At 37.9% G+C, this 144,179-nt stretch overlaps 1 protein-coding gene across 4 annotated transcripts; it reads left to right on the top strand.

Annotated features, from left to right (window-relative positions):
* The first annotated feature begins 26,706 nt into the window (after nt 1-26,706).
* On the top strand, nt 26,707-122,453 carry LOC105865363 (amine sulfotransferase-like). 4 transcript variants are annotated; one of them, XM_076003035.1, is made up of 10 exons: nt 26,707-26,846; nt 28,093-28,280; nt 30,139-30,249; nt 71,134-71,285; nt 104,724-104,875; nt 109,810-110,018; nt 113,388-113,514; nt 114,320-114,414; nt 115,649-115,835; nt 118,168-122,453. In XM_076003035.1, exons 5-10 carry the CDS (start codon nt 104,734-104,736, stop codon nt 118,293-118,295), a joined length of 888 nt encoding a protein of 295 aa, XP_075859150.1. In that variant the 5' UTR covers nt 26,707-26,846; nt 28,093-28,280; nt 30,139-30,249; nt 71,134-71,285; nt 104,724-104,733; the 3' UTR covers nt 118,296-122,453. The 4 variants fall into 4 exon arrangements, with proteins under 4 accessions (XP_075859150.1, XP_075859149.1, XP_075859151.1 ...); XM_076003034.1 differs by lacking the exon at nt 28,093-28,280; XM_076003036.1 differs by lacking the exons at nt 28,093-28,280; nt 71,134-71,285.
* The last annotated feature ends 21,726 nt before the right edge of the window (nt 122,454-144,179 follow it).

Genomic DNA, 144,179 nt, shown 5'->3' with positions numbered 1-144,179 from the left:
TCAATATTCCTGTTTTTGTGCCAATACCATATTGTTTTAATTACAACAGCTTTGTAGTATAGTTTGATACCTGGCATGTTAATGCCTCCCATTTTGTTTTTGTTGCCTAGAATTGCTCTTGATATTCGGGGTCTTCTTTGGTTCCATACGAAGCGTAAAATTACTTTTTCTATATCTGTGAAGAATGCTGATGGGATTTTAATAGGTATTGCATTGAATCTGTAGATCAGTTTGGGTAGTATAGACATTTTGATGATATTGAGTCTGCCGATCCACGAGCATGGTATGGATTTCCATCTGTTTACATCCTCTGCTATTTCCTTCCTCAGTGTTTCATAGTTCTCCCTGTAGAGGTCTTTTACCTCTTTGGTTAAATATATTCCTAGGTACTTTAATTTCTTTGTTGCTATTGTGAAGGGAATTGAGTCTTTGATTTGGTTCTCAATTAGATTGTTGTTGGCGTATATGAATGCCTCTGATTTCTGTGTATTGATTTTGTATCCTGAGACTTGACTAAATTCATTGATCAGTTCCAGGAGTTTCTTGGTTGAATCCTTGGGGTTTTCTAGATACAATATCATATCATCAGCAAACAGTGAAAGTTTGATCTCTTCTGCCCCTATTTGGATACCTTTGATTCCATTTTCCTGTCTGATTGCTGTAGCCAAGACTTCCAGCACTATGTTGAACAGAAGTGGAGATAGTGGGCAGCCTTGTCTGGTTCCAGTTCTAAGTGGGAATGATTTCAATCTTTCCGCATTCAGTATGATGTTGGCTATGGGTCTGTCATATATGGCTTGCATCATTTTTAGGTATGTCCCTTCTATGCCTATTTTCTTAAGTGTTCGTATCATGAAAGGGTGTTGAATTTTGTCAAAAGCTTTTTCTGCATCTATTGAAAGAATCATGTGGTCTTTGTTTTTGCTTCTGTTTATGTGGTGAATTGCATTTATAGATTTACGTATGTTGAACCATCCCTGCATCCCTGGGATGAAGCCCACTTGGTCGTGGTGGATTATTTTTTTGATAAGTGTCTGGATTCGGTTAGCTAAGATTTTGTTGAAAATTTTTGCATCTATATTCATTAGGGATATTGGCCTGTAGTTTTCTTTTTTTGTTGCATCCTTTCCTGGTTTTGGTATCAGAGTAATATTCGCTTCATAAAAGGTGTCGGGGAGGTTTCCGTTCTTCTCGATGTTGTGGAATAGTTTCTGCAAGATATCTACTAGTTCTTCTTTGTAAGTATGGTAAAATTCAGGTGTGAAGCCATCTGGACCGGGACTTTTCTTTTTAGGGAGATTTTTAATTGCTGTTTCTATTTCAGCTGTTGAGATTGGTCTGTTCAGGGAATCTATTTCTTCCTGGTTGAGCCTAGGGAGGCTGTGTGTTTCTAGAAATTTGTCCATTTCCTCCACATTTTCCAGTTTGTGTGCATAAAGATTTTTGTAATATTCATAAATTATATCTTGTATCTCTTTGGGATCAGTTGTGATATCTCCTTTTTTATTCCTGATGGAGCTTATTAGAGATTTCTCTTTTCTGCTTTTCGTTAGCTTAGCCAATGGTGTGTCAATTTTGTTTATTTTTTCAAAGAACCAACTTTTTGTTTTATTAATCTCCTGAATAGCTTTCCTGTTTTCAATTTCGTTTAGTTCTGATTTGATCTTGTTGATTTCACTTCTTCTGCTGGGTTTGGGGTTGGTCTGTTCTTCTTTTTCCAGCTCTTTGAGTCGTTTCATTAAATTGTCTATTTGTGATCTTCTTGTCTTTTGGTTATAGGCATTTATGGAGATAAACTTTCCTCTCAGAACTGCTTTAGCTGTGTCCCAGAGGAGTTGATAACTTGTCTCTCCATTGTCGTTTTCTTCATAGAAGTTTTTTATTTCTGTCTTGATTTCTTCATTTACGAAGTAATCATTTAGTAGGAGGTTGTTTAATTTCCACGTTTTTGTGTAGAAATGTGAGTTTCTGTTAGGGTTGATTTCTAGTTTTATTCCACTGTGATCTGAGAAGGTACATGGTATGATTTCTATTTTTTTAAATTTCTTGAGATTTTCTTTCTGTCCTAGGATATGGTCAATCTTAGAGAATGTCCCGTGAGCTGATGAGAAGAACGTATATTCAGTGGATTTTGGGTAGAATGTTCTGTAGATGTCTGTCAGACCCAATTGTTCTAGAGTTTTGTTTAAGTCCAATATTTCTTTATTAATTTTCTGTTTGGAGGATCTGTCTCGTGCTGTCAGTGGGGTGTTGAAATCTCCGGCGATTATGGAGTTGCTATTAATCCATTTGCTTAGCTCCAGTAAGGTTTGCTTTATGAATCTGGGTGCACCTAAGTTGGGTGCATATATATTTAAAATTGTTATCTCTTCTTGTTGGACTGTGCCCTTCACCATTATATAATGACCCTCTTTGTCTTTTACTACTTTTGTTGGTTTAAAAACTAAATCGTCTGAAATTAGAACTGCCACACCAGCCTTCTTTTGGCTTCTATTTGCTTGGAATATTGATCTCCACCCTTTTATTTTTAGTCTATATGCATCCTTGCAGGTTAGATGTGTTTCCTGAAGACAGCATATACTTGGCCTGTATTTTCTTATCCATTCAGCCAGCCTATGTCTCCTGAGTGGAGAGTTTAAGCCATTCACATTTATAGAGAGAACTGATAGGTAAGGTAGATTACTGTTCATTCTGTTGGGTTGGATGTTGTTGCTATGATTTCTGTCTTGAGCCATTGTAATATCTGGCCTTGAATATCTTTGGGTTTTGGTTGTTTTTATATTCGTGGGTTATTTTTATGATGTTCCGTGCATAACGCTGTTTTAAGTACTTCTTGTAGGGCTGGTCTTGTCTTGGTGAATTCTCTGAGCCTTTGCTTGTCTGAGAATGTTTTTATTTCTCCTTCATATACGAAGCTTAGTTTTGCAGGGAATAATATTCTAGGCTGGGCATTGTTTTGTTTCAAAAGAGTGAGAATGGGGCCCCAGTCTCTCCTTGCTTGTAAAGTCTCATTAGAGAAGTCTGATGTTATTTGAATTGGCTTTCCCTTGTATGTTACTTGCTTCTTTTGTCTTACAGCTCTTAGAAGGGCCTCTTTAGTTGATACTTTGGTTAGTCTGATGACTGCATGTCGTGACGTCTTCCTGTTTGCGTTGAATCTCCCAGGGGTCCTCTGAGCTTCTTGAACTTGTATATCAAGATTTTGAGCAAGGCCTGGGAAATTTTCCTCTATTATATCTTCAAACAGCTTGTCCAACCCTTGAGTGTTGTCTTCTTCCCCTTCCTGTAACCCTATGACCCTCACATTAGGTTTCTTCACATAATCCCACAGCTCTTGTAGGCTTTGCTCTTTTCTCTTGTTTCTCTGCTCTATTTCTGTGACTGATTTATTTAATTGGAGGGTGTTATCTTCAAGCTCTGAGATTCTTTCTTCTGTTTGATCTACCCTGTTCTTGAGACTTTCCACTGTATTTTGTAGTTCCTTGAATTGATTCTTCATTTCCAGGAGTTCGGTTACACTTTTCTTCAATGTGTCTATTTGTTTTCTCATATCCTGGAGATTTTTTGTGGTTTCTTGGTGCTGGTTGTTGAGTTGTTGTTGCAGGTGGGTGAGTGTTCTTATGTTCCACATACGAAATTCCTCTTCTGTCATATTGGTTGCCTGGTTTTGGTCGGTGTCCGTTTCTAGGGGGCTGGTGCTCCTCTTTGGGGGTGTGTTTTCCGTTTGGTTCTTCATATTTCCTGAGTTCTTTCGCTGATTTCTTCCCATGTCGATCAGTTGTTGTTTCTTTCCTTAAGTTATTGTTTGGGTATTCACACACCTTGTTTAGTTTCTGAGGCGTTAGGTGGTGCCTGTGGGTGAAATTGGACCACTCCCTGTATATTGAGTCAGTGGGTGCCATGGAAAGGCTGTGCAAGATGTCGTCCCTGTCAGTAGGTGGCGTTTGCTTGGAGGAACAGGCTATGGTGTTGATTTTGAGTCCTGTTATCAGCTCTTGTTCTGGGCGGAGCTGGGTTCGGTAAGCCTGCCCTCAGGCCGTTAGCAGGGGTCAAAGTTCTGTTCTCTGCTGTCAGGGCGGGGCTGGAATGGTCCCGCTCAGCCAGAAAGTCTGGGTGTGGGGGTGGGGCTGTCTGAGACCCGCAGTCTGCAGCAGGCCTCGCTTCTTTCCACCCTCCCCAACTCCGCAGCTACTCCTGGGCCTCTGCCAGCAGGCCAGACCACAAACTACCAGGCCTCACCGGACTGTGATGCCGGCGGGGAGGTTCCCTGCACAGGAACGCCACCTGGGTTGGGCGCACGGCCTCCTCCTGGGAGGAGGGTTGCCCTCTAGGACTCCGATCCGCCCGTGGAGGCACACAGACCTCAGTAGGCTGTTCACGTATAACCCTTCTGTGCCTCGGGCAATGCTGTGCAGGGGATCTGGTCTGCAGGTCCCACCTCTGGGTCCCAGAGTTCAAACTGTATTCCCACCAGGGAGAGGATTTCCGGTCCTAATTCACCCACAGGGAGCCCAAGCTGGGTCTATGTCTCTCAGCCTCTGAGTCGGCACCGTTTTCCTGGGAACACGGTGCCAGCAGCACCTGGGAGGGCGGGCGGGGTCCCAAACGGGAAGGTCCCGTTCCCTGGAGGTGCCTCCGGCTGGTGGCTGTATTGTCTCTCTGGGCAGCCGCGGGTAGGGTCGGCGGAGGGGGGGAGGAGGCAATATGGCGCCTGCCGCGCGGCTCGGGTCTGTGCACACGGAGGTGCCCGGAGGAAGTTGGGAACCTGGTGCCACGTCTGCTACAGGCTCACCGTTGGCAGGCGGCGGCAGTCTCTGGGCTGGTGTCCGCAGGTCTCTCCACCCGCTGGGGAGCCCACCAGCAGTCCCGAATGCAGGGGAGGGGAAACAGCAGATCCACCTACCCTTGCCGCTGGTCTCCGGGCTGCTCCGGTGGTCTCAGCCTCCAGTTCTCCTCCGCAGCCTCCTCCCGTGGAGTCTCCTGGGGTCTCAGGTACCCCTCCTTCCGGCCCCTGTCCGCTGTATGCTCGTCTTCTTGCTTCTTTCCTCTGGTTTCTGCTAGAATCTGTCTTTTTTGCAGAGACCCTCTGTCTGGCGGTGTTATTCGTCTGCCATCTTGCTCCGCCCCCCTCTGTACTCTTTACTTTTACATTTAATTACAAACTGATTATGATCTTCCAGACATATTCATAATTTTAATTTTTGTGTAATAACATGAGTCAAACTTTCATTTCATGATTTGTATGGTTTATGTTTTTTTTGAGGACTGTTATCTTAAATGTATTAGGTATTCATGGGTGATATCTTTCTTTAATTGGCTATTTTTCTCATGCTGTAAGAAAACTATTCAATATTTTCTTCTTATAGATAACAAGTTGATACATGAATGGATTAAAAAATGTGATATATGTAGACCATCGAGTTCTACTCAATGGTCTAGTAGACCACAAAACAATGGTGATCTCGCACCTCTTGTATTATCCTGGATAGAGATGGAGACCATTCTACTAATTGAAATATCACCAGAATGGAAAAATAAGCACCACATGTACTCACCATCAAATTGGTATTAACTGATCAATACTTAAGTGAATAAATAGTAATAACAATCATTGTGTGTCAGACAGATGAGAGAGATGAGGAAGGGATGGGTATATACACACCTAATGGGTGCGGTGTGCACTCTCTGGGTGATGGACATGCTTTAAGCTCTAACTCGGGTGGGGCAAAAGCAATATATGTAACCTAAATATCTGTACCCCTGTATTATGCTGAAATAAAACAAAATTAGAAAAAATTATCCTAAAAATATAAAATAAAACAAAGTGATGGTTATCCCAATTACCATGATATGGCCATTTCTCATTGTATACATGTATCATAATAGCACATGTATACCCCAAAATATGTGCAATTCTTCTAAGTCAATAAATATTTTAAAGAACACCAAGAAAACCTATTGCATTGAGGGATATCCCTTTCATACCCCTTATATTTTGTTGAGAGTATTAATCCAGAGTATATGTTCAATGTAAGACCTAATATCATAGCATGACTAGAAGGAAACATAAGAAAAGCCTATGTACCTTGGTGTGGGCAAGGAGTTTTTACATATGACACCAAATGCACTGGCAAGAAGAACAAAAATAGATGAATGACTTGCATCAAACTAAAAAACCATCAATAGAGTGAGTGAAAAGGCAACCTACAGAATGGAATAAAACGTTGTAGTGTACACCTATAATTTAATAACTCAATGAAAATAAATACACTATTATAAAACATGCAAAAGCATGTATAAATCATTAGAATATGATATTGAGCAAAAGATGACCACCACATAAGTTTGGATATCATACATGTATGACGTTCAAATAGAATAAAATTAATCTGTTATCTGGTTATCCTGGAGAGGGTAGTGACTGGCAGAGGGCAAAAGAAAGGTGTCTGTATGTCCATGTGTCATTAGTCATAGAGTAGCCATCTGCTGTTGGACAAATTATATCAACTTTTTTCCTTCACTTGTCATATCCATAGATAAAGATAATGACTGCCTATTTTGTATAATTGTTGGGAGGATTACATAAGTTAATACATGCAAAAGACTTAGAGTGGAGCTAAACATTTAACTAGTTTCCCAGTGTGTGCTAGATGTTATCATTGGTGGTGGCTGTGATAGTGTTATTGTGGACAATAATATTCAAAATATGTAGGGTCAGTAGGACACAGTCACTGACAATTCAGAACAGACACTGCCTTAAAGCAGTTGGGTGGGAGTGTTCATGTGTACTGGCGGATATCAGCCCTGTTTGTATCACCTTTCTACCAACAGTTATGCAGAGAGTGACAGAGGTCATCAAATATTAATGACAGTATTTCTCATAGGGGCATTTGAGATCTTTTAAAATTAGTTGTGCAATTTTATATCATTGTGAATGTCTAGAACAAATATGTATCATTTCCATAAAAGCATTTAAGGCAAACATTAATATGACTAAGATCAATTATATATACTCTATTCAGGAAATAGAGACACATAAATGCAATCAATTAAAAAGATGAAAACTCACCTGCAAGATACTGACCCACTGAATATACACACACAGAAGTCTAAACGTGCTGATAATATTAAGTCCTAACATAAAAGTTAATACTGTTTCTAAACATGGACGGGATTTCCCCACTGCAAACAAACAAACAAACAAACCAAAAGAGACACATTTCAAAATGGCTGAAAACATAATATCAATTTTATCACAAATGTCAACCTAAAAATTGGCATGAAGACCTTTCAGGTAAATCACAAGAATGGATGGATTCAAGTGATACAGCAGAAGCAAGTGTATTGGTCACTAGATTATGTGTTAGTAACAGCCACAAAAGCTGGGAACATATTAAAAATTTCTATGTTGCTCACACAATCTGCTGTGGATCCAAGCAATTCTCCAGAACAAATGTCCTCTAAGTACAGACCCTGCCTTCCAGAATGCCTTGATCTTACCACATCTCCATTACCACACACGGTCCCATGGCAGGGGAAGGGCAGGCTCAAGAGTTAGATAACCAGGTATTTGTGGACAGAGTAATGTCTACCCCACAGGATGCTCACTCTCTTCCCTTCTGGGCTTCTGGCCAACTGAATATATGTACAAACTTTGGACAAATAGATTTTGGGAAGGCAGCATCTTCTCATCTCTTCACTACCCACCTCCCATACTACTCGGCTCCAAGAGGGCTGAAGGACAAAAAAGCAAAGTAGGGCATAGAAATACTATTACTGCTGAAAATAACTGCTCTCTTTCCTTACCTCTTGTACCACCTTACACTGACACCACATTCATTCAGCTGGTACTAAACTGCAAAGGATGAAATTGAATGTATTTTGCATACTGTCATGTTCAGTACACATCTGAGTTCTTCTGTTATAATATTTGAATTTGATTTTTCACTTTGTCTCTTTCCTAATTGTGCAGGTAAAAGAGCTAATTTAAACATTAATAGGCATCTATACATACACACATCACATTAGCACCCCCTTCTCTCCTGCACACCTTGTGCCCTCCCAGGTTCCTTCAACACTCCCAACCTAATTCCCAAGCCCCTTTCTTCCTAATGACCTAGTTACTTGGAAGGTCAAGGGAACTTCACACCAAGTCACTCTTCTGTATAGTGATTGTCTCTGCTTTTTCACATTCCTGCCTGGATCAGTGACCACCATCTAGTGAAAATGTCAGCACTTGGCTCTCTACCTTTCTCTCTAGCTCTATGCCTATCCCTCATGTGATTGAAAAAGTTGATGGAATGATCTTCTGGCAGAGCCAGACAAGGCAGAGAAGAATAAGGCACCTGGGCTCAACATTTTAGGAGGCCCATGCTCTTAAGTTTGTGCAAGTGCGGGATCAGCACTGGCAAGATCTGAGTGTGAAGGCCTCCTTAAAATTCATAGCTCAGGCTCTGCACTTGCCTCAGCCTGGTCCTAACCTGCCCAGCCTCCTGGTGTTGATTCTTGGACTCTTGTGATCTTTTCTTTCTCCCACCTCAGCCACTGTCTCCTATAACACACCTCCATGTATTGACAGCACTGATTGGCATCTGATTAATATATGTCTAAGTATTCATTATTTTCAACCTTTCTGGTTAGATCATAGCACCTTTATGGCAGAGGTATAGGTGTGCTCACCACTGTGTTCAGAGTGTATAGAATGGTGCCTGGAAGCTGGCTTGGTTGAAAGAATAAATGAAGAAATCACCTGAACTTAAATTGTGACCCCAAGCCTCTGGTTATCTGGCTGCTGCCTCCCATGATTTTTAATCCTTTTAGAGTGCTCCAATTGTAACAAACTTCTGGCCTATGATGCAGGAATGAGTTTACTGGGGATCTTCTCAGAAAAGTCTCTTCACTTTTTAAAGAGGCGTTGGGGAAGAAAGAGCAGTGGAGGGTCAGACATGGAGGAGAGTCAGCTTCTCAGGGTAAAAAAGCAAGGAGACTGTAACTCTCTGATGACAATTCTGAGAAGATGAGTTAACCAATTCTGTTCCAAATTAATCTTGGGATTTCCTGCTTTGTGAGAAAATAGACACCCTTGCTATTCAGAAAACGTTACTTGGATTTTCTCTAACACACAATAGCATGCTGAGGCATTGCTCCTTCCTCCTTCCTCCTTTCTCCTCTGTCCAGCCTCCCAGTGCTGATGATTCCAGATATTTTTCCTCTCTTTCTCCTCTTTCCACATGCAGTTAATTGATAGGTAGTACTATCAATACAATGTATATGTAGTTGACCTTTTTTGTCAATTCTAGAATGACATGAACTATTTAATATCTTCTATTGTATGTGTAATAGACATGTCAAACTTAAAATATCCAAATAGAATATTCTATTTTTTTCTCACAACTCTCTGTCAAGAACACGTTTATTATCTATGTAAGAGGGGTAGGACAAGGACTCCTGGCCCAAGTAACTCAGGGATACTATTAATCCCTTTATGTGTGTCATTTTTACATAAGAGTGAATGAATGACAAGAAGCCATTCTTAGACCCAAAGAATTACAGCAGGGAACTGAAAGTTCTTTTTCTCAAGACATGAAGGGCCATTTGTTCCTTTCCAGAAATGTCAACAATTGTTGATATCCCATGGAGGAAGGACTATCCTTCACTGCACTGGTTGATCACTCAGGGTTCAGGAGACCTACAGATACACCCTGCGTCCATCACCTCACTTTGCAGCATTAGGAGCTAGTTTCAAGCTGTGTCCAGGGAGGCTGCACGTGGATGAAACCTTCTTTGCACCAAACTTGGAAGTTATCCCAGAGATGTAACTAAAGTTATACATTTCATTTAAAAAGAAAGATGGAGGCCTGCAATTTTATCAGAGCCCCTAAATATTTGTGCAAACAGAATGAGTGAGTGAGTTGTGTTTTAGAGTAAATATTGATGATTTTTTGTATTTTAATATCATTCGATTGCTTAATTATTATTTGGAATTAATTTATTCTGGTTGGTTCTGCTAGACAATTTTTTTTTTTTTTTTTTGAGACAGAGTCTCGCTTTGTTGCCCAGGCTAGAGTGAGTGCCGTGGCGTCAGCCTAGCTCACAGCAACCTCAAACTCCTGGGCTTGAGTGATCCTTCTGCCTCAGCCTCCCGAGTAGCTGGGACTACAGGCATGCGCCACCATGCCCGGCTAATTTTTTATATATATATCAGTTGGCCAATTAATTTCTTTCTATTTATAGTAGAGATGGGGTCTCGCTCTTGCTCAGGCTGGTTTTGAACTCCTGACCTTGAGCAATCCGCCCGCCTCGGCCTCCCAAGAGCTAGGATTACAGGCGTGAGCCACAGCGCCCGGCCTGCTAGACAATTTTTTTTTTTTAATGTTCTAGGCTGGTCCAAATGCAGTGGTGTTTGCAAATAATTGATCACAACCAGTAAAAAATTCCTGTATTCTTTCTGCACTCTCACTGTTTCACTTGATTAGCCTAAAAAACTCCAAACAACAAAATATAGACAAAAATCCAAGCGAATTCTCCAATTTTTGTGTGCCAACCACTTGTGCTTGACTCAATAAGGATATACAAATAAAAATTAGGCAAACTTTACTTTAAAAGATGAGTAAAGCAAAGCATAAATTTTACAATATGAGTTTAAACCATTTTAGTAAATCATTGCTATTCTCACATATTTTTATAGTTTATGAAGCATTTTCACATGCATTAGTGAGTCAGTTGATGTGGGGGCAAAAGAATGAAGTTGCTCTCTCTGCCTGGGGGAGACGAGAAGAAGGAACTTCTGAGATGTGTCTCAAACAGCATTGCCCAGAAAGGGAAGCACTAAATATGAAGGAGAAGCTGTGAATGTTCCAGACACAGTTAAGGAATTATGAAAGCTAAAAATAATGGATTTAACCCAATTGAAATGTATTCTGAAGAAAACATGATAAATGAAAGCATCAGAAACAATAATTCTTTTTTTTTCTTTGCAGATTATATACATATACAGAAACCCTAAGGACTTTATGTGCTCATATTTTCATTATTTAAACAGGTTTCCACTATTTAAAGCTGTGGAAACCATTGAGGTGTTTATGAAACAATTTTTGGAAGGGAGGGGTTACAGATATTATTATTCAAATAATACGTTGCTGTGCTTTGTGAGGTTTTGAGCTTCATGGACTTGGAGGGAGGAAAAGAGGGTGGTGAAAGTACAGTAGAATGGCGGTCAGTGGTCAATGTATCAACCCATTGGAAGGATTGTGTACAAGGACCATGTCCTGCCATTCATGCCAATTCCTCTAGCTCACCAACTCTCAAGAGGTTGCCTAGATTACAAAATCGGGTACTATGAAAAGAATGAAAAGAGATTCGTGTTTCAGTAACTTACAGGTTTCTGTTCTACCTCAGCTGAGAAGGGAGCTCAGTTGAGATCACAAGTGCTTTACTGCTTTGTCATTACATTTGCATGTGGCACCTCCCAGAAGGGTCTGTCTGAGAGTTCCCTTCCCCTTTGTTTTTCTAATGACCCAAAAAGCTGGGTGAGAAGGACAAGGCCTGCAGAGTCAGAGATGATAATATCACACAGGACTCCTAAGCTTAGGTTCTGATCTAATGTGCAGAGCTGTTACAGCAAGTGTTACAGCGGGTGGTTCTGAGGACAAACCTAGTGGCACAGGGAGAGTTGAAGAGTCAAAATTATTCACCAGCAGGCTCAGAAGGATCTTGCCACAAAATTCTGAGCCCCATCTAGCGGATTTTTCCTACTTTTATTAAGTTGGGGTGGTGCGAGGGGTCAGGTCTCAGATGGCTAAGGTAATAGGTTAGTTGATGTGTTAGGTAATAGGGTAGTTAATGTGCCACATAATAGATTTAGTGTTATGTTGATGCCCCAGGTAATAGATTAGCTGATGGGCCAGGTAATAGGTTAGTATTATTCTGATGTGGGTCTTCCATGAGGGATGGGGGTCTCAGGTGGCTGATGTGTCAAGTAATAGATGGGGGTTTTCCTTGTCAGAGCTGCAGTGACTCCTCTGGGACACTGTGGTGGCACATGGAGAGAGGCAATGTCTGTGTGTGTGTTTGGGGACAGGAAGAGGAACAGAAAGTAGAGGAATGATTTGTCCAACTGATATCAATTTACAAACCCCACATTAGGGTGCTTTCTGTTCATACAAATTGCACTTTCAAAGACTAATTTGTCTTGATTTTGTGTAATTGTTCCCTTTTCAAAGCTAAATGCTTCCCCAATAACCACATGGCAAGGAAAATCTAGAAACTAGCAATAGAGATCTGTTTACTGTTTGGTTACTAGAGATTCTCACACCTCATAACCTGTTCAATCCTCTCATCATATTTATCTAATTACTTACCTTTTCTTCCCACAGTAGTAGGAAGCCTTTGCTTTGACCATATCAGAGGTTGGTATGAGCACAGAAACTACATCAATATCCAGTTCATGATGTACAAAGAGATGAAGAAGGTGAGATGAGAGCACGTTTCTCCTTTGATCTAAGCTCTAACTAAGCATGGCCTAATGAATTCATAATTCATGCCACAACACCCAAAGAACAATGTGGAATTTGAGATCCAAGACTAAGCTTAACATGAGGCTTTGTTCTGGTATCACTCACCTCATCTGTGTTATCTTCAATTAAGCATTGCATGAAAAATTAAATGAATACATCCTATACAGCAGACCAGCTCTCTCCCTGGAATCCATTGAAAGTCACCCTTTGACAGAAGGGTTTTTAATGAAAAAAGAAAAGAAAAATTACATAAACAAGAAAATGCCTGTTTTTCCTTGGCAATAATCTGGCTAATAGGAGCAGTCAATTACAAGTGGCTTTAAATATAAGAACATCTATTGTTTAGTAACTGAGAGGCAGAGGCTGGCTTTCCTAGGCTGTGCATAGTAACACAAGGAGGTCATGAATGTCTCAAGCATTTTCTTCTTTTCCATGTTGTCATATTTGCTGTGTCAGTGACAGATCTCTTCATAATTGTAACACAGTTGTCAGGGCTCCAAACTCATGCCCTCATCTGGAAGCACCTGATACAGGAAGAGAAGGACTGTGTCCCTTGTTTTGTTGCCACCTTCTCTGCAGGACAAAAGTCCATCTCAGAAGCTTCTTACATTTGACTTCCTCTTTTTCTTTCAATGGCGAATGTTGGGGCTGGGGGGTGGGTCCAATTGTGTCCAGGTGACCAATTTGCTGCCCTTCTTAAAGTCTAGTCCTGCCCATGTCTCCAGGCATGTCTCCTACTTTCTCATCCCAGGACTATTTCTGTCATGCTCTGAGGATGCCAGTTTCTAACTGTTCTTTGGCCTGATATCTCATACTTACCATACAGCTATAGTACCATGTATTTGTTTTCTTATGTTCATACTTCATATCTCCTGTTTTGTCTACCTAGAAAATTCGTGTTTTTCCTTGAAGACCCAAAATAAGTATCTCTTCTGTGTTGTAACTTTCTCTCAATTCTATTCCACAATCACTCTGTTGCCCTAGACCTTGGACTCAACTCCCAGCTCTGATTTCCTTCCTGTCCCTGTGTTTACTTTCACATCACCTAGGACAGTCCCTCACAGTAGAAACTTTGCTAAGTGAACACAGAGAAAATGAAGAACATGCAAATAACCTAACTAAGCTCTCAAACAGCAGACAAATGAAATATGTTCCAGTAAGAAATAAAAACTGAAATTGCAATGGCCAAATCCAAATTCACAATAAGCTGAAGCACCTACATTTTTCACTCCTACAATATTTAACTGTGACAGTTGCATACATCTCATTTCTTACAATTTGTACAATTTACCATGCTGTGATTTATTTCAGGATCTCAGAAGTTCTGTGTTAAAACTGCAAATTTCTGGGTGAAGATGTGAGTGAGGAGAATGTGTGTGCCATGGTGAGACAGACCACATTTGAGAACATGAAGGATGACCCACTGGCAAACTTTGAAAACGCACTAAACAGGAACATTGGATTAAAACTAAGAGAACGTCATATCCTTTGCAAAGGTGAAGTTCAGCAGTGAAGCAGTAAACAGTTGTTTTCCACTGTGGTGTATAGATGGATCAGAGTGGAGCCCCAGGGGTTCATGGTAGAGTTTCAAACAGTGGAGCCCTCTTGGCCCTTTCCCTTCTCTAGTCAGTTTCTAATATATGATGTCTGCCTGGTGCTCTCCATGCACCTACATTGTCTGGTTCCTAAAGGGAACCCTTTAGATACCTAAAGGCTATCTGATGGGTAACCTAAAATCATAGTCTTCTATATGGCTTCTGAAAATCTACTGAAGCCTAGCACAGAGCCTACCTGCCACCAAATGGATATTCACTTGGGATCAGAAGCTTTTCCATTTTAATCAGGGCCACAGCACCTGGCCATGAAATATTGACAAGCCTATTGGTCATCACTTTCTCTCTTGTATTTCCATGGTTTATCGTGGAACTCTGACTGTTGCACATGAACAACACATATGGGCTCCAATTTTGGTATTAGGGTGCACTGTTAGCTACATGTCTTTTATTAAACTAGGATCCCACTTTAGAAAATTTATAGCTGTATTTCATTTATCTGGCTTCTGGGGACTCAGTTTTTAGAATACATGGAATTCTTTGTATGATTGCTAGAATCAAAAATGTTAAAACAATTTAATTACTTTACACTATCATTCTATATTATATTTCATGTTTGTTAACATAGTATTATACAGAATCATAGACATAGGGTTGGCACTTAATAATATCATAGGGTTATATACCTTATGTCAAGAAGCAATAAATATTGGGTTTGTATTACTCTACATTAGTTTTTCCTCTCCTTCCTCTCTTTGCTTTACCTTTTCCCACTCTCTTGAAAACTCTGAATCATTGGTAGCATTGAGCTGACCTGAAGAGAGGCATGCCCATTGCCATTAGAGCCAAAAACCCTGCTGTCTTCCAGATGCTCAGGCCACTCCCCACCTCCCTTAGCACTGCACGTGCATTTTGTATTTGAAAGAAAACATTTTTCTTTGTTTCTGTGTCCTTAGGTAATCCTGACAATGAGAGACTGATATGGCTATAAGAAATATAAGAGTGAGCAAAATGTCTCTGTGGAAGTGAGCCATGTGCATATTTTAAAGAGAATCAAACAGTTCTCTCCTTGATTTTATCCACCTTATTGTTGTTTGCTTTGGCTTTAGCAGTACTGCACTAGGTGTTTGTGTTCTTAGTTCATTCAGTGCTTCAGTTGTTTGTTTCAGTTTTCAGTGTGCTTTCAGTACAGCCTGTTTTTCAAATCAATCTTTCCTCTTTTGCCTCTCTTGTATCAGCTACTATTCCTCATGACAACTGTGTGTCTTTTGAAGTTTAGTTTAAGGCCAAGTCAGAAGTAAATGGAGGTAAAGGTGTAATAATTTCAGCTCTGCCAGTAGAAACTGTATGATCATGGGCTGTTTTACAAAATCTCTCTGAGCATCCAAGTCCTGTTATGTGGTGTTATCGTAGTGATGACTCATCTTATAGAAGTTTATGAGACTCCTGTAGATTATGGGAACCAATGTGATCTTGGAACAAAATGGTGATCAAGTTGTAGTCATTTTCAATTTCCCAGGTGCTGACATTGAGAATGTGAGTGATGATTGTATGTAATTACAGTAAAATTGCAATGATAAGTGTGTTTATCTGCTTGCCATAAAGTGAGAGAGTGGAGAGTCTTAGCCAGGTATAGGAATACCTGGGAGCTTAATAGGCAGAAAAATAATGGTGGGAAAAAGCTTTCTCCCAGCACCGAGTTACATGTTTGTTTTGGCCCTTACCACACACCAAAACTTCACTGAAGCAATTTCTCTATTATTTTATACCAGATACCATTGGAGGATAGAAAAATGGCATGACCATTGAGCAAAATGAAAGATTTCACAACATTTTCCAAAAGCAGATAAAAGACTTTCCATTGCAGTTCATCTGAGATGTAAATGGAACACAGAATTAAGCTCAGCACACAGAATCCTAAGAAAGCACCTTCAGCAGAAAATACATTAAATTATACACTTCAGTCTTTGACTCTCTGAATCATATTGTAAAATTTCACTTATTAATGAATATTAATACCTTTATATTTCTGCCATCAGGAGAGCTTCCCATGTCCAGGGATGCCCCATTTCTGATCTATTGATGATTCCTCGTATTGTTTTGGCATATAATCATGGATAGCTGTTCACTTTACTTTTACATTTACTTGCAAATGGCCTATAATCTTTTTGTCATATTCAGAATTTTCATTTCTATGTAATAACATGAGTCAATCTTTCATTTCATGGTTTCTATTTTTATGTTTTAGTTTGGAGGACTGTTATCTCAAAAGTATTCATATATTCATAAGTCATATCTTACATTTATTTGAATATTATTCTCATGCTGTAAGAATACTATTTAATTATTTCTTTTTATAGATAACAAGTTGACTCAACATCTCCTGTTGAATTGCATACCATTTCTTACTGCTTATAATAGACATTGTTATTTTCTGAATAATTGTATAAGTTGACTCCAAATATGTTGTTCTCCTTTCATTACATTTATCAAAACCATGCCATTTAAATTTCTAAAATAATGTTATGAACTCTCATATAGAATCCTGTTGGAATTTTGTTAGTTATTGCTTTACATTTAAAAAGTAATTTAAAATTGACTTTATAAATTGAGATTGCCATTCAGAAATATTTTGTGTTCATCATCTATTTGTGGTTTTGTTCACATGAATTGTTAAGGATACATGGTCTTTATAAAAACCATACAAGTTGCAGTTAAGTGTATTCTAAGCATGTGTATATTGGAGATGATGTTTATTCTTTTGCATTTTCAAACTGCTTTGCTGCTGTTTGTGGATTTCACCTGCTCATCCATATTCTGGGACTCTGGTCATAGGCTTGGCTGAGTGGAAAGCAATGCAGTTAGTCTGAGGTTGGCAGTACTATAGATGGTGACACCCCCAGCCAGCTGATTCTGCAGTTGCACTGGGACACCCACTCACTGGGTCTCCACCTGGGGTTTCCGGCTTCCTCAGTCACTCTTATTTCAATTCCCCCTTCATTCTGTTCACCTTTCCTAAGAAACACACACACATTATTTCTATCATAATCTACTGCTTTAAAGAAGAATACAAGGGCCCTGACACCCTTGCACCAGGAGAGGATTCACCATTCCCCTTGTCCCTCCTTGTACACTGCCTTTGCAGGGCAATTGGGGTGTCCATCACCTTAGGCATTTAACATTTCTTTGTGTTGGGAACATTCCGATTCCATTTTTTAAGTTATTTTGAGATATACTGTTATTATTGGTTATACTCACTTTGTTGTGCTGTCAAATATTCTTCATTCTATCTAAGTATCTAGCTATATTTTTGTACTCATTAACGTTCCCCACTTTATCCATTCCTGCCTGTTTGCTACATTTTCCAGCCTCTTATAACCATCATTCTACTCTGTGTCTCTGTGAGATCCATTGTTTTTAATATTTAGCTCCCATGTATATGTGAGAACATGCAAGATTTGTCTTTCTGTTCTTGGCTTATATCACATAACTAATGTTCTCCAGTTCTATCCACGTTTTTTCAGATGACATGACTTCATTCTTTTTGTGACTATGTAATATTCCTTTGTTTATATGTACCCAAGTTCTTTATCCATTCATCTGCTTATGACTAGTTACATTGATTTCATACCTTTGCCATTGTGAATAGTGAGTGATGCAGAAAACATGGGGGTATAGATGTCTTTTCCATATCTTGAATTCCCCTCCTTGGGTACATACACAGCAGTGGGATTGCTGGGTCCTATGGTAATTCTATTTTGAGTTTCTTGAAGTACCTCCATACTGTTTTCCACAGTGGCTACACTAATTTACATTCCTACCAGCACTTTATGAGGGTTCCCATTTCGCCACTCCTCACCAGCATTTATTATTGCCTGTTTTTTGGGAAAAGCCATTTAAATTAGGGTGCAATGATTTCTTTCTGGTTTTGACTTGAATTTCCCTGATGATTACTGATGGTAGTTTTTTTCATATACGTGTTGGCTATTTCTATGTCTTCTTTTGAGAAATGTTTATCCAGATTTTTTGCCCACACTATAAATCCAGCTACTTTATTTTTTCCTACTGAGTTGCTGGAATGCCTTATCTATAGTCTACTAATTCATCCCTTGTCAGATGAGTAGTTTCCAATTATTTTCTCTCATTCTGTGTGTTGTGCCTTCCCTTTGTTAATTGTTTTCTTTCCTGTGCAGTAGGCCTTTTAGCTTGGTGTGATCCCATTTATCCAATTTTGCTTTGGTTCCTGTGCTTTGTGGGTATTACTGAAGAAGTTCTTGCTCAACTGAATGTCCTGACGCATTTCTTCCAAGTTTTCTTTTAGGACTTTCATAGTTTTAGGTCTTAGATGTAAGTCTTTAAGCCATTTTGATTTAAGTTTTGTATATGGTAAGAAATAGGAGTCTAGTTTTGTTCTTCTGAATATCGTTGTCCAGTTTTGTCAGCACCACTTATTGATGACACTGTCCTTTCCCCAAGGTATGTTTCTTGACACTTTTGTCAAATGTAAATTCACTATTGATGTGTGGATTTATTTCCAGGCTTCCTATTATGTTACATCGGTCAATGATTTTGTTTTTATGCCAATGCCATGGTGTGTTTGTTACTACAGCTCTGTAATAATATTTAAGTCAGGTAATGTCAGTATTCCAGTTCTTTTCCTTTTGCTCACAATGGCTTTGGCTATTCTGGGTCTTCTATGATTCAATATAAATTTTAGGATTATGATTTCTATTTCTGTGTAGAATGTCATTGGTATTTTGATTGGGCTTGCACTGTATTTATAAATTGGTTTGGGTAGTATGGACATTTCAGGAACATTGATTCTTCCAATTCACGAGCATAGAACATCTTTCTATTTTTGTCTTTCCTCTTCAAATTCTTTCATCAATGTTCTATAATTTTCATTACAGAGTTTTTTAACTTCATTGGTTATGTGTACTCCCAGGTATTTTATTTGTAGCTATTGTAAAGTGAATTACATTCTTGGTTTCTTTTTCAGAGTATTTACTGTTGGTATATAGAAATGCTAGTAATTTTTTGTGTGTTGATTTGCATCCTGCAAATTTACTGAATTTGTTTAGCAGTTCTAATAGTTTTTCAGTGGAGTCTTTAGGTTTCTCTAGACAAAATGTCATGTCATCTGCAGACAAGATATTTTGACTTCTTTCTTTCCAATTTGGATGGTCTTTCTTTGTCTTGTCTTCCATTACTATGTTGATTAACAGTGGTGTACATGAGCATCCTTGTCCATCCTACATCATAGAGAAAAGACTTTCAGTTTTTTCCTATTCAATATGACACTAGCTCTCATGTTTCATAGATGGCTTTTGTTGTGTTGAGGTAGTTTTTTCCATATGCTTTTTTTTGAAAATTTTTATTATGAAGTGAGGCTGAATTTTATTGAATGTTTTGTCAGCATCAATTGAACTGATCATATGGTTTTTGGCCTCATTCTATTGGTGTAATGTATGACATTGATTTGTGTATGTTGAACTATCCTTGCATGTCTGGGATGAATCCCATTTGATTATGATGAATATCATAATTATGACCATATGTGTGTCTTTTTAAAATATAATTTTATTTTATTTTTCTCAAATTCTGTGGGTACAAATATTGTTAGGGTTATATATCTGGTCCTGGCCCCCCTCCCCACCCCGTTCTGCCAGAGCTTCAAGCATGTCCAATCTTCAAGTGTTGCGCCCTGCACCCCCCTTCCACCAGTTAACCTCCCATTAACAAAAATTTTTTTTTAGACATTTTGGTTACAGTGTGTTTCTTTGCCTCTCCCTAAAAGGGGATAGAGGTAATCCTTTCCCCCCTACAATGCTCATCACATTCTTAAGATGTGGGTCTCCCCCCCCCCCGAGATCCATGTTGAACACTACAATTATTTGAACACCATAGTTTTAGGCTCAGTGCCAATTTGATGGCGAATAGATGTGTAGCCCATTTTCCAGGTCTTGTGTCATCTCGCTTTGTATAACAGGCTTAAGCTTAATCCAAGATAGCATAAATGGTGCTAGTTCACTATGGTTTCTTAGGATTGAGTAATATTCCATTGTGAGTATATACCACATTTTAGTTATCCATTCATGAATTGACAGACACTTGGGTAGTTTCCATGACCCTGCAATAGTGAATTGTGCTGCTATAAACATTCAGGTGCAGATGTCTTTATAATAGAGTGACTTATATTCTTTTGAATAGATGCCCAACAATGTTATTGCTGGGTCAAATGGTATTTCTATTTCTAGCTGTTTGAGGTATCTCCAAATTCTTTTCCACAATGTTTGCGCTAATTTGCAGACGCACCAGCAGTGTAAGAGTGTTCCTGTCTCTCCGCATCCTCGCCAGCATTTGTTGTTTTGGGATTTCTTGATACAGGCCATTCTCACTGGGGTTAGGTGGTATCTCATTGTGGTTTTGATTGGCATTTCTCTAATGATTAGAGATGTTGAACTTTTTTTTATATGTTTGTAAGCCATTATTCTGTCTTCTTTGGAGAAGTCTGTTCATTTCCATTGCCCGTTTCTTGATGGGGTTGTTTGATTTTTTCTTGTTTATTCTTTTTAGTTCTAGATAGATTCTTGTGATTAGACCTTTATAAGAAGTGTAGAGAGCAAATATTTTCTCCCATTCTGTGGGTTGTCTATTTGCTCTAATGATCGTTTCCTTGGCAGTGGAGAAACTTTTTAATTTGATCAGATCCCATTTGTTTATTTTAGCTGTGGCAGTGATTGCCTTGGGGGTCTTCCTCATAAATTCTTTGCCTAGACCAATATCTGACAGGGTTTTTCCAACATATTCTTCTAGGATTCTTAAAGTTTCATGTCTTAGGTTTAGGTCTGTCATCCATCTTGAGTCTTTTTATAGCTCTTATTTTGCAATCTATTTTATCTGAGAGAAATATAGCTACTCCTGATCATTTTTGGTTTCCATTTGCACAGAATATCTTCTTCCATTCCTTTATTTTCAGTCTATATATGCCTTTATAAGTGAATGTCTTTCTTTTAGATAAGTAGAGTTCACACATTTTTTCATATTAGCCAATCTATGTCTTTTGACTGGAGCATTTAGTCCATTCACAATCAATATTATTAGTGATGGGTACAGACATACTACTGCCAGTTTGTTATTTGATTTCTTGTTGTTTGTGTTCATTTCATTCTTCTTTTCTTCCTGTCTTTCTTTGTTAAATGTAATATTGTCTGGTGGTGTGATTTCATTTTTGTGTTTCATGGTTTTTGGTATCTGTGAGGATTTTTGATTTGATGTTGCCAAGAGTCTTAGAAGAAGCATTTTATAACCAATCATTTTAAACATATGCCAACTCTGCTCACAAACAAACAAATAACCATAAAACACAATTCTCACATAATTTCTATGCTTTAACAACTTTTCTCCATCTTTTCAAAGGTTATTCTTTCTATCCATATCTTTTTATGCTATCTTTTTGTACTACCTATCTCTCAAAAAGTTGTGTTATTTTTTTTAATTTCAGCATATTACCAGGGTACAAATGTTACAGTTATGTATATTGTTCATACCTGCCCTCCCCCCTCAAGTCAGAGTTTCAAGTGTGATCATCCCCCAAACATTGCACTTCTCACTCATTATGTTTGTATGTATCCATCCCCTCCTCCCTTTTCCCACCTGCCTGAGAACCAAAAAATGTTATTCCTATATGTCCACTTAGGTGTTGATCCGTTAATGACAATTTGCTGGTGAGTACATGTGGTGCTTGTTTTTCCATTCTTGAGATACTTTACTTACTAGAATGGTTCCAGCTCTATCCAGGAAAATCTAAGAGGTGATATATCACCATTGTTTCTTAAAGGTGAATAGTACTCCATGGTATACATATACCAAATTTTATTAATCCAATCATGTATTGATGGGCACTTGGGTTGTTTCCACAACTTTGCAATTGTGAATTGTGCTGCTATCAACATTCAAGTGCAGGTGTCTGTTTTGTAGAGCATCATTTGAACTTTTGGGTAGATGCCCAGTAGGGGGATTGATGAATCAAAAGATAGATCTACTTGTATCACTGTAAGGTATCTCCATATTGCTTTCCACAGAGGTTGAACTATTTTGCAGTCCCACCAGCAGCGTAGGAGTGTTGCTATGTCTCCACATCCATGCCAACATTTATTGTTTGGTGACTTTTTGATAAAGGCCATTCTTACTGGAGATAAGTGATAACTCATTGCAGTTTTGATTTGCCTAACCCTGATGATTAGACATGTTGAGCATTTCTTCATATGTTTGTTGGCTATTATTCTCTCTCCTTTTGAAAAATTTCTATTTGTGTCCTTTGCCCACTTTTTGATAGGGTTGTTTGATTTTTTCCTTGCTGATTTTCCTGAGTTCAAAATAAATTCTAATTATCAGCCCTTTATCAGATGTGTAGCTTGAGAAATTTGTCTCCCATTCTGCAGGTTGTCTGTTGGCTCTCTTGACAGTTTCTTTGGCTGTGCAGAAGATTTTTAATTTGATCAGGTCCCATTTATTTTTTTTGTTGCTGCTGTGATGGCCTTTGGGGTCTTCTTCATAAATTATTTGCCTAGGCCAATGTCCAAAAGAGTATTTCCTATGTTTTCCACTAGAATTCTAATAGTTTCACACCTAAGGTTCAAGTCTGTTACCCAGTGTGAGTTGATTTTTCTGAGAAGTGAAAGGTGTGCATCCTGTTTCAGTCTTCTACATGTGGCTATCTAGTTTTAAGAACAAGACCTTCCCTTTTGGGGCCCTACAGCAAGTGAGAGGTACTCAGATGGTAAGCTCCCTACCTGCCAGCCATCCCAGGTGCTGCTGGCCTGTTATCCAGGAGAAAGGGGCAGACACTGAGGCTGAGAGACATACACCCAGCTTAGGCTCCCCATTGGTGAATTAGGACTGGCAGTCCTCTCCCTGGTGGGGACAGGGATTGAATTCCAGGGCCCAGAGGTCAGACCTGCAGACCAGATCTTGTGCACATAAGTCTTGCATTGCCAGAGGCACAGAAGGGGTATTCGTGAAGGAGCCTAGTAAGGTATGTGTGCCTTCAGGGGCAGATCAGCATGCTTGAGGACAACCCTCCTCCCAAGGGGGGCTGTGTGCCCAGCCCAGGCTGTGACCCTGTGCAGGGAACCTCCCAGCCTGTATCACAGCCAGGGAAGACCTGGTGGCATAAGGTCTGGCCTGCTGGCAGAGACCCAGGAGAAGCCATGGAGTTGGGGAGGGTGGAAAGGAGTGAGGCCTGTTCTAGACTTCAGGTCATAGACAGCCACACCCCCAATGCAGATTTTCTGACTGAGTGGGGCCATTCCAGCCCCTCCCTGACATCTTTTCTTAAGCAGAGAACAGAACTTTGACCTCTGCTAACACCATTTGCTGTGCTTGAGGGTAGGCTTACCCAACCAAGCTCCATCTAGACTCATTCCCAGTCCAGCCCTCACTGAGGTGGAGAATAAGGACACACCTGGAAGAATCAGGGCCCTACTGACCACCCAGGCACTAGAGTGACTCTCCAGAGAAATAAGAGCTGTTTACAGGACCCCAAAACAACAGCCTACTCCTCTGAGTGAGCACCACCTACTGACAGGAAGGATATTCTGCACACCTTCTACAACATCTACTGACTCATCATACAGGGTGTGGTCAAATCTCACCCACAAACACTACCTACTGCCTCAGAGACAAAACAAGGCGTGTCATTATCCAAATGAAAATCTAAAGGTAAGAAGCAACAACAGATTCACATGGGAAGAAATCAGGAAAGGAACTCTGGAAATATGAAGACTAAAACAGAAAGCACACCCCCTAAGAAGAACACCAGCCCCTTAGAAAGGTACATCAACCAAAATCACAACACTAAAATGACAGAAGAAGAATTTTGTATATGGATCATAAGAAAATTCAACAACTTACAAGAAAAACTGTATATCCGACACAAAGAAAACACAAAAAGTTTCCAGGACCTGGAAGAACAATTCACTAAAGAAATTGAAACAATAAAGAAAAATCTAACTGAACTCCTGGGAGTGAAGACTCAATTCAGGGAACTACAAAACACAGTGGAAAGCCTGAAGAACAGGGTAGATCAAGCAGAAGAAAGAATCTCAGAGATTGAAGATAATACCTTCCAATTAAATAAATCAGTCACAGAGATAGAACAGAGAAACAAGAGAAAGGAGCAAAGCCTACAAGAAATGTGGGATTATGTGAAGAAACCTAATGTGGGGGTTACAGGATTGCCCGAAGGAGAATAAGAAAACACTCAAGGGTTGGATAAGCTGCTTGAAGATATAATAGAGGAAAAATTCCCAGGCCTTGCTAAAATTCTCAATATCAAAGTTCAAGGAGCTCAACGGACCCCTGGGAGATTCAATACAAGCAGGAAGACCTTACAAAGGCAGTCATCAGACTGACCAAAATATCAACTAAAGAAGCCCTTCTATGAGCTGTAAGATGAAAGAAGCAAGTAATATACACAAGAAAGCCAATCCCACTAACGCCAAACTTCCCTACTGAAACTTTACAAGAAAGGAGAAACTGGGGCCCCGTTCTCACTCTTCTGAAACAGAATAACACCCAGCCTAGAATCTTATTTCTGCAAAACTAAGTTTTGTATATGAAGGAGAAACCAAGACATTCTCAGATAAGGAAAGACTGAGACAATTCACCAAGACAAGACCAGCCCTTCCAGAAGTACTCAAAACAGTGTTACCCACAGATCAGCACAATAAACATTCACGAATGTGAATCTACTCAAAAGCTAAAGATGAAAGCCCAGAAACCACAATGGCTCAAGAGAGAAAACAAAGCAACAAATTTCAACCCAACACAATGAACAGAAATCTGCCCCCCCTATCAGTTATCTCAATAAATGTGAATGGCTTGAACTCCTCATTCAAGAGATATAGGCTGGTTCAATGGATAAAAAAAAATAAAATAAAAGCCAAGTATCTGCTGCCTTCAGGAAACACATCTAACCTGCAAGGATGCTGTTAGACTAAAGGTAAAGGGGTGGAGAACAATATTTCAAGCAAACAGAAGCCAAAAGAAAGCTGGCATGGCAGTGCTGATTACAGATAACTTAGTTTTTAAAGCAACAAAAGTAATAAAAGACAAAGAAGGTCATTATATAATGATGAAGGGTACAGTTCAACAAGAAGACATAACAATTCTAAATATATATGCACCCAACCTGGGTGCACCCAGATTCATAAAGCAAATGCTACTTTGATCTAAACAAATGGATAAACAGCAACACCATAATAGTCAGAAACTTTAACACCCCACTGACAGCACAGGACAGATCCTCCAAAGAGAAAATCAACAAAGAAATAATGGACTTAAACAGAACTCTAGAACAAATGGGCCTGACTGACGTGTACAGGACATTCTACCCCAAAACCACTGAATATACATTCTTCTCATCAGCTTGTGGGTAATTCTCTAAGATTGACCATATCCTAGGACCAAAAGCATGTCTCAAACAATTTAATAAAATAGAAATTATACCATGTATCTTTTCAGATCACAATGGAATAAAAAAAGAATTCAACCCTAACAGGAACTTTCATTTCTACACAAAGTCAGGGAAACTAAACAACCTTCTGCTGAATGATCACTTCATAAATGATGAAATAAAGAATGTAATCAAAAGATTCTTTGAACTAAATGACAAAGGAGAAACAAGTTGTCAAAAGCTGTGGGACACAGCTAAGGGAGTCCTGAGAGGAATGTTTATTTCCATAAACGCCTATATCCAAAAATCGAAAAGATCACAAATACACAACCTAATGAATTGTCTCAAAGAGCTGGAAAAAGAACAGTTCAACCCCAAACCCAGTCGTAGAAGTGAAATCAGTTCCAAAGGGGTCCTGCCTACATTAGGTAGGAAAGAATGTTACACAGAAGAAAAAGAAGAATCTGGACAGACTTTGCTGTGTTTCCCTAATCGTTTTTTAACATAACATCATTCTCTTTTTGCCCAACCATATTTATTCACAGTCTATACTCTGATAAACTTAAGCATGAAAATGGATAATTTCACCTCTACTTTGCTTCTTCTTCCTAAAAGATCTCATGTGGTCATGTTAAATAAATTGTTATGCCTTTTCTCCAGTTAATCTACAGTTCAGAGTTAATTTTTTAACAAAACATTCAAGGTCCAAGGAGAAGTTTCAATATGTATGATATGGCTAGATGATATGAAAGTCAAAATTGTGTGTATCTATAGGGGGGTGGGCTCATTGTCTGAAAGTAGCAATAAGAAGGGAAGAAGAAAAATATCCACTCTGAGAATGAAAATATCCATCAATTGAGAGAGTGATAAGTGAAGCATTAATTTCAGAGGGAAGAGACACATTTGTTACAGAAAATTGGAAAAGGACCAGTTTTCCGAAGGGGTTGAAGTTACAGAGTACTTGGTTGATAAGTGACCATGGATTATAGGGATTCAGGAGGTGGCAAAGTGTAGAATATAAAGTTAAGCTTAGCAAGAGGGTGAAGTTCAGATTAAAAATTAATTGGTCATTATTTCTAAGGACACTAATATAGCATTTCAGGAATTTGGAGCGATAGAATATATACTCAGCAAAATTGTGTCCAGAACTTGGTGGGGGACAATCGGGGTAGGGTTGAAATCCAAGGTCACTGTGATGAACAATGTGCCTGGGACCAAGAGTATAAGAGGATTAGTCTTAAAGACCTTAGAGCAGAGAAGAGTCGGGCTGCTGTGAGAGTCGAAGAGAGGGAGTGTGGGAGAATAGCCAGGATCACACAGGTATGCGACACCTTCTCAGAGCTTGATGCTGGGTATATGTTTGCCTGAAAAAGTTATTATTCTAAGAGTGTGCTGAAATGCCCTCTTGAGCCTAGCTGGGAGAAGATTGGTTTTATCTCATTATGCTGGCTCTAATAATTTGAGGAAGACCTGCTAATGAATGATCAATTAAAATTCACAACTTTTAAGTGCTGTTATGTTAACATATGAGAGTGAAAAGATTGAACTCACCATTTTACTGAAGAAGCTAGAAAATAGAAAAAGAGAATGGCATTAAATATGATAAAAGCTGAAACTAATATTTTGAAAACAGAATAACAATAGAATTAAAAATAAGTACAAATGTTCATCTCCTTTATGTTTTTCTGAAAAGATGAAAGGCCGAAGCTGGCAGGCTAAATAAAAGGGAAAACACAAGCAAGAAAGAGTAAGCCTTAAGTACTACTGCATTTAAATAGGTGATTAAATGAAACTACTCTCTTCAATATCTGGCTGATAAAGTGTAAAATACTGGTGGCATTAACACTATTCCTGAGAAAATACAAATGAGAAATATTGAATTAAGGATAGAAAACAATGAGGAACTTTCAAAATACTATGGAGGATGTTAAAAGGACATTATAAAGTGTATTACTTTCCTAGGGCTACAAAAACTAAGTACCTCAAACTGGATGCCTACAACAACAGAAGTTTATTTTTCTACCATACTGGAGGCTAGAATTCTGAAATCAGTCTTCTAGGGGAGAATATTGTCTTTCCTGAAAGTTTTGGTAGCCCCAAGCAGTCCTTAGCTTTAGGCCTCTTCACTCGAATTTCTCCAACAACTTTACTTAACATTCTCCCTCTTTGTCAGTCTTCACATGGGTTCTCTTTTCTGTGTGTGTCTCTGTCTATATCTTATCTCTTCTTGTAAGGACACTAGTTCATCCTGGGTTAAGGACCTAACCTACTCCACTATGAACATGTGAATGTGCTCACACTCTCTAAATACATTGTCCCCCCCACCCCCCACTGCTGCAGGACTTGCTACTCACAGCACAACTTGGACCAAACTCTCAGACCCTTAAATTTCTTCCATTCTGGATTCCATTCTTCCTACTTTGTGCTGAAGGTCCATGACCAGGAGTTCTCGGGTTTCCAACTAAGACCCATAGAGTCCACATCAAAATGGGTACATCAGCAAGAATGGAAGAGCTCCACTCAATGACAAATCTAGAATTTTCATCTTTCCATATTTCCTCCCCAGATTTCGAACAAGAGATATGCTTCATTTTTCTTGGAGAAACCATATGCAGGGTTGCTATGGAAATGGGAAGCAGCACCTCTCAGAGCCAATGTAGCCATTGACCTCCTGTTAAGCAATTACCTCAGCAACAACCTTGTTTCTAAATAAAGTCAAACTCTGAGGACCTAAGAAGTGCAAGAACTCTTGTGGTAATGCTATTCAAGGAACTCTGCAAAGTTTAAAACTGTCTTTGAAACTTTCAGGGTTAGATAATATATTTTATTTAACCTTTCCAGAGCATGGCAAATGATTCATATTTTCTCAAATATTATACTATTAAAAAAATTTAACTGCTACTAAAAACTTGACCAATCATAAAATAATTATAGATTACAAATAGAGAAGTAGAGAATTCTGTATAAAATATTGGCAAGGGATATTAAAGAGAATGATTAAAAAGAGTGTATGTTGGACAGTTCCATTTAATTCATATATATTTTATCTTAAGGCAAGTAACAATAAATATATTAAGAGATGAATGTTGCCAAGCTTTCTGATCATTGGCAAGAATGTCGTCAATCCCAGTAATGAGAGGCAGTCCTCTACCTTCTATGTTTGTGTTTATATGGGCATGCATACCTAGTGGAGTTTGGTTATTTAACAAGTTTTGTTTTATGTGTAGCTCCTTGACCACTTTTGCCTTCATAGTGTCTATCAGGGTTTGAGAATAAAGGTGAGAAATAGAAAATTTACATTAAATTTTACACAACAGGGTTAAATTTGATGCAAGTATGATAGGAAATTGGTTTTAATTGACCATGTATAATGTATAAGTACAAACAGAAAAATCTGAAAATAAAAGAGGTTTATATGAGAAAATACCTAGTATTATCTGACACATAAATCAAAGTCAATAAATGAGAAGTTGAAAAGAGAAGAGTCATAGAGTATAGTGTATAAGTTAGCATGTGTTAAAAGGATTGCTAAATATTTGAGGAAATGACAAAATGTTTGCTGAATGACTAGAAGACAAACAGCATTGGGTCTTAACAACAAATTAAAAATATGGGAAAATCTATCAGTAGAAATTATTTTAGCTAATGGAAATGTGATAATTGTATATCATTGCAAGTCTACAGATAACTAACTAATGGGTCACGTCTTACATACAAAAACTTTTTTTCTCCTTTCTAAAAAATCTGTATCTTAGTAGTAGCCTTTCATATAAAACTAATACAAAATTAAAGTTTTATGCTAGGAGAGTCATGTGCAATTTTAATATCTTGCTAAATATCTGCTGTTGGAGCATTAAAGAAGGAATAAACCTAATGAACTCATATTGGAGGTAATCCATGGTTTTGTTAAGAAAACAGTCAGACACTACAGATTGTCTAGGCAAGGCAAAATCTTTACTCCTCATAAGAAGGGTGCCTAGCACCAGCCAAAGCACCCAGCCAGCAGTGTGCCAAAAAGAGGTTCTTCACCTTTTTATCTCTAATGCACACTAAGGCTGTGTCTCATCCCATCAGTAGGGACTTTGAATTCACAATCTTGCTCTTACCTGATTGGCTAAGGCACATTGTTGAGGTAAAATAGAGAACAAAAAAGTTTAAACTGCTAAACATGGTGTTTTTTTTTTTTGTATTGCAATAAAGTAGATAAAATCAAGGTTGTTTTTATTGTAGAGTTTTTGCTATGTGCTAATAATTATGTAGAGCTTGATATCAGACAGAGTATTTATTCCTTTGGCAGAAAAGATTAGGCTGAGGTCATCTCCTCCTAAAATTTCCACCTCTTTTGTATTAGATTTTTCTATACTTTTCCTCAAATTAGGTAAGGATGACCTGACTTTGGTGTTCTTGGTTTTTTAATAGTAACAACTTGTTTTCATATGGAGGTGGAAAAGGTTGTTTAGTTAATGCTGTTTCTATTAATCTCTGGATTAGTCTCCTAACACAAGGGATAATGCAACATCCAACTAATATGAAGACACCAAATACAATAATTACGGAAGTTAGAACTTACGTAATCAACCTCTTTCATTTGTTTTCTCTCTTTTTTTTTCAGGATATTGTGGGGATACCAATATTTTGGTTACATGTTATGACTTTACCACACCGAAGCCATGATTTGGGGCATGCAGTTGGCTCACTACAACTCTCCCTGTGTTCATTAGTTGTGAGTTTACCTACTCCAAAACCCCAACCCTCATAAATATTGCTAATGCGTGAGCACCTTAGTGTTGATCAGTTAGTGACAATTTGATGACAAGTACATGTGGTGTTTATTCTTCCATTCCTGTGATACCTCACTTCAGAGGATGGGCTCAAGCTCTCTCCAGGAAAATATAAAAGGTGCTAGATCACCATCATTTTTTGTAATTGAGTAGCATTCCATTGTATACATATACCATATTTTATTTATCCACTCATGGATTAATGGGCACTTGGGTTTTCCACATCCTTGCAATAGTGAATTGTGTTGCCATAAACATTTAAGTGCAGATGTCTTTATTATGGAATGTCTTTTTTTTTTTTTGGCATATTATGGGGGTACAGATTTTAAGGTTTCAATAAATGCCCATTTCCCCCCCTCCCCCAAAAGTCTGAGTCTCCATCATGACCATCCCCCAGATGGTGCACATCTCACTCATTATGTATGTATATACCCACCCCCCTCCCCCCTCCCACCTGCCCAATACCCTATTACTGTAGTACCTATGTGTCCACTTAGGTGCTAGTCAGTTAATACCAGTTTTCTGGAGAATATATCTGGTGCTTGTTTTTCCATTCTTGGGATATTTCACTTAGTAGTATGGGTTCCAGGTCTAACCAGGAAAATATAAGATGTGCTATATCACCATTGTTTCTTAGAGCTGAATAGTACTCCATGGTATACATATACCACATTTTATTAATCCATTCTTGGATTGATGGGCACTTGGGCTGTTTCCACAGCCTTGCAATTATGAATTGTGCTGCTATAAACATTCGAGTGCAGGTGTCTTTTTTGTAGAGTGTCATTGGATCATTTGGGTAGATGCCCAGCAATGGGATTGCTGGATCAAATGGTAGATTCACTTGTATCGCTATAAGGTATCTCCATATTGCTTTCCACAGAGGTTGAACTAGTTTGCAGTCCCACCAGCAGTGTAGGAGTGTTCCTCTCTCTCCACAACCACGCCAGCATTTATTGTTTGGAGATTTTTTGATAAAGGCCATTCTCACTGGGGTTAAGTGATATCTCATTGTGGTTTTGATTTGCATTTCCCTGATGATTAGAGATGTTGAGCATTTTTTCATATGTTTGTTGGCCATTCTTCTGTCTTCTTTAGAAAAGTTTCTGTTCAAGTCCTTTGCCCACTTTTTGATGGTGTTATTTGATTTTTTCTTCCTGATTTTCGTGAGTTCTAAGTATATTCTAGTTATCAGTCCCTTATCGGATGCATAGGATGCAAAAATTTTCTCCCATTCTGTAGGTTTTCTGTTTACTTTCATGACTATTTCTTTGGCTGTGCAGAAGCTTTGTAGTTTGATCATGTCCCATTTATTTATTTTTGTTGCTGCTGTGATTGCCTTTGGGGACTTCTTAAATCTTTATGCACACAAACTGGAAAATGTGGAGGAAATGGACAAATTTCTAGAAACACACAGCCTCCCTAGGCTCAACCAGGAAGAAATAGATTCCCTGAACAGTCCAATCTCAACAGCTGAAATAGAAACAGCAATTAAAAATCTCCCTAAAAAGAAAAGTCCCGGTCCAGATGGCTTCACACCTGAATTTTACCATACTTACAAAGAAGAACTAGTACCTATCTTGCAGAAACTATTCCACAACATCGAGAAGAACGGAAACCTCCCCGACACCTTTTATGAAGCGAATATTACTCTGATACCAAAACCAAGAGAGGATGCAACAAAAAAAGAAAACTACAGTCCAATATCCCTAATGAATATAGATGCAAAAATTTTCAACAAAATCTTAGCTAACCGAATCCAGACACTTATCAAAAAAATAATCCACCACGACCAAGTGGGCTTCATCCCAGGGATGCAGGGATGGTTCAACATACGTAAATCTATAAATGCAATTCACCACATAAACAGAAGCAAAAACAAAGACCACATGATTCTTTCAATAGATGCAGAAAAAGCTTTTGAAAAAATTCAACACCCTTTCATGATATGAACACTTAAGAAAATAGGCATAGAAGGGACATACCTAAAAATGATACAAGCCATATATGACAGACCCATAGCCAACATCATACTGAATGGGGAAAGATTGAAATCATTCCCACTTAGAACTGGAACCAGACAAGGCTGCCCACTATCTCCACTTCTGTTCAACATAGTGCTGGAAGTCTTGGCTACAGCAATCAGACAGGAAAATGGAATCAAAGGTATTCAAATAGGGGCAGAAGAGATCAAACTTTCACTGTTTGCTGATGATATGATATTGTATCTAGAAAACCCCAAGGATTCAACCAAGAAACTCCTGGAACTGATCAATGAATTTAGTAAAGTCTCAGGATACAAAATCAATACACAGAAATCAGAGGCATTCATATATGCCAACAACAATCTAATTGAGAACCAAATCAAAGACTCAATTCCCTTCACAATAGCAACAAAGAAATTAAAGTACCTAGGAATATATTTAACCAAAGAGGTAAAAGACCTCTACAGGGAGAACTATGAAACACTGAGGAAGGAAATAGCAGAGGATGTAAACAGATGGAAATCCATACCATGCTCATGGATCGGCAGACTCAATATCATCAAAATGTCTATACTACCCAAACTGATCTACAGATTCAATGCAATACCTATTAAAATCCCATCAGCATTCTTCACAGATATAGAAAAAATAATTTTACGCTTCGTATGGAACCAAAGAAGACCCCGAATATCAAGAGCAATTCTAGGCAACAAAAACAAAATGGGAGGCATTAACATGCCAGGTATCAAACTATACTACAAAGCTGTTGTAATTAAAACAATATGGTATTGGCACAAAAACAGGAATATTGACCAGTGGAACAGATGTGAGAATCCTGATATAAAACCATCCTCATATAGCCATCTCATCTTTGACAAAGCAGACAAAAACATACACTGGGGAAAAGAATCTCTCTTCAATAAATGGTGCTGGGTAAACTGGATAGCCACCTGTAGAAGGCTAAAACAGGACCCACACCTTTCACCTCTCACAAAAACCAACTCACGCTGGATAACAGACTTAAACCTAAGATATGAAACTATTAGAACTCTAGAGGAAAAAGTTGGAAACACTCTCCTAGACATCGGCCTGGGCAAAGAGTTTATGGAATGTCTTTTGTTCCTATGGGTGGATGCCTAATAGTGCTATTGCTGGATCCAATGGTATTTCTATTTTTACTTCTTTGAGGTGTCTCTGATTTCTTTTCTAGAGAGGTTGTACTAATTTGCAGTCCCACCACCAGTGTAAGAGTGTTCCTATCACTCCCCATCCTCTCTAGCATTTGTTGGTTTGGGAGTTTTTGATAAAGGCCAATGTCACTGGGGTTAGGAGATATCTCACTGTGGTTTCATTTGCATTTTCCTGACAATTAGAGATGTTGAGCATTTTTTTTACATGTTTTCTGGCCATTATTCTGTCTTCTTTTGAAAAGTTTCCGTTCATTTCCATTGCCCACTTATTGATGGGGTTGTTGGAATTTTTCTTGTTGATTTTTTTGAGCTCTAGATAGATTCCTGTTATCAGCTCTTTATCAGAGTGTAGAAAGCAAATATTTTCTATCATTCTTTTTTTTTTTTCTTTTCTTTTTTTTTTTTTTTAGGAGACAGGGTCTTGCTTTGTTGCCCAAGCTAGAGTGGAGTGCTCTATCATTCTTTAGGCTGTCTATTTGCTCTAATGATAGCTTCTTTGGCTGTGCAACAGCTTTTTAATTTGATCAGGTCCCATTTCTTAATTTTGGTTACTGCTGTGATTGTTTTGGGGGTCTTCCTCATAAATTCTTTGCCTAGGCTGCTGCCTAAAGAGTCTCTCCTACATTTTCTTCTAGGATTCTTAAGGTTTCATGCCTTAGGTTTAAGTCTGTTATCCATCATAAATTGATTTTTGTAAGAGGTGAGAGGTGGGTACCCAGTTTCAATCTTCTGTATATAGTTATCCAGTTTTTCCAACACATTTATTGAAAAGAGATTCTTTTTCCCAGTGCATATTTTTCTCTGTGTTGTCAATGGTTACATGAAAATATGCGAATGCTTTCATGTCTAGATTCTCATGCCTTTTCCAAAGGTCTATATTTCTGTTATTGTGCTAGTAATATGCTATTTTTGTTACTATAGCCATGTATTACAGCTTGAAGTCTGGTAAACTAATACCTCCTAGTTTGTTGTTTTTGCATAAGATTGCTTTGGCCATATGATGTTTTTTCTGGTTCCATACAAAGCATACAATTAGTTTTTCTACATCTGTGAGGAATGATGATGGTACTATGATAGGAACTACATTAATTCTGTAGATCACTCAGGGTAGTATGGCCATTTTATCAGTGTTGATTTTGCCAATCCATGAGCAAGGTAGAGTTTTCCAAATCATTGCTCCATGATGCTGGTGAAATGGTTATCTACATTGGGGTTTTCAGTTACTTCATTCATACAAGGTAGTAAGTCCTTGCAGAGCTTTGGTTGTTCTGCCTTCCAGAGCTGTGTTGTTGGGGATTTAAGTGCAGAACTGGCCTCCAATCATGACACACACTGTACCTTTTTCTGTTAATATCATGTCCAAAGCCATTCTATTTCCCCAGGTCATTTTGTTGGCAGGCCCTAATTGTTCAGCTATATTTTTGATGGCAACCCTGATATAATTTACAAATCTTTGTGGATTGTAGTATACATAGTTGATTCAGCCTACATTTTTATTTACAGTGGACCACCAGAAGAATAAAGATTCAAATATAACCCTTATTTGATGTCTAGTTTTGAATTCATTTGGTACCCTTCTGGAGACTCTAATAGCATCAAGAAATATATGAGAATCAAAAGATCCTCTCAGACTATCTGTTTCTTTTTTTCGTCTGATGTTCTCTCTCCTGAATCGGGAGCTGATGGAATGCCAGCGTAAAAGGGACCCCAATTGCACCAAAGTTCAGATGCCACTCTAGCTTTTCAATAGGACGTTAAATTGTTGGTCTTTCATTACCACCAGAGGTCTCCTTGGGATATGAAGAGGGTACACTGATCCTGTAAATTCTAGCAGGCCAAGCTTTCATTGCACCCTATTGTGGTTCTAAGAGTCACCACCCCTCCTCCTGTCTAGAGAGACAGGAGGTAAAGTTGACATCAGAGGGTGGTAGCCTCATGGTCCTCTAAGGCTGAGCTGGAAAACTTCTCATATCATGGAAAAGTAATCATGGGGTTTTGCATGATTTATTTCCTCATGGCATGGTCTACTGGAGGAGAGCTACCATGTAGTGCATGCCCATAGGATCTACAGACCATCCAAGTGTAAAGGAAAATATTTAGGTCTTCAGGCTTCCTGTCACTCAGGCATAACAATCGCACTTATTTAGTGTTCAGACAGAATATTTGATCGATATTAACCAGGCTCTTTCATTTTTATACCCAGTTTCTATTGAAACTGCCTCAAATCATTGACTTTTATAATGGCTACCTTAGATGGGTCATTAGGGAAAGATAAAGGTATAGTGTTGTTGTGAGTTTATTTCTCTTACTTTATGTTTGATAGTTTATTTAGGTTAGATAGGTTATTAGGAAGATTACCTTTGATTTCTCCCTCTCTTTGGTAAAAAATTATATTTAATGAATTTAAAATCTGGAGAATAATGGTGGAGGTCTCTTCTGTAGTTGCTTCCTGCTGGACATGGAGGTTGAGATGTCCCTACCTCAGCTGAGAGTTTATTTGTGTCACAAAGGGAGAGGGGTTTGAATTCAGACGATTTTAAAACTGAGAGTAGAGGCAGGACACGAATCATAAAATTGTAAAGGTTCTTTTTACCTCTTTTTTTGTTTTTATTTCTACAGTTTCAAATGAGTAACTGGCTGCTCCCAGTTGGCCTTGAATTTATGATAACATAGTTCAGTGAGTTTTATTGCAATGCCAGTAACTTATCAAATGTAGCTTTAGTAGGCAAAAGATACATAGAAAGTTTAACAAACTCTACATTTTAACTCTGTACTGGCAGATTGATTGAATTTTGAACTTTTAATGTATTTTGTTCATTTGTTTAAACAGGTATGCAAGAACAGAAGTTCCAAGAAGCTTTATATATAAATCTTATAAACTGAGAACAGAAAACTTTGTTGGTTTAACCAGAGATTTATCATTCATGATTTCCAACTTAATGACATATAGAATCCTTTTGTAAATTCTCCTCCACGAACCGTATCTCCACTTGCACAGACTATCTTCGACATCCTCGGAGTTTCTGTTTTTGTCCCAGATTTTCTTTCTTAAGCCACCAGTTATTTGTTAGGACATAAATTTTCATACAAGTTTCCTTTCTAAATTTTTATTTTATTATTATTATTTTTATTTTATTTTTTTTTTTTTGAGACAGAGTCTCACTTTGTTGCCCAGGCTAGAGTGAGTGCTGTGGCATCAGCCTGGCTCACAGCAACCTCAATCTCCGGGGCTCAGCGATCCTACTGCCTAGCCTCCCGAGTAGCTGGGACTGCAGGCATGCGCCACCATGTCCGGCTAATTTTTTTTTTGTATATATATTTAGTTGGTCAATTAATTTATTTCTATTTTTGGTAGAGAGGTGGTCTCGCTCAGGCTGGTTTTGAACTCCTGACCTTGAGCAATCTGCCCGCCTCGGCCTCCCAAAGTGCTAGGATTACAGGCGTGAGCCACCACGCCCGACCTCAAGTTTCCTTTCTATACAAAATTATTCTCTTTCTTCTAACTTTCCTTATCAAAAATGCATTTTCATATCTTTACCTTTCTTTCCATCTCTCTCTCTCCTACTCACTGGTTCCTTCTATCTTGTTTCTTACTTTCCTGCTAAAATCATAGAGATAGGACTCCAGGTCTAGATAAAGCATAAAAGAAGGTTGTATGTAAATTCTCAGTTATGTTTTTCCACGAGCCCAAGAGAGGAACCCTGTGATGTTAAAGGAGTTAGGTGCCTAACTGAACCATGTATCATTTTCCAGTGTAGGGTAAGGCAATTGGGAAGCACAAAATGGATGTGCAAAGACTTTATCTCCCAGAGGGCAGAGAGGCTATAGAATACACAAAGAGTTTGTATTTTACCTTTCACTCTCATGATGGAGATACAGAGGTCATGAAAATTCAGGGAGAGTAGAGTAAGCAGGGCCAGTGTTTACTAAAGTCAATATGATTATATGCAATATGCTTATGCCACAGCAGTGTGACCACATTGAACTTGTCCCAAAGCTGGGCGTGTCCATTAGAATGAAGCAGTTCCATTGGATCTGTGGGTGTGGAGGATGCCAGCTCTGGGGAGGACTGTCAGTTCTGGCCCCACACTCTGATCCCTGGGGCATTTTTCTTCAGGTACCCAGTTGGTTGTAGAGCAAGCAGGTTGTACTTCCCAGAGCAGGACGTGCTCCTGGTGTCTTTTTTCTTTGGCCTTCAGGGTATCTCTGTCTGTGAAAAACTCTTTTGTAGAGGCAGACACTGTTCGAAAAGTTTTTTTCTATGCTCAGGGCCACTATCCATCCCACTCTCTCTTTTTCCACTTGCCTCTCCCCATCCTTGCTATCAAAGACCTTGAAGGCCAGTTTAAACTTCCACTTGTGGATTCTGAGGCACCTGCGAGTAGTCAGGATCCATCTCCTCCATTCTCACTTGTTTGGCTCCTGCCTCCACGAGATCAAATAAAGGCCTTCCATTTTGAGAATATTCAGCACATGGGATTTTATGGTTGAAAGGGGAAAGTAGAGGGGAAACGGGGTCACCAGGGGGAGAGGGATTCTTTTTTTCCTCTTTTCCTGTTTCTTCATTGTCTCTCCCTTTAAGACAGAACAAAACAATACAGTCTCTTCTCTACCACTGGACATAGTCAATTTTTTCCTGAGAGCAAGACTTTTGCTATTAACATATTCAATTAAAAGTTGGCAAAACAAACCTAGTCTTTGTATCAACAAAATTTGGGCCAAGAGAAGGGAAGTTTAATGATGGGTTCTTGCATCCCTATAAAACAACAATATTTTACCATCTATTAGTCCTAGCGGGCTATCAGGGGGAATTTTATCTTTACCTCTATTTTCTCTAGAGATTTTCTTACTTGTGCTATTTCCCATCCTGGTTTCCTGGGTGTATGTGTGTCCTAGTTTAGAGGTTCAACTGTCCCCACCCCAGAGGTTTCTGACATCTCAACTTCCACTTCATCCATCTCTGGCCACTCCCTTGGTGAGAATTTAGGCTCCTCTTTACATTTGGGTGTCGACTAAGCTCTAGTTCAAGACTACATACCACCTTCAGTCACATGAGGCAGCCACAGAACTGTGGATCAGCATTTCATAACCGCTTCATTCCCAAGGCATGTCTCAGTCACACACACACACACACACACACACACACACACACACACACACACACCTTCTGAAATGTCCTGATCACTGAGGACATACTTCATTGTCCCCATGACTTTTTTACCTTGGTCTCTGCACAGTTACCTGGTTGCTGTGGTTCTTGCTCAGGCCTTGTTCCCTGTATCATGGACAGCTCAGGTACTTTCACCACTTTGGGGAGTCTTGGTCACCTGGATCTCAAGTGCTGCCACAATGAGGTAGCAGGATACCTCTCACCCTGGAGAAGGGATCAAGTAGTCCTTCCAAAGGGAATGGGTGATCCCACAGGAGCCCTCAAATTGTTGGAAGTATCCCATGGTGTCATTAAGAAAACTGTCAGACAGTGTAGATTGTCTCTGCAAAGCAAAATCTTTACTTCTGATCAGAAGGACCCTTAGCAGCAGCCAAACCAGCCAGCCAGCAGCATGCTACAAGGAAATTCTTCACCCTTTTATCTCTAATGCAGACCTAGGGCTGTGTCTCATCCTATTGGTAAGGACTTTGACCTCCCAATCTTGCCTTTACCCCATTGTCTAAGGCTGTTGTTGGGGTAAAAGGGAGAACAAGGAAGTTAAACTTACTAAGTGTGTGCTTTTTCCTTTTCGGAATTGCAATAGAAGAGATTAAACCAAGGTGGCTGTTATTGTACAGTTTGTGCTATGTGCTAATAATTACATAGAGCTGGATATCAGACAGAGTATACCTTTGGCAGAAAAGATTAGGCCGAATTCATCTCTTCCTACATTAGGCACTAGGAAATCTGGGTGGCTGAGGGCCTGGGGTAGGGAAGACTATTATTAGAATATATAAAGAATTGATATTCATATATACATTTTAAGGATTTCTATCTCTATTTACCTATCATTAATAATATTATTCATCTTCATTATTCATATTCATTTCATGAAAATATACATGCAGCCAAATTTTGTTACAATATAGGTACTTGGGCATGTATTATAATTAAACATAAAAGGCTTTGTATGCTATTTTGGGATCTACTCCACCAGAGATAGGTTTTGTAGTAGCTGTAACATTCCTGAAATTTGGAAGGAGAGACATCCTGTTAGAGTGGTGGGCAAATAAGTTGAATTGGAGCAAAGTGTCACTCAGGTGAGACAGCAGCACAGAGGGGAACTGGAAAACAGATTAAAGTTTATATAGAATGGCTTTATGCCAAAAAAGCAGAATTGTTTTTCTTTTAAATTAATAAGAATTCTTTGTTTTTAAGAATAGACTTTAGATTTTAGAACAGGTCTAGGTTCACAGCAAAATTGAACAGGAGATACAGAGAATTCCTACATGTATCTGCCCCTACACATGGGTGGCCTCCCCATTATCAACATCCCCCCTGAAATTGTCCATGTGTTACAGTTGATGGATCCACATGAACACTGCATTATTACACTAAGTTAACAGTTTACACTAGCTATGCTGTTGGTGTTCTATGGTTTCAGACAAATGTGTAATACCATGTATCCACTGTGACAGTATCATGCAGAGTAGTTTTATTGCCCTAAACATATTCTTACTCTGACTGTTCATCCTTCAATCCCCCATAATACCTGGCAGCCACTAATCTTTTTACTGTCTCCACAGTTTTGTCTTTCCAGAATGTCATATATTTGGTAAGTACACAGTATATATCATTTGTAGTTTGGCCTCTTTCACTTAGCAGTATACATTTAATTTTTCTCCATGTGTTTTCATGGATTGATAGTTCACTTCTTTTTCATGCTGAATAACATTTAACTGCCTGCATGTACCACAGTTCATCCACTCACCTACTGCAGAAAATCTTGGTTGCTTCCACATTGGGAATTATGAATAAAACAATTATAAACCTCCATATGCAGGTTTTGTGTGGACAGCAGTTTTCAACTTCTTTCGATAAATACCAAGGAGCAGGACTGCTGGATCACATGGTAAAAGTGTCCATAGTTTTGTACAAAACTGTGAAACCACCTTCCAGAGAGGCTGTACCATTTTGTGTTCTCACCAGCAATGAATGAGAATTCTTGTTGCTCCACAGTCTTGCCAGCATTTGATCTTGCCAATATTGTGAATTTTGGTCATTCTAATACGTGAATAGGGGTATATTAATATTGTTATAACTTGCATTTTCTATGATGTGGTGTGCTTTTTCATATGTTTATTTGCCATCTCTGTATATTCATAGGTGTGGTATCTGTTAAGCTCTTTAGCCCATTTTTAAATTGGGTGTTTAGTTTTATTACAGTTGAGTTTTAAGAGTCATTTGTACATTTTTGATGACAGTCCTTTGTCAGATATGTCTTTGTAAATATATTCTCCTAGTATTTGGATTGTCCTTTCATTCTCTTGATAGTGTCTTTCTGAGAGCAGACATTTTATTTTTTATTTCGGCATATTATGGGGGTACAGATTTTAAGGTTTCAATAAATGCCCATTTTCCCCCCACCCCACACAAGTCTGAGTCTCCATCATGACGATCCCCCAGATGGTGCACATCTCACTCATTATATATGTATATACCTTGCCCCCTCCCACCTCCCACCTGCCCAATACCCTATTACTGTAGTACCTATGTGACCACTTAGGTGCTGTTCAGTTAATACCAATTTGCTAGTGAGTATATGTGGTGCTTGTTTTTTCATTCTTGGGAAACTCCACTTAATAGTATGGGTTCCAGCTCTAACCAGGAAAATATAAGATGTGCTATATCACCATTGTTTCTTAGAGCTGAATAGTACTCCATGGTATACATATACCACATTTTATGAATCCATTCTTGGATTGATGGGCACTTCGGCTGTTTCCACAGCCTTGCAATTCTGAATTGTGCTGCTATAAACATTCAAGTGCAGGTGTCTTTTTTGTAGAGTGTCATTGGATCTTTTGGGTAGATGCCCAGCAAAGGGATTGCTGGATCAAATGGTAGAATCACTAGTATCGCTTTAAGATATCTCCATATTGCTTTCCACAGAGGTTGAACTAGTTTGCAGTCCCACCAGCAGTGTAGGAGTGTTCCTCTCTCTCCGCAACCACGCCAGCATTTATTGTTTGGAGATTTTTTGATAAAGGCCATTCTCACTGGGGTTAAGTGGTATCTCATTGTGGTTTTGATTTGCATTTCCCTGATGATTAGAGATGTTGAGCATTTTTTCATATGTTTGCTGGCCATTCTTCTGTCTTCTTTAGAAAAGGTTCTGTTCAAGTCATTTGCCCACTTTTTAATGGGGCTATTTGATTTTTTCTTCCTGATTTTCGTGAGTTCTAAGTATATTGTAGTTATCAGTCCCTTATCGGATGCATAGGATGCAAAAATTTTCTCCCATTCTGTAGGTTGTCTGTTTACTTTCATGACAATTTCTTTGGCTGTGCAGAAGCTTTGTAGTTTGATCATGTCCCATTTATTTATTTTTGTTGCTGCTGTGATTGCCTTTGGGGACTTCTTCATAAACTCTTTGCCCAGGCCGATGTCTAGGAGAGTGTTTCCAACTTTTTCCTCTAGAGTTCTAATAGTTTCATACCTTAGTTTAAGTCTGTTATCCAGCGTGAGTTGGATTTTGTGAGAGGTGAAAGGTGTGGGCCCTGTTTTAGCCTTCTACAGGTGGCTATCCAGTTTTCCCAGCACCATTTATTGAAAAGGGATTCTTTTCCCCAGCGTATGTTTTTGTCTGCTTTGTCAAAGATTAGATGACTATATGAGGATGGTTTTATGTCAGGATTCTCACATCTGTTCCACTGGTTAATATTCCTATTTTTGTGCCAATACCATATTGATTTAATTACTACAGCTTTGTAGTATAGTTTGATACCTGGCATGTTAATGCCTCCCATTTTGTTTTTGTTGCCTAGAATTGCTCTTGATATTCGGGGTCTTCTTTGGTTCCATATGAAGCGTAAAATTATTTTTTCTATATCTGTGAAGAATGCTGATGGGATTTTAATAGGTATTGCATTGAATCTGTAGATCAGTTTGGGTAGTATAGATATTTTGATGATATTGAGTCTGCCAATCCACGAGCATGGTATGGATTTCCATCTGTTTACATCCTCTGCTATTTCCTTCCTCAGTGTTTCATAGTTCTCCCTGTAGAGGTCTTTTACCTCCTGGGTTAAGTATATTCCTAGGTACTTTAATTTCTTTGTTGCTATTGTGAATGGGAATTGAGTCTTTGATTTGGTTCTCAATTAGATTGTTGTTGGCGTATATGAATGCCTCTGATTTCTGTGTATTGATTTTGTATCCTGAGACTTTACTAAATTCATTGATCAGTTCCAGGAGTTTCTTGGTTGAATCTTTGGGGTTTTCTAGATACAATATCATATCATCAGCAAACAGTGAAAGTTTGATCTCTTCTGCCCCTATTTGGATACCTTTGATTCCATTTTCCTGTCTGATTGCTGTAGCCAGGACTTCCAGTACTAGGTTGAACAGAAGTGGAGATAGTGGGCAGCCTTGTCTGGTTCCAGTTCTAAGTGGGAATGATTTCAATTTTTCCCCATTCAGTATGATGTTGGCTATGGGTCTGTCATATATGGCTTGTATCATTTTTAGGTATGTCCCTTCTATGCCTATTTTCTTAAGTGTTCGTATCATGAAAGGGTGTTGAATTTTGTCAAAAGCTTTTTCTGCATCTATTGAAAGAATCATGTGGTCTTTGTTTTTGGTTCTGTTTATGTGGTGAATTGCATTTATAGATTTACGTATGTTGAACCATCCCTGCATCCCTGGGATGAAGCCCACTTGGTCGTGGTGGATTATTTTTTTGATAAGTGTCTGGATTCGGTTAGCTAAGATTTTGTTGAAAATTTTTGCATCTATATTCATTAGGGATATTGGTCTGTAGTTTTCTTTTTTTGTTGCATCCTTTCCTGGCTTTGGTATCAGAGTAATATTCGCTTCATAAAAGGTGTCGGGGAGGTTTCCGTTCTTCTCGATGTTGTGGAATAGTTTCTGCAAGATAGGTACTAGTTCTTCTTTGTAAGTGTGGTAAAATTCAGGTGTGAAGCCATCTGGACCGGGACTTTTTATTTAGGGAGATTTTTAATTGCTGTTTCTATTTCAGCTGTTGAGATTGGTCTATTCAGGGAATTTATTTCTTCCTGGTTGAGCCTAGGGAGGCTGTGTGTTTCTAGAAATTTGTCCATTTCCTCCACATTTTCCAGTTTGTGTGCATAAAGATTTTTGTGGTATTCATAAATTGTATCTTGTATCTCTTTGGGATCAGTTGTGATATCTCCTTTTTTGTTCCTGATGGAGCTTATTAGAGATTTCTCTTTTCTGCTTTTTGTTAGCTTAGCCAATGGTGTGTCAATTTTGTTTATTTTTTCAAATAACCAACTTTTTGTTTTATTAGTCTCCTAAATAGCTTCCCTGTTTTCAATTTCGTTTAGTTCTGATTTGATCTTGTTGATTTCATTTCTTCTGCTGGGTTTGGGGTTGGTCTGCTCTTCTTTCTCCAGCTCTTTGAGTCGTTTCATTAGATTGTCTATTTGTGATCTTCTTGACTTTTGGTTATAGGGATTTATGGAGATAAACTTTCCTCTCAGAACTGCTTTAGCTGTATCCCAGAGGAGTTGATAACTTGTCTCTCCATTGTCGTTTTCTTCATAGAATTTTTTTATTTCTGTCTTGATTTCTTCATTTATGAAGTAATCATTTAGTAGGAGGTTGTTTAATTTCCACGTTTTTGTGTAGAAATGTGAGTTTCTGTTAGGGTTGATTTCTAGTTTTATTCCACTGTGATCTGAGAAGGTACATTGTATGATTTCCGATTTTTTAAATTTCTTGAGATTTTCTTTGTGTCCTAGGATATGGTCAATCTTAGAGAATGTCCCGTGAGCTGGTGAGAAGAACGTATATTCAGTGGATTTTGGGTAGAATGTTTTGTAAATGTCAGTCAGACCCAATTGTTCTAGAGTTTTGTTTAAGTCCATTATTTCTTTATTAATTTTCTGTTTGGAGGATCTGTCTCGTGCCGTCAGTGGGGTGTTGAAATCTCCGGCGATTATGGAGTTGCTATTAATCCATTTGCTTAGCTCCAGTAAGCTTTGCTTTATGAATCTGGGTGCACCTAAGTTGGGTGCATATATATTTTAAATTGTTATGTCTTCTAGTTGAACTGTGCCCTTCACCATTATATAATGACCCTCTTTGTCTTTCACTACTTTTGTTGCTTTAAAAACTAAATCGTCTGAAATTAGAACTGCCACGCCAGGCTTCTTTTGCCTTCCACTTGCCTGGAATACTGATCTCCACCCTTTTACTTTTAGTCTATATGCATCCTTGCAGGTTAGATGTGTTTCCTGAAGACAGCATATACTTGGCCTGTATTTTCTTATCCATTCAGCCAGCCTATGTCTCTTGAGTGGAGAGTTTAAGCCATTCACATTGATTGAGAGAACTGATAGGTAAGGTAGATTACTGATCATTCTGTTGGGTTGGATGTTGTTGCTATGATTTCTGTCTTGAGCCATTGTAATATCTGGCTTTTAATATCTTTGAGTTTTGGTTGTTTTTATATTCGTCGGTTATTATGATGATGTTCCGTGCATAACGCTGTTTTTAGTACTTCTTGTAGGGCTGGTCTTGTCTTGGTGAATTCTCTGAGCCTTTGCTTGTCTGAGAATGTCTTTATTTCTCCTTCTTATATGAAGCTTAGTTTTGCAGGGAATAATATTGTAGGCTGGGCATTGTTTTGTTTCAAAAGAGTGAGAATGGGGCCCCAGTCTCTCCTTGCTTATAAAGTCTCATGAGAGAAGTCTGATGTTATTCGAATTGGCTTTCCCTTGTATGTTACTTGCTTCTTTTGTCTTACAGCCCTCAGAAGGGCCTCTTCAGTTGATACTTTGGTCAGTCTGATGACTTCATGTCGTGACGTCTTCCTGTTTGCATTGAATCTCCCAGGGGTCCTCTGAGATTCTTGAACTTTAATACTAAGATTTTGAGCAAGGCCTGGGAAATTTTCCTCTATTATATCTTCAAACAACTTGTCCAATCCTTGAGTGTTGTCTTCTTCCCCTTCTTCTAAGGCTATGACCCTCACATTAGGTTTCTTCACATAATCGCACAGCTCTTGTAGGATTTACTCTTTTCTCTTGTTTCTCTGCTCTATTTCTGTGACTGATTTATTTATTTATTTATTTATTTTTTTCAGGAATATCATATTCAGCGGAATGAGGCTCTGGCAGTGAAAGCAGGACTCCTTGGCCAGCCACGATAGAGAAGTCCTGATGGATAGACTTTTTTTTTTTTTTTTTATTTGCTGGTTTTTATTTCAGCATATTATGTGGGTACAGATTTTAAGGTTTCAATAAATGCCCATTTCCCCCCCTCCCCCCACAAGTGTGAGTCTCCAGCATGACCATCCCCCAGATGGTGCACATCTCACTCATTATATATGTATATACCCACCCCCCCTCCCCCCGCCCAATACCCTATTACTGCAGTACCTGTGTAACCACTTAGGTGCTGTTCAATTAATACCAACTTGCTGGTGAGTATATGTGGTGCTTGTTTTTTCATTCTTGGGAAACTTCGCTTAATAGTACGGGTTCCAGCTCTAACCAGGAAAATATAAGATGTACTATATCACCATTGTTTCTTAAAGCTGAATAGTACTCCATGGTATACATATACCACATTTTATGAATCCATTCTTGGATTGATGGGCACTTGGGCTGTTTCCACAGCCTTGCAATTATGAATTGTGCTGCTATAAACATTCGAGTGCAGGTGTCTTTTTTGTAGAGTGTCATTGGATCTTTCGGGTAGATGCCCAGCAATGGAATGCTGGATAAAATGGGAGAATCACTTTTATCCCTTTCAGATATCTCCATGTTGCTTTCACAGAGGTTGAACTAATTTTCAGTCCCACAAGCACTGTAGGAGTATAGAATTTTTTCATTTCCATCTTGATTTCTTCATTTATGAAGTAATCATTTAGTAGGAGGATGTTTAATTTCCACATTTTTGTGTAGAAATGTGTGTTTCTGTTAGGGTTGATTTCTACTTTTCTTCCACTGTGATCTGAGAAGGTACATGGTATGATTTCTATTTTTTTAAATTTCTTGAGATTCACTTTTTGTCCCACGATATGGTCAATCTTAGAGAATGTCCCGTGAGCTGATGAGAAGAACGTATATTCAGTGGATTTTGGGTAGAATGTCCTGTAGATGTCAGTCAGACCCAGATGTTCCAAGGTTTTATTTAAGTCCATTATTTCTTTATTAATTTTCTGTTTGGAGGATCTGTCTTATGCCGTCAGTGGGGTGTTGAAATCTCTGGTGATTATTGAGTTGCTATTAATCCATTTGCTTAGATACAGTAAGGTTTGCTTTATGAAACTGAGTGCACCTAAGTTGGATGCATATATATTTAAAATTGTTATCTCTTCTTGCTGAAGTGTGCCCTTCACCATTATATAATGACCCTCTTTGTCTTTCACTACTTTTGTTGCTTTAAAAACTAAATCGTCTGAAATTAGAACTGCCATGCCAGGCTTCTTCTGCCTCCCACTTGCCTGGAATACTGATCTCCACCCTTTTACTTTTAGTCTATATGCATCCTTGCAGGTTAGATGTGTTTCCTGAAGACAGCATATACTTGGCCTGTATTTTCTTATCCATTCAGCCAGCCTATGTCTCTTGAGTGGAGAGTTTAAGCCATTCACATTGATTGAGAGAACTGATAGGTAAGGTAGATTACTGTTCATTCTGTTGGGTTGGATGTTGTTTCTTTGATTTCTCTCTTGAGCCATTGTAATGTCTGGCCTTTAATCTTTGGGTTTTGGTTGTTTTTATATTCATGAGTTTTTATTATGTTGTTCCATGCGTAACACTGATTTGAGTACTTCTTGTAGGGCTGGTCTTGTGTTGGTGAATTCTCTGCGCCTTTGCTTGTCAGAGAATGTCTTTATTTCTCCTTGTTATATGAAGCTTAGTTTTGCAGGGAATAATATTTTAGGCTGGGCATTGTTTTGTTTCAAAAGAGTGAGAATGGGGCCCCAGTCTCTCCTTGCTTGTAAAGTCTCATTAGAGAAGTCTGGTGTTATTCGAATTGGCTTTCCCTTGTATGTTACTTGCTTCTTTCATCATACAGCTCTTAGAAGGGCCTCTTTAGTTGATACTTTGGTCAGTCTGATGACTGCATGACGTGACGTCTTCCTGTGTGCATTGAATCTCCCAGGGGTCCTCTGAACTTCTTGAACTTGTATATTGAGATTTTGAGCAAGGCCTGGGAAATTTTCCTCTATTATATCTTCAAATAGCTTGTCCAACCCTTGCGTGTTGTCCTCTTCTCATTCTGGTAACCCTATGCCCATCACATTAGATTTCTTCACATAATCCCACAGCTCTTGTAGGCTTTGCTCTTTTCTCTTGTTTCTCTGCTCTATCTCTGTGATGGTTTTATTTAGTTGGAGGGTGTTATCTTCAGTCTCTGAGATTCTTTCTTCTGTTTGATCTACCCTGTTCTTGAGACTTTCCACTGTATTTTGTAGTTCCCTGAATTGATTCTTCATTTCCAGGAGTTCGGTTAAACTTTTCTTCATTGTGTCTATTTATTTTTCCAGATCCTGAAGGTTTTTTGTGGTTTCTTTGTGTTGGTTATTGAGTTGTTGTTTCAGCTCGGTGAGTGTTCTTATGATCCGCATACGAAATTCCTCTTCTGTCATTTTGGTTGCCTGATTTTGGTTGGTGTCCATTTCTAGAGGGCTGGTGCTCCTCTTTGGGGGTGTGTTTTCCGTTTGGTTCTTCATATTTCCTGAGTTCTTTCGGTGATTTCTTCCCATGTCGATCAATTGTTGTTTCTTTCCTTTAGGTTTTTGTTTGAGTATTCACACGCCTTGTTTAGTTTCTGAGGCGTTAGTTTGTGTCTGTGGTGAGATTCAACCACTGCCTGTATAATGAGTCACTGGGTGCCATGAAAAGGCTTTGCAAGATGCCGTTCCTGTCAGTAGGTGGTGCTTGCTTGGAGGAACAGGCTATGCTGTTGATTTTGTGTCCTATTATCAGCTCTTGGTCTGGGCTGAGCTGGGTTGGGTAAGCCTGCCCTCAGGCACCACCAATGTCGTTATCATGGATCAAAGTTCTGTTCTCTGCTTCCAGGAACCGCTGTCAGGGCGGGGTGGAATGGTCCCGCTCAGCCAGAAAGTCTGCTTGTGGGGTGGGGCTGTCTGAGACCCGCAGTCTGGAGAGGGCCTTGCTTCTTTCCAGCTTCCTCAACTCTGCAGCTACTCCTAGGCCTCTGCCAACAGGCCAGACCACAAGCCACCAGGCCTCCCCGGACTGTGATGACGGCGAGGAGGTTCCCTGCACAGGAACGCCACCTGGGCTGGGCGCACGGCCTTCTCCTGGGAGGAGTTTTGCCCTCTAGGATGCTGATCCACCCCTGGAGGCACACACACCTCAGTAGGCTGTTCATGAATAACCCTTCTGTGCCCTGGGCAATGCTAGCCCTTGGTGCAGGGGATCTGGTCTGCAGGTCCGACCTCTGGGTCCCAGAGTTCAAACTGTATCCCAACCAGGGAGAGGATTTCTGGTCCCAATTCACCCACAGGGAGCCCAAGCTGCGTCTGTGTCTCTCAGCCTCTGAGTCGGCACCTTTCTCCTGGGAACACCATGCCAGTGGCACCTGGGAGGACTGGCGGGTAGGGAGCTCACAGTCTGAGTTCCCCTGAGTCAGCTGTAGGGTCCCAAAAGGGAAGGTCCCGTTCCCTGGAGGTGCCTCTGGCTGGTGGCTGTATTGTCTCTCTGGGCACCCACGGGTAGGATTGGCAGAGGAAAGGAGGAGGCAATATGGCGCCTGCCGCGCTGCTCAGGTCTGTGCACACGGAGGTGCCCCGAGGGATTTGGGAGTCTGGTGCGGTATCTGCTACAGGCTCACCGGTAGCTGGCTGCGGCCATCTCTTGGCTGGTGTCCGCAGGTCTCTCCACCCGCCGGGGAGCCCACCAGCAGTCCAAATGCAGGGGAGGGGAAAGGTGAGTTATCCACCTACCCTTCCTGCTGGTCTCCGGGCTGCTCCGGCGGTCTCAGCTTCCAGTTCTCTCCGCAGCCTCCTCCCGTGGAGTCTCCCGGGGTCTCAGGTAACCCTCCTTCCGGCCCTCATCTGCTGTATGCTCGCCTTCTTGCTTCTTTTTTTCTAATTTCTGCTAGAATCTGTCTTTTCTGCAGAGACACTCTTTCTGCTGACTGATTTATTTAATGGAGCGTGTTATCTTCAAGCTCTGAGATTCTTTATTCTGTTTGATCTACCCTGTTCTTGAGACTTTCCACTGTATTTTGTAGTTCCTTGAATTGATTCCTCATTTCCAGGAGTTCGTTTAAACTTTTCTTCATTGTGTCTATTTCTTTTTCCATATCCTGGAGGCTTTTTGTGGTTTCTTTGTGTTGGTTATTGAGTTGTTGTTGCAGCTGGGTGAGTGTTCTTATGATCCACATACGAAATTCCTCTTCTGTCATTTTGGTTGCCTGATTTGGGTTGGTGTCCGTTTCTAGGGGGCTGGTGCTCCTCTTTGGGGGTGTGTTTTCCGTTTGGTTCTTCATATTTCCAGAGTTCTTTTGCTGATTTCTTCCCATGGTGATCAGTTGTTCTTTCCTTTAGGTTATTGTTTGGGTATTCACACACTTTGTTTAGTTTCTGAGGCGTTAGGTGGTGTCTGTGGGTGAGATTGGACCACTCCCTGTATATTGAGTCAGTGGGTGCCGTGGAAAGGCTGTGCAAGATGCCGTCCCTGTCAGTAGGTGGTGTTTGCTTGGAGGAACAGGCTATGCTGTTGATTTTGTGTCCTATTATCAGCTCTTGTTCTGGGTGGAGCTGGGTTGGGTAAGCCTGCCCTCAGGCAATTAGCAGGGGTCAAAGTTCTGTTCTCTGCTTCCAGGAAACGCTGTCAGGGCGGGGTGGAATGGTCCCGCTCAGCCAGAAAGTCTGCTTGTGGGGTGGGGCTGTCTGAGACCCGCAGTCTGGAGCGGGCCTCGCTTCTTTCCACCCTCCTCAACTCCGTAGCTACTCCTGGGCCTCTGCCAGCAGGCCAGACCACAAGCCACCAGGCCTCCCGGGACTGTGATGCCGGCAGGGAGGTTCCCTGCACAGGAACGCCACCTGGGCTGGGCGCACGGCCTTCTCCTGGGAGGAGTTTTGCCCTCTAGGATGCTGATCCACCCCTGGAGGCACACACACCTCAGTAGGCTGTTCATGAATAACCCTTCTGTGCCCTGGGCAATGCTAGCCCTTGGTGCAGGGGATCTGGTCTGCAGGTCCGACCTCTGGGTCCCAGAGTTCAAACTGTATCCCAACCAGGGAGAGGATTTCTGGTCCCAATTCACCCACAGGGAGCCCAAGCTGGGTCTATGTCTCTCAGTCTCTGAGTCGGCACCGTTCTCCTGGATACACCATGCCAGCAGCACCTGGGAGAGCTGGCGGGTAGGGAGCTCACAGTCTGAGTTCCCCTGAGTCAGCTGTAGGGTCCCAAAAGGGAAGGTCCCGTTCCCTGGAGGTGCCTCTGGCTGGTGGCTGTATTGTCTCTCTGGGCAGCCGCGGGTAGGGTCGGCGGAGGGGAGGAGGAGGCAATATGGCGCCTGCCCCGCGGCTCGGGTCTGTGCACATGGAGGTGCCCGGAGGAAGTTGGGAACCTGGTGCCATGTCTGCTACAGGCTCACTGCTGGCTGGTGGCGGCCATCTCTGGGCTGGTGACCGCAGGTCTCTCCACCTGTGGGGAGCCCACCAGCAGTCTCAAATGCAGGGGAGGGAAAACAGCAAATCCACCTACCCTTGCCACTGGTCTCCGGGCTGCTCTGGTGGTCTCAGCCTCCAGTTCTCCTCCACAGCCTCCTCCCGTGGAGTCTCCCGGGGTCTCAGGTACCCCTCCTTCCGGCCCTCGTCCGCTGTATGCGCGTCTTCTTGTTTCTTTTTTCTAATATCTGCTAGAATCTGTGTTTTCTGCAGAGACACTCTTTCTGGCAGTGTTTCTTGTCCACCATCTTGCTCCACCCCAAACATTTTTAATTTTAATAAAATCCTGCTTATCAAGGATTGATTTCAGAGATTTTAGCTTTGTTGTTTTATCTAAAACGTCATTGTCAAACCCAAAGCAATCCAATTTTTTTTCTATGTTATCTTCTAAAAATATTCTAGTAGTTTTTTGTTTTGTTTGCTTATTTCTTTGTTTGCTTGAGGTCTAGGATCATTTTGGGGTAAATCTTATGCAAGGTGTGTGGTATGATTTTAGGTTAATTTTTTCTTTTTCTTCTTTTTTTTCCCTTTTTTTTTTTTTTTTTTTTGCAAGTTGATTCTTTGTTGATTCAGCACTACTTGTTGAAAAGTAGTGCTTGAAAAGTAGATCTGGGCTCCTTTAATTTCCTTTGTCAAATATCAGTTGACTATATTTATATAGATCTATTTCTCAGTTCTCTATTCTGTTCAATTTATCTATTTGTCTTATTCTTTCATATATACCATGCTGACTTGATTTTGTAACTTTGTAGTAAATCTTATAGTTGAGTCATGTTAATCCTGTAATCTTGTGTTTCTCTTCAATAGTGTGTTGGCTATTCTGAGTCTTTCTCCTCAACATATAATTTTTAGTGTGTTGTTATTCATAACATAACATGCTGTAATTTTGATTGGGATTGCCTTAAGAAATTGATTTGGAAAGAACTGATAACTTGACAATAATGAATCTTTCCATACCTAAACATGGAATATGTCTCCATTTATTTGGTTTTTCTTTGGTTTCTTTCTATCAGAACTTTGTTTTTTCCACATATAGATTTTGAAAATGTATTTTCAGATTTATACCCAAGTATTTTATTTTACTGTGTGCTAATGTAAATGGTGTTGTATTTTTAGTTTCAAATTACACTTGTTTGTTGCTGGTATATATAAAACCATTAACTTTCATATATCAGCCTTTTATCCTGCAATCTGCTATAATCACTTACTCCAGGAGTATTATTGTTTTAGAATCTTTTAGATATTCCACATAAATAATCATGCTTTCTGTAATATAGGCAGTTCTATTTCTACTTTCCCTATCTGTATACTTTTTATTTTCTTTTCTTGTTTTATTGCATTAAATAGGATTTCCAGGATAAGGTTAAAAAGAAGTAGTGAAAGCAGAAATCCTTGAGTTATTCCTGATGGTAGTTGAAAAGGTCTGACTTTTTTAAACTCCCATGCTAATGATATGATATTCGCTGTAGGTTTATTTCTAGATAGTCTTCATTAGGTTGAAGAAGTTAGCTTCTATTTCAAGTTTACTGACATGTATAATAAATGGATATTGAATTTTATCAAATGCTTTTTCTGCATTTATTTATTACATGATCATGTGGTTTTTGAAGTTGAATTATCCTTGCATACTTAAAGTAATTCCACTTGGTCATGAGATATGATTCTTTTTACATGTTTTTAGACTTTATTTTCTAATGTTTTGGTTGGGATTGTTGCATGTATATTCATATATTTGTGAGAGATGTTGATCTATAATTTTCTTTTCTTATAATGTCTTTGGTTGTGGTACTAGGGTAATGCTAACCTTGTAAAATGAGTTAGAAAAGTATTCCTCCCGCTTTGATTTTCTGGAAAATGTTGTAGAGAAGTGATATAATTTATTTCTTAAATGTTTGATAGAATTCACATGTGAACCCTTCTGGGTCTTCTTTCTTTCTTTTTGTTTTGATGGTCTTTAATTATTGATTCAATTCCTTTGATGTGCATAGACCAATTTTTAATATCCATTTGTAATAAGATTTTATAGACTGTTTCTTTTAAAAGACAATACTAAATAATGTAGACAAAGAATACTGAACTAAAATTCAAATAGTTTGGAGTTTTAGCCTCCGATAGATTAAAATGTTTTTATTTTTATATTGACCATATCAGTTATAATTATAAAAAAAACACACTCAATTATACGGCGTCTACAAAAAACTCATTTTAAATATAAAGACAGGTAGAATAATAGTAAGTGGGTTGAGAAACAGACACCATGCTTGCACTGATACAAAGAAAGTAGGAGTAGTTATGTTAATTTCAGAAAGACTGAATTTCAGAGCTAGGAACATTATCACAGATTAAGAGAAGAGTTGAAGTAAGAAAGGGGTCAGTTCTCCAAGAAGCATAACCATCCTTAACGTGTATGTACCCAACCACAGAGTTTCAAAACACATGAGGCAAAAACTGATGGGGCTGTATCTTAGTCTATGTAGTCTTTTTCTAATAGAATACCTGAGAGTGAGGAGGTTATAAAGAAGAGGTTAACTTTGTTCATGATATTTGTGGTTTAAAAGTTGAAGATTGGACACATGCAATAATCACCTGAGGCTGCTAAAACTGAAGGCAGAATATGGAGGAGAAGCCATTGTTTACTAAGAGACCACATGGTAAGAATGCAAGAAAAAGAGAACCAACCAAGCCATACTCCTTTTTTTTTTTTTAATTTCAGCATATTATGGGGGTAGGTTTCAATAAATGCCCATTTCCCCCCTCCCCCCAAAAGTCTGAGTCTCCAGCATGACCATACTCCAGATGGTGCACATCTCACTCATTATGTATATATATATACCCCCCTCCCCCCTCCCACCTGCCGAATACCCTATTACTGTAGTACCTATGTGTCCACTTAGCTGCTACTCAGTTAATACCAGTTTGCTGGAGAATATATCTGGTGTTTGTTTTTCCACTCTTGGGATACTTCACTTAGTAGTATGGGTTCCAGCTCTAACCAGGAAAATATAAGATGTGCTATATCACCATTGTTTCTTAGAGCTGAATAGTACTCCATGGTATACATATATCACATTTTATTAATCTATTCTTGGATTGATGGCTACTTGGGCTGTTTCCACAGCCTTGCAATGCTGAATTGTGCTGCTATAAACATTCGAGTGCAGGTGTCTTTTTTGTAGAGTGTCATTGGATCTTTTGGGTAGATGCCCAGCAAGGGGATTGCTGGATCAAATGGTAGATTCACTTGTATTGCTTTAAGGTATCTCCATATTGCTTTCCACAGAGGTTGAACTAGTTTGCAGTCCCACCAGCAGTGTAGGAGTGTTCCTCTCTGTCCGCAACCACGCCAGCATTTATTGTTTGGAGATATTTTGATAAAGGCCATTCTCACTGGGGTTAAGTGATATCTCATTGTGGTTTTGATTTGCATTTCTCTGATGATTAGAGATGTTGAGCATTTTTTCATATGTTTGTTGGCCATTCTTCTGTCTTCTTTAGAAAAGTTTCTGTTCAAGTCCTTTGCCCTCTTTTTAATGGGGTTATTTGATTTTTTCTTCCTGATTTTCGTGAGTTCTAAGTATATTGTAGTTATCAGTCCCTTATCGGATGCATAGGATGCAAAAATTTTCTCCCATTCTGTAGGTTGTCTGTTTACTTTCATGACAATTTCTTTGGCTGTGCAGAAGCTTTGTAGTTTGATCATGTCCCATTTATTTATTTTTGTTGCTGCTGTGATTGCCTTTGGGGACCTCTTCATAAACTCTTTGCCCAGGCCGATGTCTAGGAGAGTGTTTCCAACTTTTTCCTCTAGAGTTCTAATAGTTTCATACCTTAGTTTAAGTCTGTTATCCAGCGTGAGTTGGATTTTGTGAGAGGTGAAAGGTGTGGGTCCTGTTTTAGCCTTCTACAGGTGGCTATCCAGTTTTCCCAGCACCATTTATTGAAAAGGGATTCTTTTCCCCAGCGTATGTTTTTGTCTGCTTTGTCAAAGATTAGATGACTATATGAGGATGGTTTTATGTCAGGATTCTCACATCTGTTCCACTGGTTAATATTCCTATTTTTGTGCCAATACCATATTGATTTAATTACTACAGCTTTGTAGTATAGTTTGATACCTGGCATGTTAATGCCTCCCATTTTGTTTTTGTTGCCTAGAATTGCTCTTGATATTCGGGGTCTTCTTTGGTTCCATACGAAGCGTAAAATTATTTTTTCTATATCTGTGAAGAATGCTGATGGGATTTTAATAGGTATTGCATTGAATCTGTAGATCAGTTTGGGTAGTATAGACATTTTGATGATATTGAGTCTGCCAATCCACGAGCATGGTATGGATTTCCATCTGTTTACATCCTCTGCTATTTCCTTCCTCAGTGTTTCATAGTTCTCCCTGTAGAGGTCTTTTACCTCCTGGGTTAAGTATATTCCTAGGTACTTTAATTTCTTTGTTGCTATTGTGAATGGGAATTGAGTCTTTGATTTGGTTCTCAATTAGATTGTTGTTGGCGTATATGAATGCCTCTGATTTCTGTGTATTGATTTTGTATCCTGAGACTTTACTAAATTCATTGATCAGTTCCAGGAGTTTCTTGGTTGAATCTTTGGGGTTTTCTAGATACAATATCATATCATCAGCAAACAGTGAAAGTTTGATCTCTTCTGCCCCTATTTGGATACCTTTGATTCCATTTTCCTGTCTGATTGCTGTAGCCAGGACTTCCAGTACTAGGTTGAACAGAAGTGGAGATAGTGGGCAGCCTTGTCTGGTTCCAGTTCTAAGTGGGAATGATTTCAATTTTTCCCCATTCAGTATGATGTTGGCTATGGGTCTGTCATATATGGCTTGCATCATTTTTAGGTATGTCCCTTCTATGCCTATTTTCTTAAGTGTTCGTATCATGAAAGGGTGTTGAATTTTGTCAAAAGCTTTTTCTGCATCTATTGAAAGAATCATGTGGTCTTTGTTTTTGGTTCTGTTTATGTGGTGAATTGCATTTATAGATTTACGTATGTTGAACCATCCCTGCATCCCTGGGATGAAGCCCACTTGGTCGTGGTGGATTATTTTTTTGATAAGTGTCTGGATTCGGTTAGCTAAGATTTTGTTGAAAATTTTTGCATCTATATTCATTAGGGATATTGGACTGTAGTTTTCTTTTTTTGTTGCATCCTTTCCTGGTTTTGGTATCAGAGTAATATTCGCTTCATAAAAGGTGTCGGGGAGGTTTCCGTTCTTCTCGATGTTGTGGAATAGTTTCTGCAAGATAGGTACTAGTTCTTCTTTGTAAGTATGGTAAAATTCAGGTGTGAAGCCATCTGGACCGGGACTTTTTATTTAGGGAGATTTTTAATTGCTGTTTCTATTTCAGCTGTTGAGATTGGTCTATTCAGGGAATTTATTTCTTCCTGGTTGAGCCTAGGGAGGCTGTGTGTTTCTAGAAATTTGTCCATTTCCTCCACATTTTCCAGTTTGTGTGCATAAAGATTTTTGTGGTATTCATAAATTGTATCTTGTATCTCTTTGGGATCAGTTGTGATATCTCCTTTTTTGTTCCTGATGGAGCTTATTAGAGATTTCTCTTTTCTGCTTTTTGTTAGCTTAGCCAATGGTGTGTCAATTTTGTTTATTTTTTCAAATAACCAACTTTTTGTTTTATTAGTCTCCTAAATAGCTTCTCTGTTTTCAATTTCGTTTAGTTCTGATTTGATCTTGTTGATTTCATTTCTTCTGCTGGGTTTGGGGTTGGTCTGCTCTTCTTTCTCCAGCTCTTTGAGTCGTTTCATTAGATTGTCTATTTGTGATCTTCTTGACTTTTGGTTATAGGGATTTATGGAGACAAACTTTCCTCTCAGAACTGCTTTAGCTGTATCCCAGAGGAGTTGATAACTTGTCTCTCCATTGTCGTTTTCTTCATAGAATTTTTTTATTTCTGTCTTGATTTCTTCATTTATGAAGTAATCATTTAGTAGGAGGTTGTTTAATTTCCACGTTTTTGTGTAGAAATGTGAGTTTCTGTTAGGGTTGATTTCTAGTTTTATTCCACTGTGATCTGAGAAGGTACATTGTATGATTTCCGATTTTTTAAATTTCTTGAGATTTTCTTTGTGTCCTAGGATATGGTCAATCTTAGAGAATGTCCCGTGAGCTGGTGAGAAGAACGTATATTCAGTGGATTTTGGGTAAAATGTTTTGTAAATGTCAGTCAGACCCAATTGTTCTAGAGATTTGCTTAAGTCCATTATTTCTTTATTAATTTTCTGTTTGGAGGATCTGTCTCGTTCCGTCAGTGGGTGTTGAAATCTCCGGTGATTATGGAGTTGCTATTAATCCATTTGCTTACTCCAGTAAGCTTTGCTTTATGAATCTGGGTGCACCTAAGTTGGGTGCATATATATTTTAAATTGTTATCTCTTCTTGTTGAAGTGTGCCCTTCACCATTATATAATGACCCTCTTTGTCTTTCACTACTTTTGTTGCTTTAAAAACTAAATCGTCTGAAATTAGAACTGCCACACCAGCCTTCTTTTGGCTTCTATTTGCCTGGAATACTGATCTCCACCCTTTTACTTTTAGTCTATATGCATCCTTGCAGGTTAGATGTGTTTCCTGAAGACAGCATATACTTGGCCTGTATTTTCTTATCCATTCAGCCAGCCTATGTCTCTTGAGTGGAGAGTTTAAGCCATTCACATTGATTGAGAGAACTGATAGGTAAGGTAGATTACTGATCATTCTGTTGGGTTGGATGTTGTTGCTATGATTTCTGTCTTGAGCCATTGTAATATCTGGCTTTTAATATCTTTGAGTTTTGGTTGTTTTTATATTCGTCGGTTATTATGATGATGTTCCGTGCATAACGCTGTTTTTAGTACTTCTTGTAGGGCTGGTCTTGTCTTGGTGAATTCTCTGAGCCTTTGCTTGTCTGAGAATGTCTTTATTTCTCCTTCTTATATGAAGCTTAGTTTTGCAGGGAATAATATTGTAGGCTGGGCATTGTTTTGTTTCAAAAGAGTGAGAATGGGGCCCCAGTCTCTCCTTGCTTGTAAAGTCTCATTAGAGAAGTCTGATGTTATTCGAATTGGCTTTCCCTTGTATGTTACTTGCTTCTTTTGTCTTACAGCCCTCAGAAGGGCCTCTTCAGTTGATACTTTGGTCAGTCTGATGACTGCATGACGTGACGTCTTCCTGTTTGCATTGAATCTCCCAGGGGTCCTCTGAGATTCTTGAACTTTAATACCAAGATTTTGAGCAAGGCCTGGGAAATTTTCCTCTATTATATCTTCAAACAACTTGTCCAATCCTTGAGTGTTGTCTTCTTCCCCTTCTTGTAACCCTATGACCCTCACATTAGGTTTCTTCACATAATCGCACAGCACTTGTAGGCTTTGCTCTTTTCTCTTGTTTCTCTGCTCTATTTCTGTGACTGATTTAATTAATTGGAGGGTGTTATCTTCAAGCTCTGAGATTCTTTCTTCTGTTTGATCTACCCTGTTCTTTAGACTTTCCACTGTACTTTGTAGTTCCTTGAATTGATTCTTCATTTCCAGGAGTTCGTTTAAAATTTTCTTCATTGTGTCTATTTCTTTTCCCATATCCTGGAGGCTTTTTGTGCTTTCTTTGTGTTGGTTATTGAGTTGTTGTTGCAGCTGGGTGAGTTTTCTTATGATCCACATACGAAATTCCTCTTCTGTCATATTGGTTTCCTGATTTTGGTTGGTGTCCTTTTCTAGGGAGCTGGTGCTCCTCTTTGGGGAGTGTTTTCTGTTTGGTTCTTCATATTTCCTGAGTTCTTTTGCTGATTTTTTCCCATGTCAATCAGTTGTTGTTTCTTTCCTTAAGTTATTGTTTGGATATTCACACACCTTGTTTAGTTTCTGAGGTGTTATGTGATGTCTGTGGGTGAAATTGGACCACTCCCTGTATATTTAGTCAGTGGGTGCTGTGGAAAGGCCGTGCAAGATGCCATCCCTGTCAGTAGGTGGCGTTTGCTTGGAGGAACAGGCTATGGTGTTGATTTTGTGTAAGCCTGCCCTCAGGCCGTTAGCAGGGGTCAAAGTTCTGTACTCTGCTTCCAGGGAAAGCTGTCAGGGAGGGGCTGGAATGGTCCTGCTCAGCCAGAAAGTCTGGGTGTGAGGGTGGGGCTGTCTGAGACCCCCAGTCTGTAGCGGGCCTTGCTTCTTTCCACCCTCCCCAAGTCCACAGCTACTCCTGGGCCTCTGCCAGCAGGCCAGACCACAAGCCATCAGGCCTCTAGGGACTGTGATGTCAGCGGGGAGGTTCCCTGCACAGGAACGCCACCTGGATTGGTCGCAGGGCCTCCTCCTGGGCGGAGGTTTGCCCTTTAGGATGCCGATCCACCCCTGGAGGCACACACACCTCAGTAGGCTGTTGATGTATAACTCTTCTGTGCCCCGGGCAATGCTAGCCCTCGGTGCAGGGGATCTGGTGTGCAGGTCCGACCTCTGGGTCCCAGAGTTCAAACCGTATCCCCACCAGGGAGAGGATTTCTGGTCCCAATTCACCCACAGGGAGCCCATGCTGGGTCTATGTCTCTCAGTCTCTGATTCAACACGATTCTCCTGGGAACACCGTGACAGCAACACCTGGGAGAGCTGGCGAGCAGGGAGCTCACAGTCTGAGTTCTCCTGAGTCACCTGTAGGGTTCCAAAAGGGAAGGTCCCGTTCCCTGGAGGTGCCTCTGGCTGGTGATTGTATTGTCTCTCTGGGCATCTGCGGGTAGGGTCGGCAGAGGGGAGGAGGAGGCAATATGGCGCCTGCCCCGCGGCTCGGGTCTGTGCACATGGAGGTGCCCGGAGGAAGTTGGGAACCTGGTGCCACGTCTGCTACTGGCTCACCACTGGCTGGTGGTGGCGGTCTCTGGACTGGTTTCTGCAGGTCTCTCCACCTGCTGGGGAGCCAACCAGCAGTCCCAAATGCAGGGGAGGGAAAACAGCAAATCCACCTACCTTTGCCGCTGGTTTCTGGGCTGCTCCGGTGGCCTCAGCCTCCAGTTCTCCTCTGCAGTCTCCTCCTGTGGAGTCTCCCGGGGTCTCAGGTACCCCTTTTTCCGGCCCTCATCCACTGTATGCTTGTCTTCTTGCTTCTTTCCTCTAATTTCTGCTAGAATCTGTCTTTTCTGCAGAGACACTCTGTCTGGCGGTGTTATTCGTCTGCCATCTTGATTAAATCCTCCTCCTTTTTTATTTTTTGAGACAGAATCTCATTCTGTTGCCAGGGGTAGGGTGTTGTGGCTTCAGCCTAGCTCACAGTAACCTCAAACTTCTGGGCTCAAACAATCCTTGTTCCACAGTCTCCCAAGTAGCTGGGATTACAGGCATGCACCACCAGACCTGGTTAATTTTTTTATGGAGTTTCCAGCTAATTTCTTTCTATATTTTTTTAAATTTTTTTATTAGAGATGAGGTCTCCCTCTTGCTCAGGCTAGACTGGAACTCCTGTCCTCAAATGATTCACCCACCTCAGCCTCCTACAGTTCTAGGATTATAGGTCTGAGACACTATGCCCAGCCTCCATACTCTTTTAACCAACCCACTCTCTGGTATGCTAATCCATTTCTGCAGGAGCAAAACTCACTTTTCCCTCCTCCCCTCAAGAGTACATCTATCCACCTCTATGTCCAGTACACCTCCACTTCTGCCCTACCTCCAAACACTTACACATTGGGATCAAATTTCTACATGAGCTTTGATAGGGACAAACTAAACCATAGCAAGTTGTAAAGAGTTATCTGTTTAGATAACCCTATCATTACAGTTGGACGTTTCAACATCGTTTATCAGAAATGAACAGATTCAGTAAGCATGGACAAAAAATTAGTAAGGACATAGTTGAACTCAACAGCACCATCAATCAATTTGATATAAAGAATGTCAATTCAACTGCTTCACACAACAGCAGAATACAGACTTTTATCAAGATCACATCAACCATTCACCATGATAGAGCATATTGTGGGCCATACAATGCACTTTAGCAAATTTTTAAAAATAGAAATCACACAATGTCTACTTTAAGACCACAAAGTTATTAAACTAGAAATAAATACCATAAAGAGAGCTTGAATCTCATAATACTTGAACATTAAAACACACTTCTAAATAAAACATGGCTCAAGGAAAGAAATCTCAACATATAAGATATATATATATATATATATATATATAGCATATATATAGCATATCTTGAACAAAATGAAAACACAACTTCTCAAAGATTTGTAGGATATAGGTAAAGCAGTGTTTAGGGAGACATTAACACCATATATAAGGAAAGGAAAAAAAGAATTACATAAATTATTTAAGCGTCCACATTAGGAAACTAGAAAAAGAGCATCAAATTAAATCCAAAATAAGCAGAAAAACAAATAACAAAAGAAATAGTAGAGAAGAGTTGATGAAACTGAAAATAATAAATCAATAGACAATTGAATGAAACTAAAAGCTGGTTCTTTGAAAAGATCAGTAAAATCAATGCAACTCGAACAAGGCTAACAAACACAAAACAAGACAGATAATCAAAACAAGAGAAAATCAAGAGATAGAAAGGACACAAGTAACTCATATCAGAAATAATTGAGGGGAACATGACTGCAGATGTTATAGACATAAAGGATAATAGTGGAAGAGTGTGAACCATTACAACCCTTTATGCCCTACTGGACCTAGTAGGCATACACAGAACATTCCACACAACAGGAGCAGAATGCACATTCTTGTCAAGCACACATGAAATATTCACCAGGATAGATCACATGCTATATAACTAAAGAAGTATCAAATTTCAAAAGACTGAAATAATCCCAGGTATCTTTTTCTGAACCCAGTGGAATGAAACCAAAATGAATAAGAGGGGCAAAATGGAAAAATTCACAATTAAACAGTACACTCCTGAGAAACCAATGGGTCCAAGAAGAAAACAAAATGGAAATAATATACCATCTTGGACACACAAAATTAAAAACACAACACAGAAAAACTTATGGTACTGGGAAAAGGAGTATTAAGATTGATATATTGGAGTAGTAATTTTATAGGGTTAAAGGCATACATCAAAAGAAGAGTTCTCAAATAAACAACCTAAACATACACCTCAAGAAACTATCAAAATAAGAAAAAAAACATAGAAAAAGTTAGAAGAAAGTGGAAATTATAAAGAATAGAGCAGCAATAAATAAAACAGAGAATAGAAAAATACCAATAAATTTATTAGTTGGTTCTTTGAAAAAATAAACAAAATTGACAAACCATTAGCTAGGCTACACAAAAAAGAGAGAAGATTCAAATAAAGAAAATCAGAAATGGAAGGGTAGACTTTGCAAAGTGCTAAAAGGGAAAATTTATAAGGGACTATTAAGAAAAGTTATATGCCAACCAATTGCACAATCTAGAGTAAATGGGTAATTTCCTAGAAAACTGAAAGCTATCCAGACAGACTCATGAACAAATAGAAAGCCTGAATACAGTGATAACAAATAACAAGATTGAATCAATAATCAAAGTTCTTCCAATAAAGGAAAGCCTAGAACCATATGGTTTCAGAATTGAGGTCAACCAAATATTTATAGAAAAATTTAGATCAATCCTCCTTTAGCATTTTAGAGAAAATGTTGGCATAGGTCACACATGATGTCAAAAATTAATTTGAATTTTACCTCTAAGGCAAACAGCTCTACTCCCCAGAGAAAAAAATGACCAGATCTATGTTTAACAAATATATTCCATGTGTAACTTTCATGTCCTACTACTGAATTCCACCCCATTGTTTATTTTTAAATTCTAATCTCACTTAGTAATGTTTTTTAAAAAACTTTTTAAATGATAACTTACAAAATGAAATGTGTTGAAAGCAATAGATATTAAAATCATCTCAAAACTTAAAAAAAAATTTTTAGAAAAAGTAGAATAGGGTATACTTCCAAATTCTTTTTAGACTGAAAACATTATCCTTATTCCAAAGACAATCAAAGGCTCTACAGAAAGGATATTGCAAGCCAATATGCTTAATGGATATGGATAAAAAATCCTGAACAAAATATTAGCAAACTAAATTCAACAGCATATTAAAAGGATCATATGCCATAATTAAGTGAAATTTATGACTGAGATTCTAGAAGATTCAACAAATGCAAAACAATTACTGTGATGACTCACATTAATGAAATGAAGGATGTGAATTACACAATCATCTCCACTGATTCAGAAAAAGCATTTGATGAAATTCAACACACTTTCATAATAAAAATTCTAAAAAACTAGATATAGAAGGAAACTGCCTCAAAACAATGAGGTCCACATATAAAAAATCCTCAGCTAGCATCATACTCAAAGGTGAAAAACTGAAACCTCTTCCTCTAAGATCTAGAGTAAGGGGTACCCACTCTCATCACTTGTATTTATTATAGTATTTGAAGTCACACCCAGACAAATTAGGTAAGAAAAAGAAACAAAAGTCACTAAAATCTGAAAGTAAGAATTAAAATTATCACTTTTCTGATAACATGATCTTGGGGGAAAACTCTAAAGTCTTTACAAACACGCAGATGTATACACACACGCACATGCACACACAATGAACATCAAAAATGAGTTGTGTTTTACACAGTACCAAGAAATCTGAAAAGAACATTAAAGAAGCAATTTTATCTACAATAGCATCACAAAGAATAATATATTTCTGAATAAACTTAGAAGTTATACTAAGGAAGTGAAAAATTTGTCCCCTGAAAACTATAAACACTGTTGAAATAAATTATAACAGACACAAAATAAATGGAAATTTATTTATTGTTCACAGTTTGGAATAATTAATTTTGTTAACATATCCATATTACTCCAAATGATCTACAGAATCAGTGAAATTCCCATTACAATCCCAATTATATTTTTAACAAAAAGCTGGCCATCTTCAAATGATCCTGAATAGCAAAAGCAATGTTGAGGAAGAAGGTAAGCTGGAGGCAACATGCATCTCAATTTGAAAATATAGCTATAGTAATTAAAACAGTATGACTTTTCCACAAACACTGACATACACAAATGAAAAAGAACAACCCCATGGTAAATACACTTGTATATGAAAAGGTGCTCTAAATCCTTAATCTTCAGGGAAATGCAAAATCAAACCACAGTGAAATATCACGTCCTCTCTGTTAGGATGATTATTATTTTAAAAACTGACAAATATTGGTAACGATGTCAATAAAAGGGAATTTTTGTACACTGATGGTAGAAATGTAAATTGGTGCAGGTCTTATTGCAAACATTATTCGGCTATCTTAATAAATTACCATTAAAACGAATATCTATTTCAGCAATCCTGCTTCTGTATAGATACCTAAAGAAATAAAATCAGTATCTCAAGGAGATGTTTTCACATTCATCCTAGCATTTTTCAAAACAACTAAAAGTTGGAAGCAACCTAAATGTTTATCAATGTATAAATAAAGAATTTATACTGTACACTAATAATATGTTATTATTCTACCTTACAAAATAAGAAAATCTTCCATATGTGACAATATAGATTAACTTGGAGAACATTATGCTAGGTTAAATAAGCCAGATGTGAAAGCATAAATACTACATGATATGACTTCTATGATGAATCTGAACTAGTCAAACTGATAAATGCAAAGAATGAAATGTTGGTTGACAGGGGCTGACAGAAGTAGGAAATAGGAATATTCATTGAAGGGCACACGATTTTATTTATATCATATAAATTATTCCTGGATAGTTGGTGTACTACACAGTGTCTATGTTATACTATCTGTAATATATAGTTCAAAATTTCCTCAAGGGCTAGATATGATGTATTCTATACTGTATGGTATTCTTAAAATTGTTGTGCATTATATACTTACAATACTGTATTACATGCTTAGAAATTTGTATAGAATACAGTATTTTATACTTACTGATAGTATATGGTATATTTAAGCATTTGCTAAGAGGTTAGGTCTTTCATAAAATGTTTTTATCATAAAATAAAAAGAAAATTGTAAATAGAGAATCGAAGACACTTTGGGAAGTGATAGATATATGGTGGAGATAGATTGATGGATATATGGTGGAGATATATGGTGGAGATAATGGTTTCAGAGGTGTACACTCATCACCAAACACATCAAGTTGTATAAATTTAATATGTACAGATGTTCACATACAATAAAGAGATGGGTAGATAGATACAAGATTTCAATGAAAACTTGCTTTAAGGCTTAATTTGTTATCTATCCTGTGGAATGTTCAATGTGCACAATAGGTAAGAGTATTTTGATTTATTTGGACAGGAGTGTTATGTGTATGTCCTTTAGGTTGAATTGCAATATGTTCTTCAAGTCCTCTCTTCATGTACTCTATCCATTTTTGAAAGGGTGGTATAGGTTTCCAACTCTGTGAGCTTTCTATTACTCCCTTTGATTCTGTCAATTTGGTGTCATACATTTTTGAGCTCTGATGTTTGGTACATATAGGTTTATAATTGATATATCTTCTTGGTGGATTGACCCATTTATAAGTCCATAATGATCTTGTTTGTCATATAGATCAGTTTTTTTTATTTAAAATATATTTTCTCTGGTAGTAATATACCCAGCCTAGCTCTTTTTTGATTACCATTTGCATATAACATCTTTTCAATTCTTTTACTTTCAACCCTATTGATGTCTTTAGATTTACAATGAGTTACCTGTAGATACAATACAGTGAGATCATGACTTTTATTCATTTTGCTATGGATGCTTTTTCACTTGGAGTTTTAATTTATTTCCATGTAAAATAATAACTTAAAGAAATTAATCCTTAGCTATATAAACCTGTTTTATTAACAAATTATCCAGTGTCAGGCATTCCTCTATAGCAATATGGAAGGAAATAAGAAAATACATGTCATAGTTTCTTCTTTCTTGGAATGTTATATTGTTTTGCTTAAAACTGAACATTCTGTATAATACAGTTACTCTGAATTCTGTTCTGTTCCTGGAGATTGTTGTTGTTTCTGTTGTTGATAATTGTTGTTTCTACTCTGTTGTTTTGTTTTCATGTGTTTAACTCAGTGAAATACCAGAAGTAATTCTATGGAATCTGTTTCCTAAGCAGTATGTGCACATTCATATATCCACTCATTTATTTTTGAAGGCCAAAAGATTTATTCAGTTTGAATTTTAGGTTCTCACTACTATTACTCTTATTATTTTATTTTATTTATTCATTTTTAAATTTCAGAATATTACAATGGTACAAATGCTTTGATCACATAACATGCCTTTGCAACTCCCATGTCAAAGTTATAAGCAGGCACAACACACTGCACTCATTAGGTGTATGTAAATTTACCCATTCCCTCCTCCCATCCCCTACTAGTACAATACCCAGTGAATGTTACCTTGATATGTGCACATAGTGTTGTTTGATTAGTGCCAATTTAGTGGTGAGTGTATGTGATGTTAGTTTTTCAATTCTTGTGAAACTTGATTTAGAAGAATGCCCTCCATCCAGGATAGTGCAATAGGTAGTTTGTCATTATTTTATGGCTGAGTAGTATACAATGGCATGTGTACTACTCATGGCCAACATATATCATGTTTTATTAACCCAGTAATGTATTGATAGACACTTGGATTGTTTCCATACCTTTACAATTGTCAATTTTTTGTTGCTATAAACATTTGAGTGAAGATGTCTTTTATTATAGAATGCCTTTTTTTCCTTTTGGTAAATACCAGTAGTGAGATGACTGGATCGAAAGGTCGTTCTACTGTTAGTTCTTTGAGGTATCTCCATACAACTTTCTATAGAGGGTGTACTAGTTTTCAGTCCCATTCCTTTTTATTTAAATCTGGGCCATCAAAGCATAGTGGTCATTCAGTTATAGGTCAGAAGTGGTGCTGAAACACTGGAAACTGATAAACCTTTCACCTTTCACCATATAAGGCTGATAAAAAAAGTTAAAAGTTAAAACCAATAAATTTTAATTGCTTTCCTCAAGTTATTTATTTTAGTTAGTGATTGACAATTATTTCTCTATAACCATTAATACACTTGGTCTTAAGGAAATGAGTATTTTTTTTTTAATTTAGAAATCACTATGAGAAAAAGGCATTCTGGTCAGTTATAGGTCAAATTTCTTTCAGAGTAAAATCTAATTTTCTTAGCATTAAAGATTCCCCCTATAAAGGAGATTCACACCCTTTCTTCCATAAATTTCTATTTAGTAAATGGCAACAATGGGCAAGATGAAACCATGAAATCCAAAGCTACTAAGGTCAGAAATACAAGCTAGCTTTGCTTACTTTGGTGTCTACAGAATAGAGGTGAGGGTGGGTGTGTGGGGATGGGTCTATGTTGTAATGTAAATCACGTAATGTGCTCCGTGTTAAGTCAGCAGGTACAAAAGAGTCATAAGTTATCTTAGCAGATGGCAAGACATACATGTTATTCAAGAAGCAATAATAATGGACAAGAAGTGGCAATTAAAGTCAATAACCTAAGTGAGTAGAGAGTTTGGGTAGTGCCTGAAACACTTATCTGTTATGGTCATTCCATTTGTTAGACACACTGCCTGGTTGTGGTGGAACACATAACAAAGATGTCACAAAACAATACCTGAAGAAGCAACCTCAGAATCCTGCTCTACCTGTGTGATATAGTGATATGAAGGCCATATGAACATTTGCCCAATTGAGTGGCTATGATGGCAGATACATTTTTCATTTGGTGTAATAGAATTTAAAAAAATGTCTAATCTCCCAGAGTAAATCTATCTATTACGGGCATATATGGCATTCATTTGTAATCTTCTCACTGCATTCTCAATTCTGTCTCCAAAGAAATGACATGAAAATTAGAAGGCCCCCACTAGCTGTGCTTCTCTAAGTACAAGCTAGTTGATTGATTTTAACCATGACCTACCAACATAAGGGAGTCGTAAGTAGGACAGTAAGCAGATAGTTGTTTCAGAACATTCATCCTGACTTTCAGAAGCTATTTCAAAGCAGCCATGTTGTATGTGACAGCGCTGCTTTGAAAAATTTCCACCATTTGAGCCAAGATTATTTTTCCTAGTAAATAAATGAGGCTTTTTTTAGTGGTCAACTGTGAGAGCTGCATGTCAGCAACAGTTTAACCCTCCCCTTGAGTGAACTGTTGATTTTAGCAGCCCTGCTAACTGGTCACTCATTAGGCTGTGAGCTAGGCTGATGCCTCTGCACTCTAGCTCGGGCACCAGAGTGAGACTCTGTCTCAAATAAATAAATAAACAATAATAATAATTAATCATTTGACTCCATTTAAACTAATGAATTAAGCACATGTATTTTATTTTATTTTATGTTATTTAGGATATCATGGGGGTACAAACACTTTGGTTACATGAAATACATTTGCCTCCCTCAAGACAAGGCTACAAGGGTGTCCTTCCCACATATAGTATGCCCTGTCTCCATTAGCTGTGGGTTTACCCAACTCACCTGCTCCACCCCCCAGCTGCGACTCCCTCTACTTGACCATCACCCAGTGAGTATTTCTACTATGTGAACACCTTATTGTTGCTCAGTTAGTACCAGTTTGATGGTGAGTACACGTAGTACAAGTTTTTCCATCTTTGTGATACCTCATTTCCAAGGATGGGCTCAAACTCTATCCAGGATAACATGAAAGGTGCTAGATCACCATTGTGTTTTGTAGTTGAGTAGTATTCCATCGTATACATATACCACATTTTAGTAATCCACTCATATATTGATGAGGACTTGGGTTATTTCCACATCTTTGCAATTGTAAATTGAGCTACTATAAACATTTGAGTGCAGATGTCCTTTTTATGCAATGTCTTTTTTACCTTTGGACAGATGCCTGGTAGTGGGATTGCTGGATCAAATGGTATTTCTATGTTTAGCTCTTTGAGGTATATCCAAATTACCCTCCTTAGGAGTTGTACTAATTTCCAGTCCCATGAGCAGTGTACGAGTGTTCCAATCTCTCCACATCCAGGCCAGCATTTGTTATTTTGGGACTTTTTGATAGAGATGATTCAAAATATATGTTCTGTTCAGGGTTCAGCCCCCCAAGTGTGGTGGAAGAACCCTGAGCAGCACATATATTTTAAAATGCACTCTGACCGTATCCTCTAACTTTAACCAATACTCTGTAATCGATGACTTGTAGAATGGAATTGGTTGTTGATTGGAATTCCAAATGGTAGTCATGGAACCTCTGTTAGGGATTTAGAAATGTCTTGCACATTACATAAAATTTTTGTCCCTTTCTATAAGTACCATCATGATGAACTCATGCTCTTCAAATCAGGTTTACTTTTCTAGATGATTGTAATTATTTTCTGCCTTCTCATGCTCAAATAGTCACTCCTAGATCACTAGCCAACCTTGTTATGATCTTTTGTCCCTTTAGCATTTCTCCAAAATCACTGAAAGTACTTTTCCTTTCTGATATGGTAAAGGTCTCCCAGCTTCATCATCATTTTTCCGATCCCAAGGCATGTATTTGGATATTCTTCATGGAATTCTACTTCTTTCTAGTAGAAATTAATAGTAGATCCCAAATCCTAATAGAGGATCTAATGGATTTGTCTAATAGAGATGACTTATGCTGTTTTTCTTTAACACCTGGGGATAGCAAGAAGGCTCCTAAAGTAACTGGTGAAAGAACAGGTCTCTGTCTCTCTGCTGACCTCCTTCCCACCTCCCTACCAGTTTGTTGCTTTGGCAGGAAACACATGGTGCCAACTAATCTTTAACTTTGATAAATCTCATTTTAGAAGAGAAGCTACAAACTAAGATTTACACTTAGAGTGTTTCCTTCAAAGTCTATTTTTAAAATTATTTATTTCCTTTTCTGTTGGAATGACTCTTTATTGAAGCTACATGGAATTGCTTTCAAATTGTGCATTTCTTATGCTTTTCTTGATTTTAATCCCACAATTAGCAAGTTGGAAAGAAGAAAAAAAGATGAGCTTCTTATGAACGAACTCCCAAATTAAAAAAATTTCAGAGTTTGCAATATTAAGATAATAAAATAATGAAAGGTAAAATATATACATAGATGGTGACTAACAAGATTTGGTTTAAAATGTTTCCTCTACCACTTTTGATGTTGACCCACTATTTGAATGTTTTCTTTCATGTTCTTACATTTTTCATCTTCAATTTCCCAAGCTTCCTTGAATATATTCATATCTGTGACTTCCTAGTTTTATTATCCCTATTGTTCTAAATAAGTTATAAGTAAAGACATAGTAAAAAATTGTCAGAAAATATAAGGACCTAACTCCAAAAAATATTCAAGGAAAAGCTTATATAAAATTGCTAAAACCTAAGGCCCATATTCAATCACACCAAAAAAAAAAAAAAGACACAGATGATAAAGGATTTTTTGATTAGTCTAACAGACAAACGTTTCTCACACCTGTTTAAATCAAATGAATATATTTGTTTATAGTGGAATATACCAAACATCTGATAACCTCATTTTTTAAAATTCTTACAATAATTACTTTCAGCTCTCCTCCCTGTAGCTACCTGAGTGCAGCATACACACAAAAACAATGACCTACCCCTTGAACAGCAGGCCCCTGGGCATTGGAGCAAGTGAGAAACATCCAGCATTGGTTTTTAGTGCTAGAATGTGATATATGTTTATGGGGAAAATAAAGAATCAATTTGTTTTTGAATCTATGACTGAAAGGCAATAATTCTGATGGAAAGGAGATACATAATTCATCTAAATATTATTCAAAGAATGTTATATGTTTTTTGCAGGTACTGCATTATGGAAGATTTAGAAAGAGATTTATTGAAATTTAAAGGATTTTATTTTCAGCATAAAGCATTTGATACTGGCTTTTTAGAAAATTTATATGATTTTGAAATTAGAGATGATGATGTCTTCATAGTCACATACCCCAAATCTGGTAAGTTCAGTATTCCAATAGCTAATCTAAGATATAAAATAGAAATACTTCTATAATATGAGAAGTTAGTTTTTTCACTAGCATTACATATGGCCATATAGTGTTAATCCTTTGGACATATAAAACTCATTATTCAATATCTGTGAAATAAGGTTTTTTACCATGACGAAGAAGTTATTTCGGATTTGGCATTGGAATGAGAGAAATTTTAAAAGTGTTAGACTTAAGATAACATCAAACACTGAATGCTGAGGTGGGATGAGAAAGAATATTTAGCATTTAGTCAGGTAGTGGGATATATTGAAGAGCATAAGAAGGAGAATGTTAACATACTAAGTATTATATTACAGAATAATTCCTAATCATTTTTAATTATCTCCAGGTCATAGAATTGTGTGTTTCATTAAAGCAGTGTACTAAATAGGAATTCAGTGAGGGAAACTCTAAAGGGTTGTCTCTCTCCTTGCCATTGCCTGCTGTATTTTTACTTCCTGCCAAAGCATATGCTACAGGGCCTGGTGCCTCCATGCTTTCCTTGAGCCTGCTTTTCCTGCTGGTGACCCAACATGACTAAAGCCTGATTTCAATTCCATTTTCTACTCTCTTTAGCGTCTCTCAGGTGGCCCAGTTTTAAGTCATGTGTTGTACTCTGCAGATACATTCTGTCTGCACTAACCCCTGCCTCTCGATGAGTATGACAGCTCACCACAGTAGTCCAATTCCAATGCCGTAGCTTCCTGGTCACTTTGAAAGAGGTGCTCAAATGGTGACACCTTCAACTTTTTAACAATAAGGTATCTGAACCATAGAAACCTATCACCATTTACATGATCACATATATTGCAAATAGTCTTTGCATATGCAAAACAATAATTCTTAACAAAAAAGAGTCATGTGCTTTGAGAGGCATTTAAGTGTTCAAATAAATGAACAGGGCATATTTCTATATTATAAGATTTTACAGCAATAGAATACAAGATGTGAGTACTTAAAAATATTTATGATGCTTTAGCTGACTTTGATCCAACACAGCTGCTCTAGGGAATCTCTAAAAGCATGTTGCTGCCTCAGGCACTTAGCACACCCTGTTACTCTTCCGGAAAAGCTCTTCCCTTAGACATCTGTATGGATTATTTCCTCCTCTCCTTTGCTTCCTTATTTTAATATTACTGTATCAGTGAAACCATTCTGAATGGCCATAACTAAAAATGCGGCCTCACCAGAAAAGTATTCCAATGTATTTGCTGATTAATTTTCCCTTCACAAAATAATATTCATGGCCTTATCATGTATGACATATTTTGTACATTTAATCTTTACATTATGTACAAAGCTAGGAAAACCACAAGGCATTTATAGAAGAATATATGCATCTTATCATATATATAAATATATTATTTGTATCTAATAGGACTCTATATCATATATGTTATATATATTAGCAATATATACGTATGGGACTTGGTTCACATAATTATGAAGTATAAGAATATGTCCTTAGGAAGCAGGAGACCCAGGAGAGTCGGTGTTGTAATTCAGACTAAGTCTAAGGGCCTCAGAGCCAGGGAAACAACGGTGTAACTCCCAGGATGAGGACAAAGCCCTGGGAATCAGGGGGTTTACTGATGCAAGTCTCAGGGTTCAGAAGCCCAAAAACATGGAGCTCCAATGTCCAAGGGTCAGAGAAGCTGATGTCCCAGGTCAGGGAGAGAAAGAATTAGCCCTCCCTCCATTTTTCTGTTCTATTTGGTGTCTCAATGGATTGCAGGATTCCTGGCTGCATTGGTGAGGGAGGTTGTTTGTATCCTACTCATTCAAACCCTAATCTGTTCCTGAAACACCCACACTGAGACATCCAGACGTAATGTTTTACAGGCAATCTAAGCATCTGTTAGCACACTCAAGTTACATATAATATTAACCATCACATAGACTAACAAGAATTAGAAAGGTCAATATGTCAAGTGTGGAGAGGTGGGAATCAGGGGGTTTACTGATGCAAGTCCCAGGGTTCAAAAGCCCAAAAACATGGAGCTCCAATGTCCAAGGGTCAGAGAAGCTGATGTCCCAGGTCAGAAAGAGAAAGAATTAGCCCTCCTTCCATTTTTCTGTTCTATTTGGTGTCTCAATGGATTGCAGGATTCCTGGCTGCATTGGTGAGGGAGGTTGTTTGTATCCTACTCATTCAAACCCTAATCTGTTCCTGAAACACCCACACTGAGACATCCAGACGTAATGTTTTACAGGCAATCTAAGCATCTGTTAGCACACTCAAGTTACATATAATATTAACCATCACATAGACTAACAAGAATTAGAAAGGTCAATATGTCAAGTGTGGAGAGGGAGTGGATTAAGATCTACATGCATTGGCGTATTACCCATGGGAGAGGAGACTGAAGCAGCCATTTTCTGAAGATCAATCTGTCATTACCTGAACATATTACGTACGGACACACTAAGTGTCACAGAAAAAATATGAAGATTCATAACTTTGGAGAGGAGAACTTTATTTTTTGTGGAGAGTCAGAAGCTCCAGGGAGGAAGCTCAGCCTCTGGTTGAAATCAGAAAACAAGCACTTTGAAGGAGGGAAGCATGAGACAGAACTTATGCTGAACAGAGTGGACAAGAATACCTGTTCAATAGATTTTAGAGGCAGTTATGAATATTCTCCAAGGGGAGATGCACACATGTACAATAAGCAAACATGCATGTCACATACATTTCATGTTCACTTTGGGGCTGGATACAACATTTAACTGCATTCCAGTTAGGCCCTATGCATTGAAAGGTAAAGCAAGGACACAAAGGCACTCAGTAATCAGCCTCTATAAACTGGCCAGAACTGCTCCATGGGGGTGGTCTCTAGTCAGGAGAAAGTTACTGAAATCAGTATCTTGTCCAATCAAAGGTACAGTTGTGGCATGTGGAATAGTGGTTCAGTTAGTCAGCATATGGCAGTCAGTGAGCAACAGTTCTGTCAGTATTGCTTATCACCAGGCCAGTGTGTGTTTAGCTGCTAGAAAAAAGAAACACCTTGTGGCACCTCAAACCTAGTTCATACTTTAAATGTAGGGGTGCATGATGGAACCCTTGCCTGGAATGGCCTTTGGTCTAGTTTATAATTTGGTATCTTTTTACAAGAAAAGATCCATTCCATCAGCCTTATGATGTCATTTTCAACACAAACAATTGCTCTCCTGAATAGTTATCCTAGAGAATTTCTTAAACAGGTCAATGCAAAGGAACAAAATGAGGATGTGCATTGCTAAGCTGCTTCAGCTGTGAAGTCCCTGACTGAGAAGGTGGATAGGTAAAACCCAGGGGTGCGCGATATGAAGTAGGAGGCAGCAGCTGATAGGGGCAGTAGATCAGAGGTGGCGCATAATGGGCCTTAAAATCATAGAGATCAGTGAAAAAAACATAAGAAATAAGATGATCCAATTAAGTTGAAAATTTAAGAACTCACAACAATACACATTTCAAAAGAATCCACGCAAGCAAACAGATGCACTTTAAAACCAATTGACTGGTTGCAAGGTAGGCATAGATGTAGCATTTGAGGTAGGAAATGGGGAAAAAGGAGATACAAGCAGATAAATGAGGGACTGAAATGAATCAGTGATGTTAATATGTCAGGAAGTGCAGGGAAAGATAACGATCTCTTTACTCTAACATTTGAAATCCTAACAGGGTAAAAACAAAAAAATGTAGAAAAAGAGGGAGGGAGAGGGGGAAGGGAAGTGGAAACAGAAGAGGAAGGAGCAGGAGAGGAGGGAGAAGAAATGCAGCTTCTTTTGCATGGGGAACACACTCTTCCAGTTCTCCTGGTCTTCAATATCTACAGACCTATGGCCACCTCTAGACACCATTGACAACCCCTACCCTACTTGTGCTGGTGGCCTTGAAGCTGTGATATGTGCTCTAGAAGCAGTATGTGTTACCTGGGAAATAAGGAAGGATGTAAGAAACTCTGCAGAGTTTCATATCAATGAATTTTCACTGGAAGATCTGGTCCAGCTATGACAGCAAGTAGGCACATGTGGTCACAGTCTTCCCTGGCAACACTGAAGACTACAGCCACCAATATTTAGGTAGTAAGAGGAACAGGTAAGGTGCATCTCACCTGTACCTGCCATCAAGGGATGTGTGCTCAACAATGATATTACTCACCAGGGGTGAATGCATAGTCTTTAGAAACAAAGGCTAGGATGGGAATTGTTAAGATGCAATAGGTTTTCTCCTAGCAGAAATCTGATAAATATCCAACTGGGACTTGTAACATTTTGGGGGAGTAAATCAATACTTTCAACACATTTTGACTGAAAATTGCTATAAATATACAAGGAATGATTTAAATCTTAGTCCCAAATATTAAGCGTATAGAAGAGGTATAAGAAATCTAAATGTCCACTCTAATTGGAATTAATCTAAATGCTTTTCTAAAATTCCACTTAAAAGTCAATGGTCAAACTTCGGTTATTAACTTTTCATTTCTGTCAACATATTGGTGTCAAAAGTCCTTTGTAGGTACTTAAACACTATTTTCTTAAGCAGCAATCATTAGTGAAACATGGAGAAAGTGGGAAAGTTTCAAGGTTACTTCTTCACTGCAATTCCTTTTTTCTGTGAGTATATTAGCTAATGCTCTAAAAATGAGGTTCAGGACAGAACTCTAAAGATAAGCACAGAAAACATGGGTTTAGATGGCAAGGAAATGTTACGCTTTACAAAAGTAAATATTTGGCACTGTGTGGTCACTGTTACATTGCCATAGAGAAATTCTCTGACCTGCCTTGCTTGACTGTGGGTCATAAGACTCTCAGTTCTAAGGCGGTCCTGCCCACATTAGGTAGGAAAGAATGTTACACAGAAGAACAAGAAGAATCTGGACAGATTTTGCTGTGTTTCCCTAATCATTTTTTAACATAACATCATTATCTTTTTGCCCAGCCATACACAGTCTATACTCTGATAAACTTAAGCATAAAAATGGATAATTTCACCTCTACTTTCATTCTTCATCCTAAAAGATCTCATGCGGTCATGTTAAATAAATTGTTATGCCTTTTCTCCAGTTAATCTACATTTTAGAGTTGATTTTTTTAACAAAACAGTCAAGGTCCAAGGAGAAATTTCTGTATGTGTGATATGGCTAGATGATATGAAAGTCAAAATTGTGTGTATCTATAGGGGGGTGGGCTCATTGTCTGAAAGTAGCAAGAAGAAGGGAAGAAGAAAAATATCCACTCTGAGAATGAAAATATCCATCAATTGAGAGAGTGATAAGTGAAGCATTAATTTCAGAGGGAAGAGACACATTTGTTACAGAAAATTGGATAAGGACCAGTTTTCCGAAGGGGTTGAAGTTACAGAATACTTGGTTGATAAGTGACCATGGATTAAAGGGATTCAGGAGGTGGCAAAGTGTAGAATATAAAGTTAAGCTTAGCAAGAGAATGAAGTTCAGATTAAAAATTAATTGGTCATTATTTCTAAGGACAGTAATATAGCATTTCAGGAATTTGGAGCGATAGAATATATACTCAGCAAAATTGTGTCCAGAACTTGGTGGGGGACAATCGGGGTAGGGTTGAAATCCAAGGTCACTTGTGATGAACAATGTGCCTGGGACCAAGAGTATAAGAGGATTAGTCCTAAAGACTTTAAAGCAGAGAAAAGTCGGGCTGCTGTGAGAGTTGAAGACAGGGAGTGTGGGAGACTAGCCAGGATCACACAGGTATGCGACACCTTCTCAGAGCTTGATGCTGGGTATATGTTTGCCTGAAAAAGTTATTATTCTAAGAGTGTGCTGAAATGCCCTCTTGACCCTAGCTGGGAGAAGATTGGTTTTATCTCATTATGCTGGCTCTAATAATTTGAGGAAGACCTGCTAATGAATGATCAATTAAAATTCACAACTTTTAAGTGCTGTTATGTTAACATATGAGAGTGAAAAGATTGAACTCACCATTTTACTGAAGAAGCTAGAAAATAGAAAAGGAGAATGGCATTAAATATGATAAAAGCTGAAACTAATATTTTGAAAACAGAATAACAATAGAATTAACAATAAGTACAAATGTTCATCTCCTTTATGTTTTTCTGAAAAGATGAAAGGCCGAAGCTGGCAGGCTAAATAAAAGGGAAAACACAAGCAAGAAAGAGTAAGCCATAAGTACTACTGCATTTAAATAGGTGATTAAATGAAACTACTCTCTTCAATATCTGGCTGATAAAGTGTAAAATACTGGTGGCATTAACACTATTCCTGAGAAAATACAAATAAGAAATATTGAATTAAGGATAGAAAACAATGAGGAACTTTCAAAATACTATGGAGGATGTTAAAAGGACATTATAAAGAGTATTACTTTCCTAGGGCTACAAAAACTAAGTACCTCAAACTGGATGCCTAAAACAACAGAAGTTTATTTTTCTACCATACTGGAGGCTAGAATTCTGAAATCAGTCTTCTAGGGGAGAATATTGTCTTTCCTGAAAGTTTTGGTAGCCCCAAGCAGTCCTTAGCTTTAAGCCTCTTCACTGGAATTTCTCCAACAACTTTACTTAACATTCTCCCTCTTTGTCAGTCTTCACATGGGTTCTCTTTTCTGTGTGTGTCTCTGTCTATATCTTATCTCTTCTTGTAAGGACACTAGTTCATCCTGGGTTAAGGACCTAACCTACTCCACTATGAACATGTGCATGTGCTCACACTCTCTAAACACATTGTCCCCCTCACCCCTCACCGCTGCAGGACTTGCTATTCACAGCACAACTTGGACCAAACTCTCAGACCCTTAAATTTCTTCCACTCTGGATTATATTCTTCCTACTTTGTGCTCAAGGTAGTAGCCTTTCATATAAAACTAATACAAAATTAGAGTTTTATGCTAGGAGAGTCATGTGCAATTTTAATATCTTGCTAAATATCAGCTGTTGGAGCATTAAAGAAGGAATAAACCTAATGAACTCATGTTGGAGGTAATCCATGGTGTTGTTAAGAAAACAGTCAGACACTGCAGATTGTCTGGGCAAGGCAAAATCTTTACTCCTGATCAGAAGGGTGAATAGCAGCAGCCAAAGCACCCAGCCAGCAGTGTGCCCCAAGGAAGTTCTTCACTTTTTTATCTCTAATGCACACCTAGGGCTATGTGTCATCCCATCAGTAGGGACTTTGAATTCACAATCTTGCTCTTACCTGATTGGCTAAGGCACATTGTTGAGGTAAAACAGAGAACAAGAAAGTTAAAATTGCTAAACATGCTTATTTTTGTGTGTGTGTGTATTGCAATAAAGTAGATGAAAGCAAGGTTGTTGTTATTGTGGAGGTTTTGCTATGTGCTAATAATTATTTAGAGCTTGATATCAGACAGAGTATTTATGCCTTTGGCAGAAAAGATTAGGCCGAGGTCATCTCCTCCTACAATTTCCACCTCTCTTGTATTAGTATTTTTTACACTTTTCCTCAAATTAGGTAAGGAGGAGGTGACTTTGGTGTTCTTGTTTTTTTAATAGTAACAACTTGTTTTCATATGAAGGTGGAAAAGGTTGTTTAGTTAATGCTGTTTCTATTAATCTCTGGATTAGTCTCCTAACACAAGGGATAATGCAACAACCCACTAATATGAAGACACCAAATACAATAATTAAGGAAGTTAGAACTTATGTAATCAACCTCTTTCATTTTCTTTTTTTTTTTTCCAGGATATTATGGTGATACAAATATTTTGGTTACATGTTATGACTTTACCACACCCAAGCCATGAATTGGGGCATACCGTTGCCTCACTACAACTCTCACTGTGTTCATTAGTTGTGAGTTTACCTACTCCAAAACCCCAACCCTCATAAATATTGCTAGTGCGTGAGCACCTTAATGTTGATCAGTTAGTAACAACTTGATGGCAAGTACATGTGGTGCTTATTCTTCCATTCCTGTGATACCTCACTTCAGAGGATGGGCTCAAACTCTCTCCAGGAAAATATAAAAGGTGCTAGATCACCATCATTTTTTGTAATTGAGTAACATTCCATTGTATACATATACCATAGTTTATTAATCCACTCATGGATTAATGGGCACTTGGGTTTTCCACATCCTTGCAATAGTGAATTGTGCTGCCATAAACATTCAAGTGCAGATGTCTTTATTATGGAATGTCTTTTGTTCCTATGGGTGGATGCCTAATAGTGCTATTGCTGGATCCAATGGTATTTCTATTTTTACTTCTTTGAGGTGTCTCTGATTTCTTTTCCACAGAGGTTGTACTAATTTGCAGTCCCACCAGCAGTGTAAGAGTGTTCCTATCTCTCCCCATCCTCGCTAGCATTTGTTGGTTTGGGATTTTTTGATAAAGGCCAATGTCACTGGGATTAGGAGATATCTCAGTGTGGTTTCATTTGCATTTTCCTGAGGATCAGAGATGTTGAGCATTTTTTTACATGTTTGCTGGCCATTATTCTGTCTTCTTTTGAAAAGTTTCTGCTCATTTCCATTGCCCACTTATTGATGGGGTTGTTGGAATTTTTCTTGTTGATTTTTTTGAGCTCTAGATAGATTCCTGTTATCAGCCCTTTATCAGAGTGTAGAAAGCAAATATTTTCTCCCATTCTTTAGGCTGTCTATTTGCTCTAATGATAGTTTCTTTGGCTGTGCAACAGCTTTTAAATTTAATCAGGTCCCATTTCTTTATTTTGGTTACTGCTGTGATTGTTTTGGGGGTCTTCTTCATAAATTCTTTGCCTAGGCTGCTGCCTAAAGAGTCTCCCCTACATTTTCCTCTAGGATTCTTAAGGTTTCATGCCTTAGGTTTAAGTCTGCTATCCATCATGAATTGATTTTTGTAAGAGGTGGGTACCCAGTTTCAATCTTCTGTATATAGTTATCCAGTTTTTCCAGCACATTTATTGAAAAGAGATTCTTTTTCCCAGTGCATATTGGTCTCTGTTTTGTCAATGGTTACATGAAAATATGCGGATGGTTTCATGTGTGGATTCTCATGTCTTTTCCAAAGGTCTATATTTCTGTTCTTGTGCTAGTAGTATGCTATTCTAGTTACTATAGCCTTGTATTGCAGTGTGAAGTCTGGTAGACTAATACCTCTTAGTTTGGTGTTTTTGCATGAGATTGCTTTGGCTATATGATGTTTTTTCTGGTTCCATACAAAGCGTACAATTAGTTTTTCTAGATCTGTGAGGAATGATGATGGTACTATGATAGGAACTACATTAATTCTGTAGATCACTCGGGGTAGTATGGCCATTTTAGCAGTGTTGATTTTGCCAATCCATGAGCAAGGTAGAATTTTCCAAACCACTGCTCCATGACGCTAGTGAAATGGTCATCTACATTGGGGTTTTCAGTTACCTCATTAGACAAGGGAGTAAGTCCTCGCAGAGCTTTGGTGATTGCGCCTTCCAGAGCTGTGTTGTTGGGGATTTAAGTGCAGAACTGGCCTCCAATCTTGACACACACTGCACCTTTTTCTGTTAATATCAAGTCTAAAGCCATTCTATTTCCCTAGGTCATTTTATTGGTGGGCCCTAGTTGTTCAGCTATATCTTTGATGGCATCCCTGATATAATTTACAAATCTTTGTGGATTGTAGTATACATAGTTGATTCAGCCTACATTTTTATTTACATTGGACCACCAGAAGAATAAAAGTCAATATAGCCCTTATTTGATGTCTAGTTTTGAATTCATTTGGTACCCTTCTGGAGACTCTAATAGCATCAAGAAAAATATGAGAATCAAAAGATCCTCTCAGACTATCTGTTTCTCTTTTTTGACTAATATTCTCTCTCCTGAATTGGGAGATGATGTAATGCCAGAGTAAAGGGACCTCCAATTGTACCAAAGTTCAGACGCCACTCTAGGTTTTCAGTAGGATGTTAAATTGTTGGTCTTTCATTACCACCAGAGGTCTTCTCGGGATACGGAGAGAGTAGACTGATCCTGTAGCTTCTAGGAGGCCAGGCTTTCATTGCACCCTATTGTGGTTCTAAGAGTCACCACCCCTCCTACTGTCTAGAGAGACAGAAGGTAAAGTTGACATCAGAGGCTGGTAGCCTCATGGTCCTCTAAGGCTGAGCTGGAAAACTTCTCATGTCATGGAAAAGTAATCATAGGGTTTTACATGATTTATTTCCTCATGCCATGGTCTACTGGAGGAGAGCTACTATGCAGTGCATGCCCATAGGATCTACACATCATCCAAGTGTAAAGGAAACTATTTGGTCTTCAGGCTTCCTGTCGTGCAGGCATAACAATCACACTTATTTAGTGTTCAGACAGAATATTTGATCGATATTAAACAGGCTCTTTTATTTTTACACCCAGTTTCTATTGAAACTCTTTGCCTCAAATCATTGACTTTTATAATGGCTACCTTAGATGTGTCATTAGGGAAAGATAAAGGTATAGTGTTGTTGTGAGTTTATTTCTCTGACTTTATGTGTGATAGTTTATTTAGGTTAAATAGGTTATTAGTAAGATTACCTTTGATTTCTCCCTCTCCTTGGTAAAAAAAAATATATATATATTTAATGAATTTAAAATCTGGGGAATACAGGTGGAGGTCTCTTCTGTAGTTGCTTCCTGCTGGACATGGAGGTTGAGATGTCCCTACCTGAGCTGAGAGTTTATATGTGTCACAAAGGGGGAGGGGTTTCAATTCAGACAATTTTAAAATCGAGAGTAGAGGCAGGACAGGAATCACAAAATTGTAAAGGTTCTTTTCACCTCTTTTTTGTTTTTATTCCTATAGTTTCAAATGAGTAACTGGCTGCTCCCAGTTGGCCTTGAATTTATGATAACATGGTTCAGTGAGTTTTATTGCAATGCCAGTAACTTATCAAATGTAGCTTTAGTAGGCAAAAGATACATAGAAAGTTTAACAAACTCTATATTTTAACTATATAGTGGCAGATTGATTGAATTTTGAACTTTTAATGTATTTTGTTCATTGGTTTAAACAGGTATGCAAGAACAGAAGTTCCAAGAAGCTTTATATATAAATCTATAAATTGAGAACAGAAAACTTTGATGGTTTAACCAGAGATTTATCATTCATGATAGCCAACTTAATGACATATAGAATCCTTTTGTAAATTCTCCTCCACGAACTGTATTTCCATTTGCACAGACTATCTTCGACATCCTTGGAGTTTCTGTTTTTGTTCCAGATTTTCTTTCTTAAACCACCAGAAATTTGTTAGGACAAAAATTTTCATACAAGTTTCCTTTCTATACAAAACTATTCTCTTTCTTCTAAATTTCCTTATCAAAAATACATTTTCATATCTTTAACTTTCTTTACATCTTTCTCTTTCCTACTCACTGGTTCCTTCTATCTTGTTTCTTACTCCTGCTAAAGTCATAGAGATAGGACTCCAGGTCTAGATAAAGCATAAAAGAAGGTTGTATGTAAATTCTCAGTTAAGTTTTTCCATGAGCCCAAGAGAGGAACCCTGTGATGTTAAAGGAGTTAGGTGCCTAACTGAACCATATATCTTTTTTCCAGTGTAGGGTAAGGCAATTGGGAAGCACAAAATGGATGTGCAAAAACTTTATCTCCCAGAGGGCAGAGAGACTATAGAATACACAAAGAGTTTGTATTTTATCTTTCACTCTCATGATAGAGATAGAGAGGTCATGAAAATTCAGGGAGAGTAGAGTAAGCAGGGCCAGTGTTTACTAAAGTCAATATGCTTACGGTGACAAAGGATGCCGGCTCAGGGGAGGACTTTCAGTTCTGGCCCCAAGCTCTGATCCCTGGGGCATTTTTCTTCAGGTACCCAGTTGGTTGTAGAGCAAGCAGGTTGTACTTCTCAGAGCAGGACGTGCTCCTAGTGTCTTCTTTCCTTAGCCTTCAGGGTATCTCTGTCTGTGAAAAACTCTTTTATAGAGGCAGACACTGTTCTAAAAGCTTTTTTCTATGTTCAGGGCCGCTATCCGTCCCACTCTCTCTTTTTCCACTTGCCTCTTCCCATCCTTGCTATCAAAGACCTTGAAGGCCAGTTTAAACTTCCACTTGTGGATTCTGAGGCACCTGTGAGTAGATCAGGATCCATCTCCCCTGTGCTCACTTCTTTGACTCCTCCCTCCAAGAGATCAAATAAAGGCCTTACATTTTGAGAATATTCAGCACATGGGATTTTATGGTTAAAAAGGGAAAGTAGAGGGGAAACGGGGTCACCAGGGGGAGAGGGATTCTTTTTTTCCTCTTTTCCTGTTTCTTCATTGTCTCTCCCTTTAAGACAGAACAAAACAACACAGTCTCTTCTCTACCACTGGGCATAGTCAATTTCTTCCTGAGAGCAGGACTTTTGCTATTAACATATTCAATTAAAAGTTGGTAAACAAACCCAGTCTTTGTATCAACAAAATTTGGGCCAAGAGAAAGGAAGTTTAATGATGGGTTCTTGCGTCCCTATGAAACAACATTATTTTACCATCTATTAGTCCTAGCGGGCTATCAAGGGGAATTTTATCTTTACCTCTATTTTCTCTAGAGATTTTCTTACTTGTGTTATTTCCCATCCTGGTGTCCTGGGTGTATGTGTTTCCTAGTCTAGAGGTTCAACTGTCCCCACCCCAGAGGTTTCTGACATCTCAACTTCCACTTCATCCATCTCTAGCCACTCCCTATGTGGGAATTTAGGATCCTCTTAACATTTGGGTATCGACTAAGGTCTAGTTCAAGACTACATACCGCCTTCAGTCACATGAGGCAGCCACAGAACTGTGGATCAGGACTTCACAATCGCTTCATTCCCAAGGCATGTCTCAGTCACACACACACACACACACACACACACACACACACACACACACACACACAAACACACACACACACCTTCTGGAATGTCCTCATCACTGAGGACATAATTCGTTGTCCCCACAACTTTTTTACCTTGGTCTCTGCACAGTTACCTGGTTGCTGTGGTTCTTGGTCAGGTCTTTTTCCCTGCGTTGTGGACAGCTCGGGTACTTTCACCACTTTGGGGAGTCTTGGTCACCTGGATCTCAAGTGCTGCCACAGTGAGGTAGCAGGACACCTCTCACCCTGGAGAAGGGATCAAGTAGTCCTTCCAAAGGGAATGGGTGATCCCACAGGAGCCCTCAAATTGTTGGAAGTATCCCATGGTGTCATTAAGAAAACTGTCAGACAGTGTAGATTGTCTCTGCAAAGCAAAATCTTTACTTCTGATCAGAAGGACCCTTAGCAGCAGCCAAACCAGCCAGCCAGCAGCATGCTACAAATTCTTCACCCTTTTATCTCTAATGCAGACCTAGGGCTGTGTCTCATCCCATTGGTAGGGACTTTGACCTCCCAATCTTGTCTTTACCCGATTGTCTAAGGCTGTTGTTGGGATAAAAGGGAGAACAAGGAAGTTAAACTTAGTAAGTGTGTGGTTTTTCTTTTTTTGGAAATGCAATAGAAGAGATTAAACCAAGGTTGCTGTTATTGTACAGTTTGTGCTATGTGCTAATAAACGTAGAGCTGGGTATCAGGCAGAGTATACCTTTGGCAAAAAAGATTAGGCCGAAGTCATCTCTTCCTACATTAGGCACTAGGAAATGCTGTAATTTTGATTGGGATTGCCTTAAGAAATTGATTTGGAAAGAACTGATAACTTGACAATATTGAATCTTTCCATACCTATACATGGAATATATCTCCATTTATTTGGTTTTCTTTGGTTTCTATCAGAACTTTGTTTTTTCCTCATATAGATTTTGTACATGTATTTTCAGATTTATACCCAAGTATTTTATTTTACTGTGTGCTAATGTAAATGGTGTTGTATTTTTAATTTCAAATTACACTTGTTTGTTGCTGGTATATATAAAACCCATTACCTTTCATATATCAGCCTTTTATCCTGCAACCTGCTATAATCACTTTCTCCAGGAGTATTATTGTTGTTGATTCTTTTAGATATTCCACATAAATAATCATGTTTTCTGTAATATAGACAGTTCTATTTCTACTTTCCCTATCTGTATACTTTTTATTTTCTTTTCTTGTTTTATTGCATTAAGTAGGATTTCCAGGATAAGGTTAAAAAGAAGTAGTGAAAGCAGAAATCCTTGAGTTATTCCTGATGGTAGTTGAAAAGGTCTGATTTTTTCAAACTCCCATGCTAATGATATGATATTGGCTGTAGGTTTTTTTCTAGATAGTCTTCATTAGGTTGAAGAAGTTAACTTCTATTTCAAGTTTACTGACATGTATAATAAATGGATATTGAATTTTATCAAATGCTTTTTCTGCATTTATTTATTACATGATCATGTGGTTTTTGAAGTTGAATTATCCTTGCATACTTAAGATAAATCCCACTTGGTCATGAGATATGATTCTTTTTACATGTTTTTAGACTTTATTTTCTAATGTTTTGGTTGGGATTATTGCATGTATATTCATATATTTGTGAGAGATGTTGATCTATAATTTTCTTTTCTTATAATGTCTTTGGTTGTGGTACTAGGGTAATGCTAACCTTGTAAAATGAGTTAGAAAAGTATTCTTCCCGCTTTGATTTTCTGGAAAATATTGTAGAGAAATGATATAATTTATTTCTTAAATGTTTGATAGAATTCACATGTGAACCCATCTGGGTCTTCTTTCTTTCTTTTTGTTTTGATGGTCTTTAATTATTGATTCAATTACTTTGATGTGCATAGACCAATTTTTAATATCCATTTCTATAGAGATTTTATAGACTTTTTCTTTTAAAAGATGATACTCAATAATGTAGACAAAGAATATTGAACTAAAATTCAAATAGTTTGGAGTTTTAGCCTCCGATAGATTAAAATGTTTTTGTTTTTATATTGACCATATCAGTTATAATTATAAAAAACAAACACACTCAATTATACGGCATCCACAAAAAACTCATTTTAAATATAAAGACAGGTAGATTAACAGTAAATGGTTTGAGAAACACACACCATACTTACACTGACACAAAGAAAGTAGGAGTAGCTATATTAATTTCAGAAAGACTGAATTTCAGAGCTGGGAACATTATCACAGATTAAGAGAAGAGTTGCAGTAAGAAAGGGGTCAGTTCTCTAAGAAGGATAACCATCCTTAATGTGTATGTACCCAACCACAGAGTTTCAAAATACATGAGGCAAAAACTGATGGAACTGTGTCTTAGTCTATGTAGTCTTTCTCTAAGAGAATACCTGAGAGTGAGTAGGTTATAAAGAAAAGAGGTTAATTTTGTTCATGATATTTGTGGTTTAAAAGTTCAAGATTGGACACATGCAATAATCACCTGAGGCTGCTTCAACTGAAGGCAGAATATGGAGGAGAAGCCATTGTTTACCAAGAGACCACATGGTGAGAATGAAAGAAAAAGAGAACTAAGCAAGCCATACTCCTCTTCTTTTTTTTTTCTTTCTTTCTTTTTTTTTTTTTTTTGAGACAGAGTATCATTCTGTTGCCAGGGGTAGGGTGCTGTGGCTTCAGCCTAGCTCACAGTAACCTCAAACTCCTGGGCTCAATCAATCCTCGTGCCTCAGTCTCCCAAGTAGCTGGGACTACAGGCATGCACCACCAGACCTGATTAATTTTTTTTATGGAGTTTCCAGCTAATTTCTTTCTATATTTTTTTATTTTTTTTAGTAGAGATGAGGTCTCCCTCTTGCTCAGGCTAGACTGGAACTCCTGTGCTCAAATGATTCACCCGCCTCAGCCTCCTACAGTTCTAGGATTATAGGTGTGAGATACTGTGTCTAGCCTCCATACTCTTTTAACCAACCCACTCTCTGGTATGCTAATCCATTTCTGCAGGAGCAAAACTCACTTTTCCCTCCTCCCCTCAAGAGGACATTAATCTATTAATGAGGGATCCACCTCTATGTCCAGTACACCTCCACTTCTGCCCTACCTCCAAACACTTACACATTGGGATCAAATTTCTACATGAGCTTTGATAGGGACAAACTAAACCATAGCCAGTTGCAAAGAGTTATCTGTTTAGATAACCCCATCATTAGTATGGACGTTTCAACATCGTTTATCAGAAATGAACAGATTCAGTAAGCATGGACAAAAAATCAGTAAGGACATAGTTGAACTCAACAGCATCATCAATCAATTCGATATAAAGAATGTCAATTCAACTACTTCACACAACAGCAGAATACAGACTTTTATCAAGATCACATCGACCATTCACCATGATAGAGCATATTGTGGGCCATACAACGCACCTTAGCAAATTTTTAAAAATAGAAATCACACAATGTCTACTTTAAGACCACAAAGTTATTAAACTAGAAATAAATACCATAAAGAGAGCTTGAATCTCATAATACTTGAACATTAAAACACACTTCTAAATAAAACATGGCTCAAGGAAAGAAATCTCAACATATAAGATATATATATATATATATATGTGTATATATATATGTATATATATATATATATATGTATATAGCATATCTTGAACAAAATGAAAACACAACTTCTCAAAGATTTGTAGGATATAGGTAAAGCAGTGTTTAGGGAGACATTAACACCATATATAAGGAAAGGAAAAAAGAATTACATAAATTATTTAAGCGTCCACATTAGGAAACTAGAAAAAGAGCATCAAATTAAATCCAAAATAAGCAGAAAAACAAATAACAAAAGAAATAGTAGAGAAGAGTTGATGAAACTGAAAATAATAAATCAATAGACAATTGAATGAAACTAAAAGCTGGTTCTTTGAAAAGATCAGTAAAATCAATGCAACTCGAACAAGGCTAACAAACACAAAACAAGACAGATAATCAAAACAAGAGAAAATCAAGAGATAGAAAGGACACAAGTAACTCATATCAGAAATAATTGAGGGGAACATGACTGCAGATGTTATAGACATAAAGGATAATAGTGGAAGAGTGTGAACCATTACAACCCTTTATGCCCTACTGGACCTAGTAGGCATACACAGAACATTCCACACAACAGGAGCAGAATGCACATTCTTGTCAAGCACACATGAAATATTCACCAGGATAGATCACATGCTACATAACTAAAGAAGTATCAAATTTCAAAAGACTGAAATAATCCCAGGTATCTTTTTCTGAACCCAGTGGAATGAAACTAAAATGAATAAGAAAGAGGAGCAAAATGGAAAAATTCACAAATACATGCAAATTAAACAGTACACTCCTGAGAAACCAATGGGTCCAAGAAGAAAACAAAATGGAAATAATATACCATCTTGGACACACAAAATTAAAAACACAACACAGAAAAACTTATAGGACTGAAAAGAGGAGTATTAAGATTGATATACTGGAGCAGTAATTTTATACGGTTAAAGGTATACATCAAAAGAAGAGGTCTCAAATAAACAACCTAACCTTACATTTCAAGAAACTATCAAAATAAGAAGAAAAACATAGAAAAAGTTAGAAGAAAGTGGAAATTATAAGGAATAGAGCAGCAATAAATAAAACAGAGAATAGAAAAATACCAATAAATTTAATAGTTGATTCTTTGAAAAAATAAACAAAATTGACAAACCATTAGCTAGGCTACACAAAAAAGAAGATTCAAATAAATAAAATCATAAATGGAATGGTAGACTTTGCAAAATGCTAAAAGGGAAAATTTATAAGGGACTATTAAGGAAAGTTATATGCCAACCAATTGCACAATCTAGAGTAAATGGGTAATTTCCTAGAAAACTGAAAGCTATCCAGACAGACTCATGAACAAATAGAAAGCCTGAAAACAGTGATAACAAATAACAAGATTGAATCAATAATCAAAGTTCTTCCAATAAACGAAAGTCTAGAACCAAATGGTTTCTTAAATGAGTTCAACCAAATATTTATAGAAAAATTTAGATCAATCCTCCTTTAGCATTTTAGAAAAAATGTTGGCACAGGGCACACATGATGCCAAAAATGAATTTGAACTTTACCTCTAAGGAAAACAGCCCCACTCCCCAGAGGAAAAAAAAATGACCAGATCTGTGTTTAACAAATATATTCCATTTGTAACTTTTATGACCTACTATTGCATTCCACCCCATTGATTATTTTTTAAATTGTAATCTCACTTAATAATGTTTGTTTAAAAACTTTTTAAATGATACCTACAAACTGATTTCTGTTGAAAGCAATAGGTATTAAAATAATGTCAAAAATTAAAAATAATTTTTAGAAAGAATAAGGCATACTTCCAACTCCTTTTAGACTGAAAACATTACCTTTATTCCAAAGACAGTCAAAGGCTCTACAGAAAGGATACTCCAAGCCAATATGTTTAATGACTATGGATAAAAAATCCTAAACAAAATATTAGCAAACTAATTTCAACAGCATATTAGAAGCATCATATACCATAATTAAGTGAAATTTGTGACTGAGTTGCTAGTAGATTCAAAAAATGCAAAATAATCAGTGTGATAACTCACATTATTGAACTGAAGGATATGAATTACATGATCATCTCCACTGATTCAGAAAAAGCATTTGATGACATTCAACACACTTTCATAATAAAAATTCTAAAAAACTAGATATAGAAGGAAACTGCCTCAAAACAATGAGGTCCACATATGAAAAATCCTCAGCTAACATCATACTCAAAAGTGAAAAACTGAAACCTCTTCCTCTAAGATCTAGAGCAAGGCAAGGGTACCCACTCTCATCACTTGTATTTATTATGGTATTTGAAGTCACACCCAGACAAATCAGGTAAGAAAAAGAAACAAGTCAACTAAATCTAAAAGAAAGAATTAAAATTATCAGTTTTCTGATAACATGATCTTAGGGGAAAACTCTAAAGTCATTACAAACACACAGATGTACACACACACACATACACAATGAACATCAAAAATGAGCTGTGTTTTTACACACTACCAAGAAATCTAAAAATAACGTTAAGAAACAATTTTATCTATAATAGCATCACAAAGAATAATATATTTCTGAATAAACTTAGAAGATATACTAAGGAAGTGAAAAACTTGTCCACTGAAAACTACAAACACTGTTGAAATAAATTATAACAGACACAAATAAATGGAAATTTGTTTAGTGTTCACAGTTTGGAATAATTAATTTTGTTAACATATCCATATTACCCCAAATGATCTATAGGATCAGTGAAATTCCCATTACAATCCCAATTATATTTTTAACAAAAAGCCGGCCATCTTCAAAAGATCCTGAATAGCAAAAGCAATATTGAGGAAGAAGGTAAGCTGGAGGCAACATGCATCTCAATTTAAAAATATAGCTATAGTAATTAAAACAGTATGGTATTGCCACAAACACTGATATACACAAATGGAACAGAATACAACCCCAAAGTAAATCCACTTGTATATGAAAAGGTGCTCTACGTCCTTAATCTTCAGGGAAATGTGAAATCAAACCACAGTGAAATATCACGTCCTCTCTGTTAGGATGATTATTATTTTAAAAACTGACAAATGTTGGTAAGGATGTGAATAAAAGGGAATTTTTGTACACTGATGGTAGAAATGTAAATTGGTGCAGGTCTTATTGCAAACATTATTCGGCTATCTTAATAAATTACCATTAAAACGAATATCTATTTCAGCAATCCTGCTTCTGAATAGATACTCAAAGAAATAAAATCAGTATCTCAAGGAGATGTTTTCACATTCATCCTAGCATTTTTCAAAACAACCAAAAGTTGGAAGCAACCTAAATGTTTATCGATGTATGAATAAAGAATTTATACTGTACATTAAAAATATGTTATTATTCTACCTTACAAAATAAGAAAATCTTCCATATGTGACAATATAGATTAACTTGGAGAACATTATGCTAAGTTAAATAAGCCAGTTATGGAAACATAAATACTACATGATATGACTTCCATGTTGAATCTGAACTAGCCAAACTGATAAATGCAAAGAATAAAATGTTGGTTGACAGGGGCTGACAGAAGTAGGAAAAAAGAATATATTCATTGAAGGGCACACGATTTTATTTATATCATATAAATTATTCCTGGATAGTTGGTGTACTACACAGTGTCTATGTTATGCTATCTGTAATATATAGTTCAAAATTTCCTCAAGGGCTAGATATGATGTATTCTATACGGTATGGTATTCTTAAAATTGTTGTGCGTTATATACTTACAATACTGTATTACATGCTTAGAAATTTGTATAGAATACAATATTTTATACTTACTGATAGTATATGGTATATTTAAGCATTTACTAAGAGGTTAGGTCTTTCGTAAAATGTTTTTATCATAAAATAAAAAGAAAATTGTAAATAGAGAATCGAAGACACTTTGGGAAGTGGTAGATAGATATATGGTGGAGATAGATTGATGGATATATGGTGGAGATATATGGTGGAGATGGTGGAGATAATGGTTTCAGAGGTGTACACTCATCACCAAACACATCAAGTTGTATAAATTTAATATGTACAGATGTTCACATACAATAAAGAGATGGGTAGATAGATACAAGATTTCAATGAAAACTTGCTTTAAGGCCTAATTTGTTATCTATCCTGTGGAATGTTCTATGTGCACAATAGGTAAGAGTATTTTGATTTATTTGGACAGGAGTGTTATGTGTATGTCCTTTAGGTTGAATTGCAATATGTTGTTCTTCAAGTCCTCTCTTCATGTACTCTATCCATTTTTGAAAGTGTGGTATTGAAGTTTCCAACTCTAACTGTGAGCTTTCTATTACTCCCTTTGATTCTGTCAATTTGATGTCATACATTTTTGAGCTCTGATGCTTGTTACCTATAGGTTTATAATTGATATATCTTCTTGGTGGATTGACCCATTTATAAGTACATAATGACCTTGTTTGTCATATAGATGAGTTTTTTTTAATTAAAATATATTTTCTCTGGTAGTAATATACCCAGCCTAACTCTTTATTGATTACCATTTGCATATAATATCTTTTCAATTCATTTACTTTCAACCCTATTGATGTCTTTAGATTTACAATGAGTTACCTGTAGATACAACACAGTGGGATCATGACTTTTATTCATTTTGCTATGGATGCTTTTTCACTGGGAGGTTTACTTCATTTCTGTGTAAAATAATAACCTAAAGAAATTAAACCTTAGCTAAATAAACCTGTTTCATTAACAAATTATCCAGTGTCAGGCATTCCTCCATAGCAATATGAAAGAAAATAAGAAAATATATGTCATAGTTTCTTCTTTCTTGGGAAGTTATATTGTTTTTGTTCAAAACTGAACATTCTGTATAATATAGTTACTCTGAATTCTGTTCTGTTCCTGGAGATAATTGTTGTTTCTGCTCTGTTGTTTGGTTTTCATGCGTTTATTTTTTTATATTTTTTATTTTTTGCTTTTTTTTATTTTGGCATATTATGGGGGTACAGATTTTAAGGGTTTAATAAATGTCCTTTCCTCTCACCCCCCACAAGTCTGAGATTCCAGCATGACCATGCCTCAGATGGTGCAAATCTCACTCATTATGTATGTATATACTCACCCCGCTCTTGTCTCTCCCCTTGCCAATACCCTATTACTGTAGTACCTATGTGTCCACTTAGGTGCTGCTCAGTTAATACCAGTTTGCTGGTGAGTATATGTGGTGCTTGCTTTCCCATTCTTGGGATACTTCACTAAGTAGTATGGGTTCCAGCTTTAACCAGGAAAATATAAGATGTGCTATATCACCATTGTTTCTGAGAGCTGAATAGTACTCCTTGGTATACATATACCACATTTTATTAATCCATTCTTGGATTGATGGCTACTTGGGCTGTTTCCACAACCTTGCAATTCTGAATTGTGCTGCTATAAACATTAGAGTGCAGGTGTCTTTTTTGTGGAGTGTCATTGGATCTTTTGGGTAGATGCCCAGCAATGGGATTGCTGGATCAAATAATAGATTCACTTGTATCGCTTTAAGGTATCTCCATATTGCTTTCCACAGAGGTAGAACTAGTTTTCAGTCCCACAAGCAGTATAGGAGTGTTCCTCTCTCTTCGCATCCAGGCTAGCATTTATTGTTTGGAGATTTTTTGATAAAGGCCATTCTCACTGGAGTTAAGTGATATCTCATTGTGATTTTGATTTACATTTCCTGATGATTAGAGATGTTTAGCATTTTTTCATATGTTTGTTGGCCATTCTTCTGTCTTCTTTAGAAAAGGTTCTGTTCAAATCCTTTGCCCACTTTTTAATGGGGTTATTTGATTTTTTTCTTGTTGATTTTCATGAGTTCTAAGTATATTCTAGTTATCAGCCCCATATCGGATGCGTAGGATGCAAAAATTTTCTCTAATTCTGTAGGTTGTCTGTTTACTTTCATGACTGTTTCTTTGGCTGTGCAGAAGCTTTGTAGTTTATCGTGTCCCATTTATTTATTTTCATTGCTGCTTTGATTGTCTTTGGGGACTTCTTCATGAACTCTTTGCCTAGGCCGATGTCTAGGAGAGTATTTCCAACATTTTCCTCTAGAATTCTAATAGTTTCATACCTTAGGTTTAAGTCTGTTATCCAGTGTGTGTTGATTTTTGTGAGATGTGAAAGGTGTGGGTCCTGCTTTAGCCTTCTACATGTGGCTATCCAGTTTTCCCAGCACCATTTATTGAAAAGGGATTCTTTTCCCCAGCGTATGTTTTGTCTGCTTTATCAACGATTAGATGGCTATATGAGGATGGTTTTATATCAGGGTTCTCAGAACTGTTCCACTGGTCAATATTCCTATTTTTGTGCCAACACCAGATTATTTTAATTACTACAGCTTTGTAGTATACTTTGATATCTGGCATATGAATATCTCCCATTTTGTTTTTGTTGCCTAGAATTGCTCTTGATATTCGGGGTCGTTTTTGGTTCCATACAAAGCGTAAAATTATTTTTTCTATATCTGTGAAGAATGCTGATGGGATTTTAATAGGTATTGCATTGAATCTGTAGATCAGTTTGGGTAGTATAGACATTTTAATGATGTTGAGTCTGCCAATCCACGAGCATGGAATGGATTTCCATCTGTTTACATCCTCTGCTATTTCCTTCCTGAGTGTTTCATAGTTCTCCCTGTAGAGGTCTTTTAAGTCCTTGGTTAAGTATATTCCTAGGTACTTTAATTTCTTTGTTGCTATTGTGAAGGGTATTGAGCCTTTAATTTGGTGTTCAATTTGATTGTTGTTGGCGTATACGAATGCCTCTGATATCTGTGTACTGATTTTGTATCCTGAGACTTTACTAAATTCATTTATCAGTTCCAGGAGTTTCCCGGTTTAATCTTTGGGTTTTCTAAATATAATATCATATCATCAGCAAACAGTGAATGTTCGATCTCTTCTGCCCCTATTTGGATACCTTTAATTCCACTTTCATGTCTGATTGCTGTAGCCAGGACTTCTAGCGCTATGTTGAATAGAAGTGGAGATAGTGGGCAGCCTTGTCTGGTTCCAGTTCTAAATGGGAATGCTTTCAGTTTTTCCCCATTCAGTATGATGTTGGCTATGGGTCTGTCATATATGGCTTGTATCATTTTTAGGTATGTCCCTTCTATGCCTATTTTCTTAAGTGTTTGAATCATGAAAGGGTGTTGAATTTTGTCAAAAGCTTTTTCTGCATCTATTGAGAGAATCATGTGGTCTTTGATTTTGTTTCTGTTTATGTGGTGAATTGCATTTATAGATTTACATATGTTGAACCATCCCTGCATCCCTGGGATGAAGCCCACTTGGTCGTGATGGATTATTTTTTTGATAAGCCTCTGGATTCGGTTAGCTAAGATTTTGTTGAAAATTTTTGCATCTCTATTCATTAGGGATATTGGTCTGTAGTTTTCTTTTTTTGTTGTATCCTTTCCTTGTTTTGGTATCAGAGTAATATTCGCTTCATAAAAGGTGTCGGGGAGGTTTCCGTTCTTCTCGATGTTGTGGAATAGTTTCTGCAAGATAGGTACTAGTTCTTGTTTGTAAGTGTGGTAAAATTCGGGTGTGAAGCCATTAGGACCAGGACTTTTGTTTTAGGGAGATTTTTAATTGCTGTTTTTATTTCAGCCGTTGAGATTGGTCTGTTTAGGGAATCTATTTCTTCCTGATTGAGCCTAGGGAGGCTGTGTATTTCTAGACATTTGTCCATTTCCTCCACATTTTCCAGTTTGTGTGAATAAAGATTTTTGTAGTACTCATAAATTATGTCTTGTATCTCTTTGGGATCAGTTGTGATATCTCCTTTTTTGTTCCTGATGGAGCTTATTAGAGATTTCTCTTTTCTACTTTTCGTTAGCTTAGCCAGTGGCGTGTCAATTTTGTTTATTTTTTAAAGAACTAACTTTTTGTTTGGTAATCTCCTGAATAGCTTCCCTGTTTTCAATTTCGTTTAGTTCTGATTTGATCTTGTTGATTTCATTTCTTCTGCTGGGTTTGAGGCTGATCTGTTCTTCTCTTTGCAGCTCTTTTAGTCATTTTATTAGATTGTCTATTTGTGATCTTTTTGTCTTTTGGTTATAGGCATTTATGGAGATAAACTTTCCTCTCAGAACTGCCTTAGCTGTGTCCAGAGGATTTGATAACTTGTCTATCCATTGTCATTTTCTTCATAGAATTTTTTTATTTCCATCTTGATTTCTACATTTATGAAGTAATCATTTATAGGAGGTTGTTTAATGTCCATGTTTTTGTGTAGAAATGTCAGTTTCTGTTAGGGTTGATTTCTACTTGATTCCACTGTGATCTGAGAAGATACATGGTATGATTTCTATTTTTTTAAATTTCTTGAGGTTTACTTTGTGTCCTAGGATATGGTCAATCTTAGAGAATGTCCCGTGAGCTGTTTATGAAGAACGTATATTCAGTGGATTTTGGGTATAATGTTCTGTAAATGGCAGTCAGACCCCATTGTTCTAGAGTTTTGTTTAAGTCCATTATTTCTTCGTTAATTTTCTGATTGGAGGTCTGTGTCGTGCCGTCAGTGGGGTGTTGAAATCTCCGGTGATTATGGTATTGCTATTAATCAATTTGTTTATAACCAGTAAGGTTTGCTTTATGAATCTGGGTGCACCTAAGTTGGGTGCATATATATTTAAAATTGTTATCTCTTCTTGTTGAACTGTGTCCTTCACCATTATATAATGACCCTCTTTGTCTTTCACTACTTTTTTTGGTTTAAAAACTAAATTGTCTGAAATTAGAACTGCCACACCAGCCTTCTTTTGGCTTCCACTTGCTAGGAGAACTGATCTCCACCCTTTTATTTTTAGTCTATTCACATCTTTGCAGGTTAGATGTGTTTCCTGAAGACAGCATATACTTGGCCTGTATTTTTTTGTCCATTCAGCCATCCTATGTCTCTTGAGTAGAGAGGTTAAGCCATTCACATTTATTGAGAGAACTGATAGGTAAGGTAGATTACTGTTCATTCTGTTGGGTTGGATGTTGCTGCTTTGATTTCTCTCTTGAACCATAGTGATATCTGGCGTTTAATCTTTGTGTTTTGGTTATTTTTATATTCATGAGTTTCTATTATGGTGTTCCATGTGTAACACTGTTTTGAGTACTTCTTGTAGGGCTGGTCTTGTCTTGGTGAATTCTCTGAGGCTTTGCTTTTCTGGGAATGTCTTTATTTCTCCTTCATATTTGAATCTTAGTTTTGCAAGGAATAAGATTCTAGGCTGGGCATTGTTTTGTTTCAGAAGAGTGAGAATGGGGCCCCAGTCTCTCCTTGCTTGTAAAGTCTCATTAGAGAAGTCTGGTGTTATTAGAATTGGCTTTTCCTTGTAAGTTACTTGCTTCTTTCATCTTACAGCTCTTAGAAGGGCCTCTTTAGTTGATACTTTGGTCAGTCTGATGACTGTATGACGTGACGTCTTCCTGTTTGCATTGAATCTCCCAGGGGTCCTCTGGGATTCTTGAACTTGTATATCGAGATTTTGAGCAAGGCCTGGGAAATGTTCCTCTGTTATATCTTTTAAAAGCTTGTCCAACCCTTGAGTGTTGTCTTCTTCCCCTTCTGGTAACCCTATGACCCTCACGTTAGGTTTCTTCACATAATCCCACATGTCTTGTAGGCTTTGCTCTTTTCTCTTTTTTCTATGCTCTATCTCTGTGACTGATTTATTTAATTGGAAGGTGTTATCTTCAATCTCTGAGATTCTTTCTTCTCTTTGATCTACCCTATTCTTGAGACTTTCCACTGTATTTTGTAATTCCCTGAGTTGATTCTTCATCTCCAGGAATTTGGTTAAAGTTTTTTTCACTCTGTTTATCTCTTTAGTGAACTTTTGTTCCATATCCTGGAGGCTTTTTGTGGTTTCTTTGTGTTGGTTATTGATTTGTTCTTGTAGGTGGGTGAGTGTTCTTATGATCCATATTCGAAATTCCTCTTCTGTCATTTTGGTTTCCAGGTTTGGTTGTTGTGTGTTTCTAAGGGGCTGGTGCTCCTCTTTGGGGTTGTGTTTTTCATTTGTTTCTTCATATTTCAGGAGTTCCTTCACTGATTTCTTCCCATTTTGCTCAGTAGTTGTTTCTTTCCTTTAGGTTTTCGTTTGGGTAATCACACGTCTTGTTTAGTTTCTGAGTCGGTAGGTGGTGTTCCTCACTGACAGCACCCATCGTTGGGCTGGTGTCTGCAGGTCTCTCTACCTGCTGGGGAGCCCACCAGCAGTCTGAGATGTAGTGGAGGGCAAACAGCCAATTCCCCCACCCTTCCCGCTGGTCTCTGGGTTGCTCTGGTGGCCTCCTGTCTTCTGCCTCCTTAATTGCTCAGGTGGAGATGATGGCAGGAACGGGAGCAGTTCCTATCTCAGCTCCACCCCCAAGGTGTGGCTAGAAACTTTGGAGCCGAAGGCCCAGCCACAAGTCACCAGAGTTTGTGGGTCATAAAATCTCTTTGTCTTGTATTCACTAAAGGCAGCCTCCTACTATAATAGGCCCTGCACAGGAAAACTCCAGGGCCTGGACACTGAGTGCAGGAGACCTGTGCAGGTAGAGACTGGCCTGAAGCTGGCAGGCCGGTAACCAGACCCACGGATCCCCGTCTTCTGTCTCTTTAATTACACAGGTGGAGATAAGCGTTAGGAATGGGAACAGTTCCTATCTCAGCTCTGCCCCCAAGGCGGGGACAGAAACTTTGGAGCCAAAGGCTCAGCCACAAGACACTGGACGTGGAGTAGTGCAGTGGACGTAAAGTCTCTCTGCCTTATAGCCACTAAGGGCAGCCTCCTACTAGGATTGGCCCTGCCCAGGCGGGCTCTGCACTCTGGACACAGAGCGTGGGAGATCTGTGTAGTGAGAGGTTGTCCTGAAGCCGGCAGGCCAGCAGGCCAGCAGCCAGGACTAGCGGCCCCTGTCTTCTGTCTCTTTAATTCCACAGGTGGAGATAAGTGGCAGAAACAGGAGCAGTTTCTATCTTGGCTCCGCCCCCAAGGCGGGGATACAAACTTTGGAGCCAGAGGCCTAGCCCCAAATCCCCAGATGTGGGGTTCGTAAAATATCTCTGCCTTATTACTACTAAAGGCATCCTCCTACGAGGCTCGGCTATGCCCAGGCGGGCTCTGCACTCTGGGCACAGCGCGCGGGAGACCTGTACAGGGAGAGACTAACCAGAAGCGGGCAGGCAAGCAATGGGACCCACCAATCTCTGTCTTTTGTCTCCTTAATTACACAGGTGGAGATAAGCGGCAGGAATAAGAACAGTTCCTATCTCAGCTCTGCCCCCAAGGCTGGGACAGAGACTTTGGAGCCCAGGGCGGGGCTCTGGGTCGCAGGAGAGTGTGGAAGGCAATGTTTCTCTGCCTTAAATACGCCCAGGGCAATGTCCCCTGTAGTACTGCCCCTTCCAGGCAGGGTCCACTCTCTGAGCACAGAGTCAGTGCCACTTGTGCAGCAAGTCACGGTCCAATATCAAATTGGTGGAGCAGGGGCACGTATCACCGCTCTCTCTGCACCTCCCCTCCAAACCCCGAGCCCAAGTCAGCGCTGGAATGCCAAGTTAGCACCGGAATGCAAGGGCGGGGGGTCCTAATGGATCAAGGAGTCTAACTTTGTGCACTCTGATCTCTCAGCACTATCCCAAACCTCCTCTATATCCAAAGTCGAAGCCTCCTTCTGTGTAAACTCCCCTTAACCTTGACCTGGGAGTGTTCTGCAGGGAGATGCCCGAGTGGGCTCTGGTTCCTGCTGCGCAGAGAGTGGTTGCTGAGCTCGGACCCTCCCCCTCCTTATACTTCCACTGCTGTGTGCTCTGGGGAACTCAGAGTGTTCCCTGCTCTAGTCTCCTCTCCACATGGCTTAGTCCCGCACTGCCACTTCTCACCAACTTCAGGCACCTCCCGGCCTACATGGAAGTGGAGCTTGATGTAGGAGGGGACGTTTCTTAGGACCAGGTAGGGCTGGCACCACTGCCAGTCGGCAGCGGCTTAAACCATGCCTTGCTCGCTCCCTGTTGTCTGCCTCCGAATCCCTGATTTTTGCGGAAGAATAATCGGTTCACCTTTGCTTTAGGCTGCCAATGGTCTTATCCCTCTGTTTCCTGTTGGATGTCTGCAGGCTTGCAAAGCTGGTCCTGTGCAAGTGCAGATTGCTCGAGTGTGGCTATCTGCTTTCTTCACTTTTCTCTCTGGGAGCAGAGAGCCAGGAGGGCAGCCCTACTCCACCATTTTCCCCCTCTCCTATTTTCATGTGTTTAACTTAGTGAAATACTAGAAGTAATTCTATGGAATCTGTTTCCTAAGTAATATGTGCACATTCATATATCCACTCATTTATTTTTGAAGGCCAAAAGAAGATTTACTCAGTTTGAATTTTAGATTCTCACTACTACTACTCTTATTATTTTATTTTATTTATTCATTTTTAAATTTCAGAATATTACAATGGTACAAATGCTTTGATCACATAACGTGCCTTTGCAACTCCCATGTCAAAGTTATAAGCAGGCACAACACACTGCACTCATTAGGTGTATGTAAATTTACCCATTCCCTCCTCCCATCCCCTACTACTACAATACCCAGTGAATGTTACCTTGATATGTGCACATAGTGTTCTTTGATTAGTGCCAATTTAGTGGTGAGTGTATGTGATGTTAGTTTTTCAATTCTTGTGATACTTGACTTAGAAGAATGGCCTCCATCCAGGATGCAATAGGTAGTGTGTCATTATTTAATGGCTCAGTAGTACACCATGGCATGTGTACTACTCATGGCAAACATATCTCATGTTTTATTAACCCAGTCATGTATTGATGGACACTTGGGTTGTTTCCATACCTTTACAATTGTCAATTTTGCTGCTATAAACATTTGAGTGAAGATGTCTTTTATTATAGAATGCTTTTTTTCTTTTTGGTAAATACCAGTAGTGAAATGACTGGATCAAATAGTAGTTCTACTGTTAGTTCTTTGAGGTATCTCCATACAACTTTCCATAGAAGGTGTACTAGTTTTCAGTCCCATTCCTTTTTATTTAAATCTGGGCCAACAAAGCATAGTGGTCACTCAGTTATAGGTCAGAAGTGGTGCTGAAACACTGGAAACTGATAAACCTTTCACCTTTCACCATATAAGGCTGATAAAAAAAAGTTAAAAGTTAAAACCAATAAATTTTAATTGCTTTCCTCAAGTAATTTATTTTAGTTAGTGACTGACAATTATTTCTTTATAACCATTAATACACTTGGTACTAAGGAAATGAGTATTTTTTTAAATTTAGAAATCACTATGAGAAAAAAGCAGTCTGAATAGTTACAGGTCAAATTTCTGTCACAGTAAAATCTAATTTTCTTAGCATTAATGATTCCCCCTATAAAGGAGATTGACACCCTTTCTTCACATAAATTTCTAGTTAGTAAATGGTGACAATGGGCAAGATGAAACCATGAAATCCAAAGCTACTGAAGTCAGAAACACAAGCTAGCTTTGCTTAGTGTCTACAGAATAGAGGTGAGGGTGGGTATGTGGGGATGGGTCTATCTTGTGATCTAAACCATGTAATATGCTCGGTGTTAAGTCAGCAGGTACAAAAGAGTCATAAGTTATCTTAGCAGATGGCAAGACATATATGTTATTCAAGAAGCAGAAATAATAGACGAGAAGTGGCAGTTAAAGTCAATAACCTAACTGAGCAGAGAGTTTGGGTAGTGCCTGAAACACTTATCTGTTATGGTCATTCCATTTGTTAGACATACTGCCTGGTTGTGGTGGAACACATAACAAAGATGTCACAAAACAATACCTGAAGAAGCAACCTCAGAATCCTGCTCTACCTGTGTGATATAGTGATATGAAGACCATATGAACATTTGCCCAATTGAGTTGCTATGATGGCAGATACATTTTCATTTGGTGTAATAGAATTTGGGAAATTGTCTAATATTCCAAAATAAACCTATCTATTATGGGCACATATGGCATTCATTTGTAATCTTCTCACTGCATTCTCAATTCTGTCTCCAAAGAAACAACATGAAAATTAGAAGGCCTCCACTAGCTGTGCTTCTCTAAGTACAAGCTAGTCAATTGATTTTAACCATGACCTACCAACATAAGGGAGTTGTAAGTAGGACAGTAAGCAGATAGTTGTTTCAGAACATTCATCCTGACTTTCAGAAGCTATTCCAAAGCAGCCATGTTATACGTGACAGCGCTGCTTTGAAAAATTACCACTTTTTGAGCCAAGATTATATTTCCTAGTAAATAAATGAGGATTTTTTTAGTGGTCAACTGTGAGAGCTGCATGTCAGCAACAGTTTAACCCTCCCCTTGAGTGAACTGTTGATTTTAGCAGCCCTGCTAACTGGTCACTCATTAGGCTGTGAGCTAGGCTGATGCCTCTGCACTCTAGCTCGGGCACCAGAGTGAGACTCTGCCTCAAATAAATAAATAAACAATAATAATAATTTTCATTTTGTTTCCATCTAAGCTAATGAATTAAGCACATATATTTTATTTTATGTTATTTAGGATATCATGGGGGTACAAACACTTTGGTTACATGAAATACATTTGCCTCCCTCAAGACAGGGCCACAAGTATATCCTTCCCACATATAGTATGCCCTGTCTCCATTAGCTGTGGGTTTACCCAACTCACCTGCTCCACCCTCCAGCTGCGACTCCCTCTACTTGACCATCACCCAGTGAGTATTTCTACTATGTAAGCACCTTATTGTTACTCAGTTATCACCACTTTGATGGTGAGTACATGTAGTACATGTTTTTCCATCCTTGTGATACCTCACTTCCAAGGATGGTCTCAATCTCTATCCAGGATAATATGAAAGGTGTTAGATCACCATTGTGTTTTGTAGTTGAGTAGTATTCCATCGTATACATATTTTAGTAATCCACTCATACATTGATGAGGACTTGGGTTATTTCCACATCTTTGCAATTGTAAATTGAGCTACTATAAACATTTGAGTGCAGATGTCCTTTTTATGCAATGTCTTTTTTACCTTTGGACAGATGCCTGGTAGTGGGATTGCTGGATCAAATGGTATTTCTATGTTTAGCTCTTTGAGGTATATCCAAATTACCCTCCTTAGGAGTTGTACTAATTTCCAGTCCTATGAGCAGTGTACGAGTGTTCCAATCTCTCCACATCCAGGCCAGCATTTGTTATTTTGGGACTTTTTGATAGAGATGATTCAAAATATATGTGCTGTTCACAGTTCAGCCTCCCAAGTGCGGTGGAAGAATACTGAGCAGCAAATATATTTTAAAATGCACTCTGAGCATATCCTCTAACTTTAACCAATATTCTGTAATTGATGACTTGTAGAATGGAATTGGTTGTTGATTGGAATTCCATGTAGTAGTCATGGAACGTCTGTTAGGAATTTAGAAATGTCTTGCGCATCACATGAAATTTGTGTCCTTTCCTATAAATACCATCATGATGAACTCATGCTCTTCAAATCAGGTTTACTTTTCTAGATGACTGTAATTATTTTCTGCCTTCTCATGCTCAAATAGTCACTCCTAGATCACTAGCCAACCTTGTTATGATCTATTGTCCCTTTAGCATTTCTCCAAAATCACTGAAATTACTTTTCGTTTTTGATAAGGTAAAGGTCTCCCAGCTTCATCATCATTTTTCCGATCCCAAGGCATGTATTTGGATATTCTTCATGGAATTCTACTTCTTTTTAGTAGAAATTAATAGTAGATCCCAAATCCTAATAGAGGATCTAATGGATTTGTCTAATAGAGATGACTTAGGCTGTTTTTCTTTAACACCTGGGGATAGCAAGAAGCCTCCTTAAGTAACTGGTGAAAGAACAGGTCTCTGTCTCTCTGCTGACCTCCTTCCCACCTCCCTACCAGTTTGTTGCTTTGGCAGGAAACACATGTTGATGGTGCCAACGAACCTTTAACTTTGATAAATCTCATTTTAGAAGAGAAGCTATCAAACTAAGATTTACACTTAGAGTGTTTCCTTCAAAGTCTATTTTTAAAATTACTTATTTCCTTTTCTGTTGGAATGACTCTTTATTGAAGCTACATGGAATTGCTTTCAAATTGTGCATTTCTTATGCTTTTCTTGATTTTAATCCTACAATTAGCAAGTTGGAAAGAAGAAAAAAAGATGAGCTTCTTATGAACGAACTCCCAAATTAAAATATTTTCAGAGTTTGCAATATTAATGTAATAAAATAATAAAAGGTAAAATATATACATAGATGGTGACTCACAAGATTTGGTTTAAAATCTTTCCTCTACCACTTTTGATGCTGACCCACTATTTGAATGTTTTCTTTCATGTTCTTACATTCTTCCAATGTTTATTTTGTCATTATGGACAATTTAATTGATCATCTTCAATTTCCCAGGCTTCCTTGAAGTTTTATTATCCCTATTGTTCTCAATAAGTTATAAATAAAGACATAAAATCATACTTTAGTAAAAAATTGTCAGAATATATAAGGACCTAACTCTAGAAAATATGCAAAGAAAAGCTTCTATAAAATTGGTAAAACTTAAGGCCCATATTCAATCACACCAAAAAAAAAAAAAAAAAAGAAAAAGAAAGACACAGATGATAAAGGATTATTTGATTAGTCTAACAGACAAACGTTTCTCACACCTGTTTAAATCAAATGAATATATTTGTTTATAGTGGAATATACCAAACATCTGATAACATCATTTTTTAAAATTCTTACAATAATTACTTTCAACTCTCCTCCCTGTAGCTACTTGAGTGCAGCATACACACAAAAACAATGACCCACCCCTTGAACAGCAGGCCCCTTGGCATTGGAGCAAGTGAGAAACATCCAGCATTGGTTTTTAGTGCTAGAATGTGATATATGTTTATGGGGAAAATAAAGAATCAATTTCTTTTTTGAATCTATGACTGAAAGGCAATAATAACGATGGAAAGAAGATACATAATTCATCTAAATATTACTCAAAGAATGTTATATGTTTTTTGCAGGTACTGCATTATGGAAGATTTAGAAAGAGGTTTATTGAAATTTAAAGGATTTTATTTTCATCATAAAGCATTTGATACTGGCTTTTTAGAAAATTTAGATGATTTTGAAATTAGAGATGATGATGTCTTCGTTGTCACATACCCAAAATCTGGTAAGTTCAGTATTCCAATAGCTAATCTAAGATATAAAATGACACTTCTATAATATGAGAAGTTAGTTTTTTCACTAGCATTACATATGGCCAGATAGCGTTAATCCTTTGGACATACAAAACTCATTATTCAATATCTGTGAAATAAGGTTTTTTACCATGACGAAGAAGTTATTTCGGATTTGGCATTGGAATGAGAGAAATTTTAAAAGTGTTAGACTTAAGATAACATCAAACACTGAATGCTGAGGTGGGATGAGAAAGAATATTTAGCATTTAGTCAGGTAGTGGGATATATTGAAGAGCATAAGAAGGAGAATGTTAACATACTAAGTATTATATTACAGAATAATTCCTAATCATTTTTAATTATCTCCAGGTCATAGAATTGTGTGTTTCATTAAAGCAGTGTACTAAATAGGAATTCAGTGAGGGAAACTCTAAAGGGTTGTCTCTCTCCTTGCCATTGCCTGCTGTATTTTTACTTCCTGCCAAAGCATATGCTACAGGGCCTGGTGCCTCCATGCTTTCCTTGAGCCTGCTTTTCCTGCTGGTGACCCAACATGACTAAAGCCTGATTTCAATTCCATTTTCTACTCTCTTTAGCGTCTCTCAGGTGGCCCAGTTTTATGTCATGTGTTGTACTCTGCAGAGACATTCTGTCTGCACTAACCCCTGCCTCTCGATGAGTATGACAGCTCACCACAGTAGTCCAATTCCAATGCCGTAGCTTCCTGGTCACTTTGAAAGAGGTGCTCAAATGGTGACACCTTCAACTTTTTAACAATAAGGTATCTGAACCATAGAAACCTATCACCATTTACATGATCACATATATTGCAAATAGTCTTTGCATATGCAAAACAATAATTCTTAACAAAAAAGAGTCATGTGCTTTGAGAGGCATTTAAGTGTTCAAATAAATGAACAGGGCATATTTCTATATTATAAGATTTTACAGCAATAGAATACAAGATGTGAGTACTTAAAAATATTTATGATGCTTTAGCTGACTTTGATCCAACACAGCTGCTCTAGGGAATCTCTAAAAGCATGTTGCTGCCTCAGGCACTTAGCACACCCTGTTACTCTTCCGGAAAAGCTCTTCCCTTAGACATCTGTATGGATTATTTCCTCCTCTCCTTTGCTTCCTTATTTTAATATTACTGTATCAGTGAAACCATTCTGAATGGTATAACTAAAAATGCGGCCTCACCAGAAAAGTATTCCAATGTATTTGCTGATTAATTTTCCCTTCACAAAATAATATTCATGGCCTTATCATGTATGACATATTTTGTACATTTAATCTTTACATTATGTACAAAGCTAGGAAAACCAGAAGGCATTTATAGAAGAATATATGCATCTTATCATATATATAAATATATTATTTGTATCTAATAGGACTCTATATCATATATGTTATATATATTAGCAATATATACGTATGGGACTTGGTTCACATAATTATGAAGTATAAGAATATGTCCTTAGGAAGCAGGAGACCCAGGAGAGTCGGTGTTGTAATTCAGACTAAGTCTAAGGGCCTCAGAGCCAGGGAAACAACGGTGTAACTCCCAGGATGAGGACAAAGCCCTGGGAATCAGGGGGTTTACTGATGCAAGTCTCAGGGTTCAGAAGCCCAAAAACATGGAGCTCCAATGTCCAAGGGTCAGAGAAGCTGATGTCCCAGGTCAGGGAGAGAAAGAATTAGCCCTCCCTCCATTTTTCTGTTCTATTTGGTGTCTCAATGGATTGCAGGATTCCTGGCTGCATTGGTGAGGGAGGTTGTTTGTATCCTACTCATTCAAACCCTAATCTGTTCCTGAAACACCCACACTGAGACATCCAGACGTAATGTTTTACAGGCAATCTAAGCATCTGTTAGCACACTCAAGTTACATATAATATTAACCATCACATAGACTAACAAGAATTAGAAAGGTCAATATGTCAAGTGTGGAGAGGGAGTGGATTAAGATCTACATGCATTGGCGTATTACCCATGGGAGAGGAGACTGAAGCAGCCATTTTCTGAAGATCATCTGTCATTACCTGAACATATTACGTACGGACACACTAAGTGTCACAGAAAAAATATGAAGATTCATAACTTTGGAGAGGAGAACTTTATTTTTTGTGGAGAGTCAGAAGCTCCAGGGAGGAAGCTCAGCCTCTGGTTGAAATCAGAAATCAAGCACTTTGAAGGAGGGAAGCATGAGACAGAACTTATGCTGAACAGAGTGGACAAGAATACCTGTTCAATAGATTTTAGAGGCAGTTATGAATATTCTCCAAGGGGAGATGCACACATGTACAATAAGCAAACATGCATGTCACATACATTTCATGTTCACTTTGGGGCTGGATACAACATTTAACTGCATTCCAGTTAGGCCCTATGCATTGAAAGGTAAAGCAAGGACTCAAAGACACTCAGTAATCAGCCTCTATAAACTGGCCAGAACTGCTCCATGGTTGTGGTCTCTAGTCAGGAGAAAGTTACTGAAATCAGTATCTTGTCCAATCAAAGGTACAGTTGTTGTGGCATGTGGAATAGTGGTTCAGTTAGTCAGCATATGGCAGTCAGTGAGCAACAGTTCTGTCAGTATTGCTTATCACCAGGCCAGTGCGTGTTTAGCTGCTAGAAAAAAAGAAACACCTTGTGGCACCTCAAACCTAGTTCATACTTTAAATGTAGGGGTACATGATGGAACCCTTGCCTGGAATGGCCTTTGGTCTAGTTTATAATTTGGTATCTTTTTACAAGGAAAGGTCCATTCCATCAGCTTTATGATGTCATTTTCAACACAAACAATTGCTCTCCTGAATAGTTATCCTAGAGAAATTCTTAAACAGGTCCACACAAAGGAACAAAATGAGGATGCACATTGCTAAGCTGCCTTAGCCCAGAAGTCCCCGACTGAGAAGGTGGATAGGTCAAACCCAGGGATGCACAATATTAAGGAGGAGGCAACAGCTGATAGGGGCAGTAGTTCAGAGGTAGCGCATAATGGATTTTAAATCATAGTGCTCAGTGAAAAAAGCATAAGAAATAAGATGCTCCACTTAAGCTGAAAATATAAGAACTCACAACAGTACACATTTCAAAAGAATCCACTCAAGCAAACAGATGCACTTTAAAACCAATGGACTGGTTGTAAGGTAAGCATAGATGTAGCATTTGAGGTAGGAAATGGAGAAAAAGGGAACATACAAGCAGATAAATGAGGGACTGAAATGAATCAGTGATGTTAATGTGTAAGGAAGTGCAGGGAAAGATAAAGATCTCTTTACTCTAACATTTGAAATCCTAACAGAGTAAAAACAAAAAATGTAGAAAAAGAGGGAGGGAGAGGGGGAAGGGAAGTGGAAACAGAAGAGGAAGGAGCAGGAGAGGAGGGAGAAGAAATGCAGCTTCTTTTGCATGGGGAACACACTCTTCCAGTTCTCCTGGTCTTCAATATCTACAGACCTATGGCCACCTCTAGACACCATTGACAACCCCTACCCTACTTGTGCTGGTGGCCTTGAAGCTGTGATATGTGCTCTAGAAGCAGTATGTGTTACCTGGGAAATAAGGAAGGATGTAAAAAACTCTGTAGAGTTTCATATCAATGAATTTTCACTGGAAGATCTGGTCCAGCTATGACAGCAAGTAGGCACATGTGGTCACAGTCTTCCCTGGCAACACTGAAGACTACAGCCACCAATATTTAGGTAGTAAGAGGAACAGGTAAGGTGCATCTCACCTGTACCTGCCATCAAGGGATGTGTGCTCAACAATGATATTACTCACCCAGGGTGATTGAATAATCTTTGGAAACAAAGGCTAGGATGGGAATTGTTGAGATGCAATAGGTTTTCTCCTAGAAGAAATCTGATAAATATCCCACTGGGACTTGTGACATTTTGGGGGGTAAATCAATACTTTCAACACATTTTGACTGAAAATTGCTATCAATATACAAGGAGTGACTTAAATCTTAGTCCCAAATATTAAGCATACAGAAGAGGTATAAGAAAAGGAAATGTCCACTCTAATTGGAATTAATCTAAATGCTTTTCTAAAATTCCACTTAAAAGTCAATGGTCAAGCCGGGCGCGGTGGCTCACGCCTGTAATCCTAGCACTCTGGGAGGCTGAGGCGGGCGGATTGCTCGAGGTCAGGAGTTCGAAACCAGCCTGAGCAAGAGCGAGACCCCGTCTCTACTATAAATAGAAAGAAATTAATTGGCCAACTAATATATATATAAAATTAGCCGGGCATGGTGGCGCATGCCTGTAGTCCCAGCTACTCGGGAGGCTGAGGCAGCAGGATTGCTTGAGCCCAGGAGTTTGAGGTTGCTGTGAGCTAGGCTGACGCCACGGCACTCACTCTAGCCTGGGCAACAAGCGAGACTCTGTCTCAAAAAAAAAAAAAAAAAAAAGTCAATGGTCAAACTTCAGTTATTAACTTTTCATTTCTGTCAACATGTTGGTGTCAAAAGTCCTTTGTAGGTTCTTAAAATTAAACACTATTTTCTAAAGCAGCAATTGGGAGTGAAACATGGAGAAAGTGGGAAAGTTTCAAGGTTACTTCTTCACTGCAATTCCTTTTTTCTGGGAGTATATTAGCTAATGCTCTAAAGATGTGGTTCAGGACAGAACTCTAAAGATAAGCACAGAAGACAATTTGAAAGGTAACTTATTTGAAATAGAAGAAAGCTCAAAGAAGGAATCGAAGTATAAGCCAGGTGAAAAACCCAAATGGAACACCCTAAAAGGAAAAATAAAAGCAATATAAGTTCCCGTTAGCCTTATGTCATTTGCATAAATGAAATTGTCATACAACCTTCTGTAACAACAAACTTTATTTGACCACAAAACTGGTTATATATATTTTTTCTGAAAGCCATCCATTAATAAAAACATAATTATATCTTTTATAGGAACCATCTGGTGTCAGCAGATATTAAGCTTGATTTATTTTAGAGAACATCGCAAAAGAACGGAAAATGTGGAAACAAGTTATCGTGTCCCCTTTCTTGAGTACTGCTCTAGACATATAGATTTTGGCAAAACACCATCTCCTCGTCTCTTTGTTACCCACCTTCCATACTACTTGGTTCCAAGAGGCCTGAAGGACAAAAAAGCCAAGGTAGGGCATAGAAATACTATTACTGCTAAAAAGAACTGCCCTCTTTCCTAACCTCCTTGTACCTCCTTACTCTGACACCACATTCATTCAGCTGGTAGCAAACAGCAAAGGATGAAATTGAACGTATTTTACATACTGTCATTTTCAGCACACATCTGCATTCTTCTGTTATAATATTTAAATTTGATTTTATACCTTGTCTCTTTCCTAATTGTGTAGGTAATAGAGCTAATTTAAACATTAATAGGCATCTATACATACACACACCACATGAGAACTCCTGTCTCTCCTATACCTCTAGCCCCCTCCCAGGTTTCCTTTGACACTCCCAACCTAATTCCCAAGCCCCTTTCTCCCTAAAGACCTAGTTATTTTAATCACTTCCGTACCAGCATCAACTATAGCTGACAGTCACAGATGAACGCAAATAGCCTAGAGTCGACTATATCCAACAGCCACAGATAAACGCGCACGGCTGAGTGTGGACTTTAGCTGACAGCCGTGATATGACTTTTCTAATTTTTCATTTATCAAAATAAAATTGTGAACATTTACAAATAATGTAATAAAAATATATGTATATGTTACCAATTCTAATTTACATTACAAGTAAAGTTGCCTGTAAAGTAAAACAAGCTTTCAGTGCTTTAAAGCTTTCCTCATCACACAAGAGCAAAACAGATTCGTCATCAATTTACAGCACAAACTATCATACGGACTATGAGTGCTGGCTGTGGGCAAGGTTTCGTGGCCAGTGAGCATTGTACCGAAGTGGTTAAACGTCAAGGGAACTTAGAACAAGTCACTCTTCTGTATAATGACATTCTCTCTCTTTGTACCTTCCTCCCTGGATCAGTGACCACCATTTACTGAAAATGTCAGCACTTGGCTCTCTACCTTTATCTCTAGCTCTATGCCTGTCCCTCATGTGATTGAACAAGTTCATGGGAATTATCTTCTGGCAGAGCAAGACAAGGCAGAAACTAACAAGGCACCTGGGCTCAACATGTAAGGAGGCCCATGCTTTGAGGTTTGTGCAACTGCAGGATCTGCCCAGGCAAGAGCCTGAGAGTCAGGGCCTCCTAGAAGTTTATAGCTCAGGCTCTGCATTTGCCTAAGCCTGGTCCTAACCCTGCCCAGCCTCCTGGTGTGCATTCTTAGACTCCTGTAATCTTTTCCTTCACCCACCTCAGCCACTGTCTTCTATAACACATCTTGCTCTATTGGCAGCCCTGATTGGCATCTGATATAATATATATTTAGGTATTCATTTATTTTCTATCTTTCTGGCCAAACTGTAGCATCATCAATCATGACAGAGGTATAGGTGGGCTCACTGCTGTGTTCAGAGTGTGTAGAACAGTGCCTGGCATGTGGTTTGGTTGAAAGAATGAATCGAGTAATCACCTGAACTTAAATTGTGACTTCAAGCCCCTGGTTATCTGGCTTCCACCTCCTATGATTTTTATTCCTTTTAGGGTGCTCCCATTGTAACCAACTTCTGGCCTATGACACAGGAAAATGAGTTTACTGCGGATCTTCTCAGGAAAGTCTCTTCACTCTTTAAAGAGGCCTTGGGGAAGAAGGAGCAGGGGTGGGTCAGGCGTGGAGGAGAGTCAACTTGTCAGAGTAGAAAAGCAGGGAGACCATAACTCCCTGATGACAATACTCAGATGATGAGTTAACTGAATCTGTTCCAAAGTAATCTTGGGCTTTCCTATTTTGTGATAAAATGCTATTTTCTTGCTATGCAGAAAACATTACTTGGATTTTCTGTAACACACAACAGCATGCTGAGGCATTGCCCCTTCCTCCTTCCTCCTTTCTCCTCTGTCCAGCCTCCCAGTGCTGATGATTCCAGATATTTTTCCTCTCTTCTTCTCTTTCCATGTGCAGTTAATTGATAGGTAATATTATCCATTCACATCATGTTAAATACAATGTATATCTAATTGACCTCTTTTCTCAATTCTAGACTGACATGAAATATTTAATATGTTCTATTGTATATGTAATAGACATGCCAAGCTTGAAATATCCAAACAGATTATTTTATTTTTTTTTTTCACAACTCTCCACTTTCCAAGTTCCTTGTGCCAATAACATGTGTAATTCTACAAGATGGATAGGATCAAGCGTCATTGCAGAAGTGATTCAGGGATACTATTAACACCTTTCCATGTATCATTTTTATGTAAGCAAATGGATGAATGACAAGAAGCCATTCTTAGACCCTAAGAATCACAGCAAGGAACTTAAAGAAAGTACTTTTATTCAAGACATAAAGGATCTGTTCCTTTCTAGCAACGTCAATAGTTATTGATATACCATGGCTGAAGGACTATCCCTCAATGCACTGGGAGACACTCAGGGTTGAGGAGACCTGCAAATACACCCTGCATCCATCACCTCACTTCGCAGCATTAGGGGCTAGCTCCAGGCTCTGCCCAGAGAGGCTGCCCATGGATGAAAGCATCTTTGTATCAAATTTGAAAGTTTTCCAGTGATTTAACTAAAGTTATAGATTTTATTTTAAAATAAAGAAGCAGGCCTACAATTTTATCAGAGCCCTGAAATACTCTGTGAAAGGATAGACTGCGGCAGTTAGTTGCAGCTTAGAGTAGATATTGATGATTTTTTGCATTCCAATATGATTGACTTGCTTAATTGTTATTTGGAGTTAATTTATTCTGGTAGTTTCTGCTAGACAATTAAAAAAAAATCTTCTAGGCTGGTCTGAGGGCAGTAGTGTTTGCAAATAATTGATCACATCCAAGGTTCCGGTTGTAAAATGTTCCTTTGTTCTTTCTCCACTCTCACTGTTTCACTTGACTTGCCAAAATAAATGAAACAACAAAAAATAAACAAAATCCCCACCAAATTCTACATTTCTGGATAGTTTCAAAACAAAAAATACTTAGAAATTAATTTCTGTGTGCCAAACACTTGAGTTTGACTCAATAACGATACACAAATAAAAATTAGGTAAACATTACATTAAAAGATGAATTAAAAAACCATAAATTTTACAATATGAGTTAAACAATTTTAACTCTATATGTCCTCTAATATGTCCTCACTAATTTTTATAGATTATGAAGCATTTCCACATGCATTAGTGAGTCAGTGGATTTAGGGGCAAAAGAAAAAAGTTGCTCTGTCTGCCTGAGGAAGATAGAAGAAGTAACTTCTGAGATGGGTCTTGAATTGGAAAGCACTAAATATAAAGGAGAAGCTATGAATATTGAGGACACACTTGGGGAATTATAAAAGCTAAAAGTAATGGGTTTAATCCAATTGAAATGTATTCTGTAGAAAATATGATAAATGAAAGCAATCAGAAACAATAATTCCTGTTTTTCTTTGCAGATTATATACGTATACAGAAATCCTAAGGATGTTATGTGCTCATATTTTCATTATTTAAACACATATCCAATATTTAAAGCTGCGGACTCTATTGAGGCATTTATGAAACAATATTTGGAAGGGAAAGGTAACTGATATTATTACCCAAATAATGTATTTGCTGTGCTGTGGTGAGTTTTCAAGCTTTATGAATTTGAAGGGTGGAAAAGATGAGGTGAAAATACAGTAGAATGAGGGTGATTGGTCAATTTACCAACCAGTTGGTAACATTAACTAGGAGGTCCAAGTCCTGCCATTCATGTCAATTCCTCTAGTCTCACTCACTCTCCAGTGGTTGCCTAGATTAAAAAATAATTTACCATGAAAAGAGTGAGGACATATTAGAGTATTTCAGTAACTTAGAGGGGTGTGCCTGAGAGTTTGTTTTCCCTTAGTTTTTTTAAGGATCCAACATAGGTAGATAAGAAGGAGCAAGGCCTTTGGGGACAGAGATGATAATATCACACAGGGGGTCTAAACTTAGGTTCTGTGTCACTGTGCAGAGCAGAAGTGACTCCTCTGGGACACTATGGTGGCACACAGAGTGGAGAAGTGTGTGTGTGTGTGTGTGTGTGTGTGTGTTTTGGGACAGGAAGAGGAGCAGGAAGGAAAAAATTGGTTTGCTCAGCAGCTCTCTACTTTTATTCTATCCTCACCCCACATTAGGATGCTTTCTGTTCATACAAACTATATTTTAAAAGACTAACTTGTCTTTGAGTTTGTTTGTTTCCTTATCAAATCTAAATGCTTCTCCAATAACCACATGGCAAGGAAAATCTAGAGACCAGCAAGAGAAATCTGTTTCCTCTTTGGTTACTAAAGATTCCTACACCTAATAACCTGTTCAACCCTCTCAACATATTTACTTAAGTATTTACCTCTTCTTCCTACAGTGTTAGGAAGCCTTTGGTTTGACCATATCAGAGGTTGGTACAAGCACAGAAACTACTTCAATATTCAGTTTATGATGTACGAAGAGATGAAGAAGGTGAGATGAGCTCGCGTTTGTGCTTCGATCTACGCTCTAACTCAGCTTGGCCTAATGAATTCATAGTTCTTGCCCAGAACACCCAAAGAACAATGTGGAATTTGATATCCAAGACTAAGTTTAACATGAGGCTTTTTTCCAGTATCACTCACTTTATCTGTGTTGTCTTCAGTTATCCGTTGCATAACAAATTAAATGAAAACATCGTATACAGCAGAGCAGCTCCCTCACTGGAATCCATTGAAAGTCATCCTTCGACTAAAGGGTTTGTAATGAAAAAAGAAAAGTTATATAAACAAGAAAATGTTTATGTTTCCTTGGCAAGATTCTTGCTCCCAGGAACAGTCAACTATAAGTGGGTTAAAATACAAGAACATCTATTGTTTAGTAACTGACATGCACAGGTTGCCTATCCTGAGGCTCGGGATGGCACCTCAAGGATGTCAGGAATGTGTCCACCATTTTCTACCTTTCCATATCATCATATTTGCTACCCAGTACATTTCTCCTCATAATTATAAGACAGTTGTCAGGGCTGCAAACTCAGTTCCTCATCTAGAAGCATCTGATGAAAGGACAGAGGGACTAGGTCCCTGGTTTTGTTCCCACCTTCTCTATAGGATGAAAGCCAATCTCAGAAGCTTCTTACATTTCACTTCCTCTTCTGTTTCAATGGCCAAAGTTGGGTCTAATATGTGTGTCCACATGACCATTTTTCAGCCTCCTTACAGTCTTATCCCCCCATCTCTCCACGTATGTCTCCTACTTTCTCATCCCAGGCCTGTTTCCATCAACCTCTGTGGATACCAGTTTTCTAACTTTTTTGTTGCCTGATATCTCATATATACCACACAACTATAGTACTGTGTATAGTACTTTGTCTTAATTCTATTCCACAATCAGTCTCTCGTTCTAGATCTTGGATTCAACTAGAGCACTCATTTTCTTCCTGTCCCAACAACACCCGGGACTTTGCCTGACAGTAGAAACTTTGCTAAGTGAACACAGAGAAAATGAAAAATGTGCAATTAACCTAATGAAACTCTCAAAGAGCAGACAAATGAAATATTTACCAGTAAGTTATAGAAAGTCACGTTATACTGACCAACCCCAAACTTACAACTAGCTGAATTGCCCATAATTTTCACTCTCACAATGATATTTAGCTGTGACACTTCTATATTTCTCCTTTTTTATAATTAGCATAATTTAAAAACACTGTGATTTGTTTCAGGATCTCAGAAGTTCTGTGTTAAAGCTCTCCAAATTTCTGAGTAAAGACCTGAGTGAGGAGACCATGGATGACGTGGTGAGACAGGCCTCATTTGAGAACATGAAGGATGATCCGCTAGCAAACAATGAAAACATGCTCTATAGGCACGTGGGGTCAAAACTACAAGAAGGCCATTTCCTTCGCAAAGGTGAAACTCAGCAGTGAAGTAGTGAACAGTTGTTTTCCACTGTGTGGAAAAGAGTGGTGTGGATAGAATAGAGTACAGCCCCAGGGTTTCCTGCTAGAGTTTCAAACAGTGGAGCCCTCTTGGCCCTTTCCCTTCTCTAGTCAGTTTCTATTACATAGTATCTGCCTGGTGCTCTCCATGCCACTACATTGTCTGGTTTCTAAAGGGTATGTGATGGATAACCTAAAATCTCAAGGTCTTCTATATGGCCCTGAAAATCTGCTAGCACAGTGCCTACCTGCCACCAAATGGATATTCACTTAGGATTACCCCACCTGAACAAGGCCACAGCACCTGACAATGAAATATTGAGAAGCCTATTCGTCATCACATGTTCTCTTGCATCTCCATGATTTATCTGGAACTCTGACTGTTGTGAAAGAACAACACACATTGATTCTTCTTTTGTTATTGGGATGACTATAACATGTCTTTTATTAAACTACTATAACACTTTAAAAATTTTATAGATACATTTTATTTATTTGGCCTCTGGGGAATGAGTTTTTAGAATACATGGATTCTTCATACAATTGCTAGATTTAAAAATATTAAAATATTTTATTACTTTACTCTACCATTCCATATTATATTTCGTATTTATTAACATAGTATTGCACAGAATTATAGACACAGATTTAGTACTTGATAATTTCATACAGTTATATACCATATGTCAATGAACAATAAATATTAGGTTTGTATTTCTCTAAGTTAGTATTTCCTTGCATTCCTCTCTTTGGTATGTCCTTTCCTCTTCTGTTGAAATACCTGAAGCACTGGTAGCACTGAGTTGACCAGAAATGGGACATGCTCATTGCCATTAGGCCAAATATGTCCTACTGTGTTCCAGATGCTCAGGCCACTGCTCACCTCCGTTAGCACTGCACTTGCATTTTATATTTGAAAGAGGTCATATTTTGGGGTTTCTGTGTCCCTAGGAAACCCTGACAATAAGAGACTGATATGGTTATAACAAATATAAGAGTGAGCAAAATGTCTTTGTGGAAGTGAGCCATGTGTTTATTTAAAAGAGACTCAGACAGGTCTGTCCTTGATTTTATCCACCTCATCATTGTTTGCTGTGGCTTTAGCGGTCCGGCACTAGGTGTTTGTTTTCTTAGTTCACTCAGTGTTTCAGTGTTTTTTTTTTTCAGTGTGTTTTCAGCACAACCTATTTTTCAAATCAATATTTCTTCTTTTGCCTCTCTTCGTGTCCGCTACTATTCCTCATGACAACTGTGTGTCTTTTGAAGTTTAGTTTAAGGCCAAGTCTCAAGTTAATGGGGTAAAGATGGAATGATTTCAGCTCTGCCATTATAAACTGTATGATCTTGGGCTGTTTTACAAAATCTCTCTGAGCATTGAAGTCTTTACCTGTAAGTGTTATTTCAGTGATGACTTATCTTACAGAATTTTTAAGATACTTTTGTAGAATATAGAAATCAATGTGATGTTGGAACAAAACAGTGACCAAGTTGTAGCAATTTGCAATTTTCCAAGTGCTCACACTGAGAATGTGGGTGATGATTCTATCTAATTATAGTAAAATTACAATGATAAGTGTGTTTATCAGCGGTATGCAGCTAAAAGAAACAACAGTGATATAGCATCTCTTGTATTTTCCTGGATACAGCTGGAACCCATTCTACTAAGTGAAGTATCCCAAGAATGGAAAAATAAGCACCACATGTATTACCAGCAAATTGGTTTCACCAATCAACACCTAAGTGGACATATAGGAATAACATGTACTGAGTGTTGGGCAGGTGGGACGGGGAAGGAAGGGATGGGTATATACATACAAAATGAGTGCAATGAGCAGCATCTGGGGCAGGGGTCCTCAAACTTTTTATTCAGGAGGCCAGTTCACTGTCCCTCAGACCCCTGGAGAGTGTGAACTGTGGCCCCGGGACAAGTTGGCTGCTAAGCAGGACAGGCAGCGTGGCAAAAACACCCGGAGGGCCGGATAAATGTACTAGGTGGCCCCCATATGGTCTATGGGCTGTAGTTTGAGGATGCCTGGTCTGGAGGATAGACACGCTTGAAGCTCTGACTCCAGTAGTGAGGGTGGACTAGGGCAATATACGTGACCTTAATATTTGTACCCCCATAATATGCCTAAATATAAAAAAGAAGAATCTTAGCCAAGTTGCAGACTGCCTTTGAGCTTAATGGGCATAAAAATAATAATGGGAATAACGTTTCACCCAGCACAGAGTTATATGTTGGTTTTGCCCCTCAGTAGATGACAAAACGTCACTGAAGCAACTTCTCTGATATTTTCTACCAGGTACCATTGGAGACTGGAAAAATCACATGACTGTAGAGCAGAATGAAAGATTTGACATGATTTTCCAGAAGCAGATGAAAGACTTTCCATTGCAGTTCATCTGGGATGTAAATAAAACACAGAATTAAGCTCAGCACACAGAATCTGAAGAAAGCACCTTCAGCAGGAAATACATTAATTCTTACACTTCAATCTTTGACTCTGAACCATGTTGTAAAATCTCACTCATTAATGTATATTAATTCCTTTATATTTTTGCCATGTGGAGAGCTTCCTATGTCCAGGCATTCCTTCTTTTCTGATCCACTGAGGATTCTTCATCCCTTTTTGGAATAAAATCATAGGCAGCTGTACTCTTTACTTTTACATTTACTTACAAATTGATTATGATCTTCCTGACATATTCAGAAATTTAATTTTATCTAATAACATGAATCAAACATTCATTTCATGGCTTGTGTGGTTATATTTTACTTTGGTGGACTGTTATCTCAAATGTATTTAGGTATTCATGGATCATATCCAAATTTATTTGGTTATTATTCTCATGATGTAAGAAAAGTAGTCAGTTTTTTCTTCTTACAAATAACAAGTTGATGCAGCATCACTTATTGAATTGTCCACCATTTTAATAGTGCTTAAAATAGATGTTATTATATTCCCAAAAAATTGTGTGTACATATGTTGACTCTGTGTACATTGCTCTGCTTTGATTTCTTTTATCAAAACCATGGCCAATAAATATCTGAAATAATGTTATGAACTCTCATATATAATTCTGTTGGATATTTTCTCCTATTCTCTAGGTTGTCTGTTTTCTCTCAGGATAGTTTCCTTGACTGTGCAGACGCTTTTTATTTTGATCAGTTCCCATTTATTTAGTTTTATTTTTCTGTTGTTGCTATGAGTGCATTGCAGTCTTCTTCATAAATGCTTTGCCTAGGCCAATGCCTATAAGAGCTTTTCCAACATTTTCTACTAGAAGTTTTATAGTGTCATGTTTTAGGTTTAATGATGTTATCTGCTCTGAGTTGATTATTGTGAAAGGTGAAAGGTGAAAGGTATGGATTGAGTTTCAGTCTTCTACATGTGGCTATCCAATTTTCCCAGTATAATTTTTTGGAAAAGGATTATTTTCCACACTGTATGTTTTAGTGTGCTTTGTCAAAGATTAAATGGCTATATGAGGATGATTTTATATCTGGGTTCTTAATTCTGTTGCATTCCTCTATGTCTCTATTCTGTTGCCATTACCTTGCTATTTTAGTTATTATAGCCTTGTAGTATAGCTTGAAGTCTGGTAAATTGATGCCTCCCAATTTTTTCTCTTTGCTTAAGTTGGCTATTGCTAAATGCTGTTTTTTATGCTTCCATATGAAGCATAGAATTATTTTTTATAGATATGCAAAAAATGATTTTGGTATTTATTTGAAGAGGGATTGCACTGAATCTGTAGATCACTTTGGCCACTATAGACATTTTAATAATGTTGATTCTGTTAACCCATGAGTATGATCTGGTTTTCTACCTCTTTATGTTCTCTGCTCTTTCCTTATTCACTTTTTCATAGTTGTCCCTGTACAGGTCTTTCTTCTCTTTAGTTAAATATACTCCTAGGTATTTTATTTTCTTTGTTGTTATTGAGAAGGTTATTGAGTCTTTAATTTGGTTCTCAGTTTGACTGTTGTTGACATATAAAAAGGCTATTGATTTCTGTACATTTATTTTGGAAGCTAGAACTTTGCTGGATTTTTTTTTTTATCAATTTCAGTAGTCTCATGGCAAAATCTTTGGGGTTTTCTAGATAAAGATCACATTGTCAGAGAGAGTGATAGTTTGACCTCTCTGTCCCCATTTGGATGCCCATGATTTCGTTTTTTTTGTCTGATTGCTCTTGCTAGGACTTCTAGCACTAAGTTCAATAGAAGCAGTGATAGAGGGCAACTTGTCTGGGCCATTTCTAAGCAGGAATGCTTTCAATTTTTCCCTATTCAGTACTATGTTGGCTTTGAAAACTGTCATATGTGGCTTTTATCATTTTGAGGTAAATCCCATCTATGCCTATTTTGGTAAGCATTCTTATAAAGTGGTACTGAATTTTGTCAATCACTTTTTCTGCATCTATTGAGAGGAGCTTATGGTCCTTTTCCTTACTTCCATTTATGTGTTGAATTACATATATATTTTTTCATATGTTGAACCATCTCTGCAACACTGTGATGAAGCCCTGTTGGTCATGATGAATTATTTTTTTGATAAGCACCTGAATTTGGTTTGTTAGGATTGTGTTGATAATTTTTGTGTTTATATTCATAAGGGATATTGGTTTGTAGTTTTCTATTTTTGTTGCATCATTTCCTGGTTTTGGTATTAGGGTGATGTTAGCTTCATAGAACATGTGGGGGAGAATTCCATCCTGCTTGATGTTGTGTAATAATTTCTGCAGGATAAGGACCAGTTCTTCTTTGTAGGTCTGGTAAAATTTGGCATTCTCATGCTACACATTTGATAAAGGACTGACAACTAGAATCTATATAGAACCCAGGAAAATCAGAAAGAAAAATCTAACATACCCTTTAAAAATTAGGCAAAGTTTATGAGCAAATACTTTTTAAAAGGAGACAGAATAATGGCCAAGAAACGTATGAAAATAATGCTCAACATCTGTAATCATCTGTGAAATGCAAATCAAAACCACAATGAGCTATCACTGAACATCATCTAGAATGGCTTTCATCAAAAAGTCCCAAAATAATAAATGTTGGCAGGGATGCAGAGAGATAGGAACACTCATACACTGCTGGTGGAACTACGAACTAGTACAACCTCTGTGGAAAGTAATATGGAGATACCTCAAAGAACTACAAGTAGATCTACCATTTGACCCCATTACTGGACATCTACCCAAAGTAATAAAAGACATTTTATAAAGAAGTTATCTGCACTAGAATTTTTATAGCAGTGCATTTCACAATTGCCAAGATGTGGAAACAACCCAAGTGCCCATCAATAAATGAGTGGATTAATAAAATGTGGTATATGTATACAATGGTGTTCTACTCAGCCACAAAAACAATTGTGATTAGCACCTCCTGTATTATCTTGGATAGGGCTAGAGCCCATTCTGCTAAGCGAAGTTTCACTAGAATAGAAAGACAAGCACCACATGTACTCACCATCAATTTGCCATTAACTGAGCAACACTTATGTGCATATACAGTAGTAACATTCATCAGGTCTGGCATGGGGGGCAGGAGAAAAATATTTCCAGAAAAATATTTCATTTCTCTTCTTCATTTCTCCTCTTTCCCTTATTTAAAATTTTTTCCAGTTTTAATGTTTATGTGTACATAATATTAATAGTTGTATAAATTTATAGAGTACTGGATGTTTTGATACAAGCATATACTGTGAATTAATCAAATCAGGGCAATTGAGGTATCCATCTCCTTAGGCATTTAACATTTCTTTGTGTTAGGAACATTGCAATGCCACTCTAAATTATTTTGAAGTATATCCTATTTTATTGTTGATTGTTCTCACTTTTTTCTGCTATCAAACATTATTCATTTTATCTGAATATCTAACTATATTTTTATACACATTAACCTTCCCACTTTATCCTCCCATGCTCCCTACCTTTCCCAGCCTTTGTAATCTTCATTCTACTCTCCATATCCATGAGATGAATTGTTATTAATATTTAGCTTCTACCTATGAGCGAGAATACGTGAAATTTGTCTTTCTGTGTTTGGCTTATTTCACATAAAATAATGTTCTCCAGTTCTATCCATGTTTTTCAAAAGAAAAAATGTCATTCTTTTTTGACTATATAGTATTCCAATGTGTACATTTACCACAATTTATTCATCCATTTATATGCTCATGGACAGTTACATTGATTCCATATCTTTGTATTAATGAACAGTGCTTAAATAGAAATGTGAGAGCAGATATCTTTTCAATTACTTGAATTCTACTCCTTTGGATATACAGTCAGTAGTGAGATTGCTGAGTCATCAGTGAGATTGCTGAGTCATACAGTAGTTCCATATTCAAGTTTTTGATGAGCATCCCTACTTATTTCCACAGTGGTTGCACTAATTTTCATTCTCCCAGTCAAGTCCTAACCAGGCCTGACCTTGCTTAGCTTCTGAGATCAGACGAGTTTGGACATGTTCAGGGTGGTACGGCCATAGACTACATTCTCAACAACAGTGTATGAGGGTTCCCCTTTCTATACAACCTCAACAGTATATATAACTGTTGTCTATTTTCCATTTTTATGTCTTCTTTTTTTTTTTTTTTTTTTGAGACAGTCTCACTTTGTTGTCTAGGCTAGAGTGAGTGCCGTGGCATCAGCCTAGCTCACAGCAACCTCAATCTCCTGGGCTCAAGCAATCCTCCTGCCTCAGCGTCTCGAGTAGCTGAGACTGCAGGCATGTGCCACCATGCCCAGCTAATTTTTTCTATATATATTAGTTGGCCAATTAATTTCTTTCTATTTGTAGTAGAGACAAGGTCTTGCTCTTGCTCAGGCTGGTTTCAAACTCCTGACCTTGAACAATCCACCCACCTTGGCCTCCCAGACAGCTAGGATTACAGGCATGAGCCACTGTGCCCAGCCTCTATGTCTTCTTTTGAGAAATGTTTATCCAGATCTTTTGCCCATGCTTTAAATCAAATTATTTGATTTTTTTTATTGAGTTGTTGGAGCACCTCATTTATTTTTGTTATTAATCCATTTCAGTTGAGTAGTTCACAATCATTTTCTCCCATTCTGTGGGTTGTGTCTTCCTTTCATTGATTGTTATCTTTCCTGTGCAGAAGCTTTTTTTAGCTTGATGTGATTCCATTTGTCCAATCTTGCTTTGGTTGCCTGTGCCTTGTGGGTGTTACTGAAGAAGTCATTGTCTAGACCAACATCTTCAAACATTTTCTGAAAGCCTTTTTTAGGAGTTTCATAAAGGCTTTAAGCCATTTTGATTTGATTTTTGTATATCGGGGGAAATAACGGTCTACTTTTATTCATCTGTATATGGTTAGCCAGGATTCTTAGCAGGATATAATGAAGAAACTCTCCTTTCCCCATTGTATATTCTTGACACCTTTTTCAAACTTTAAGTTCACTATAGATGTCTGGATCTCTTTCCAGGACCCTTTTCTGTTCTCTTGGTCAATGTGTCTGTTTTTATGACAGTATCATGCCATTTTTGTTACTACAGCTCTGTAGGAAAATTTGAAGTCTGGTAATGTGATTCCTCCAGTTTTACTCATTTAGCTCCAGATTTTTTTGGCTATTCTGGGTCTTTTGTGGCTCCATATAAATTTTAGGATTATGTTTTCTATTTCTGTGTAGATTGTCATTTGTATTTTAATGGGGCTTGCATTTTATTTGTAGATTGCTTTCGGTAGTATGTACATTTCAAGACCATTGATTCTTCCAATCCATGAGCATAGAATATCTTTCCATTTTTCTCTTTCCTCTTCAAATTCTTTCATCTATGTTTTATAATTTTCTTTACAGAGTTTTTTCACTTCTTTGGTTATGTGTACTCTTAGGTATTTTATTTGTAGCGTTTGTAAAGGGGATTACATTCTTGGTTTCTTTTTCAGATTATTTACTGTTGGTATTATTTACTGTTGGTAGATGCTAGAAATTTTTGTGTATTGATTTTGTATCCTGCAAATTTACTGAATTTGTTTAACAGTTCTAGTAGTTTTTCAGTGGATTCTTTAGGTTACTATAGATATAAGATCATGTCATCTGCAGACAAGATATTTTGACTTCTTCCTTTCCAATTTGGATGGTCTTTCTTTGTCTTGTCTTCCAGTGCTATGATGAGTTACAATGGTGTACATGGGCATCATTGTCTTGTTCTATATCTTAGAGGAGGGACTTTCAGTTTTTCCCTAGTCAGTATGAAACTAGGGGTCATCTTTCATAGATGTCTTTTGTTGTGTTGAGGTAGTTTGTGCTATGCACTGGTTTTTTGAGAATTTTTATCATGAAAGGGGGTTGAATTTTATTAAATGTTTTGTCAGCATCAATTGAACTGATCATATGATTTTGGCCTAGTTCTGCTGACATGATGTATGACATTGATTTGTTTTGCATCTCTGTGATGAATCCAATTTAATCATGATGAAAAGTCTTTTTAATATGTTCCTGAAATTCATTTGCTAGCATTTTATTGAGAATTGTTGCCTCTATGCTCATCAGAGATATTGGCGTACAGCTTTATTTTTTTGTTGTGTCTTTGTTTTTGGTATCTCAGTGGTATAGGCCTTGTAGAATGAGTTTGAAAGTTTCCCTTCTCCTTGATTTTTTTGGAATAGTTTAAGTAAAATTGGTATTAGTATTACCTTGAATGCTTGGTAGGATTCAGCAGTAAAACTATTGGGTCTTGTGTTTTTCTTTCATGGGAGACTTCTATTCTTCCTTCTGTCTCATTACTGGTTATTGGTTTATTTAGGTTTTTGATTTTTACTGGTTAAATCTTTGTATGTTCTATGTATCTAGGAATTTATCCATTTCTTCTAGGTTTTCCAATTTATTGGCATACAAACATTTGCTTCTGGTAGGCTGTAGTGATCCTTTGAATTTCTGCCATGTCATTTTAACGTCTCCTTCTTCATCTCTGATTTTATTTATTTGTGTATTCCCAATTTTTTTCTTGGTTAGTCTGGCTAAAGTTATGTCTATTTTGTTTATCTTTTCAAAAAACAATTTTTTGTTTCTTGGACTTTTGTGGGTTTTTTTTTTCCAATATGTATTTTTTTCTCTGATTGTATTTATTTATTTTTCTACTAGTTATGAACTTAGTATGCCCTTGTTTTTCTACTCCTGCAAGAAGATGCATCAGTACGTTGATCATGTGAAGATATTCTATTTTTTCTATGTATGCTTTTACTGGTATAAACTTTCCTCTGAATACTACATTTGCTTATTCCATAGATCTTGATATGTTGTGTTTTCATTTTTCTTTTTTTGAGAAATTTTTACATATCCTTTCTAATTTATTCATTAATACACAATTCATTCAATAGCATATTGTTTGATTTCCATATGTTTGCATATACTGCAATGATCCTGTTGTAATTGATGTCTAGTTTTATTCTATCATGGTAAGAGAAGATACTTGATATGATTTCAACTTTTTTGACTGGTTATGAAGTTGTTTTCTTTCCTAACATAGGGTCTACACTTGAGAATGATCTATGAGCTGAGGACAAGAGCATGAATTCTGCATCTATTGGAATGAGAGGTTTTGTAATATTTATTAGGTCCATTTGTACTATAATTAAGATTAAGTCCAGTGTTTCAATATTGGTTTTCTGTCTGGATGATGTTTGCAAACCTGAAAATAGAGTACCGAGTTCTTCCATGATTATTGTATTGGTGTCTATCGCTTTAGCTTTAATAATACTTGTTTTATATGTGTGGGTACTCCAGTGTTGGGTGCCTATATATTTAGAATTGGTAAATCCACTTGCTGAATTGACCCCATTTTCTGCATATACTGACCATATTTGCATCTTTTTACAGTTCTTATCTCGAAATCTATTTTATCTGAGAGAAGTATAACTACTCCTGCTCTTTTTTGGTTTCAATTTGCATAGAATATCTTCTTCCATCTCTTTATTTTCAGCCTATATATGACTTTATAGGTTAGTGTGTTCCTTTTAGATAATTATATTTTACTGTTTTTTTTTTCAATTAGCCACTCTATGTTTTTGATTGGAGGATTTAGTCCATTCACATTCAATGTTATTACTGATAGGTACGGACTTACCGTTGCCATTTTGTTATTTGATTTCCTGTTGTTTGTGTTCATTTCCTTCTTCATTCCTTCCTTCCTTTCTTTGTTAAATGTAATATTCTCTGGTAGTGTAATTTTATTTTTGTGTTTCAGTTTTTGGTATGTGTTGAGGATTTTTTATTTGACATTACCACAAGTCTTGCAAGAAGCATTTTATAACCAATCATTTTAAATATAAATCATCAGTGCTTACAAACAAATAAGAAAACACAATTCTAACAGAAATTTGACCCTTTAACCCATTCCTCCATTTTTTAAAAAGTTATTCTTTCTATCCATATCTTTTTGTATTATCTATCTCTCAAAAAGTTGTTGTTATTTTTAATTAGTTTGTCTTTCAGTCTTCTTACTCAAGATATAAGTAGTTTATACACCACCCTTACAGCAATGTTCTATATTTGTGGCCTTACTGTTATCGATGAGTTGTATACCTTCAGAAGATTGTTTACTGTTCATTAATGGCCTTTTCTTGCAGGTGAAGAACTCCTTTTGGCATTTCTTGTACAACAGGGCTGATTTTAGTTAAATCTGTCAGTCTTTGTCCGAGAAACTCTTTATTTAGACTTCAGGTCTGAAGGATATTTTTGCAGGATATAATATTCTACAGATAAGTATTTTTCCTCAGCATGTTAAATATGTCATGTCCCTCTCTCCTGCCCTATAAGTCTTCCATCTGCAAGTCAGTTTCCAGATGTATTGGAATTCATTTCTATGTTATTTTTTTGTTTTTCATTGCATCTCTTAGGACATCTTCTTTATCCATGACTATTTGGGAGCTTGATTATTAAGTGGCTTGAGGTAGCCCTCTTTGGGTTAAATCTGCTTCGTGTTGTATGAGCATCTTGGACCTGCATATTGATATCTTTCTTTAGGTTTGGAAAGTTCTCATTTAATATTTCTTTGAATACATGTTCTATTCCAATCTCTCTTGCTACTTCCTCTTTAAAACCAAAAATTCTTATATTTCCTTTTTGGAGAATGTTTTCTAGATCCTGTAGGTGTGCTTCATTCTTATGTACTCTTTTTATTTTCTCTCTTATGCTGTGTATGTTCAAACTGCCCATCTTCAAGCTCACTAATTCTTTCTTCTGTTTGCTCAACTCTGCTGAAGGGGACTTTGATGGAGTTCTCAGTTCTTCATTTGAATACTCAAGCTCTAAAATTTCTGCTTTATTTTTTTTAATTCTTTCAAGCTCTTTGTTAAATTTCTCTGATAGTCTTTTAAATTACTTCTCTGTGTTGTCTAAGTTCACTGAGCTTCTTCAGAACAGCTATTTTACATTCGCTGTCTGAAAGGTCACATATCTCCATCAATCCATGATTGGTCATTGGTACCTTATTTAGTTCATTTGGTAAGATCATGTCTTACTGGATGTTCTTGATGTTTGTGGATGTTCATTGATCCCTGGGCATTGAAGGTTTAGGTATTTATTTTAGTCTTCACAATCTGGGCTTGTTTGAACACAATATTCTTAGAAGGCCTTCCAGATACTGAAATGGAATTGAGTGCTGGGGTCTAAGTCTCAGGTCACTGCAACTATGTCAGCACTGGGTAATGGTGTGACTCTTGCTGTCTCCTGATGGTACCCCTTTGGTGGGCTTCAGTAAGAAACAAGAGAATTCCCTGAATTACCAAAGTTTCTCACACTCTATCCTCACTATTTGTCCTGGACTAATAGATATGAGGAAGATGGCTGTGGGCACTCTATCATGGTGACCACAGCTAGGGCTGTGGCATTTCACACCTGAAGCCAGCTCATGCTTACTCAAAGACAGTGGTGACTATTGCCTAGCTATCTGTGGTGTTTGTTAAAAGCCTAAGCGCTGTTTAGTCAGAGGAAGTGAATCATCTAATGACTGCATACTTTCCTTCAAGGTAGCATGCTTCTTTTATGCCAAGAGTGGGTCCTGAAATGCCAAACAGGAACTATTTCTGTACTCAGAGGCATCAAGAGTCTACCTGGTACTTTATTTTATTGTGGCTGGATTGCTACCTAAGTTGCAAAACAAAATCTTCTGAGCTCTTTTCCTTTATCACACAAAAGGGGGCATGTCAGATTGTAAGGGCCAATTCTGAGGGATGGAATTAGTGTAGACCCTACAGATAAAGGAGGAACACACAAAAGCCTAAAGGAATACTAAATAAAATACTTTAACTTTTCAGGCCACATGCTGCAGATATCTATCCCAATCATAAAAGTATTTTTTCTGCTTCTTATAGACTTAGAACTTACTGAGTGTAATTTTTATCGGTTATAGATTATACAAAAGAAAACATAATGAATAATTTATCAGCCACCTTAGTATAAATTACTAAATTCCCTTAGCTTAAATGTTAATGATGCTTATATTTGCTACAAGTCTACCACTGAACCCAAGAATATAGTATCTCAATACTTGTAGGTAAATTAGTTTTGTAACTTTGCCTTTGATATTTTGCATTTTACTCTTATGTCACCTAAAGGATTTTAGAGTATTAATGAGTGCCTGTCTATCTCCAGTCCTGTTTGGCTTCTTTAATTGGCTGTAAGCCCCAGTTTGACTCTTCAGTCCTCTTGGCCACAAGGGTCCCATCAAGGGACTAGATGGACCCAGGGCAGGTAGCCACACCACCCTAGCAATGGATGGGACAAAATAAAAGTTTGGCCATAGATGCTGCCTATGGCAGATCTTGGTCAAAAGGAGAGATTGTGAACTAAAATGTTCACCCCCCCCCCCACCAGCTGACTGAATGGACCCCCTCATGGCCAAAGGAATATCCTAAAGCAAAATTGCCTGCCAGGAGGAGGGACCTCAGACATGCCTAATCATGCCCCCCTCCCTTCTTGGAGACTTCCTTTGTAACCCATTAACAGGCCTAAGGGTATGCAAGACAAACCTGCAAGTCCTCAATTCATACAACAAATGGTGGCTTATCTCTGGTAAACAGTTTATGTTAAAACATTCCAAGCCTTCAGACAAAGCTTTATAGCTTTAGCCAATTACAATCCAAAGAATCTTTAAACCCACCTATAACTTGTAAGCCCCCCACTTCGAGATGGCCCACCTTTTGGGGCCAAACCAATGTATGCCTCCCACATATTGATTGATGGCTTTACCTGTAACCCCTGTCTCTGAAATGTATAAAAACCAAACTGCAACCCAGCCACAAGGAGTCCACTTGCCCAAGGCCTCTTGACAGTGGCTCAGGGTCATGGTCCTCAAATTTGGCTCAGAATAAATCTCTTTAAAATTATTTTGCAGAGTTGGCCTTTTTTCCGTTGATGGTACAAATAGAAAAATCTGAAAATAAAAATGGTGTATATGAGAAAATACCTAGTATTATCTGGCACATAAGTCAAAGTCAATGAATGAGAAGAGAAGAGTCATAGGGTACACTCTATTAGTTTGCATGTGTTAAAAGGATTGCTAAATATTTGAGAAAATGACAAAAAGTTTACTGAATAACTTGGAAGACAAACAGCATTTGGTCTTAACAACAAATTAAAAATATGAGAAAATCTATCAGTAGAAATTATTTTAGCTAATGGAAATGTGATAATTGTATATCACTGCAAATCTACAGATAACTAACTGATGGGTCACATCTTAGTTACATAAACTTTTCTCCTTTCTAAAACAATCTGTGTCTTAGGAGTAGTCTTTCATATAAAAGTAATACAACATTAGAGTTTTATGCTAGGAGAGTCATGTGCAATTTTAGTATCTTTCTAAATAACTGCTGTTGGAACATTAAAGAAGGAATAAACCTAAAGATTTAATGGTAGAATTAACTGAGGTTTTGTTAAGAAAACAGACACTGTAGACTTTCTCAGCAAGGCAAAATCTTTACTTCTGATCAGAAGGCTGTCTAGCAGCAGCCAAAGCACCCAGACAGCAGTACGCCTCAGGGAGGTTCTTCTTTTTATGTGTAATGCAGACCTTGGTCTGTATCCCAACTATTGGTAGGGATTTGACGTCACAGTCTTGCCCTTACCTGATTGGCTAAGGCACATTGTTGAGGTAAAATGGAGAAGAAGAAAGTTAAACTTAGTAAATGTGTGATTTTTCTTTTTTTGGTATTGCAATAAAGGAGATTAAACCAAGGTTGCTGTTATTGTACAGTTTGTGCTATGTGCTAATAATTACATAGAGCTGGATATCAGACAGGGTATTTATTCCTTTGGCAGAAAAGATTAGGCTGAGGTCATCTCCTCCTACAATTTTCCCCCTCTTTTGTATTAGAGTCTTTTACTCTTTTCTTCAAATTCAGTTAGGAGAAGCTGACTTTGGTGTTCTTGGCTTTTTAATAGTAACAACTTGTTTTCATATGGAGGTGGAAGAGGCTGTTTAGTTAAGGCTGTTTCTATTAATCTCTGGATTAGTCTCCTAACACAAGGGATAATGTAACATCCCACTAATATTAGGACAACAAATACAATAATTAAGGAATTTAGTACTTACATAATCAACCCCTTTCATTTTCTTTTTTTTCTTTTTCAGGATATTATAGGGGTACAAACATTTTTTTACACGTTATGACTTTACCACACCCAAGCCATGGTTTGAAGCATGCTGTTTAGCCACTACAACTCTCACTGCATCCATTCGTTTTGATTTTACCTACTCCCAAACACCAACCCCCTAAAAATATTCCTACTGAGTGAGCACCTTAGTGTTGATCAGTTAGTGACAATTTGATGGCAAGGACCTGTGCTGCTTATTCTTCCATTCTTGTGATAATTCATTTCAGAGACTGGGCTCAAGCTCTATCCAGAAAAATACTAAAGGTACTAGATCACCATCATTTTTTGTAATTGAGTAGCACTCCATTGTATACATATACCATATTTTATTAATCCAATCATGGATTAATGGGCACTTGGGTTGTTTCCGCATCCTTGCAATAGTGAATTGTGCTGCCATAAACATTCAAGTGCAGATGTCTTTATTATAGAATGCCTTCTGTTCCTTTGGGTGGATGCCTAATAGTGCTATTGCTGGATACAAGGTATTTCTATTTTTAGTTCTTTGAAGTATCTCCGATTTCTTTTCTACAGAGGTTGTACTAATTTGCAGTCCCACCAGCAGTGTAAGAGTGTTCCTATCTCTCCACATCCTCAGTAGCATTTGTTGTTTTGGGATTTTTTGATAAAGGCTAATGTTACTGGGGTTAGGTGATATCTAATTGTGGTTTTGATTGGCATTTTCCTAATGATTAGAGATGTTGAGCATTTTTTTGCATGTTTGCTGGTCATTATTCTATCTTCTTTGGAAAATTTTCTGTTCATTTCCATTTCCCATTTATTGATGGGTTGTTGGATTTTTTTCTTGTTGATTTTTTTGAGTTCTACATAGATTCTTGTTATCAGCCCTTTATCAGATGTGTAGAAGGCAAATATTTTCTCCCATTCTGTAGGCTATTTGCTCTAATGATAGTTTCTTTGGCTGTGCAAAAGCTTTTTAATTTGATCAGGTCCAATTTCTTTATTTTTATTCCTGCTGTGTTTGTTTTGGGGGTCTTCTTCATAAATTCTTTGCCTAGGCTACTGTCTGAAAGAGTCTTCCCTACATTTTCTTCTAGGATTTCTAAGGTTTCATGCCTTAAGTTTAAGTCTGTTATCCATCATGAATTGATTTTTGTAAGAGGTGAGAGGTGGGGATCCAGTTTCAACCTTCTGCATTTAGTTATCCAGTTTTCCTAGCATATTTATTAAAAAGAGATTCTCTTCCCCAGTGCATATTTTTCTCTGCGCTGTCAAAGATTAGATGAAAATATGCAGATGGTTTCGGCTTTGGATTCTCATGCCTTTTCGAAAGGTCTATATTTCTGTTCTTGTGCCAGTTCTATGCTATTTTAGTTACTATAGCCTTGTAGTACAGCTTGAAGTCTAGTAGACTGATACCGCCCAGTTTGTTCTTTTTGCTTAACCCTTTGCACTTCCTTGCTTTTTTCTTATCATCCACTTGACATAATCCACACTCGACATGCGTGTGTATAGGGTTAAGATTGCTTTGGCTATATGAGGTTTTCTCTGGTTCCATACAAAGCATAGAATTAGTTTTTATGCATCTGTGAAGAATGATGATGGTATTTTGATAGGAACTACATTAATTCTGTAGATCACTCGGGGTAGTAGGGACATTTTAACAATGTTGATTCTGCCTATCCATGAGCAAGGTAGAATTTCCCAAACCATCGCTCCATGAGGTTAGTGAAAGGGTCATCTATTCTGGAGTTTTCAGCTAGCTCATTAGGCAAGGTGGTAAGTCCTTGCAGAGCTTTGGTGATTGTGCCATCCAGAGCTGTGTTGTTGGGAATATAAGTGCAGCACTGGCCTCCAATCATGACACACATTGCACCTTTTTCTGTTAATATCATGTCTAAAGCCATTCTATTTCCCCAGGTCAATTTATTGGTGGGCCCTAATTGTTCAGCTATATCTTTGATGGCATCCCTGGTATAATTTACAAATCTTCGTTGATGGTAGTATATGTAGTTGATTCCATCTACATTTTTATTTACAGTGTACCACTAGAAGAATAAATATTCAAATCTAGCCCCTATTTGATGTCTAGTTTTGAATTCATTTGGTACCCTTCGGGGCACTCTAATAGCATCAATGAAAATATGGGAATCAAAAGATCCTCTTGGACTATCTATTTCCCTTTTTTTCTGATGTACTCTTTTCTGAATTGGGAGCTGACACAACGCCAGGGTAAAAGGGACGTCCTATTGCACCATAGCGCACACGCCACTCTAGGTTTTCAGTAGGACGTCAAATTGTTGGTCTTTCATTACCACCAGAGGTCTCCTCGGGATATGGAGAGGGTAGACTGATCCTGTACCTTCTTGAAATCCAGACTCTTATTGCACCCTATTATGTTTCTAAGAGTCACCGCCCCCTCATCCTGTCTAGAGAAATAAGAAGTAAAGTTCACATCAGAGGTTGGTCACCTCATGGTCCTCGGAGGTGGAGCCGCAAAACCTCTCATGTCATAGAAAAGTAATTAGTTATTTAGGGTTTTGCATGATTTATTTCCTCATGCCGTGGTCTACTGGAAGAGAGCTAACTAACATACAGTGCATGCCCATAGGCTCTACAGACCATTCAAGTGGAAAGGAAACTGAATCTCTGGTCTTCCTGTCACACAGGCATAACAATCACACTTATTAAGGGTTCGGACAGAATATTTGATTGATTTTTAACTAGGCTCTTTCATTTTTATATCCAGTTTCTATTGAAACTGTTTGCCTTAAATTCTTGACTTTTATAATAGTTACCTTAGATGGGTCATTGGGGAAAGATAAAGGTATAGTGTTGTTGTGAGTTTATTTCTCTTACTTTCTGTTTGATCATTTAATTTTACCTGTTAAATAGGTTATTAGTAAGATTACCTTTCATTTCTCCCTCTCTTTGGTAAAAATAAAATATGTTTATTGAATTTAAAATCTGGGGAATACAGGTGGAGATCTCTTCTGTAGTTGCTTCCTGCTGGACATGGAGGTTGAGATGTCCCTACCTGAGCTGAGAGTTTATTTGTTCACAAAGGGGGAGGGGTTTGAATTCAGATGATTTTAAAAGTGAGAGTAGAGGCAGGGCAGGAATCACAAAATTGTAAAGGTTCTTTTCACCTCTTTTTTGTTTTTTTTCCTTCAGTTTCAAATGAGTAACTGGCTGTTCCCAGTTGGCCTTGAATTTATGATATCAAAGTTCAGTGAGTTTTATTGCAATGCCAGTAACTTAACAAATGTAGCTTTAGTAGGCAAAAGATACATAGAAAGTTTACCCAACTCTATATTTTAACTCTATACTGGCAGATTGATTGAATTTTGAACTTTTAATGTATTTTGTTCATTTGTTTAAACAGGTATACAAGAACAGAAATTCCAAGAAGCTTTATACATAAATCTTAAAAACTGAGAACAGAAAACTTTGTTGGTTTAACCAGAGATTTATCATTGATTATAGCCAACTTAATCACATATAAAATCCTTTTATAAATTCTCCTCCACAAACCTTATCTCCACTTGCATATACTATCCTAGACATGCTTGGAGTTTCTGTTTTTGTCCCAGATGTTCTTTCTTAAACCACCAGTTATTTGTTAGGACAAAAATTTTCATACAAGTTTTCTTTCTATACAAAATTATTCTCTCTCTTCTAACTTTCTTTATCAAAAATACATTTTCATATCTTTAACTTTCTTTACATCTCTCTCTCTGTCCTACTCACTGGTTCCTTCTATCTTGTTTTTTACTTTCATCCTAAAATCATAGAGTTAGGACTACAAGTCTAGATAAAGTGGAAAAGAAGGTTGTATGTAAATTCTCAATTAAGTTTTTCCATGAGCCCAAGAAAGGAAGCCTGTGGTGTTAAAGGAGTTAGGTGCCTAACTGAACCAAAATATATTCTTCCAGTGTAGGGTAAGGCAATTGGGAAGCACAAAAAGGGATGGGCAAAGACTTTATCTCCCAGTGGGCAGAGAGGCTATGGAATACACAAGGGGTTTGTATTTTACCTTTCACTCTGATGATGGAGACAAGAGAGGGAAGCAGAGGTCATGAAAATTCAGGGAGATTAGAGTATGCGGCACCAGTGTTTACTAAAGTCCATATGCTTACCCGTGAGGGAATGAGAGTTACCTAAGGCTTGGCCATAGCAGTGTGACCACATTGAACTTGTTCCAAAGCTGGGCGTGTCCATTAGAATGAAGCAGTTCCAGTGGATCTGTGGGTGTGGAGGATGCAGGCTCAGGGGAGGACTGTCAGTTCTGGCCCCGAGCTCTGTTCCCTGGGGCATTTTTCTCCAGGTACCCAGTTGGTTGTAGAAGAAGCAAGGTGTATTTCCCAGAGCAGGATGTGGTCCTGGTGTCTTCTTTCCTTAGCCTTCAGGGTATCTCTGTCCCTGAAAAACTCTTTTGTAGAGGCAGACACTCTTCAAAAAGCTTCTGTGGATCACTCGGGGTAGTAGGGACATTGTAACAATGTTGATTCTGCCTATCCATGAGCAAGGTAGAATTTCCCAAACCATCGCTCCATGAGGTTAGTGAAAGGGTCATCTATTCTGGAGTTTTCAGCTAGCTCATTAGGCAAGGTAGTAAGTCCTTGCAGAGCTTTGGTGATTGTGCCATCCAGAGCTGTGTTGTTGGGAATATAAGTGCAGCACTGGCCTCTAATCATGACACACATTGCACCTTTTTCTGTTAATATCATGTCTAAAGCCATTCTATTTCCCCAGGTCAATTTATTGGTGGGTCCTAGTTGTTCAACTATATCTTTGATGGCATCCCTGATATAATTTACAAATCTTTGTTGGTTACAGTATATATACATAGTTGATTCAGCTCTCAGGGCTGCTATCAGTCCCACTCTGTCTTTTGCTTCTTGCCTCTTCCCATCCTTGCTATCAAAGACCTTGAAGGCCAGTTTAAACTGCCACTTGTGGAATCTGAGGCACCTGAGAGTAGATCAGGATCCATCTCCCCTGTGCTCACTTCTTTAGCTCTTCCCTCCAGGAGGTCAGATAAAGGCCTGACATTTTGAGAATCTTCAGCACATGGGTTTTTAGGGTTGAAAGGGGAAAGTAGAGGGGAAAGGGGGTCACCAGGGAGAGAGGGATTCTCTTTTTCCTCTGTTACTGTTTCTTCATTATCTCTCCCTTTAAGACAGAACAAAACAACACAGTTTTTTCTCTAAGAGAGGGCATTTTCTTCTTTTTTCAGTCAATTTCTTCCTGAGAGCAGGACTTTTGCTAATAACATATTCAATTAAAAGTTTGCAAACAAACCCAGTCTTCTTTGCAACCAAATTTGGGCCAAGAGAAAGGGAGTTTAAGAATGGGTTCTTGTGTCCAAATGAAACAACAATATTTTACCATCTATTAGTCCTAGCGGGCTATCAAGGGGAATTTTATCTTTACCTCTATTTTCTCTAGAGATTTTCTTACCTGTGTTATTTCCCATCCCAGTTACCTGGGTGTATGTGTGTCTTAGTCTAGAGGTTCAACTGCCCCCACCCCTGGAGGTTTCTTACTCTCAACTTCCATTTCATCCATCTCTGGCCACTTCCTGATGGGAATTTAGGTTCCTCTTAACATTTGGGTGTTAATATAAACTCCTGACTAAGATCTAGTTCAAGACTACATACTGCCTTCAGTCACATGAGGCAGCCACAGAACTGTGGATCAGGACTTCACAATCACTTCATGCCAAAGACACTTCTCAGTCACACACACACACACACACACACCCCTTCTGAAATGTCCTAATTATCGAGGAAATACTTCCTTGCCCCCATGACTTTTCTTACCTTGGTGTGTGCAAAGAGTTCCTGGTTGCTGTGGTTCCTGCTCAGTCCTTTTTCCCTGCATTGTGGAGAGCCCGGGTTCTTTCACCACTTGGGGAGTCTTGGTCACCTGGATCCCAAGTACTGCCACAATGAGGTAGCAGGACGCCTCTCTCCCTTGATCAGGGATCAAGTAGTCCTTCCAAAGGGAATGGGTGATCCCAGATGAGCCCCCAAATTGTTGGAAGTATTCCATGGTGTCATTTAAAAAAAACAGTCAGACACTGCAAATTGTCTCTGCAAAGCAAAATCTTTACTTCTGATCAGAAGGACCCCTAGCAGCAGCCAAACCAGCCAGCCAGCAGCATGCTACAGGGAAATTCTTTACCTTTTTATCTCTAATGCATTCCTAGGGCTGTGTCTCATCCCACTGGTAGAGACTTTGTCCTCCCAATCTTGCCCTTACATGATTGCCTAAGGCATGTTGTTGGGGTAAAAGGGAGAACAAGGAAGTTAAAGTTAGTAAATGTGTGGTTTTTCTTGTTTTGGTATTTCAATAAAGGAGATTAAACCAAGGTTGCTGTTATTGTACAGTTTGTGCTATGTGCTAATAATTACGTAGAGCTGGGTATCAGGCAGAGTATACCTTTGGCAGAAAAGATTAGGCCGAAGTGATCTCTTCCTACATTAGGCACTAGGAAATCTGGGTGGCTGAGGGCCTGGAGTAGGGCAGACTATTATTATAATATATAAATAATTGATATTCATCTATGCATTTTAAGGATTTCTATCTCTATTTGACTATCATTAATAATATTCTTCATCTTCCTAATTCATATTCATTTAATGAAAATATACATGCAGCGAAATCATGTTATAATATAGGTATTGGGGCATGTATTATATTAAACATAAAAGGCTTTGTATAGTATTTTGGGATCTACCTCACCAGAGATAAGTTTTGTTAGTAGCTGTAAGATTCCCGAAATTTGGAAGGAGGGAATGCTGTTAGAGCAGTGGGCATATGAGTCGAAATGGAGCCAAGTGTCACTCAGGTGAAACAGCAGGGCAGAGGGGAACTGGAACACAGATTATTTATAAAGTTTATATAGAATGGCTTAATGACAGAATTATTTTTCTTTTAAATTAATGAGAATTCTTTTTTTTAAAAAACAGACTTTAGATTTTAGAACAGTTCTAGGTTCACAGCAAAATTGAGCAGGAGATACACAGAATTCCTACATGTATCTGCCCCTACACATGGGTGGCCTCCCCATTATCAACATGCCCCCTGAAATTGTCCATGTGTTACAATTGATGGATCCACATGAACACTGAATTATTACACTAAGTTCACAGTTTACACTAGCTATGCTGTTGGTGTTCTATGGTTTCAGACAAATGTGTAATACCATGTATCCACTGTGACAGTATCATGCAGAGTAGTTTTATTGCCCTAAACATATTCTTACTCTGACTGTTCATCCCTCAATACCCCATAATACCCCACAGCCACTTATCTTCTTACTGTCTCCACAGTTTTGTCTTTCCAGAATGTCATATATTTGGTAAGTACACAGTATGCAGCATTTGTAGATTGGCCTTTTTCACTTAGTAGTATACATTTAAGTTTTCTCCATGTGTGTTCGTGGCTTGATAGCTCATTTCTTTTTAGTGCTGAATAATATTCCATTGATTGCATATACCACCGTTTATCCACTCAGCTATTGAAGAAAATCTTGGTTGCTTCCACATTGGCAATTATGAATAAAACTGTTATAAAGCTTCATATGCAGGTTTTGTGTGGACAGCAGTTTTCAACTTCTTTCGATAAATACCAAGGAGCAGGACTGCTGGATCACATGGTAAGAGCGTCCGTTGTTTTGTATGAAACTGTGAAACCACCTTCCAGAGAGGCTGTACCATTTTGTGTTCTCACCAGCAATGAATGAGAATTCTTGTTGCTCCACATTCTTGCCAGTATTTCATTTTGTCAATATTGTGGATTTTGTTGATTCTAATAAGTGAAGAGGGATATATTAATATTGTTTTAACTTGCATTTTTCTGATGGCGTATAATGTGGAGTGCTTTTTCATATTTTTGTTTGCCATCTCTGTATATTCATAGGTGTGGTATCTGTTAAGCTCTTTAGTCCATTTTTACATTGGGTGTTTTGTTTTCTTGTTGTTGAGTTTTAAGAGTTGTGTGTATATTTTTGATGACAGTCCTTTGTCAGATATATCTTTGTAAATATATTCTCCTAGTCTTTGGTTTGTGCTTTCATTCTCTTGATAATGTCTCTCTGGGAGCAGACATTTTTAATTTTAATAAAATCCAGCTTATCAAGTACTTATTTCAGAGACTGTGGCTTTGCTGTTTTATTTAAAAAGTCATTGCCAAACCCAAAGCCATCCAAATATTATTCTATGTTATCTTCTAAGAATATTCTAGTAGTTTTTTGTTTTGTTTGCTTGTTGAGGTCTAGGATCCATTTTGAGTTAAATTTTGTGCAAGGTTCATAGTATGTTTTTAGATTAAGTTTTTCTTTATCTTCTTCTTCTTCTTCTTTTTTTTTTTTTTTTTTTTTTTGCATGTTGGTGCCCTGTTGATTCAGCACCCTTTGTCAAAAAGATCATCTGGGCTCCATTAAAAGCCTTTGTCAAATATCAGTTGATTATATTTATGTTGATCTTCTTCTCAGTTCTCTATTCTGTTCAATTTTTCTATTTGTCTCATTCTTTCATATATAACATATTGTCTTGATTTTGTAACTTTGTAGTAAATCTTATAGTTGGCCATGTTAATCCTGCAATCTTGTTCTTCTCTTCAATAATGTGTTGGCTATTCTGAGTCTTTCTCCTCACCATATAAACTTTAGTATGTTGTTATTCAGAAAATAACATGCTGTAATTTTGATTGGGATTGCCTACGAAATTGATTTGGAAAGGACTGATATCTTGACAATATTGAATCTTTCTATTCATAAACATGGAATATCACTCCATTTATTTAATATTTTTCTTTGGGCTCTTTCTATTGAAATTTTGTTTTTTCCTCATATAGATTTTGTACGTGTATTGTCAGATTTATACCCAAGTATTTTATTTTTCTGTGTACTAATGTAAATGGTGTTGTATTTTTAATTTCAAATTTTGCTTGTTTGTTGCTGGTATGCATAAACGCAATTAACTTTCATACATTAACCCCACTTACTCCAGGAGTATTTTTTGTTGTTGAGTCTTTCAGATATTCCACATAAATAATCATGTTTTCTGTAATAAAGGCAGTTTTATTTCTACTTTCCCTATCTGTATACTTTTTATTTTCTTTTCTTGTTTTATTGCATTAAGTAGGCTTTCCAGTATAAGGTTAAAAAGAAGTAGTGAAAGCAGAAATTCTTGACTTATTCCTGATGGTAGTGGAAAACGTCTGACTTTTTCAAACTCTCATACTAATATGATATTAGCTGTAGGCCTTTCTCTAGATATTCTTTATTAGGTTGAAGAAGTTAACTTCTATTTCAACTTTACCAACATATATAATGAATGGATATTGAATTTTATCAAATGCTTTTTCTGCATTTATTTATTACATGATTATGTGGTTTTTGAAGTTGAATTATCCTTTAATACCTAAGATAAATCCCATTTGATCATGAGATATGATTCTTTTTACATATTTTTAGATTTAATTTGCTACTGTTTTGGTTGGGATTATTGCATCTATATTCATATATTTGTGAGAGATATTGATCTGTAATTTTCTTTTCCTATAATGCCTTTGGTTGTGGTATGAAGGTAATGATAACCTTGTAAAATGAGTTAGGAAAGTATTACTGCTGCTCTTATTTTCTCAAAAACATTGTAGAGAAATGATATAATTTATTTCTTAAATGTTTAATAGAATTCATGTGTGAACCCATCTGGGCCTGGTTACCTTCTTTTTGTTTTGATGGCATTTAATTATTGATTCAATTTTATTAGTGTGCATAGACTAATTTTTAATATCCATTTCTAATAAGATTTTATAGATTTTTTTTCTTTTTAAAGACAATACTCAATAATGTAGACAAAGAATATTGAACTAAAGTTCTAATAGTTTAGTATTTTAGCCTCCTTTGATTAAACATGTTTTTATTTTTATATTGACCATATCAGTTATAATTATAAAAAACAAACACATTCAATTATATGGTGTCTACAAGAAACTCATTTTAAATATAAAGACGGTAAACTAAAAGTAAATGGGTTGAGAAACAGATACCATCCTTACACTGACACAAAGAAAGTAAGAGTAGCTATATTAATTTCAGACAGACTAAATTTCAGAGCTGGGAACATTATCACAGATTAGGAGAAGAGTTACAATAAGAAAGGGGTCAGTTCTCCAAGACGCATAACCATCCTTAATGTGTATGTACTCAACCACAGGGTCTCAAAATACATGAGGCAAAAACTGATGGAACTGTATTTTAGTGCATTTAGTCTTGCTCTAATAGAATACCTAGACTGGGTAGGTTACAAAGAAAAGAAGTTGATTTTGTTCATGATATTGGTGGTTTAAAAGTTCAAGATTGGACATATGCAATCTGGTAATCACTTGAGGCTGCTTCAATTGAAGGCAGAATGTGGAGGTGAAGCCAGTGTTTACCAAGAGAGCACATGGTAGGAGACAAAGGAAAAGAGAGAAACTATGCAAGCCACACTAATTTTTCTTTTTGAGACAGAGTCTCACTCTGTTGTCAGGGCCAGGGTGCTATGGCATCAGTCTAGCTCAAGCAACCTCAATCTCCTGGGCTCAAACAATCCTCCTGCCTCACTCTCCCAGGCAGCTAGGACTATAGGCATGCACCACTGGCCTGGTTAATTTTTTTAATATATTTTCTATTTGTCCAGTTTCTTCCTTCCTTCCTTCCTTCCTTCCTTCCTTCCTTCCTTCCTTCCTTCCTTCCTTCCTTCCTTCCTTCCTTCCTTCCTTCTTTCCTTCCTTCCTTTATCTTTCTTTCTTTCTTTCTTTCTTTCTTTCTTTCTTTCTTTCTTTCTTTCTTTCTTTCTTTCTTTCTTTCTTTCTTTCTTTCTTTCATAGAGACAAGGTCTCATTCTTGTTCAGGCTGGTCTCAAACTCCTGTACTCAAATGATCCACCTGCCTAGGCTTCCTAGAGTGCTAGGATTGCAGGTGTGAGACACTGTACCCAGCATCCATACTCCTTTAAACAACCCATTCTCTGGAATACTAATCCATTCCTGTGAGAGCAAAACTCACTTCTCCCTCCTTCCCTCAAGAGGACATTAATTTATTGATGAGGGATCCACCTCTATGTCCAATACACCTCCACTTTGGCCCTACCTCCTTACACACATTGGGATCAAATTTCTACATGAGCTTTGGTAAGGACAAACTAAACCATACCAACTTGCAATAAGTTATCTGTTTAGATAATGCCACCATTACAGTTGGACGTTTCAACATCCTTTATCAGAAATGAACAGATTCAGTAAGCATGGACAAAAAACCAGTAATGACACAGGTGAACTCAATAGCACCATCAATCAATTGGATATAGAGAATGTCAATCAACTAATTCACACAGCAACAGCAGAATACAATACAGATTTTTATCAAGATCACATCGACCATTCATCATGATAGAACATATTCTGGGCCATACAACAAAACTTGGCAAATTATTATTATTTTTTTTATTTCGGCATATTATGGGGGTACAGATTTTAAGATTTCAATAAATGCCCATTTCCCCCACTCCCACCACAAGTCTGAGTCTCCAGCATGACCATCCCCCAGATGGTGCACATCTCACTCATTGTATATGTATATACCCACCCCCCTCCGCCCTGCTCAATACCCTATTACTGCAGTACCTATGTGACCACTTAGGTGCTATTCAGTTAATATCAATTTGCTGGTGAGTATATGTGGTGCTTGTTTTTCCATTCTTGGGAAACTTCACTTAATAGTATGGGTTCCAGCTCTAACTAGGAAAATATAAGATGTGCTATATCACCATTGTTTCTTAGAGCTGAATAGTACTCCATGGTATACATATACCACATTTTATTAATCCATTCTTGGATTGATGGGCACTTAGGTTGTTTCCACAGCCTTGCAATTATGAATTGTGCTGCTATAAACATTTGAGTGCAGGTGTCTTTTTTTGTAGAGTGTCATTGGATCTTTTGGGTAGATGCCCAGCAATAGGATTGCTGGATCAAATGGTAGATTCACTTGTATCACTTTAAGGTATCTCCATATTGCTTTCCACAGAGGTTGAACTAATTTGCAGTCCCACCAGCAGTGTAGGAGTATAGAATTTTTTTATTTCCATCTTGATTTCTTCATTTATGAAGTAATCATTTAGTAGGAGGTTGTTTAATTTCCACGTTTTTGTGTAGAAATGTGAGTTTCTGTTAGGGTTGATTTCTACTTTTATTCCACTGTGATCTGAGAAGGTACATGATATGATTTCTATTTTTTTTAAATTTCTTGAGATTTCCTTGGTGTCCTAGGATATGGTCAATCTTAGAGAATGTCCCGTGAGCTGATGAGAAGAACGGATATTCAGTGGATTTTACGTATAGGATTATATGTATCTCATACGTATATGAGAAGAATGTATATTCAATGGAATATACCCGTATATTCATTGGGTAGAATGTCCTGTAGATGCCAGTCAGACCTAGTTGTTCCAAGGTTTTGTTTAAGTCCATTATTTCTTTATTAATTTTCTGTTTGGAAGACTGGTCTTATGCCATCAGTGGGGTGTTGAAATCTCCGGTGATTATGGAGTTGCTATTAATCCATTTGCTTAGATCCAGTAAGGTTTGCTTTATGAAACTGGGTGCACCTAAGTTGGGTGCATATATATTTAAAATTGTTATCTCTTCTTGTTGAACTGTGCCCTTCACCATTATATAATGACCCTCTTTGTCTTTCACTACTTTTGTTGCTTTAAAAACTAAATTGTCTGAAATTAGAACTGCCATGCCAGGCTTCTTTTGGCTTCCACTTGCCTAGAATACTGATCTCCACCCTTTTACTTTTAGTCTATATGCATCCTTGCAGGTTAGATGTGTTTCCTGAAGACAGCATATACTTGGCCTGTATTTTCTTATCCATTCAGCCAGCCTATGTCTCTTGAGTGGGGAGTTTAAGCCATTCATATTTATTGAGAGAACTGATAGGTAAGGTAGATTACTGTTCATTCTGTTGGGTTGGATGTTGTTGCTTTGATTTCTGTCTTGAGCCATTGTATTATCTGGCCTTTAATCTTTGGGTTTTGGTTGTTTTTATATTCGTGAGTTTTTATTATGGTGTTCCGTGCATAACACTGTTTTGAGTACTTCTTGTGGGACTGGTCTTGTCTTGGTGAATTCTCTGAGACTTTGCTTGTTTGAGAATTTCATTATTTCTTCTTCATATATGAAGCTTAGTTTTGAAGGGAATAAGATTCTAGGGTAGGCATTGTTTTGTTTCAGAAGAGGGAGAATGGTGTCCCAGTCTCTCTTTGCTTATAAAGTCTCATTAGAGAAGTGTGGTGTTATTCGAATTGGCTTTCCCTTGTATGTTACTGGCTTCTTTCGTCTTACAGCTCTTAGAAGGGCCTCTTTAGTTGATATTTTGGTCACTCTGATGAGTGCATGTCGTGACGTCTTCCTGTTTGCATTGAATCTCTTAGGTGTCCTCTGAGCTTCTTGAACTTGTATATCGGGATTTTGAGCAAGGCCTGGGAAATTTTCCTCTATTATATCTTCAAATAGCTTGTCCAACCCGTGAGTGTTGTCTTCTTCCCCTTCGGGTAACTCTATGACCCTCACATTAGGTTTCTTCACATAATCCCACATCTCTTGTAGGCTTTGCTCTTTTCTCTTGTTTCTCTGCTCTGTCTGTGTGACGGTTTTATTT

The sequence above is a fragment of the Microcebus murinus genome, chromosome 5, assembly GCF_040939455.1.
Source record: "Microcebus murinus isolate Inina chromosome 5, M.murinus_Inina_mat1.0, whole genome shotgun sequence".
Classification (NCBI taxonomy): domain Eukaryota; kingdom Metazoa; phylum Chordata; class Mammalia; order Primates; family Cheirogaleidae; genus Microcebus; species Microcebus murinus.
Note: the sequence above shows the minus strand (reverse complement) of the source record. Positions and strands in the feature narration are given on the sequence as shown.

Excerpts from the sequence above, each read along its gene's own strand:
- LOC105865363 (XM_076003036.1), top strand. The coding sequence starts at position 104,734 with ATGGAAGATTTAGAAAGAGGTTTATTGAAATTTAAAGGATTTTATTTT. Across the intron at positions 104,876-109,809 it reads TGTCACATACCCAAAATCTG|GAACCATCTGGTGTCAGCAG; the intron begins GTAAGTTCAGTA and ends TATCTTTTATAG. Across the intron at positions 115,836-118,167 it reads AGGCCATTTCCTTCGCAAAG|GTACCATTGGAGACTGGAAA; the intron begins GTGAAACTCAGC and ends ATTTTCTACCAG.